Here is a 144,179-nt window from a genome sequence, read left to right on the forward strand (position 1 = left end):
CTTTGATTCTTGGGAAAAAATCTGTGGTCAGTTCAGCTGACATGATCCAAGATTTTGGTAGAGCAGAGCAAGCTTTCAATTACTTCCCATGCATACTTGGAAAGGCATTTTACAAGTTCAGCCTCAGTACCCCAGCTTCTCCAGATCTTGCAATGTCCACAGAATTCAACCAAAAGAAGCAAAAAATAGTGTTAGCAATTCTCTTACAATTCTTGTCCACTTGGAACCAATTCTTGCCCTGTGTTTCATTTCAATAACAGACATCCTGAGGTATAGTCCCTTCTTGGGGGTTGATGGGAAAATTTGGGATTTTCATGTTTGGCCTAAGCTGTCCTTCCATTTTTTGAAGGTACATCTGGCAAAGTGACATTAAGACACCTCATCCCAGCTGAGTCATCAGCAGCTCATTCGAAATCTATCGGGAATGCTGAGTATTTTGTGCAGAGAATCAGTCTTCAGCGTTAGTTCAGGTGAAATTCATCTTCTGTAACTTCGCTACTTGGAGGAATATGACGGGGCCAGTTTTCATTGCGCTTCATTTTTGGGGACACATTGGCTTTCAAGGATGGAATTGAGACAATTTGAGCATTCAGAAGCATACGTTCATCATCCAACGTAGATAATTTATTTCAGCCATTATGAAGATATCTGTGGGAAATATACTGTGGAAGAAGACAGCTTGGAGTGTAAGCTCTCCTAAATGAGTGCTTTTATTCAATATATGCAGTAACAGTTCTCAATTTTGGATAAGGTTTTTGAAAGAAATTCACATCATCACATTGTTTGCAAGTCAGAGAACTTTGGCACTCAGGAAATGGCTGTCTGTCATTGTTCCAGAAGCTCTCCTATTTGAAATGGAATCACAGCTTTCCTCTTATGTTGAACTAACTTTATGAAATACAGAGTGAATGCAGAAAGCCATTTGAAACAGAGTCTCTATGACACTTAGCTACATGCACTGGACATTTCAAAACGTTTGCTGCATGAAATGGAACTAGTATGATGATATCAGCCTTGTGCCATTGTGGGAAATACGGGTTACTGTGGGAAAGAAGTATGGGAATGGGAAAGAAGCCTATATCTCAGTTCTGATAGTGTTTCCCTCAACCTGAGCTTGACATGTCTAATTGAACCCAGATTGAAACCGTTCCTGGAAAGCATGACAACAATGATAGCAGAAGTGGGAGAAGATCTTTCTTACCCAGCTTACCGTACAGAATCTTTATATTCATCATACCCTAGGAATCAATGGGAGAAAGTTCAGCCAATTCGTGGGACACTTCATGTGCACTGATTTCCATGGTATCCGAAAATATTCTATGTTCCTGCCCTGAATGACCTGGGCACAAGATCCTCTTTGGATCAGCCACAGCCCCTCACTTGACACTGCTTACTGGTAACATCCACATGAAAGTGCAAAGCAGATTGTTAGAATGAGTCTTTTAATTTCAGTCACATCAACCCAAACTTTGACACTTTACACATATTGGGTATAGAAAGAGTGCTGACAATATCTCTCACCTATGCTGTCATGATGATGGTGTTTTTCTGTTGTTGGGAAGCAAGCATATGTACGAGCTGTGATAGGCTTTCTCACACACAAACAGCGAGTTAGCTTGCTTCATCTCTGCTTCGGTTGAATTTAGGCAATTTCCCACATACTTGGATACTTTGCTGAAAGTGTGTCTCTAGAGGTAGAGGTCTGTGCAATGCATCTTGTTCGTTTTAGTCAATAAAAGAAAGATTGTGTGGGAAACTTCCTTCTGCCTTGTTCAGATTTGAGGCATTGAGAAATAATCCTATGTCTTCCTTGTGATTTAGGCCGTGCATTAAAACCCCCATGGTAATATCAATCTTCACCTCACAAAATGTGTCGATCGAGGAAATGTCTGCTTGCTGAAAGGACTACATGGGCAGGAGAAAGCACTTCATGTTAGATGCACCCAGTGTTACTTTTGCCACTAATTCCAAATTAGTTAATCTCCCACAGCCCTTCTCTTCCCACCTTTGGTTCAAACAATTGAGGAAGTTTTCATTCTGCTAATTTTCGTATATGTGGCTACTCCATTTGGCACAAGATTCTATCACCATGTTCTGTAAGATTTCACTGAAACCTGCCTTTCCTTCCTGCAATTCAGCTTCATTTGAAAACATTGTCATTAGCGTCAGTTGACGGCAAGATCAAGATTCGTGTGAAAAGTTATTGTAGATAAGAGTCTCCGTGCCCTTTAGATTTTAAAATCTTGTAAATCTGGGATACACTTGTGGAGATGTTAATTTGACTTTTTCCCAGAAATTGGAAGTGCAGAGTTTTGCCTAAAGTAGAGAACAGTAAGTCCATTATCTCTGAGGATTCTGTTCAATTTCATCCTTACTACTTCTGTTTCTCCTTGATCTTCACTTTCCACAGAGTGAATCAAAGGGAATGTGCAAAGGATGCTATTTAAAAGTCATCTGTAGTCACATCATCTGCACAGAAATTATTCTCATATGGTTTTTTAGGGGAATATAAGTGCCTTGGGAAAATCCCTTAAAGGGGAATTGATGATAAAAACGAGGATTTCCATGTTTGGGATGAGGTTCCCTGCATGTTATGAAGGTCCATCTGGGAAGGTGACGTTAAGTAGTGCATTTAAGCTCAGCCAAAAGAAGCTTTTAGGAAAGCTTTTAGGAAAGCTGATTTAATGGTGCAATAAACCCTTTTTAGCGGATCTATAGGCAACATTCTCCTTCAGAAACATCCCTATTTGGAGGAATAGGATGTTGGCCAGTTTTCACTGAACTGCATTTTTGAGGACACATTGATTTACACGGACGAAAGTCAGCCAATCTGCACATTCTCATAGGCCACAATTCTTTTTGAACTCAGATAATTTACTTTAGCTGTCATGAATTTTTCTGTAAGAAGAATAGCACAAAAGAAGACAGCTTTGTGGGTACTCTCTCCTGAATAATTTGTGCTTCACTTCAATATGTCCTGTAATGTTTCTGAATTTTGGAGATCTCACATTTGAAGAAAATTCACCCAATCATTTCCTTGCAACACAGAGTATTTAGGCATTTGGGAAACGGTTCTACTTCAGTTTTCCACAAAACATTTTCCCATAATGCACGAGGAATCGTGGTTTTCTCAAATGTTGAACTGTATTTACAAAGGGAGACACACTGTGGCAAGCCATTTGCAGGAATGTGTTCATGACATTGATCTACATGCACAGAATCTTCCAACATGTTCCCTTGTGGGAATGAAATGGGTAAGAATGATTTCTGCCTGGTGCCACCATGGGAAGAAAGGTTTTCTGTGATTTGGAAAGGAACCTATAAACTTTTTATGAAATAATTTCTCTCAATTTTGTATCAAGTTGTCAAATTGAACTCAACTTGAAAATGCCCCAGAACAGCATACCAGGAGAAGTGATAATATTAGGAGAAGATCTCTCTTCATGCAGCTTCCTGTGCCAAATCTTAGACAATCATTCCACTCTAGTAATGGAACGGAATTGATGAAGAAACATCGCACTTTAAAGGGAGCCCTGAGTTTCCACGGTTTCCCTAAGAAGCTTTTGTTCCTGTCCTGAATGTCCTTGGCCAAAACTCATCATAGATACACTGATAGCCCCTCAGAAGACCCAGCTGTTAGAAAACATTCTAAGCATGGTGTAAAGAGGATTGTTTGAATGCATCTTCTAATTTCCATAAGATAAACCCTAATGTTCATAGGTGACATATTTTGGGACTACAAAGAATGTGAAAAAATTTGCTTCTTCTGCATTGTAGGAATAAGAGAATTTTGGTGTTGGGGGAGCCATCCAATATCCAAGTTCTGGTAGTCTTTCTCACATACTCACATTGAGTCCATTTCCTTCATCCCCTATTTATGTGCCGTTAGGAACGTCACCTGCAAATTTGGAAAATTTGTTGACACAATATCTCTTGAAAATGAGGGGCTGTGAAATGCAGCTTCTAGGTAGTTGTCTCTAGACAAAAACTCTCTGTGTGAAATCTCCTTTTGCCTTGTTGTAATCATATAATTGATGCGATTGAGTACCCATCCTATATCTAGTTTGTGATGAGGCAATGCATTAAAACACACTGTGAATTCTCCTAGATCACCCCACTGAATGTCTCGATTGAACATATTTTCTCATGCTGGAAGGACTACTTGGGCAGTTTGAAGCACATTGTGTTAGCTTCACCCAGTCTTGGAAATTGTTCCCATCTTGGAACTAAGCACATGGGGAAACTTTTGGTCTTCTGGCAGTTTTAAAATGTGAGGTGTTTGTCTTAGGCTTTTGAGCCTGTCTTCATGTTCCATAAGATTTCACTGCATGCTGAAATTCATTCCTCAAATTCACCTATCTTGAAAAGCATTCTAGCTGGCATGAAGTTATGGTGAGACAAAGATTCTTGTGAGACTAAATCCTAGATAGGTCGTGCTGTGTTCCACAGGTTTTAGAACCTTACATTCTTGAGAAACAGTCTGTGGTCGGGTGAGATGACATGATCCAAGATTTCTGTAGAGCACAGCATGCTTTCAATTACTGCCCGTGAGTACTTGGGAAGGACATTTCACAAGATCGCCCTCAGTACCCCAGCTTCTCCAGATCTTGCAATGTCCACAGAATTCATCCAAAGGAAGAAGCAAAGAATACTACTAGCAATTGTCTTCCAACTCTTGTCCACTTGGAACTAATGCTTGCCCTGTTTATTCATTTTGAGAACAGACATCCTGAGGTATAGTCCCTTCTTGAGAGTTGATGGCAAAATTTGGGATTTTCATGTTTGGCCTGAGCTGTCCTTCCATGTTTTGAAGGTACATCTGGCAAAGTGACATTAAGACACCTCATCCCAGCTGAGTCAACAGCAGCTCATTCAAAATCTATCAGGAATGCTGAGTGTTTTGTGCAGAGAAACATTCTTCAGCATTAGTTAACTTGAAATTCATCTTCTGTAACTTTGCTATTTGGAGGAACACAACATGGGCCAGTTTTCATTGCTCTTCACTTTTGAAGACACATTGGCTTTCAAGGATGGTAGTGAGCCCATTTGCACATTCAGAAGCATACGTTCATCATCCAATGTAGATAATGTACTTCAGCCGTTATGAAGATTACTGTCAGAAGTATACTGACGAAGAAGACAGCTTGGAGGGTAATCTTCCCTAAATGAGGGCTTTTATTCAATATATGCAAAAACAGTTCTCAATTTTGGATAAGGTTTTTGAAAGAAATTCACACCGTCACATTGTTTGCAAGACAGAATTTTGGCAGTCAGGAATTGGCTGCGTGTTATTGTTCCACAATGTCTCCTAATTGAAATTGAATCAGTTTTTCCCTTATGTTGAAGTAACTATATGAAATACAGAGTGAATGCGGAAAGCCATTTGAAGTAGGTTTTCTGTGCCATTTAGCTTCATGCACGGACCTTTCTACACATTTGCACCATGAAGTGAAAATGGTAAGGATGATTTCAGCCTTGTGCCACTGTGGGAATTATGGGTTACAGTGAATGGGAAAGAAGCCTATATCTCGTTTCTGATACTGTTTCTCTCAACTTGAACATGAGATAACAAATTGAATCCAAATGGATAATGTTCCCGATCAGCATACCAGATGACGTGATATAATTGGGAGATGATCTCTCCGTATGCAGCTTTTTATGCCGAATCTTAGACAAACATTCCAGTGTAGGAATGGAATGGAAAATGTGAAATACCATCGAAGGTTAAAGGGAGCCATGGGTTTCCATGGTTTCTGTAAGTAGACTTTGTTCCTGTCCTGAAGGTCCTTGTCCCAAATTCATCATAGTCACACTAACAGCCCCTCAGCAGACCCAGCTTTTACAAACCATTCTAAGCAAGGTGGAAAGAGGATTGTTTGAATGGGATTTCTAATTTCCATAAGATCAACCCTAACGTTCATAGGTGATGCATCTTGGGATTACAATGAATGTGAAAAAATATTCTCTTTCTGCATTGTAAGAATAAGAGAATTTTGGTGTTGGGGAAGCCATCCACTATCCAAGTTCTGATAGGCTTTCTCACACACTCACATTGAGTCCATTCCATTCATCCACGACTTTTATGCAATTAGGAATGTCACCTGCTATTTAGGAAAATTTGTTGACAGAATATCTCTTGAAAATGTGGGGCTGGCTGTGAAATGCAACATTTAGGTACTTGTCACTAGACACAAAATGTATTGTGAAAAACTCCTTCTGCTTAGTTGGGATCATGTAAGTGGTGCAAATGAGGACTCAGCCTATATGTAGCTTGTGAGTGAGTTCATGCATTAAAACCCACTGTGAATTCTCCAAGTTCCCCCAACTAAGTGTCTCGATTGAGCATATTTTCACAAACTGGAAGGACTACTTGGACAGTATGTAGCACATTTTGTTAGCTTCACCCAGTCTTGTAAACCTGTTCCCATCTTGGAACTAAGAAAATGAGGAAGTTTTCGGTCTTCTGGCCCATTTATAATGTGAGGATTCACCTTTTGTGTACAAGCTCTTCTTCATGTTCCATAAGATTTCACTGCATCCTGCCTTTCTTCCTCAACTTCAGCCATCCTGAAAAGGCCTCAAGCTGACATGAATTTATGGTGAGACAAAGATTCTTGTGAGACTATCTCCTAGATAGGTCGTCCTGTGTTCCTCAAGTTTTTGAACCTTTCATTCTTGGGATCAATCTGCGGATGTGTGAGCTGACCTGGTCCAAGATTTTGGTAGATCATAGCATGCTGTCTATTACTGCCCATGAGTAGTTGGAAAGGCCATTTCACTAGCTCAGCCTCAGTACCCCAGGTTCCCCAGATCTTGCAGTGTCCACAGAAGGCATCCAAGGGAAGAAGCAAAGAATACAGCTAGCAATCCTCATGCAATTATTGTCCGCTTGATACAAATGCTTGCCCTGTGTTTCATTTTGGGAACAGAACAGCTGAGGGATACTCCCTTCTTGGGAACTGGTGGCAAAATCTGGGATTTCCACGTGTGGCCTGAGCTGTCCTCCATATTTTGAAGGTACATCTGGCAAAGTGACATTAAGATACCTCATCCCAGCTGAGTCAACAATACCTCAGTTGAAACCTATCAGGAATTTTGAATGTTTTATGCAGAGAAACATTCTTCAGCATTAGTTCACATGAAATTCATCTTCTGTAATTTCCCTATTTCTAGAAATGAAACATGGGCCAGTTTTCTTTGTGCTTCATTGTTGGGGACACATTGGTTTCCAAGGATGGAAGTGAGCCCATTTGTGCATTCACAAGTATACGTTCATCATCCTATGTAGATATTTTACTTCACACATTATGAAGATTTCTGTAGGAAGAATAATAAGGAAGAAGACAGCTTGGAGGGTAATCTCTCCTAAATGAGTGCTTTTCTTCAATGTATGCTTTAACTCATCTCAATTTTCGATAAGGTATGTTTGAAGGAAATTCACACCGATGCTTGGTTTGCAAGTAAGGAAACTTTGGCAGTTGGGAAATAGCTGTGTGTGAGAGTTCACAAGTTCTTGGCTCCTATTCCAAATGGAATCACAGTTTTTCACTTATGTGTAACTAACTCTATGAAAGATAGAGTGAATGCAGAAGGCCATTTGTAGCATTGTCTCTATGACACTTAGCTTTATGCACGGAACCTTCCAGCATGTTCGCTCTATGAAATGAAATGAGCATGCATGATTTCAGTCTTGTGCCGTTCTGGGAAAAATGGGTTACTCTGAATGGGAAAGAAGCCTATGTCTCGGTTCTGAAACTGTTTCTCTCAACCTGAACTTGAGATGTCAAATTGAACCCAGTTTGAAACCATTCCTGGGGAGCATGACAACAATGATAGCAGAAGTGGGAGAAGATCTCTTCCTAACCAGCTTATTGTTCTAAATCGTAATATTCATTGTATCCTGGGAATCAATGGGAAAACTTTCAGCAAATTCGTGGGACAATTCGTGAGCAATGATTTCCATGATATTTGAAATTATTCTATGTTCCTGCGCTGAATGACCTGGGCAGTAGTTCCTCTTAGGATCAGCCACAGCCCCTCATTTGACACTGCTTACTTGAAGCATTCAAATGAAGGAGCAAAGAAGATTAATTGAATGGGTGTTGTAATTCCACTCAAATCAACCCAAACCTTGACACTTTACACATATTGGGAACATAAGGAGTGTGGAAAATATACCTCACCTTTGCTGTCATGAATAAAGGAGTTTTTTTGTTTTGGAAAGCAAGCATATCTACGAGTAGTGATTGGATTTCTCACACACTCACAGCGAGATAGCTCACTTCATCTCTGCTTCAGCTGAATTTAGGCAATTTCCCACGAAGTTGGAAGCATTGTGGACAGAGTGTCTCTAAAGGAAGAGGTGCTGTGAAATGCATCTTGTTGGTTTTAGCCACTGCAGGAAAGATTGGAAAACTCCCTTCTGCCTTATTTGAATCACCAATTTTGAGGCATTGAGAAAATTTCCTATCTTACTTGAGATAGAGACCGTGTATTGAAACCCCCAGTGTAATCTCAATGTTCACCTCACAGAACGTTTCGATCGAGCAAACGTCCACTTGCTGTAAGGAATATGTGGATAGGAGAAAGCACTTCATGTTAGATGCACCCAGTCTTTCTTTTGCCACTAAATCCAAAGTAGTTCATATCTCAAAGCCCTTCTTTTCTCACCTCAGGATCAAACAATTGAGGAAGTTTTCAGTCTTGTCCACTTTTCGAATATGTGGCTTCTCCATTTGGCACATGCTCCTATCACCTTGTTCTTAGGAATTCAATGCAACCTGCCTTTCCTTCCTCAACTTCAGCATTTTTTGAATGCATTCCAGTTACTGTCAGTTGATGGTGCGATCAAGATTCATGTGAAAACAACTTGTAGATAGGAGCCTGTATGCCCCTCAGATTTTAAAATCTTGCAAATCTGGGATAAAATTGGGGAGAGTTTAAGTTGAATTTTTCCCAGAAATTGGAAGTTCAGTGTTTTGCTGAAAGGAGAAGACTGTCCATCCGAAATCTGAGAGGTTTCTGTTGAAGTTTATCTTTACTACATCAGCTTCTCCTTGATCTTCACATTCCACAGGCTGAATCTAAGGAAATATGCAAAAGATGCTCTTTAGAAAGTTATCTTTAGCAATATCATCTACACACAAATAATTCTGAATTGGTTCTTTAGGGGAACAGAAGGGACTTGGGAAAATCCCTTACAGGGAATTGATGATAATAACCAGGGTTTCCATGTTTGGCATGAGGTTCCCTGTATGTTATGAAGGTTCACCGAAAAGGAACTTATAGGAAAGCTATTAGGAATGCTGTTTTATTGGTGCAATAAACTCTGTTCAGTGAATCCTTAGGCAAAATTCTACTTCAGAAATGTCCCTATTTGGAGGAATATGACTTGGGCCAGTTTTCACTGCACTGCATTTTTCAGGACACATTGATTTACAAGGATGGAAGTCAGCCAATCTGCACATTCTCATAGGCCTCAATTCTTCTTTGAACTCAGATAATTTACTTCAGCTCTCATGAAATTTCTGTAGGAAAAATAGCACAAAAGAAGACAGCTTTGAGGGTACTCTCTGCTGGAATTTTTGTACTACGGTTCAATATATCCTGTAATGATCCTCAATTTCCAAGAACTCACATTTGAAAAAATTTCACTCCATCACTTCCTAGCAAGATAGAGTATTTATGCATTTGGAAAACGGATCTATTTCAGTGTTCCACAAAACCTTGTCCCCTAATGCATAAGGAATCACAGTTTTCTCAATTGTTGAACTGTCTAAACAAAATTGAGATACACTGTGGCAAGCCATTTTCAGGAATGTGTTTGTGACCTTGGTCTACATGCAAAGAGTCTTGCAACATGTTCCCTTAAGGGAATAAAACGTGTAAGGATAATTTTTGACTTGTGCCGTCATGGGGAGAAAATGGTTTCCTTGATTTGGAAAGAGACCTATATACAGGTTCTGAAATAATTTCTCTCAAATTTGTCTCAAGATACCAAATTGAACCCAGATTAAAAATGTTCCCGATCAGCATGCCAAGTGAAGAGATATACTTGTGAGATGATCTCTCCCTATGCAGCTTCTGTTGCCAAATCTTAGACAATCATTCCAGTGTAGGAATGGAATGGAAAATGTGAAATAACATCGAAGGTTTAAGGGAGCCATGGCTTTCCTCCATTTCTGTAAGTAGACTGTGTTCCTGTCCTGAAGGTCCTTGGCCCAAACTCATCATAGTCACACTAACAGCCCCTCAGCAGACCCAGCTTTTACAAACCATTCTAAGCAAGGTGGAAAGAGAATTGTTTGAATGGGATTTCTAATTTCCATAAGATCAACCCTAACGTTCATAGGTGATGCATCTTGGGATTACAATGAATGTGAAAATATATTCTCTTTCTGCATTGTAAGAATAAGAGAATTTTGCTGTTGGGGAAGCCATCTACTATCCAAGTTCCGATAGGCTTTCTCACACACTCACATTGAGTCCATTCCATTCATCCACGACTTTTTTTCCATTAGGAATGTCACCTGCAATATGGAAATTTTGTTGACACAATATCTCTTGAAAATGAGGGGCTGAGAAATGCAGCTTTTAGGTATTTGTCACTAGACAAAACACGTATTGTGAAAACATGTTTTCCTTCTGCCTTGTTGGGACTATGTAAGTGGTGCAATTGAGGACCCAGCCTATATCTAGCTTGTGAGTGAGGCCATACAATTAAACTCACTGTGAATTCTCCAAGTTCCCCCAACTGAATATCTTGATCTAGCATATTTTCACATGCTGGAAAGACTACTTGGACAGTATGAAGCATATTTTGTTAGCTTCACGCAGTCTTGGAAATTGTTCCCATCTTGGAACTAAGAAAATGAGGAATTTTTCAGTCTTCTGGCAATTTTAAACTGTGAGGCTTTCATCTTTGGCATACGAGCCTGTCTTCATATTCCATAAGATTTCACTGCATCCTGCCATTCTTCCTCATATTCAGTCATCTTGAAAAGCATTCTAGCTGGCATGAAGTTATGGTGAGACAAAGATTCTTGTGAGACTATCTCCTAGATAGGTCGCCCTGTGTTCCTCATGTTTTTGAACCTTTCATTCCTGGGATCAATCTGCGGTTGAGTGAGCTGACCTGATCCAAGATTTTGGTAGAGCACATCACACTCAATTACTGCCCATGTCTAATTGGAACGGCCATTTCACTAGTTCGGCCTTAGTACCCCAGCTTCTCTGGATCTTTCAATGTCCACAGAAGTCATCCAAGGGAAGAAGCCAAGAACAGGATAGATTCCCCTTGCAATTATTTTCCATTTGTTTCAAATGGTTGCCCTGTGTTTCATTTCGGGAACAGAAGAGCTGAGGAATACTGTCTTCTTGGGAATTGATGGCAAAATCTCGGATTTTCATGTTTGGCCTGAGCTGTCCCTCCATATTTTGAAGGTACATCTGACAAAGTGACATTAAGATACCTCATCCAGCTGAGTCAACAACAGCTCAGTTGAAACCTATCAGGAATTTGAATGTTTTATGCAGAGAAACATTCTTCAGCATTAGTTCATGTGAAATTCATCTTCTGTAACTTCGCTATTTGGAGGAATATGACATGGGCCAGTTTTCATTGTGCTTCATTTTTAGGGACACATTGGTTTTCAAGGATGGAAGGGAGCACATTTGCACATTCAGAAGCATATGTTCATCATCCAATGTAGATATTTAATTCACTGTTATGAAGATTTCTGTAGGAAAAATACTAATGAATAAGACAGCTTGTATGTTAAGCTCTCCTAAATGTGTGCTTTTCTTCAATGTATGATTTAACACTTCTCAATTTTGGATAAGGTATGTTTGAAGGAAATTCACACCGATGCTTGTTTTGCAAGTAAGGAAACTTTGGCAGTCGGGAAATGGCTAGTGACAGTGTTGCACAAGGACTTGGCTCCTATTTAAAATGGAATCACTGTTTTTCTCTTATGTGGAACTAACTCTGTGAAAGAGAGAGTGAATGCGGAAAACCATTTGTAGGATTATGTCTATGACATTTAACTTCATGCACAGGAACTTCCAGCATGTTCACTCTATGAAATGAAATGGTCATGTGTGATTTCAGTCTTGTGCCGTTCTGGGAAAAATGGGTTACTGTGAATGGGAAGTAAGCCTATGTCTCAGTTCTGAAACTGTTTCTCTCAACCTGAACTTGAGATGTCAAATTGAACCCAGTTTGAAAACATTCCTGGGGAGCATGACAACAATGGTAGCAGAAGTGGGAGAAGATCTCTCCCTACCCAGCTTATTGTTCCAAATCTTATTATTCATTGTATCCTGGGAATCAATGGGATATAGTTCAGCAAAATTGTGGGACACTTCGTGAGCAATGATTTACACGTTATCTAAAATTATTCTATGTTCCTGTTGTGAACAACCTGGGCACCAACTCCTCCTTCCATCAGCCACAGCTCCTCACTTGAAACTGCTAACTTGAAGCATCCAAATGAAGGAGCAAGGAAGATTATTTGAATGGATTTTGTTATTCCACTCACATCAACCCAAACCTTGATACTTTACACATATTAGAAATACCATGAATGTGGAAAATATCCCTGACCTGCGCTGTCATGATAAAGTTTTTTTGTTGTTGGGAAGCAAGCATATCTACGAGTTGTGTTTGGCTTTCTCACACACTCAAAGTAAGATATCTCACTTCATCTCTGCTTCAGTTAAATTTAGGCATTTTCCCATGAAGCTAGAAACATTGCTGACAGTGTATCTCTAAAGGAAGATTTGCTGTGCAATGCATATTTTTTGTTTTAGTTACTGCAGTAAAGATTGTGTTGGAAACTTCCTTCTGCGTTTGTCGAATCACCAAGTTTGAGGCATGGAGTAAAATTCCTATGTCTTACTTGAGATAGAGGTCGTGCATTCAAACCCCCAGTATAATCTCAATGTTCACCTCACAGAACGTGTCGATCAAGCAAACGTCCACTTTCTGAAAGGACTACGTGGACAGAAGAAAGCAATTCATGTTAGATGAACACAGTCTTTCTTTTCCCACTAATTCTGAAGTAGTTAATATCCCACAGCCCTCTTTTCTCATCTCAGGATCAAGCAATTGAGGAAGTTTTCAGTCTTCTGTCACTTTTTGAATATTTGTCTTCTTCATTTTGCACATGATCCTATAACCATATTCTGTAAGAAAATACTGCATCTTGCCATTCTTTCATCCACTTCAGCATTTTCTGAATGCATTCTCATTAGTGTCATTTGACGGTGAGTTCAAGATTCCTGTAAAAATTTCTGTAGCTAGGAGAATCTTTGCCTCTCAGATTTTAAAATCTTGCAAATCTTGGATACAATTTGGTGATGTTAAACTGACTTTATCCCAGAACTTGTAAGTGCAGGGTATTGCCTAATAGAGAGAACAGTCCATCCGTAATCTCATAGGTTTCTGTTCAAGTTCATTCTTACTACATCTGCTAATCCTTTATCTTCACATTTTATAGAGTGAATCAAAGGAAATTTGCAAAGGATGCTCTTTACAAATTCAACTTTAGTCCTATCATCTGCACACAAATGCATCTCATATGTTTCTTTAAGGGAACAGAAGGGAGATGGTATAATCCCTTATTTGGAATTGTAGATAAGAACTGGGATTTCCACGTTTGGCATGGGTTTCCCTGCATTTTATGAAGGTACATCTGGGAAGGTGACATTAAGTAGTGCATTGTATCTCAGTCAAAGTCAGCTCTTAAGAAAGCTAATAGGTAAGATGTTTTATTGGTGCATTATACCCTCTTCAGGGTATCTTTTGTGAAAATTCTTCTTCAGAAAAGTCCCTATTTGGAGGAATATGACGTTAGCCTATTTTCACTGCTCTGTGTTTTTGGGGAAACATTGATTACAGGGACAGGAATCAGCCCATCTGCACATTCTCATAGACCTCAATTCTTATTTGAACTCAGATAATTTACTTCAGCTCTCATGAAGTTTTCTGTAGGAAGAATAGAACAAAAGAAGATAGCTTTGGGGGTACTCTCTCCTGAACGATTCTTGCTTCTGTTCAATATATCCTGTAATGATCCTCAATTTTTGAGATCTTATGTTTGAAGAAAATTCTCCCCATCATTTCCTAGCAAGACAGAGTATTTAGGCATTTGGAAAATGTCTCTATTTCAGTGTTCTTCAAAAGCTTGTCCCCAAATGGTATATTAATCATGGTACTCTCAAATGTTGAAATCTTTTTACAAAAGTGAGTAACACTGTGGCATACCATTTGCAGGAATGTGTTTGTGACCTTTGTTTACATGAATGGAATCTTACAACATGTTCCCTTATGGAAATTAAACTGGTAAGGATGATTTCTTCCTTGTGCTGACATGGGGAGAAATGGTTTCCATGATTTGGAAAGAAACCTATATCCCGTTTCTGAAATAATTTCTCTCAACTTTATCTTGAGATGTCAAATAGGACCCAGCTTGAAAATTTTCCAGAACAGCATGCCAAGAGAAGTGATATAATTGGGAGAATTTCTGTCCCTATGCAGCTTCATGTGCCGAATCTTAGACAATCATCCGACTCTAAGAATGGAAACTAATAGGTGAAGAATCATTGCAGGTTCTAGGAAGCACTGAGTTTCCAAGGTTTCCCTAAGTAGCCTGTTTGCCTGTCCTGAAGGTACTTGGCCTAAACTTTTCATAGAAACACTAACAGCCCCTCAGCAGAACTAGCTTTTACAAACCATTCTACAAAAGCTGGAAAGAGGATTGTTTGAATGGGTTTTCTAATTTCCATAAAAAGAACCATAAGTTTCATAGGTGACGCATCTTGGGAATTCATTTAATGTGAAAAATTTTCCTTCTTCTGAATTGTAGGAATAAGAGAATTTTGTGTTGGGAAAGACATCCAATATCCAAGTTCTGATAGGCTTTCTCACACACTCACATTGAATCCATTCCCTTTATCTCCTATTTTTGTGCCTTTAGGATTGTCACCTTCTAATTTGGAAAATTTGTTGAGAGAATGTCTCTTGAAAATTAGGGGTTGTGAAAGGCAGCTTTTAGGTACTTGTCACTAGAAAAAATAGTGTATGTATGAAACCTCCTTCTGCCTTGTTGGGATTATGTAAGTGGTAAGATGGAAGAACCATCCTATATCTAGCTTGTGAGTGAGGCCATGCATTAAAACCCACTGTGAATTCTCCAATTTCCCCCCACTGAAATTCTCAATCAAACAATTTCCACATATTTAAAGGACTACTTGGAAAGAATGAAGCACATTGTGTTATCTGCACCTAGTTTTGGAAACCGTTGAGCACATGTTGGGGGTGTCGGTCTTCTGCCATTTTCCAAATGTCAGGATTCTCTTTTTAGTGTACAAGCCTGTCTACATACTCCATAAATTTTCACTGCAACCTGAGTTCCCTACACAACTTCAGCCATCATGAAATGCATTCTAACTGGCATGAAGTTATGGTGAGACAAAATTTCTTATGAGACTGTCTCCTAGGTAGGTTGCCCAGTGTTCCATACGTTTTACGATCTTTCACACTTGGGAATCTATATGTGGTTATGAGAGTTGACATGATCCAAGATTTCAGTAGAGCACAGCACTCTGGCAAGAACTGTCTGTGCATATGTGGGAAGGCCTTTTCACAAGTTTGGCCTCTTTACCCCAGCTTCTCCAGATCTGGCCATGTCCACATAGGGCATCGAAGTGAAGAAGCAAAGTATACTGCTTGCAATGTTCTTGCAATTCATTTTCTCCTCCAACAAATGATCACCCCGTTTTGCACTTCAGGAATAGAAGGCCATGGGATAAACCCTTCTAGGGAATTGATTGCAAAAGCAGGGATTTTCATGTTTGGCCAGAGCTATCCCTCCAAGTTGTGAAGTGTTATCTGGTGAAGTGACATTAAAATACCTCATTTCAGCTGAGCCAATAACAGCTATTTTGAAATCTATGAGGAATTCTGAAATTTTCATGCAGAGAAATCCTCTTCAGCATTAGTTCACGTGATATTCACTTTCTGAAACTTCCCTATTTGGAGGAGTACGAAGTGGGCCAGTTTTCATTTCACTGCCTTGATTGGGACACATTAATTTTCAAGGACAGAAGTGCGTCCATTTGCACATTCAAAAAGGCCTCTGTTCATCATCCAAAGTAGACAATTTCCTTCAGCTCTTATGAAGATTTCTGTAGGAAGTATAGGAGGAAAGTAAATAGATTGAAAGGAAATAACTCCTAAATGAGTACTTGGGTTCAATATCAATTAGGGATAAGGCATTTTTGAAGGAAATTCTCTCCATCATCTAATTTGCAAGTCAGAGAATGCTGGGAGTTGTGAAATGGCTGTGTGTCAGTGTCCCATTTGGTCTTGGCTTGTATTCCACAAGGAATCAGAGTTTTCTCTTATGTTGAACAACCTTTATGAAACAGAGGGAGAATGTGGTATTTCATTTGTAGGAGAGTCTCTACTCCCTCCATCTGCATGCATGGGACTTTCCAGCAGGTTATTTGCTCAAAATGAAATGGGTAAGGATGAATTCTGTCTTGTTCCTTTAGGGGAAAATGTTTTTTTGTGAATGGGAAACAAGCCTTTGCCTCAGTTCTGAAACAGTTTCTCTGAACATGGTCTTGAGATGTCAAATTGAACCCAGTCTGATAGAGTTCCTTGAGAGCATTGCAACAATGGTGGCAGAATTGGGAGAATATCTCTTCCTACCCAGCATATTTTTCCGAATCTTAGGCAATCATCCAACCCTGGGAATGAAGTGGAAAGTGTGCAGAAACTACATGGGTCTTGTCATGAGCACTGAGTTGCAATTATAACTTCCCAATTATTCTATGCTCTTGCCTTCAGCAACCTTGGCCACAGCTCCTCTTTGGGACAACAACAGACCCACACTTGACATTGCTTACTGGAAGCATCTGAATGAAGGTGAAAAGAATATTGTTTGAATGGGCCTTGTATTTTAGATCACATCCACCGAATTTTGGCACTTGACTCATACTAGAATTATAATGAGGGCAGAAAAAATTTCCTCATCTGTGCTGTTGTGATAATGGAGTGTTTGTGTTGTTGGGAATCAAGTGTAACTATGAGCTCTGATAGGCCTTCTCACACTTTCACAATAAGTTAGCTCACTTCACCTCTGCTTTGGGTGCCTTTAGGCAATTACCGGCTAAGTGGGAAAATTTGCCGGCAGTATATCTCCTGAGGAAGAGATGCTGTACAATGGATCTTGCTGGTTTAGGTCACTTGAGAAAAGATTGTGTGTGAGAAATTTCCTTCTCACTTGTTGGGATCTCCAAGTTTGAGTGATTCAGAAACTAACATATCTTACTTGTGATTGGGACTGGGCATTCAAGCACCCAGTGAAATCTCAATGTTTACCTCACTGAGTGTGTTGATAGAGCAATTTTTCACTTGCTGAGAGGACTATTTGGCCAGGAGGAAGTACTTCGTGTTAGACGAACCCAGTCTTACTTTTGCCACTACTTCACAAGAAGGGAATTTCCCACAGCCCTTCTTTGCCCATATTAGGCTGAAAAACAAGAGGAATTTTTTAGTCTTCCACTTTTTGTATATGTGGATTCTCTCTTTAGCAAACGAGCCTATCACCATGTTCTGAAAAATTACACTGCTACCTGCGTTTCATTCCTCAACTTCAGCCATCTTCATAAGCATTCTTATTAGCATAAGTTGACCGCAAGATCAAGAATCATGGTAAAATACCTCCTAGATAGGATGCTCTGTATGCCTCAGGATTTAAAAACTTGTAAATCTGGATACATTTGGGGGGAGCTGAAGTTGACTTTATCCCATACATTGGAATCGCAGAATTTAGCCTAAGAGGAAGAATGGTCCATCGGTATTCTGAGGGGCTTCTACTTAAGATCATCTTTAATACAGCAGCTTTTCCATGATCTTCAATGTCCACAGAGAGAATCCAAGGAAATGTGCAAAGAATGGTCTTTAGAAAGTCATCTTCAGTTCATATCAGCAGCACACAAATGTTCAAAATATGGTTCTTTTGGGGAAGAGAAGGGAATTGGGAAATTGATGATAAAAGCAGTGATTCCATGTTTGGCCTGAGGTTCCCTGAGTGTTATGAATGTACATCTCAGAAGGTGACATTAAGGACCGCATTTCAGCTCAGCCAACAGCAGCTCTTTGTATAGCTATTAAGAATGCTGAATTATTGTGCCAAGAAACCCTCTTCAGGGTTAAGTTAGGTGAAATTCACTTCCAAAAACGTCCCTGTTTCTAGGAACATGATGTGGGCCCATTTTCACTGCACTGGCTCTTCAGGGACACATTCATTTTCCCGGACATAAATGAGCCCTCCTGCACATTCTTTTTAGACCTCTGTTTTCATCAAAATCAGATAATTTTCTTCAGCTCTCATGAACTTTTCTGTAGGATGAATAGTACAAAAGAAGACAGCTTGGGAACTCTCTCCTAAGCAAGTCATTCTTCGGTTCAATTTACCCTGTCTAATTCTCTGTTTTGTAGAAGGCATGTTTGAAGATAATTCACCCAGTCTACTTCATTGCATGACAGATTATTTAGGCATTTGGGAACAGTGTCTATTTCATTGTTCCACAAATCATTGGCCCCTACTGCACATGGAATCACGGTTTTCTCAGATTTTGAACTGTCTTTTCAAAAGTGAGGAAAACTGTGCCAAGCCGTTAGCTGGAAAGCCTCTGTGACCCTTGGCTACATGCACGGAATTTTCCAACATGTTCCCTTATAGAAATGAAACTTGTAAGGATGAATTCTGCCTTGTGCCATAATGGGGGAAATTGTTTCCCTGACTTGGAAAGAAGACTATATCCCGATTCTGAAAAAATTTTCTTAACGTTGTCTCTAGACATCAAATTGAAGCCAGCTTGAAAATGTTCCAGGAAAGCATGCCATGGGAGGTGATAGAAGTGGGAGAATATCCCTTGCTACCCAGATTCTTGTGCCAAACCTTTGACAACCATTGCACTCTTGGTCCAAATGGAAAAAGTGGATCAACTTTGCAGGACTCAGGGGAGCCCTGAGTTTCCACAGTTTCCCTAAGTGGCCTGTGTTCCTGTCCTGAATGGCCTTGCTTCCACTCACTTTAGAAACACAAAAAGCGCCTCTGTAGACCAAGTTTTTATGAAGCATTTTAAGCAAAATGGAAAGAGGATTTTATGAACTGGTCTTCTAATTTATGTCAGATCAGCCCTTATGTTCCCCAATGACACATCTTGGGAATACAATGAGATTGAAAAAATTAACTTCATCTGCGTTGTTGGGTTAGGTAAATTTTGTGTTGTGGAAATAAACCAAAATCCACGTTCTGATAAGCCTTTTCACAGTATTGCATTAAGTTCGCTCCCTTCATCTCCTGTTTTAGCTTCTTTAGGAAAGTGAACTGCAATGTCTGAAACTGTAAACAGAATGACTCTTGGAAATGAGGGGCTGTGCAATGCATCTTGTATTTATCACTAGAGGAAACAGTGTTTGTGGGAAACCTCCTTCTGTCTTGTGATCATGTATGTGGTTTGATTGAGAAGCCATAATATGTCTAAGTTTTGAGTGAAGTCATGAATCTAAACCCCCTCTGAAATCCCAAATTTCCCCCCACTGAACATCTCAATCGAGCAAATTTCCATATGTGGAAAGGGCTACTAGGACAGAATGAAGTATATTGCGTTAGCTGCAACCAGACTTGGGAAACTTGTGAGCATATGTTGGGGGTTTCATTCTTCTGCCAGTATTCAGATATGAGGCATTTGTCTTTGGTGTACGAACCTGTATTCATGTTCCATAAGTTTTCACTGCAACCTGAATTTGCTTTTGCAAGTTCAGCCATCTTGAACTGAATTCTAGCTGGCATGAAGTTATGGCGAGACAAATATTCTTGTGAGACAGTCTCCTAGGTTGGATGCCCAGGGTTCCATAGGTTTTAGGATCTTCCACTCCTGGGAAGTATCATGTGTTCTGGAGGGTTGACATGATCCAAGATTTCGGTAGAACACAGCACTCTGGGAAGAACTGTCTGTGCATACTTGGAAAGGCCTTTTCACAGTTTGGCCTAAGTAACCCAGTTTTTCTAGATCTGGCCATGTCCACATAGGGTATCCAAGGGAAGAAGCAAAGGATGCTGCTAGAAATCCTCTTGCAGTTTGTGTCCTTTTCAAACAAATGCATGCCATGTTTTGCACTTCAGGATAAGGGCCATGAGATACTCCGTTCTAGGGTATTGATGGCAAAAGCAGGGATTTTCATGTTTGGCCAGAGTTATCCCTCCATGTTGTGAAGGTAAATCTGGCAAAGTGACATTAAAACACCTCATGTCACCTGAGTCAACAGCAGATCTTTCACAAACTCTGAGGAATTCTGAATGTTTCATGCAGAGAAATCCCCTTCAGCGTTAGTTCAGGTGATATTCACTTTCTGTAAGTTCAGTATTTGGAGTAGTCTGATGTGGGCCAGTTTTCATTGCACTGCCTTGATGGGGACACATTGAATTTCAAGACTGGAAGTGAGACCATTTGCACATTCAGAAAGTCCTCTGTTCATCATCCAATGTAGATATTTTCTTTCAAATATTAGGAAGATTTCTGTAGGAAGAATAGCAAGAAAGAAAACAGCTTGGAAGGTAATACCTTCTTAATGAGAGCTTGGGTTCAATATATCCTGTAAGAATTCTCAGTTTGTGATAAGGCAATTTTGAAGGAAATTCTCTCCATCACCTAGCATGCAATTCAGAGAAATCTGGCAGTTGTGAAAAGGCTGTGTGTAAGTGTCCCACTTGGTCTTGGCTCATATTCCACATGGAATTAAGTTTTTTTCTTTTGTTGAACTAACTTTATGAAACAAAGAGGCAGTGCAGAATGCCATTTGTAGGAGAGTCTCTACGAACTTCATCTGCATGCACGGGACCTTCCAGGAGGTTAGCTGCTCAAAATGAAAAGGGTAAGGTAGATTTCGGCCCTGTGCCTTTTTTGGAAAAGTGGGTTTCTGTGAATGGGAAACAAGCTTTTGTCTAGGTTCTTAAACTCTTTCTCTGAACATGATCTTGAGATGGCAAATTGAACCCAGCTTGAAACAGATCCTTGAGAGCATTGCAACAACAGTGGCAGAAGTGGGAGAATATCTCATCCAACCCAGCCTATTTTTCCGAATCTTAGGCCTTCGTCCAACCCTGGGAATGAAGTGGAAAATGTGCAGCATCAACAAGGGTCTCATCATGAGCACTGAGTTCCACGGTTCCCTAATGTATTCTATGTCCCTGCCCTCAGAGACCTTGGCCCCAGATCTTCTTTGGTACAAAAACAGACCCGTGCTTGACACTGCTTACTGGAAACATCAGAATGAAAGTGCAAGGAAGATTCTTTGAATGGGTCTTGAGTTTAGCTCACATCCACCGAAATTTGGCACTTGTCTCAAATTCTGTATACAAAGGTTGCAAGAATTATACCTCATCTGCACTGTCGTGATAATGGAGTGTTCATGTTGTTGGGAAGCAAGCGTAACTTTGAGCTCTGATAGGACTTCTCACACTCTCACAGTAAATTAGCTCACTTCACCTCTGCTTCATGTGCCTTTAGGCATTTGCCGGCCAAGTTGGAAACTTTGCCGGCATGGTGTCTCCTGAGGAAAAGATGCTGTACAATGGATCTTGCTGGTTTTCATCACTAGAGGAAAGACTGTGTGTGGGAAATGTCCTTCTACCTTGTTGGGATCTCCAAGTTTGTGTGATTGAGAAACTAGCCTATGTCTTACTTGTGATTGGGTCTGGGCATTCAAACACCCAGAGAATTCTGAATGTTTACCTCAGTAAATATGTTGATAGAGCAATTTTCCATTTGCTGAAAGGTCTACTTGGACAGGAGGAAGCACTTCATGTTAGATGAACCCTGTCTTACTTTTGACACTAAATCACAAGAAGTGAATTTCTGACAGCCCTGCTTTGAACATATTAGGCTGAAACACAGAAGGAAGTTTTCAGACTTCTAACACTTTTTGAATATGTGGATTCTCTCTTTAGCAAATGAGCCTATAACCATGTTCTCTAAGATTTCACTGCTACATGCATTTATTTACTCATATTCAGCCATCGTCATATGCATTCATATTAGCATCAGTTGACGGCAAGATCAAGAATCATGTTCAAATATATCCCAGATAGTATGCTCATCCTGCCTCAGGACTTAAAAACTAATAAATCTGGGATAGAGTTAGACAGAGGTGAAGTTGACTTAATCACATACTTTAGAATTGCAGAGATTTGCCAAAATGTAAGAACGGTCCATTAGTATTCTAATGGGCTTCTACTCAAGATCGTCTTTAGAACATCAGATTTTCTGTGATCTTCACTGTCCACAGAGAGAATCCAAGGTAAAGTGCAAAGAATGGTCTTTAGAAAGTCACCTTCAGTTCATTTCAGCAGCACAAAAAAGCATCAATTATGGATCTTCTGGGGAACAGAAGGGAATTGGGAAATTCCCTTCTTGGGAATAGATTATAAAAGCAGGGATTCCATGTTTGGCTTGAGGTTCCCTGAGTATTATGAAAATACATCTCAGAAGGTGAACATTAAGGACCGCATTTCAGCTCAGCAAAAAGCAGCTGTTTGTATATCTATAAGGAATGCTGAATTATTGGTGCCAAGAAAACCTCTTCAGTGTTACTTGAGGTGAAATTCACTTTCAAAAATATCCCTCTTTGTAAGAACATGATGTGTTCCCATTTTCACTCCACTGGGTCTTCGGGGACACAATAAATTACAGGGACAATTGTGAGCCCATGTGCACATTCTTTTAGGCCTCCATTTTTCTTTGAAATCAGATAATTTACTTCAGCTCTCATGAAGTTCTCTGTGAAAAGAGTAGCATAAAGGAAGATATCTTATAGTATTCTCTCCAAAGCGATTTGTGGGTACAATATACCCTGTAACAATTCTCAATTTTGTAGAAATCACGTTTGAAGATTATTCACCCCATCTACTTCATTTCAATAAAGATTATTTAGGCATTTGGGAACCGTGTCTATTTCTTGTACAACAAAACATTGGACCCTACTGACATGGAATCACAGATTTCTCAGATTTTTAAATGTCTTTTCAAAAGTGAGGAAAACTGCCACAAGCTGTTTGCTGGAAATCATCTGTGACCCTTGGCTTCATGCACGGAATCTACCAAAATGTTACCTTATGGAAATGAAACGTGTAAGGATGAATTCTGCCTTATGCCATCATGGGGGAAAATGGTTACTGTGACTTGGAAAGAAGCCTATATATGGGTTCTGAAAAAATTTTTCTCAACTGCGTCCTAGACATCGAATTGAACCCAGCTTGAAAAAGTTCCGGGACAGCATGCCATGAGAGGTGATAGATGTGGGACAATATCTCTCCCTACCCAGCTTCTTGTGCCGAATCTTAGACAATCATTGTACTCTTGGAACAAAATGTAAAAAGTGGATCAACATTGCATGACTCAGGGGAGCCCTGAGTTTCCACGGTTTGGTTAAGTGACCGGAGTTCCTGTCTTAAGACCTTGGCCCCAACGCATCTTAGAAACACAAACAGCCACTCAGAAGGCCCAGCTGTTATGAAGCATTCTAAGCAAAATGGAAAGAGAATTGTTTTAATGGGCCTTCTAATTTCCTTCTGATCAGCCATAACGTTCCCACGTGACACATATTGGGAATAAAATTAGATTGAAAATATTAACTTCATCTGCATTGTCAGGCTAAAGAAATTTTTGTGTTGGGGAAACAAACAAAAATCCACGTTCTGATAAGCCTTTTCACACAATCACATTAAATCTGCCCCCTTAATCGCTTCTTTTATTTTATTTAGGAAAGTCACCTGCAATCTCTGTAACTTTGTCGACAGAATATCTCTTGAAATATAGGGGCTGTGCAATGCATCTTGTAGATGTCACTAGAGGTAAGGGTGTGTTTGGGAAACCTCCTTCTGCTTTGATGGGATCATATATGTGGTGGGATTGAGAACCCATCCTATGTCTGAGTACTGAGTGAGGTCATGAATGTAAACCCCCAATGAATTCTCAAATTTCCCCACACTGAACTTCTTGATCAAGCAAATTTCCGTATGTGGAAAATGCTACTTGAACAGAATGAAACACATTGTGTTTCCTGCACCCAGTCTTGGAAACCTGTGAGCACATGTTTGGGGTTTCATTCTTCTGCCCGTTTTCAAAATTGAGGCTGTTTGTCTTTGGTGTCTGAACCTGTCTTCATGTTCCATAAGTTTCCACTGCAACCTGAATTTCCTTCTGCAATTTCAGCCATCTTGAAATGATTTCTGCCTGGAATGAAGTTATGGCAATATAAACATTTTGTGAAGCTGTCTCCTAGGAAGAATGCCAAGTGTTCAATATGTTTTATGATCTTTCACTCTGGGAAAAAATGTGTTTGGGCGAGTTGATATCATCCATGATGTCGGTAGAGCACAGCACCCTGGCAAGAACTGTCCGTGCATACTAGGATAGGACTTTGGATAATTTGGCCTTAGTACTCCAGTTTCCCCAGATAAAGCCATGTCCACATAGGGCATTCAAGGGAAGAAGCAAAGAATGCTGCTAGCAAACTTCTTGCAGTTTGTGTCCTTTTCAAACAAATGCTTACCGTGTGTTGCACTTCAGTATGAGAAGGGCCGTGGGAAACTCCCTTCTAGTGAATTGATGGCAAAAGCATGGATTTACATTTCTGGCCAGAGTTTTCCCTCCATGTTGTGAAGGATCATCTGGCAAAATGATATTGATATACCTCATCTCACCATAGACAACAGCAGCACTTTCAAATACTTGAGGAATTCTCAGTATTTCGTGCAGAGAAATCCACTTCAGCGTTGGTAGAGGTGATATACACATTCTGTAATTTCACTATTTGGAGGAGTCTGACTTGGGCCAGTTTTCATTACACTGCCTTGATGGGGACACATTGAATATCAAGGATGAGCGTGACCCCAATTGCACATTCAGAAAGGCATCTGTTCATCATGTAGATATTTTCTTTCAAATATTATGAATGTTTCTGTAGGAAGAACAGCATGAAAGAAAACTGCTTGGAATCTAATATCTTCTTAATGAGTGTTTGTGTTGAATATATGCTATATGAATTCTCAATTTGGGATAAGGCATTTTGAAGGAAATTATCCCCATCACCTAGTTTGCAAGTCGGAGAATTCTGGCCCTTGTGAAAAGGCTGTGTATCAGTGTCCCACTTGGTCTTGGCTCGTATTCCACATAGAATTAAATTTTTCTCCTTTGTTGAACTAACTTTATGAAACAAAGAAGCAGTGCAGGATGCCATTTGTAGGAGAGTCTCTACGAACTTCATCTGCATACATGGGGCCTTCCAGCCGGTTAGTTGCTTAAAATGAAAAGGGTAAGGATGATTTCTGCCTTGTGCCTTTTTACGAAAAATGATTTTCTGTGAATGAGAAACAAACTTTTGTCTCGCTTCTGAAACAGTTTCTCTGAACATCATCTTGAGTTGTCCAACTGAACCCAGATTGAAACAGTCCCTTGAGAGCATTGCACCAGTGGTGGCAGAAGTGGGAGAATGTCTCTTCCTACCCAGCTTATTTTTCCGAATCTTAGGCATTCGTCCAACCCTGGGAATGAAGTGGAATATGTGCAGCCAATACGCGGGTTTCATCATGATCTCTGAGTTCCATGGTTTCTCAAATTATCCTATGTTCCTTTCCTCCATGACTTTGGTCCCAGCTCCTCTTTGGGACAACAACATACCCACACTTGACACTGCTTACTGGAAGCATATGAATGAAGGTACAAGGAAGATTGTTTGAATGTGTCTTGTATTTTAGCTCACATCCACCGTAATTTGGCACTTGAATGAAACTGGGAATACAATGAGTGCAAAAATATACCTCATCTGCACTGTCATGATAATGGAGTGTTCATGTTCTTGGGAAGCAAGCATAACTACGATCTCAGATAGGCCTTCTCACACTCTCACTGTAAGTTAGCTCACTTCACCTCTGTTCCTGTTGCCTTTAAGCAATTGCAGTCCAAGTTGGAAAACTTGTCGGCAGGTTGTCTCTTGAGGAAAAGATGCTGTGCAATGGATCTTGCTGATTTGCATCACTAGAGGAAAGATTGTGCGTGAGAAATTTCCTTCTATCTTGTTGGGATCTCCAAGTTTGAGTGCTTGAGGTAAAAACCTATATGTTACTTGTGATTGCAGCTGGGCATTGATACACTCAGTGAAATCCCAATATTTACCTCACTAAATGTGTCAGTAGAGCAATATTCCACTTGCTGAAAGGACTACTGAGACAGGGGGAAGCACTTCATGTTAGCTAAACCCAGTCTTACTTTTGCCACTAATTCACAAGAAGGGAAATTCCCACAGCCCTTCTTTGCCCATATTAGGCTGAAACACATGAGGAAGTTTTCAGTCTTCTTCCACGTGTTGAATATGTGGATTTTCTCTTAAGCACATGAGCCTAACACAATGTTCTGGAAAATTTCCCTTCTACCTGCATTTTTTTCCTCCAATACAGCCATCTTAGTATGCATTTTCATTAGCATCAGTTGATGGCAAGATAAAAAATTGTGTTAAAATAACTCCTAGATAAGATGCTCTGTGCATCTCAGGTTTTAAAAATGTTTAAATCTTGGATACACTTGGGGAGATGTGAAGTTGACTTTATCCCATAGTTTGGAATCACTGAGTTTAGCCTAAGTGGAAGAATGGTCCATCGATATTCTGAGGGGCTTCTATTCAAGGTCATGTTCAGTACATCAGCTTTTTCATGATCTACAGTGTCCGCAGAGAGAATGCAAAGAAAGGTGCAAAGAATGATCTTTAGAAAGTCAAATTCAGTTCATATCAGTGGCACAAAAATGCTTCAAATATGGTTCTAATGGTGAAGAGAAGGGAATTGGGAAATTCCCTTCTTCTTAATTGATGATAATTGCAGTGATTCCATGTTTGGCCTAAGGTACCCTGAGTGTTATGAATGTATATCTCAGAAGGTGACATTTAGGACCGCATTTCAGCTCAGCAAAAAGCAGCTCTTTGTATAGCTATAAGGAATGCTGAATTATTTTTGTGAAGGAACCCTCTTCAGCATTCCTTTAGGTGAAATTCCCTTTCAAAAACGTCCATCTTTCTAAGGAATATGATGTGGGCCCATTTTCACTGCACTGGTTCTTCAGGGACACATTAATTTTCAGGGACAGAAGTGAGCCCATCTGCACATTCTTATAGGCCTCTGTTATTCATCAAAATCAGATAATTTACTTCAAGTCTCATGAACTTTTCTTTAGGAAGAATATCACAAAAGGAGACAGCTTAGAGTACTCTCTCCTAAGTGAGACATGCTTCTGTTCATTATACCCTGTAAAAGTTCTCAATTTGTTAGAAGGCACGATTGATGATAAGTTGCCCCATCTTCTTCTTTGCAAGACATATTATTTAGGCATTTGGGAACAGTGTCTATTTCATTGTTCCACAAATCATTGGCCCCTGCTGCACATGGAATCACTTTTTTCACAGATTTTGAAATGTGTTTTCAAAAGGGAGGAAAATTGTGGAAATCCATTTACTGGAAAATATCTGTGACTCTTGGCTACATGTATGGAATCTTCCAACCTGTTCCCTTATGGAAATGAAACGGGTAAGGATGAATTCAGCCTTATGCCTTCATGGGTGAAAATGGTTTCTGTGACTTGGAAAGAAGGCTATATACGGGTTCTGAAACAATTTTTCTCAACTTCGTCCTAGACATCAAATTGAACCCAGCTTGATAATGTTCCAGGACAGCATTCCATGAGATGTGATAGATGTGGGACAATTTCTCTTTCTTCCCAGCTTCTTGTGCCAAATCTTAGACAATAATTGAACTCTTGGAACCAAATGGAATAAGTGGATCAACTTTGCAGGACTCAGGGGTGCCCTGAGTTTCCATGCTTTCACTAAGTGTCCAGAGTCTGTCCTTAAACCCGTTGGCCTCAACTCATCTTAGAAACACAAACAGCCACTCAGAAGGCCCAGCTGTTATGAAACATTCTAAGCAAAATTGAAAGAGCATTGCTTGAAAGGGTCTTCTGATTTCCATCTGATCTGCCCTAAGTTTACCAGGTGACACAACTTGGGAGTAAATTGAGATTGAAAAAATTAACTTTATCTGCATTGTCGGGCTAAGGAAATTTTGATGTTGGGGAAAAAACCAAAATCCACGTTCTGATAAGCCTTTTCGCACAACCGCATTAAATCTGCCCCCTTCATCTCCTCTTTTACTTTCTTTAGGAAAGTCACTTGCGATGTCTTAAACTTTGTCAACAGAACGTCTTTTGAAAATGAGGGGATGTGCAATGCATCCTGTAGTTGTCACTAGAAGAAAGAGTGTGTGTTGGGAACCTCCTTCTGCTTTGCTGGGATCATGTAGGTGATGGGATTGAGAACATATCCTATGTCAAAGTTTTGAGTTAGGTCATAATCAAAACCCCTCTGAATTCCCAAATTTTCCCCACTGAACTCCTTGATCGAGCATAGTTAGACATGTGGAAAAGGTTACTTGGACAGAATGAAGCCCATCGTGTTAGCTGCATCCAGTCTTGGAAACACGTGAGCAAATGTTGGCGGTTCCGTTCTTCCGCCAGTTTTCAAATGTGAGGCTTTTTGCCTTTGGTGTCTGAGCCTGTCTTCATGTTCCATAAATTTTCAAGGCAACCTGAATTTTGTTCCGCATCGTCAGCCATTTTGATATTAATTCTAGCTGTCATGAAATTATGATGAAACAGTCTTGTGAGACTGTCTCCTCGGTAGGGGGTCCTGTGTTCATTATTTTTTATGATCTTTCACTCTTGGGAAACATGTGGTCTGATGATTTGCTGTGATCCAAGAATTCGGTAAAGCACAGCACCCTAGGAAGACCTGTCCATGCATACGTGGAAAGGAATTTGCACAAAATTCGTCTCAGTACCCCAGCTTCTCAAGTTCTTGCTATGTCCACATAGGACATCCAAGCGAAGAAGCAAAGAATGCTGATAGCAATCCTCTTGCAATTTGTGTCCTCTTCAAACAAGTAATTCCCGTGTTTTGCACTTCAGTATGAGAAGGGGCGTGGGATAGTCCCTTCTAGGGAATTGATGGCAAAAGCATGGATTTTCATGTTTGGACAGAGATATCCCTCAATTTTGTGAAGGTTCATCTGGCTAAGTGACATTAAAATACCTCATCTCACCTGAGTCAACAGCAGCTCTTTCAAAACATATGAGGAATTCTAAATAATTTGTGCAGAGAATTCCTCTTCAACGTTAGTTCCCTAATGTTAGGTCATACTCAGTTTCTCTAAGTTCACTATTTGAAGGAGTCCAACATAGGCCAGTTTTCAATGCACTGCCTTGATAGGGACACATTGACTATCAAGTTTGGAAATGAGGCTATTTGCACATTCAGTAAGGCATCTGTTCATCATCCAATGGAGATATTTTCTTTCAAGTGTTATGATAATTTTTGTAGGAAGAATAGCAAGAAAGAAAGCAGCTTGGAAGGTAATATCTCCTAAATGAGTGCTTGGGTTCAATATATCCTATTAGAATTCTCAATTTGGGATAAAGCATTTTTGAAGGAAATTTTCTCCATTACCTTGTTTGCAAGTCAGAGAATTCTGGCAGTTTTGAAAAGGCTGTGTGTCAGTGTCCCACTTGGTCTTGGCTCATATTCCACATGGAATCACAGTTTTGTCTTTTGGTGAACTAACTTTATGAAACAGAGAGAGAATGCGGAATGCCATTTTTAGGAGATTTTCTATGAATATCATCTGAATGCAAGGGACATTCCAGCAGGTTAGATGCTCAAAATGAAAAGGGTAAGGATGATTTCTCTCTTGTGCCTTTTCAGGAGAGATGGGTTTCTGTGAATGGGAAACAATCTTTTGTCTCGCTTCTGAAACAGTTTCACTGAACATGATCTTGAGTTGTCAAATTGAACCCAGCTTGAAACAGTTCCTTGAGAGCATTGCAACAGCTGTGGCAGAAGTGTGAGAATAACTTTCTACCCAGTTTATTTTTCTGAATCTTAGGCAATCGTCCAAACCTGGGAATGAAGTGGAAATTGTGCAGCAACTACATGGGTCTCGTCTTGAGCACTGATTTCCATGGTTTCCCAAATTACTCTATATTCCTTCCCTCATCAACCTTGGCCCCAGTTCATCTTTGAAACAACAATAGACCCACACTTGACACTGCTTACTGGAAGCATCTGAATGAAAGTGCAAGGAAGATTCTTTGAATGGGACTAGTATTTTAGCTCACATCCACTGAAATTTGGCACTTGAATCATAATGGGAATACAATGAGAGCGGAAAATAATCCTCTTCTGTGCAGTTATGATAATGAAGTGTTCATGTTTTTGGGAATCAAGCATAACTATGAGCTCTGATAGGACTTCTCACTCTCTTGCAGTAACATTGCTTACTTCAACTCTGCTTCAGGTGACTTCAGGTGACTTCAGGTGACTTTAGGCAATTGCCTGCCAAGATTGTAATTTTTCTGGCAGGATGTCTCCTGAGGAAAAAATGCTGTGCAATGAACCTTGCTGGTTTTTATCCCTAGAGGAAATATTGTGTGTGGAAATTTCCTTCTAACTTGGTGGGATCTAACAGTTTGAGTCATTGAGATACTAATCTATGTCTTACTTTTAATTGGGGCTGGGCATTAAAGCACCTAGTGAAATCTAAATGTTTACTTCTCTGAAAGTGTTGATAGAGAAATTTTCCTTTGCTTAAAGGACTACTTGCACAGGAGGAAGCATTTCTTATTAGATGAACCAGTTTTAACTTTGCACTAATTTACAAGAAGTGAATTTCCCACAGTGCTTCTTTCCCATATTAGGCTAAAACACATGAGGAAATTTTCAGTCTTCTTCCACTTTTTGAATATGTGGATTCTCTCTTTTGCACATGAGCCTATCACCATGTTCTGTAAGATTTCACTGCTAACTGCGTTTGGTTCCTCAACTTCAGCTATCTTCTTATGCATTCTATTTAGCATCAGTTGATGGCAACATCAACAATCGTGTTAAAATATCTCCTAGATAGGATGCTCTGTGCACCTCAGGTTTTAAAAACTTGTAAATATGGGATACACTTGGAGAGGTGAAGTTGACTTTATCTGATTGTTTGGAATCACAGGGTTTTGCCTAAGGGGAAGAACAGTCCATCGGTATTCTGAAGGGCTTCTACTGAAGATCATCTTTAGTACATCAGCTTTTCCATGATGTTCACTGTCAAAAGAGAATCAAAACAAATTTGCATAGAATGGTCTTTAGAATTCTTCTTCAGTTCATATCAGTGGCACAGAAATACTTCAAATATGGTTCTTTTGGGGAAAAGAAAGGAATTGGGAAATTGCTTTTTTGGGGATTGATGTTAAAATCACTGATTCCATGTTTCGTCCAGGTTCCCTGAGTGTTATGAATGTACATCTCAGAAGGTGACATTATGGACAGCATTTCAGCTCAGCCAAAAGCAGCTCGTGGTTTAGCTATTAGGAATGCTGAATTATTGTTTCCAAGAAACCCTCTTCAGCATTTCTTTATGTGAAATTTTCTTTCAAAAACGTCCTTGTTTTTAGGAACATGGTGTGGGCCCATTTTCACTGCACTGGCTCTTCGGGGACACATTAATTTTCAGGGACAGAAGTGAGCCCATCTGCACATTCACATTGGCATCTGTTTTTCATCAAAATCAGATAACTTACTTCAGCTCTCATGAACTTTTCTTTAGGAAGAATACCACAAAAGGAGACAGATTAGAGTACTCTCTCCAAAGAGAGTTGTTCTTTGGTTCAATATACCCTATAACAATTCTCAATTTTGTAGAGAGCATGTTTGAAGATAATTCACCCCGTCTGCTTCATTGCAAGATATATTATTTATGCATTTCGGAACCATGTCTATTTCACTGTTCCACATATTTTTTTTCCCATAATGAACATGGAATCATGGTTTTCTCAGATATTGAAATGTCTTTTCAAAAGTGAGGAAAACTGTGGCAATACGTTTGCTGGAAAGCCTCTATGACCCTTGGCTACATGCATGGAATCTTCCAAAATGCTCCCTTATGGAAATGAAATGGGTAAGGATGAATTCTGCCTTGTGCTGTCATGGGGGAAAATGGTTTCTGTGACTTGGAATGAAGCCCATATCCCGGTTCTTAAACAATTTCTCTCAACTTTGTCTCTAGTCATCAAATTGAGCCCAGCATGAAAATGTTCTGGGACAACATGCCATGAGAGTTGATAGATGTGGGGAGATATCTCTCCCTACCCAACCTCTTGTGCCAAATCTTAGACAATCATGCACTCTTGGGACTAAGTTGGAAAAGTGGATCAACTTTGCAGGCCTCAGGGGAGCCCTGAATTTTGACGGTTTTCTTAAGTGTCCTGAGTTCCTGTCCTAAATGGCCTTGGCTCCAACTCATCTTAGAAACACAAACAGCCTCTCAACAGACCCAGCTGTTATGAAGCATTCTAAGAATAATGGAAAGAAGACTGTTTGAATGGGTCTTCTAATTTCTTTCAAATCAACAAAAATGTTCCAGGATGATGCATCTTGGGAGTACAATGAGAATGAAAAAATTAACTTCATCTGCGTTGTTGTGTTAAGAAAATTTTTGTGTTGGGGAAACAAATCAAAATTCACGTTCTGATAAGAATTTTCAGGCAATTGGAATAAGTCACCTTACTTCATCTCCACATTTAATTTCTTTAAGAAATTCGCCTGCGTTGTCTTAAACTTTGTCAACAGAATGTCTCTTGAAAATGAGAGGCTGTGCAATTTATCTTGCAGTTGTCACTAGAGGAAAGAGTGTGTGTGGGAAACGTCCTTCTGCATTGTTGAGATCATGTAGATAGTGGGATTGAGAAACAAACCTATGTCAAAGTTTTGAGTGAGGTCATGAATCTAAACCCCCTAAGAATTCCCAATGTTTCCCCTACTGACCATCTCGATTGAGCAAATTTCCAAATGCAGAAAGGGCTACTTGGACAGACCATGAAGCACATTGTGTTAGCTGCACCAATCTTACAAACCTGTGAGCATATTTTGCGAGTTTCGGTCTTCTGCCAGTTTTCAAACATGAGAATTTTGTCTATGGATTATGATCCAGTCTTCATGCTCCATAAGTTTTCACTGCAACCTGAATTTCATTCTGCAATTTCAGTCATCCTGAAATGATTTCTAGCTGGCAAGAAGTTATGGCCAGACAAATATTCTTGTGAGAATGTCCTCTAGGTAGGATGCCCAGTGTCCCAAGGGATTTATGATCTTTCACTCTTGGGAAAAACCATGTGGTCAGGAGGGTTGATATGATCCAAGATTTCAGTAAAGCAGAGGACCCTGGCAAGGACTGTCCTTGTATACTTGGAAAGGCTTATTCACAAGTTCTGCCTCAGTACCCCAGCTTCTCCAGATCTTGCCATGTCCACATAGGGCATCCAAGTGAAAAGCAAGAAATGCTGCTAGCAATATCATGCAGCTTGTGTCCTTTTCAAACAAATGCTTGTCGTGTTTTGCACTTCATTATGAGAAAGGCCATGGGATACTCCCTTCTAGGGATCTGAGAGCAAAAGCAGGGATTTACATTTTTGGCCAGTGTTGTCCCTCAATGTTGTGAAGGATCATCTGGCAAAGTGACATTGAAACACCTCATCTCACCTGAGTCAACTGAAGTCTTTCAAAATCAATGAGGAATACTGTATGTTTCATGCAGAGAAATACTCTTCAGCATTAGTTCAATTGATACACACTTTCTGTAAGTTCACTATTTGGAGGAGTCTGACATGGGCCAGTTTTCATTACACTGCATTGATGGGGACACATTGAATATCAAGGATGGGCGTGAGTCAAATTGCACATTCAGTAAGGCATCTGTTCTTCATCCCATGTAGGTATTTTCTTTCAAATTTATGAAGGTTTTGTAGGAAGTATAGCAAGAAAGAAAACAGCTTGGAATGTAATATCTTCTTAATGAGTGCTTGTGTTGAACATATTCTATAAGAATTCTCAATTTGGGATAAGGCATTTTTGAAGGAAATTTTCTCCATCAACTTGTTTGCAAGTCAGAATACTGGCAGTTGTGAAAAGGCTGTGTGTCAGTGTCCCACTTGGTCTTGGCTCGTATTCCACATGGTAATAAATTTTTCTCTTTTTTTTGAACTAACTTTATGAAACAAAGAGGCAATGCAAAATGCCATTTGTAGGAGAGTCTCTACGAACTTCATCTGCATGCACGGGATCTTCCTGCAGGTTAGTAGCTAGAAATGAAAAGGGTAATGATGATTTCTACCTTGTGCCATTTTAGGAAAAATTAGTTTCTGTGAATGAGAAACAGGCTTTTGTCTCAGTTCTGAAACAGTTTCTCTGAACAAGATCTTGAGTTGTCAAGTTGAACCCAGATAGAAACAGTTCCTTGAGAGCATTGCACCAATGGTGGCAGAAGTGGGAGAATGTCTCTACCTACCCAGATTATTTTTCCGAATCTTAGGCATTCGTCCAACCCTGGGAATGAAGTGGAAAATGTGCAGGAACTACGTGGGGTTCGTCATGAGCCCTGAGTTCCACGGTTGCACAAAATATTCTGTTCATACCCTCAGCGACGCTGGACCTGGGTCCTCTTTGGGAAGCATATGAATCAAGGTGCAAGGAAGATTGTTTGAATGTGTATTCTAATTTAGCTCACATCCAGAGGAATTTGGCACTTGAATCAAAATGGGAATAAAATGAGTATAAAAATATAACTCATCTGCATTTTCATGATAATGGAGTGTTCATGTTCTTGGGAAGCAAGCATAACTGCAATCTCAGATAGGCCTTCTCATACTCTTGCTGTAAGTTAGCTCACTTTACCTCTGATTCTGATGCCTTTAGGCAATTGCAGTCCAAGTTGGAAAACTTGTCGGCAGGGTGTCTACTGAGGAAATGGTGCTGTGCAATGTACCTTGCTGATTTGCCTCACTAGAGGAAAGATTGTGTGTGAGAAATTTCATTCTACCTTGTTAGGATCTCCAAGTTTGAGTGCTTGAGGTAATAACCTATGTGTTACTTGTGATTGCAGCTGGGCATTCATACACTCAATGAAATCCCAATATTAACCTCTCTAAATGTGTCGATAGAGTAATTTTCCACTTGCTGAAAGGACTACGTGGACAGGAGGAAGCACTTCATGTTAGCTAAACCCAGTCTTACTTTTGCCACTAATTCACAAGAAGGGGAATTCCCACAGCCCTTCTTTGCACTTATTAGGCTGAAAAACATCAGGAAGTTTTCAGTCTTCTTCCACTGTTTGAATATGTGGATTCTCTCTATAGCACAAGAGCCTAACACCATCTTCTGTAAAATTTCACTGCTACCTGCGTTTCGTTCCTCCACTTCAGCCAACTTCGTATGCATTTTCATTAGCATCAGTTAATGGCAAAGTCAAGAACCGTGTTAAAATATCTCCTAGATAGGATGCTCTGTGCATCTCAGGTTTTAAAAACGTGTAAATCTGGGATACACTTGGGGAGAGGTGAAGATGACTTTATCACATAGTTTGGAATCGCAGAGTTAAGCCAAAGTGTAAGAAAGGTCCATCGGTATTCTGAGGGGCTTCTACTCAAGGTCGTGTTTAGTACATCAGCTTTTTCATGTTCTACATTGTCTGCAGAGAGAATCCAAGGAAAAGTGAAAAGAATGATCTTTAGAAAGTCAAATTCATTTCATATCAGTGGCTCACAAATGCTTCAAATATGGTTGTTTTGGGAAACAGAAGGGAATTGATGATAAAAGCAGTCATTCCATGTTTGGCCACAGTTTCCCTGAGTGTTATCAATGTACATCTCAGTAGGTGATATTAAGGACTGTATTTCAGCTCAGCCAAAAGCAGCTCTTTGTATAGCTAGTAGAAATGCTGAATTATTGGTGCCAAGAATCCCTCTTCAGCATTACTTTAGGTGAAATTCCCTTTCAAAAACTTCCCTGTTCCTAAGGAACTTGATGTTGGCCCATTTTCACTACACTGGCTCTTAAGGGACACATTAATTTTCAGGTACAGAAGTGCTCCCTTCTGCACATTCTTGTAGGCTCCTCTTATTCATCAACATCAGATAATTTACTTCAGCTCTCATGAACTTTTCTTTAGGAAGAATACCACAAAAGGAGACAGCTTAGAGTACTCTCTCCTAAGTGAGTCGTGCTTCTGTTCATTATATCCTGTAACATTTCTCAATTTTGTAGAAGGCATGATTGATGATAATTCGCCCCATCTACTTCATTGCAAGACATTATTTAGGCATTTGGGAACCATGTCTATTTCATTGTTCCACAAATCATTGGCCCCTACTGCATATGGAATCACTGTTTTCTTAGATTCTGAAATGTCTTTTCAAAAGTGAGGAGAACTGTGGAAATCCATTTGCTGGAAAACATCTGTGACTCTTGGCTACATGCATGGAATCTTCCAAACTGTTCCCTTATGGAAATGAAATGGGTAAGGATGAATTCTGCTTTATGCCTTCATGGGGGAAATGGTTTTAGTGACTTGGAAAGAAGGCTATATACGGGTTCTGAAAAAATTTTTCTCAACTTTGTCCTAGACATCAAATTCACCGCATCTTGAAAATATTCTGGTACAGCATGCCATTAGAGGTGATAGATGTGGGACAATATCTCTCCCTTCCCAGCTTCTTGTGCCAAACTTAGGCAATCATTTCACTCTTGGGACCAAATGGAAAAAGTGGATCAACTTTGCAGGCCTCAGGGGATCCCGGAGTGTCCACAGTTTCCCTAAGTGGCCTGTGTTCCTGTCCTGAATGACCTTGGCTCCATCTCATCTTAGAAACACAAACAGGCCCTCAGCAGACCCATCATAACAAAGCATTCTAAGCAAAATTGAAAGAGGATCGTTTGCACAGGTCTTCTATTTTCCATCTGATGAGCCCTAACGTTCCCAGGTGACACATCTTGGGAATAAAATGAGATTGAAAAAATTAACTTCATCTGCGTTTTTGGTTATGGAAATTTTTGTGTTGGAGAAACAACCCAAAATCCACTTTCTGATAAGACTTTTCACACAATCGCATTAAGTCCACTCCCTTTATCTCCTCTTTTACTTTCTTTAGGAAATTCACCTGCGATGTCTGAAAATTTGTCAACAGAATGTCTTTTGAAAATGAGTGGCTGTGCAATTCTTTTAGTTGTTACTAGAGGAAAGAGTGTGTGTTGGAAAGCTCCTTCTGCTTTCTTGTGATCATGTACGTGATGGGATTGGGAACCCATCCTATGTCTAAATTTTGAGTTAGTTCATGATCTGAACCCCCTCTTAATTTCTAAATTTCCCCCCACTGAAATTCTTGATCTAGCATAAATAGATATGCAGAAATGGCTACTTGGACAGAATGAAGCTCATTGTGTTAGATGTATCCAGACCTGGAATCCTGTGAGCAAATATTGGGTGTTTAGTTGTTCTGCCAATTTTCAAATGTAAGGCTTTTTATCTTTGGCGTCTGAACCTGTCTTCATGTTCCATAAGTTTTCAAGGCAACCTGAATTTCCTTCCATAACTTCAGCCATCTTGAAATTAATACATCTGTCATGAAATTATAATGAGAAAAACATTCTTGTGAGACTGTCTTCTTAGTAGTTTGCCCTGTGTTCCATAGTTTTTATGATCTTTCACTCTTCAGAAACATTATGTGGTCAGGTAAGTTGTCATGATCGAAGATTACAGTAGAGCACTGCACCCTGACAAGTCTTGTCCGTGCATAACTGGAAAGGACGTTGTACAAGTTTTGTCTCAGTACCCCAGCTTCTCCAGCTCTTGCTATGTCCACATAGGGTACCCAAGGGAAGAAGCAAAGAATGCTGCTAACAATCCTCTTGCAATTTTTGTCCTCTTCAAACAAATACTTGCCATGTTTTGCACTTCAGGATGATAAGGGACGCGGGATACTCCCTTCTAGGGAATTGATGGCAAAAGCAGGGATTTTCATATTTGGACAGAGTTATCCCTCCATGTTGTGAAGGTTCATGCAATGTGACATTGAAACACCTCATCTCACCTGAGTCAACAGCAGCTTTTTCAAAATATACAAGGAAATCTGAATATTTCTTGCAGAGAATTCCTCTTGAATGTTAGATCCCTAATGTTAGGTTACATTCAATTTCTCTAATTTCACTATTTGGAGGAGTCTGACGTGGGCCAGTTTCATTGCAATGCCTTGATGGGGACACATTGAATATCTAGGATGGAAGTGAGCCAATTTGCACATTCAGTAAGGCATCTGTTCATCATCCAATGGAGATATTTTCATCAAGTGTTATGATGATTTCTGTAGGAAGAATAGCAAGAAAGAAAACAGCTTGGAAGTTAATATCTCTTAGTGAGTGCTTGGGTTCAATATATACTATTGGAATTCTCAATTTGGGATAAGGCATTTTTGAAGGAAATTTTCTGCATCAACTTCTTTGCAAGTCAGAGAATTCTGGCAGTTGTGAAAAAGCTGTGTGTCAGTGTCCCACTTGGTCTTGGCTCGTATTCCACATGGAATCACAGTTTTGTCTTTTGGTGAACTATATGAAACAGAGAGAGAATGTGGAATGCAATTTGTAGGAGATTAACTAGGAATATCATCTGAATGCACGGGACATTCCAGCAGGTTAGATGCTCAAAATGAAAAGGGTAAGGATGATTTCTCTCTTGTGCCTTTTCAGGAGAGATGGGTTTCTGTGAATGGGAAACAATCTTTTGTCTCGCTTCTGAAACAGTTTCACTGAACATGATCTTGAGCTGTCAAATTGAACCCAGCTTGAAACAGTTCCTTGAGACCATTGCAACAGCTGTGGCAGAAGTGTGAGAATAACTCTTCCTACTCAGCTTACTTTTCCGAATCTTAGGCAATCGTCCAAACCTGGGAATGAAGTGGAAATTGTGCAGCAACTACATGGGTCTCGTCTTGAGCACTGATTTCCATGGTTTCCCAAATTACTCTATATTCCTTCCCTCATCAACCTTGGCCCCAGTTCATCTTTGGAACAACAACAGACCCGTACTTGACACTCTTACTGGAAGCATTTGAATGAAAGCACAAGGAAGTGTCTTTGAATGGGACTTGTATTTTAGCTCACACCCACCAAAATTTGGCACTTGACTCATACTGGGAATACAATGAGTGCGGAAAATAGTCCTCATCTACGCAGTGGTGACAATGGAGTGTTTGTGTTTTGGGGAATGAAGCATAACTACGAGCTCTGTTAGGCTTTCTCACTCTCTTGCAGTAAGTTTGCTCACTTCACCTCTGCATCAGGTGCCTTTAGGCAATTGCCTGCCAAGATTGAAATTTTCCCAGCAGGATGTCTCCTGGAGAAAAAATGCTGTGCACTGGATCTTGCTGGTTTTTATCACTAGAGGAAAGATTGTATGTGGAAATTTCCTTCTAACTTGATGGAATGTATCAGTTTGGGTCATGGAGAAAGAAATCTATGTCTTATTTTTATTGCAGCTGGGCATTGATACACTCAGTGAAATCCCAATATTTACCTCATTAAATGTGTCAGTAGAGCAATATTCCACTTGCTGAAAGGACTACTGAGACAGGGGGAAGCACTTCATGTTAGCTAAACCCAGTCTTACTTTTGCCACTAATTCACAAGAAGGGAAATTCCCACAGCCCTTCTTTGCCCATATTAGGCTGAAACACATGAGGAAGTTTTCAGTCTTCTTCCACGTGTTGAATATGTTGATTCTCTCTTTAGCACAAGAGCCTAAAACCATGTTCTGTAAAATTTCACTGCTGTCTGCTTTTCATTCCTCCACTTCAGCCATCTATGTATGCATTTTCATTAGCATCTGTTGATGGCAAGATCAAGAATCTTGTTAATATAGCCCTTAGATAGGATGCTCTGTGCTTCTCAGGTTTTAAAAACGTGTAAATCTTGGATACACTTGGGGAGATGTGAAGTTAACTTTATCTCATAGTTTGGAATCGCAGAGTTTAGCCTAAGGGGAAGAACAGTCCATCAGTTTTGTGAGGGGCTTCTACTCAAGCTTGTGTTTACTTCTACAAGGGGCTTCTACATCAGCTTTTTCATGTTCTACAGTGTTCACAGAGAGAATCCAAGGAAATTTGCAAAGAATGGTCTTTAGAAAGACATCTTCATTTAATATCAGTGGTTCATAAGTGCTTCAAATATGGTACTAATGTTGAACAGAAAGGAATTGGGAAATTCCCTTCTTGGGAATTGATGATAAAAGCTGTGTTTCCATGTTTGGCCTGAATTACCCTGAGTTTTATTAATGTACATCTCAGTAGGTGATATTAAGAGCTGTATTTCAGCTCAGCCAAGTGCAGATTTTTGTACAGTTATTAGAAATTCTGAATTATTGGTGCCAAGAATCCCTCTTCAGCATTATTTTAGGTGAAGTTCACTTTCAAAAACATCCCTGTTTGTAGGAGTATTATCTGTGACCATTTTCACTGCACTGGCTCTTCGGGGACAGATTAATTTTCAGGGACAAAAGTGAAAAAAAAAGTGAAAAAGGGAAAAAAGCTTATTTTCCCGAATATTAAGCCGTCATCCAACCCTGGGAATGAAGCTGAAAATGTGCAGCAAGTATGTGGGTCTCTTCATGAACACTGATTTCCATGGTTTCCCAAATTATTGTATGGTCCTGCCCTCAGCAAATTTGGCCCCAGCTCCTCTTTGGAACAACAACAGACCCGCACTTGACACTGCTAACTGGAAGCACCCGAATGAAGTTGCAATAAGATTCTTTGAATGGGTCTTTTTATTTAGCTCACATCCAGCCAAATTTAGCACCTGACTCATACTGGGATTACAATGAGTTTGAAAAATATCCCTCATCTGCGGTGTTGTGATAAACGAGTGTTTGTGTTGCTGGGAAGAAAACCTAAGTACGAGCTCTGATAGGCTTTCTCACACTTTCACAGTAATTTAGCTCACTTCACCTCTGCTATGGTTGCCTTTAGGCATTTGCCGGCCAAGTTGAAGACATTGCCAGCAGGTTGTCCTTTGAGGAAGTGTTGCTGTGCAATGCATCTTGGTTGTTTTTGTCATTAGAGGAAACATTGTGTGTGTTAAACTTCCGTCTAACTTGGTGGGATCTCCAAGTTTGGGTGATTGAGGAACTGACCTATGTCTTAACTGTGATAGGGCTGGGCATTGAAATACCCAGTGAAATCGCAATGTTCACCTCACTGAACATGTCAATCGAGCAATTTTCCACTTGCTGAAAGGACTACTTGGACAGGAGGAAGCACTTCGTTTAGGTGAACCCAGTCTTACTTTTGCCACTATTTCACAAGAAGGGAAATTCTCATAGCCCTTCTTTCCCAAAATATGCTCAAACACATGAGGAAATTATCAGTATTCTGCCACTTTTAAAATATGTGACTTCTCTCTTTGGCACTTGAGCATATCAACATATTCTTTAAGATTTCTCTGCAACCTGCCTTTCATTCCACATATTAAGCCATTTTGAAATGCATTCTAGGTGGCATGAAGTTATGGATATGCAAAGATCCTTGTGAGACTTTCTCCTAGATAGGATGACCTGTGTTTCACAGATTTTACTATCTTCCATCCTTTGCAAAGTATTTGCAGTCAGGCAAGTGGACGTAATCCAAGGTTTTGTTAGAGCACATCACACTGGCAAGGTCTGTCCGTGTGTACTTGGAAAGGTCTTTTCATAAGTTCTGCCTAAGTACCCCAGCTTTTCCAGATTTTGCAATGTTCATTGTAGGCACTCAAGGGAAGAAGCAAACAATGCTACTAGCAATCATTTTGCAATTTGGGTCCGCTTCAAATGAATGCTTGCCCTGAGATTCATTTCAGGAAAAGAAGGGCCGTATGATAATCCCTTCTTGGGAATTGTTTGCAAAAGTGTGTATTTTCATGTTTGGCCTGAGTTACCCCTTCAATTTGTGAAAGTACATCTGGCAAAGTGACATTAAACACCTCATTTCAGCTGAGTCAGAACAGGTCTTTCAAAATCTATGAGGAATGCTGGTGGTCTTGTGCAGAAAACCCCTATTCAGCATTATTTCAGATGAATTTAAAGTTCTGTAACTTCCCTATTTATAAGCTAATGACGTGGGCCAGTTTTAATTACACTGCCTTGTTGGGGACATATTTATCTTCAGGGATGAAATGAGCCCATCTTTACTTTCAAAGGACCTCTGTTCATCATCCAACATATACATTTCTCTTCAGCTTTTATGAAGATTTCTGTATGAAGATTAGCAAGGAAGAAGACAACTTGGAGTGTAACTTCTACTAAATGAATGCGTGAGTTCAATATATCCTACAACAATTCTCAATTTTGGATAAGGCATGTTTGAAAGAAATTCACTGCATCAACTATTTGCAAGTCAGAGATTTCTGCCAGTTGGGAAACGGCTGTGTGTCATTGTTCCAGAATGTCTTGGCTCTTATTCCACATGGAATCACAGTCTTTCCCTTATGTTCAACTAACATTATGAAAGAGAGACTAAATGCAGAGAGCCATTTGTAAGAGAGTCTCTATGAACTTTGGCTACATGCACGGGACAGTCCAACATGTTTGCTTCTTGAAATGGAATGGGTAAGGATGATTTCTGTCTAGTGCCTTTTTGGGAAAAATTGGTTTCTGTGAATGGGAAAGAAGCCTATGTCTCAGTTCTGAAGCAGTTTCTCTAAACATGATCTTGATTTGTCCAATTGAACCCAGCTTGAAAAGGTTTTTGGGGAGCATTCCAACAACGGTGGCTGAATTGGGAGAAGATCTCTCCCTACCCATCTTATTGATCCAAATCTCAGACAATCGTCCCACCTGGGAATCTAGCAGGAAATATGCTACAACCTCTCAGGTCTTATTGTGAGCACTGATTTCCATGGTTTCCCAAATAAATATATGTTTCTGCCATGAAGGAGCTGGGCGCCAGGTCCTCTTTGGCAGAGCCACAACAGCTCACTTGACACTGCTTACTGGAAACATCCAAATAATGGTGCAAATAAGATTGTTTGAATCGATCTTGTACTTTCACTCACATCAACCCAAACTTTGTCACTTGGCTTCTACTGGGAATACAATGAGTGAGGGGAATGTCCCTCATCTGTGCAGTCATGAAAATGGATTGTTTGTGAGGTTGGGAATCAAGCATAAGTATGAGTACTGATATGCTTTCTGAGACTCTTGCAGTGAGGTAGGTCACTTCATTTCTGCCTCGGTTGTCTTTATGCAATTGCTCGTGAATTTGGAAATATTGCCAACAGACTGTCTCTTAAGGAAGAGGTTTTGAGCAATGCATCTTGTTGGTTTTTGTCACTAGAGGAAAGATTGTGTGTGGGAAAGTTCCTTCTGCCTTTTTGGGATCACCAAGTTTGAGGGATTGAGAAACAATCCTATGTCTTACTAGTGATTGAGGCTGTGAATTCAAACCCCCAGGGAAATCTACATGTTCAACTCGCTGAACATGCTGATCAAGCAAATTACCACTTCCTGGAAGGACTACATGGACAAGAGAAAGCACTTCATGTTACATGCACCCTGTCTTACTTTTGCCACTAACACACAAGAATGGAATCTCCTGCAGCCCTTCTTTTCCCACTTTAGGCTCAAACACATGAGGAATTTTTCAGTCATCTTCCACTTTTTAAATATGTGGCTTCTCTCCTTTGCACACAAGCCTATCACCATATTCTGAAAGTTTTCACTGATATCTTCCTTTAATTCCTCAAATTCAGCCATATTCTAATGCATTCTGTTTAGCATCAGTTGATGGTGAGTTCAAGAATCGTGTGAAAACTTCTCTTAGGATGATCTGTGCACCTCAGATTTGAAAATCTTGCAAATCTGTGGTACACATCAGGAGAGGTTAAATTAACATTATACTAGACTTTGGAAGTGCAGAGTTTTGCCTAAGGGGAAGAACGGTCCATCCATACTCTGAGAGAGTGCTGCTAAAGTTCATTCTTAGTACATCATCTGCTCTTTGATCTTCCCTGTCCACAGATAGAATCCAAGGAAAAGCACAAAGAATGCTCTTTAGGAAGTCATCTTCAGTTCATATCAGTTGCACATAAATGCTTCTCATGGTAATTTTCAGGAAAAGAAGTGATTTGGGAAATTCCCTTCTTGGGAATTGATGAGATAAGTAGGGATTTCCACGTTTGGCCTGAGGTTCCCTGCATATAATGAAGGTACATATGGGAAGGTGACATTAAGGATTGTATTTCAGCTCAGTCAACAGCAGCTCTTTGGAAAGCTATTAGGATTGATGAATTATTGTTGCAGGGAAACCCTCTTCAGTGTTAATTTAGGGGAATTTCACCCTCAGAAAAGTCCCTACTTGGAGGAATATGATGTGGGACAATATTCACTGCACTTCCTCATTGGGGACACATTGGTTTCAGGGACAGAAGTGAGCCCATCTGCACATTCTCATAGGCCTCTCTTCTTCATCAAACTCAGATAACTTACTTCAGATCTCATGAGCTGTTTTGTAGGAATAATATCTAAAAAATTCTGTAATATCTTATATCACAGCTTTGTGAGAACTCTCTCCTGAATGGGTCGTGCTTTGGTTCAATATGTCCTGTAACAGTTCTCAATTTTGGAAAAGGCAAGTTTGAAGAAAATTAGCCCCATCTAATTCATTGCAAGACAGACTTTTTAGGCATTTGAGAAATGGGTCTATTTCAGTGGTCCACAAAACTTTGTCTTCTCCTGCACATGGAATCACGATTTTCTCAGATGTTGAACTGCCTTTACAAAAGTGAGAAAATCTGTGGCAAGCCATTTGCAGGAAAATCTCTGTGACCTTCTGCTACATGCACGGAATCTTCCAACATGTTACTGTATGGAAATGAAAGTGGTAAGGATGATTTTTCCTTGTGCCATCATGGGGAAAACACTTTCAGTGATATGCAAATAAGTCAATATCCCAGTTCTGAAACAATTTCTTTCAATTTTGTCTCAAGATATCAAATTGAACCAAGCTTGTAAATGTTCCTTGACAGCATGCCAAGATATGTGATATAAGTGGGAGAAGATGTCTCCCTACCCATATGATTTTGCAGATTCTAAGACAATCATTCATCTTTGGAAACCAAATGGAAAAGATGGAGCAACTTCCCAGGCCTCAGGGTAGCCCTGAGTTTCCATGGTTTCCCTAAGTATCCCGTGTTCCTGTCCTGAACAGCCTTGGTTCCAACTCATCATACAAACACAAACAGCCCCTCAGAAAACCCAGGTGTTATGAAGTATTCTATACAAGTTGGAAAGTTTATTATTGGAACGGGTGTCCTAATTTCCAACAGATCAACCCTAAAGTTCACAGATGATGCATTTTGGGAATACAATGAGTGTGAAAATATTTCTTCCTTCTGCATTGTCAGGTTAAGAGAATTGCTGTGCTGGGGAAGCAACCCAGAATGCAAGTTCTGATAGGCCTTCTCACACAATTGCATTACATCCACTCCATTCATCTCCTCTTTTAGTGTCTTTAGGACTGTCACCTTCAAAGTTGGAGAGTTGGTTGACAGAATGACTCTTGAACATGAGGGGCTGTGCAATGCATCTTGTAGGTATTTGTCACTAGAGAAAGAGTGTGTGTGCGAAAAATCCTTCTGCTCTGTAGGGATCAGGTAAGTGGTGGGATTGAGGACACATCCTATGTCTAACTTGTGAGTGAGGCCATGAATTAAAACCCCTGTGAATTCTCAAAGTTTCCCCCTATGAATATCTCCATCAAGCAGATTTCCACATGCTGGTAGGACAACTTGGACAGAATGAAGCACTTTGTTTTTCCTGCACCCAGTCTTGGAAACCTGTTCCCATGTTGGAATAGGACACATGGAAGTTTTCATTCTTATTGAAATTTTCAAATGTGAGATCTTTTTCTTTGGCATACAAGCCTGTCTTCATGTTCTGTAAGATTTCACTGCAACCTGACTTTCCTTTATCAACTTCAGCCTTCTTCAAATTCATTCTACCTGGAATGAAGTGATGGTGAGACAAAGATCCTTGAGAGACTATTTCTTAGATAGGACACCCTATTTTCCACAGGTTTTAGGACCTTTCATTCTAGGGAAACAATTTGTGGTTGGGTGAGCTGACATGATCCAAGATTTTAGTAGAGCACAGCACACTGACAATTACTGCCTATGAGTACTTGAAAGGCATTTACACGAGTTCGGCCTCAGTACCCCAGCTTCTCCAGATCTTGCAATGTCCACAAAAGGCATCCAGGGGAAGAAGCAAATGATGCTGCTAGCAATCTTCTTTCAATTCTTATCAGCTTGAAACAAATGCTTGCCCTGTGTTTCATTTGGGGAATAGAAGGGCGGTGGTATACTCATTTCTTGGGAAATAGTGGCAAAATCTGGGATTTGCATGTTTGGCCTGAAGTCCCCTAAATGTTATGAGGGTACCTCTGGGAAGGTGTCATTAAGCACCGCATTTCAGCTCAGCCAACAGCAGCACTTTGGAAATCTATTAGGAAAGATAATTATTGGTGCAAACAAACCCTCTTCAGTGTTACTGTAGGGGAAATACACCTTCAGTAAAGTCCCTACTTGGAGGAATAAAATGTGGGATAATTTTTAGTTTACTTCCTCATCGGGGACACATTGGTTTTCAGGGATGGAAGTGAGCCCATCTGCACCTTCTCATAGGCTTCTGTTCTTCATTTAACTCAGATAATTTACTTCAGCTCTCTTGAATTTTTCTGTATGAATAATATCACAAAAGAATACAGCTTTGAATGTACTCCCTCCTAAACATGTCGTGCTTTGGTTCAACATATCCTTTAACAGTTCTCAATTTCGTAGAAGTCACGTTTGAAGAAAATTAGCCCCATCTACTTCATTACATGACATAGAATTTAGGCATTTGGGAAATGGGTCTATTCAAGTGGTCACAATAACTAAACCTCTACTGCACATGGAATCTCAGTTTTCTCAGATGTTGATCTGCTTTTAGAAAAGTAAGTAAATCTGTGGCAGCCATTTCCAGGATAGTCTCTGTGACCTATACCTACATGCATGGAATCTTCCAACGTGATACCTTATGGAAATGGAGTATGTAAGAATGATTTCTGCCTTCTGCCATCATGAGAAAACACTTACTGTGACTTGGAAAGAATCCTATATCCCAGTTGTGAAGCAATTTCTCTCAACTTTGTCTTGAGTTATCAAATATAACCCAGCTTGAAAATGTTCCTGGGCAGCATGCCATGAGAAGTGTTAGAAATGGAAGATCTCTCCCTACCCACCTTCTTGTGCCAAATCTTAGACAATCATTCCACTCTGGAAACCAAACAGAAAAGATGGAGAAACTTCACAGGCCTCAGTGGAGCCCTGAGTTTCCACATTTTCCCTAAGTAGCCTGTGTTCCTGTTCTGAATGGACTTGACTCCAACTCATCATAGAAACACAAATAGCCACTCAGCAGACACAGCTGTTGCATATGAAGCATTCATAGCAAGGTTGGAAGAGGATTGTTTGAACGAGTCTTCTAATTTGCAGAAGATCAAACTTAATGTCACAGATGATGCACCTTGGGAATACAATGTGTGCGAAAAATTTTCCTTCACCTACGGTGTTTGGATAAGAGAATTTTTGTGTTGGGGAAATGAGCCATAATCCAAGTTCTGATAGGCCATCTCACACACTCACATTGAGTCTGCTCTCTTCATCTCGTTTTGTATTGTCTTTAGGAAATTCACCTGCGAACATGGAAACTTGTCGATGGAATGTCTCTTGAAAGTGAGGGGCTGTGCAATGCAACTTTTAGGTATTTGTCACTAGAGGAAAGAGTGTGTGTGGAAACTTCCTTCTTCCTTGTTCGGATCACATAAGTGATGGGATTGAGGACCCATCCTACATCTAACTTGTGATTGAGGCCACACATTAAAACACACTGTGAATTCACAAGATCTCCCCACTTAACATCTCATTCAAGCAAATTTCCACTTGCTGAAAGGACTACTTGGACAGAATGAAACACTTTGTGTTAGCTCTACCCAATCTTGGAAACCTGTTCCCATCTTGGAATTGAGCATATGTGGAAGTTTTCAGTCTTCTGCCATTTTTCAAATGTGAGTCACCTGTCTTTGGATTATGAGCCTGTCTTCACATTCCATAAGATTTCACTGCAACCTGACTTTACTTCCTCAACTTCAGCCATCTTGAAACGCATTCTAGGTGGCAAGAAATTATGGTGAGACAAAGATTCTTGTGAGAGTATATCCTAGATAGGATGCCCTGTGTTCCACATGTTTTAGAATCTTTCACTCTTGGGAAAGAATTTGGGGTCAGGCGAGTTGACATGATCCAAGCTTTTGGTACAGCAAGCACAATGGCAAGTACTGTTCATGCGTACTTGGAAAGGCCGTTTCACAAGTTCATCCTCTGTACCCCAGCTTCTCCATGTTTTGCAATGTCCATAGAAGGCATTCAAGGGAAGAAGCAAAGAATGCTGCTAGCAGTTTTCTTGCAATTTGGGTCCACTTCAAATAAATGCTTTTCTTGAGTTTCATTTCAGGAAAAGATTGGCCAAGGGATAATCCCTTCTTGGGAATTGATGGCAAAAGCAGGGATTTTCATATATGGCCTGAGCTGCCCCTCCATTTTGTGAAGGTTCATCTGGCAAGATGACATTGAGGCACCTAATCTCAGCTGAGTCAACACCAGCTCTTTCAAAATCTATGAGGAATGCTGAATGTTAGGTGCAGACATTCCTTCTTCAGTGTTATTTCAGGTGAAATTCACCTTCTGTAATTTCCCTATTTGGAGGCATACGACATGGACCAGTTTTCATTACACTGCCTTGTTGGGAACACATTGAGCTCCAAGGATGGAAGTGAGCACATCTGTATATTCAGAACTGCCTCTGTTCATCATCCAAAGTATATAGTTCTTTTCAGCCTTTATGAAGACTTTTGTAGGAAGATTAGCAAGAAAGAAGACAGATTGGAGGGTAACCCCTCCTTAATGAGTGCTTGAGTTCAATATATCCTATAACAATTATCAATTTTGGATAAGGCATATTTAAAGGAAATTCACTCCTTCACTTTTTTTGCAAGTCAGAGATTTCTGGCAGTTGGAAATGGCTGTTTTTAGTGTTCCACAATGTCCTGGCTCCTATTCCACATGGAATCACAGTTTTTCTCTTATGTTGAATTAACTTTATGAAACAGAGAGGGAATGTGGAAAGCCATTTGAAGGAGAATCTACAACCTTCGGCTAAATGCATGAGACATTCCAACATGTTCATTCCTCGAAATGAAATGGGTAAGGGTGATATCTGTCTAGTGCATTATTTGGAAAAATGGGTTTCTGTGAATGTGAAAGAAGCCTATGTCTCAGTTCTGAAGCAGTTTCTCTAAACATGATCTTGATTTGTCCAATTGAACCCAGGCTGAAAAAGTTTTTGGAGAGCATGCCAACAACAGTGGCTGAAGTGGGAGAAGATCTCTTCATACCCAGATTATTGATCCAAATCTCAGCAATCGTCCCACTCTGGGAATCAAGTGGAAAATATGCAACAACCTTGCAGGCCTCATCATGAGCAATGAGTTCCAAAGTTTCCCCAAAAAATATATGTTCCTGCCATGAAGGAGCTGGGCACCAGGTCCTCTTTGGCAGAGCGACAACCCCTCACTAGACACTACTTACTGTAAGCACCCAAATGAAGGTGTAAAGAAGATTGTTTGAATGGGTCTTGTAATTACGCCCACATCAACCCAAACGTTGGCACTTGACTCATACTGGGAATAAAATGAGTGCAGTCAATGGCCCTCATCAGCACTGTCATGAACATGGACTGTTTGTGAGTTTGGGAATCAGGCATAACTACAAGCTCAGATATGCTTTCTAACATCTCACAGTGAGGTAGATCACTTCATCTCTTCCTCGGTTGTATTTAGACAATTGCTCACTATGTTGGAAACATTTCTGTCAGGTTGTCTCTTAAGGAAGAGATACTGTGCAAATGCATCTTGTTGGTTTTTGTCACTAGAGGGAAGACTGTGTGTGGGAAACACCCTTCTGCCTTGTTGGGATATCAAGTTTGGGGGATTCAGAGACAATCGTATGTCTTACTAGTGATTGAGGCTGTGCATTGAAACCCTCAGGGAAATCTCCATGTTCAACTCACTGAACATGTCGATCAAGCAAATTTTCACTTGCTGAAAGGACTACATGGACAGGAGAAACCACTTTCTTTTAGATGCACCCAGTCATCCTTTTGCCACTAATTCACAAGAAGGGAATCTCCCACAGCGCTTCTTTTCCCTCTTTAGGCTCAAACACATGAGGAATTTTTCAATCTTCTGCCATTTTTTAAATATGTGTCTTCTCTCTTTGGCATTCAAGGCTATCACCATATTCTGTAATATTTCAATGCACCCTGCCTTAATTCCTCACCTTCAGTCAAATTCAAATGCATTCTGATTCGCATCAGTTGACGGCGAGATCAAGAATCATGCCAAACCATCTACTAGATAGGAGGCTCTTTGCCCCTCAGTTTTTAAAATCCTGCAAATATGGGATGCGCTTGGAGAGAGGTTAAGCTGACTTTATCCCAGGCTTTTGAAGCTCAGAATTTTGCCTAAGGGGAAGAACGTTCCATCCGACTCTGAGAGGCTTCTGCTCAATTTCATCCTTAGTACATCAGCTTCCCCTTGATCTTCACTGTTCACAGAAAGAATCCAAAGAAAGGTGCAAAGAATGTTCTTTAGAAAGTCATCTTCAGTTCATATCAGCTGCATACAGATGCTTCATATATGGTTATTTTGGGGAACTGAAGGGTCTTGGGAAATTCCATTCTGGGAATTCATGATAAAAACAGGGATTTCCATGTTTGGCCTGAGGTCCCCTAAATGTTCTGAAGGTACCTCTGGGAATGTGACATTAAGAATCACATTTCAGCTCAGCCAAATTTGGAAAGCTATTAGGAATGCTAAGTTTTTGGTGCAATCAAACCCTTTTCAGGTTTACTTTAGGGAAAATTCACCTTCAGAAAGATCCCTAGTTGGAGGAATATGATGTGGGCCAATTTTCATTGCACTGCCTCATTGGGGACACATTGATTTTCAGGGATGGAAGTGAGCCCATCTACACTTTTTTTTAAGACACTGTTTTTCATTGAACTCAGAAAATTTACTTCAGATCTCATGATAACTTCAATATGAAAAATAGCACAAAAGAAGGCATCTTTGTGTGTACTCTTTCCTGAATGTGTCATGCTTCGGTTCAATATATCCTGTAACAATTCTCAATTTTGGAGAAAGCACGATTGAAGAAAATTCACCCCATATAATTCATTGCAAGACAGATTATTTAGGTATTTGGGAAATGGGTCTATTTCAATTGTCCACAAAATCTTGGCCTCTACTGCACAATGAATCATGGTATTCTCAGCTGTTGAACTCTCTTTACAAAAGTGAGAAAATATGTGGCAACACATTTGCAGGAAAGCCTCTGTGACCTTCAGCTACATGCATGGGATCTTCCAACTTGTTCCCTTATGGAAATGGAATGGGTTGAATGAATTCTGCATTGTGCTGTCATGGGAAAAACACATTTGGTGACTTGGAAAGAAGCCTATATCCTGGTTCTGAAACAATTTCTCTCAAATTTGTCTCAAGATGTCAAATGGAACCGAGCTTTAAAATGTTCATGGACAGCATGCTAAGAGAGGTGTTAGAAGTGGAAGATCTCTCCCGACCCAGCTACTTGTGCTGAATCTTAGAAAATCATTCCTCTCTGGGAATCAAGTGAAAAACTTGGAACATATTCTCAGGCCTCAGGGAAGCCATGAGATTCCACAGTTTCCCTAAGTAGCCTTTATGGCTGTCGTGAACGTCCTTGCATCCAACTCATCATAGAAACACAAACAGCCCCTCAGCAGACCCAGCTGTTACAAAGCATTCTAAGCAAGGTGGAAAGATTGTTGCATAGGTTCTTCTAATTTCTGACAGATCAATCCTAATGATCACAGATGATGCATTTTTGGAATACAATGAGTGCGAAAAAATTTCCTTCACCTGCATTGTCGGGATAAGAGAATTTTTGTGTTTGGGAAGGAAGCCAAAATCCAAGTTCAGATAGGCCTTTCACACACTCACTTTGAGTCTGCTCTGTTCATCTCCTCTTAAACTGTCTTTAGGAAAGTCACCTGCAATGTTGGAAATTTTGTCGACAGAATGTCTCTTGAAAATTAGGGGATGTGCAATGCATCTTGTATATATTTGCCACTAGTGGAAAGAGTGTGTGTGTGAAATCACCTTCTGCCTTGCTGGAATTACGTAAGTGGTCGGATTTAGGACCCATGCTACATCTAACTTGTAACTGAGGCCATGCATTAATACCCTCTGTGTAATCTCGAAACTCCCCCACTGAAGGTCTCAATTGAACAAATTTCCACATGCTGAAAGGCCTACTTGGACAGAATCAAGCACTTTTTATTAACTGCACCCAATCTTGGGAAGCTGTTCCTAACTTGGAATTGAGCAAATGTTAAAGTTTTCATTCTTCTGCCAATATTCAAACGTGAGAAATTTGTCTTTGGCATACGAGCCTGTCTTCAAGTTCTGTAGGATTTCACTGCAACCTGACTTTCCTTCCTCCACTTCAGCCATCTTGAAATGCATTCTAGCTAGCATGAAGTTATGGCGAGAAAAATATTCTTGTGAGAGTATATCCTATATAGGACATCCTCTGTTCCACAGGTTTTAGAATATTTCACTCTTGGGAAAGAATTTGGTGTCAGATGAGTTGACATGATCCAAGATTTTGTTAGAGCACAGCACGCTGGCAAGTACTCTCTGTGTGTACTTGGAAAGACCTTTTCAGAACTTCGGCCTCAGTACCCCAGGTTTTCCAGATTTTGCAATGTCCACAGAATGCATGCAAGGGAAGAAGCAAAGAATGCTGTCTGCAATCCTCTTGCAATTTGGGTCCATTTCAATTGAATGCTTTCCCTGGGTTTCATTTCAGGAAAAGAAGGGCCATAGGATAATCCCTTCTTGGTAATTGATGGCAAAAGCAGGGATTTTCATATATGGCCTGAGCTGCCCCTCCATTTTGTGAAGGTTCATCTGGCAAGATGACATTGAGGCACCTAATCTCAGCTGAGTCAACACCAGCTCTTTCAAAATCTATGAGGAATGCTGAGTGTTAGGTGCAGACATTCCTTCTTCAGTGTTATTTCAGGTGAAATTCACCTTCTGTAATTTCCCTATTTGGAGGCATACGACATGGACCAGTTTTCATTACACTGCCTTGTTGGGAACACATTGAGCTCCAAGGATGGAAGTGAGCACATCTGTATATTCAGAACTGCCTCTGTTCATCATCCAAAGTATATAGTTCTTTTCAGCCTTTATGAAGACTTTTGTAGGAAGATTAGCAAGAAAGAAGACAGATTGGAGGGTAACCCCTCCTTAATGAGTGCTTGAGTTCAATATATCCTATAACAATTATCAATTTTGGATAAGGCATATTTAAAGGAAATTCACTCCTTCACTTTTTTTGCAAGTCAGAGATTTCTGGCAGTTGGAAATGGCTGTTTTTAGTGTTCCACAATGTCCTGGCTCCTATTCCACATGGAATCACAGTTTTTCTCTTATGTTGAATTAACTTTATGAAACAGAGAGGGAATGTGGAAAGCCATTTGAAGGAGAATCTACAACCTTCGGCTAAATGCATGAGACATTCCAACATGTTCATTCCTCGAAATGAAATGGGTAAGGGTGATATCTGTCTAGTGCATTATTTGGAAAAATGGGTTTCTGTGAATGTGAAAGAAGCCTATGTCTCAGTTCTGAAGCAGTTTCTCTAAACATGATCTTGATTTGTCCAATTGAACCCAGGCTGAAAAAGTTTTTGGAGAGCATGCCAACAACAGTGGCTGAAGTGGGAGAAGATCTCTTCATACCCAGATTATTGATCCAAATCTCAGCAATCGTCCCACTCTGGGAATCAAGTGGAAAATATGCAACAACCTTGCAGGCCTCATCATGAGCAATGAGTTCCAAAGTTTCCCCAAAAAATATATGTTCCTGCCATGAAGGAGCTGGGCACCAGGTCCTCTTTGGCAGAGCGACAACCCCTCACTAGACACTACTTACTGTAAGCACCCAAATGAAGGTGTAAAGAAGATTGTTTGAATGGGTCTTGTAATTACGCCCACATCAACCCAAACGTTGGCACTTGACTCATACTGGGAATAAAATGAGTGCAGTCAATGGCCCTCATCAGCACTGTCATGAACATGGACTGTTTGTGAGTTTGGGAATCAGGCATAACTACAAGCTCAGATATGCTTTCTAACATCTCACAGTGAGGTAGATCACTTCATCTCTTCCTCGGTTGTATTTAGACAATTGCTCACTATGTTGGAAACATTTCTGTCAGGTTGTCTCTTAAGGAAGAGATACTGTGCAAATGCATCTTGTTGGTTTTTGTCACTAGAGGGAAGACTGTGTGTGGGAAACACCCTTCTGCCTTGTTGGGATATCAAGTTTGGGGGATTCAGAGACAATCGTATGTCTTACTAGTGATTGAGGCTGTGCATTGAAACCCTCAGGGAAATCTCCATGTTCAACTCACTGAACATGTCGATCAAGCAAATTTTCACTTGCTGAAAGGACTACATGGACAGGAGAAACCACTTTCTTTTAGATGCACCCAGTCATCCTTTTGCCACTAATTCACAAGAAGGGAATCTCCCACAGCGCTTCTTTTCCCTCTTTAGGCTCAAACACATGAGGAATTTTTCAATCTTCTGCCATTTTTTAAATATGTGTCTTCTCTCTTTGGCATTCAAGGCTATCACCATATTCTGTAATATTTCAATGCACCCTGCCTTAATTCCTCACCTTCAGTCAAATTCAAATGCATTCTGATTCGCATCAGTTGACGGCGAGATCAAGAATCATGCCAAACCATCTACTAGATAGGAGGCTCTTTGCCCCTCAGTTTTTAAAATCCTGCAAATATGGGATGCGCTTGGAGAGAGGTTAAGCTGACTTTATCCCAGGCTTTTGAAGCTCAGAATTTTGCCTAAGGGGAAGAACGTTCCATCCGACTCTGAGAGGCTTCTGCTCAATTTCATCCTTAGTACATCAGCTTCCCCTTGATCTTCACTGTTCACAGAAAGAATCCAAAGAAAGGTGCAAAGAATGTTCTTTAGAAAGTCATCTTCAGTTCATATCAGCTGCATACAGATGCTTCATATATGGTTATTTTGGGGAACTGAAGGGTCTTGGGAAATTCCATTCTGGGAATTCATGATAAAAACAGGGATTTCCATGTTTGGCCTGAGGTCCCCTAAATGTTCTGAAGGTACCTCTGGGAATGTGACATTAAGAATCACATTTCAGCTCAGCCAAATTTGGAAAGCTATTAGGAATGCTAAGTTTTTGGTGCAATCAAACCCTTTTCAGGTTTACTTTAGGGAAAATTCACCTTCAGAAAGATCCCTAGTTGGAGGAATATGATGTGGGCCAATTTTCATTGCACTGCCTCATTGGGGACACATTGATTTTCAGGGATGGAAGTGAGCCCATCTACACTTTTTTTTAAGACACTGTTTTTCATTGAACTCAGAAAATTTACTTCAGATCTCATGATAACTTCAATATGAAAAATAGCACAAAAGAAGGCATCTTTGTGTGTACTCTTTCCTGAATGTGTCATGCTTCGGTTCAATATATCCTGTAACAATTCTCAATTTTGGAGAAAGCACGATTGAAGAAAATTCACCCCATATAATTCATTGCAAGACAGATTATTTAGGTATTTGGGAAATGGGTCTATTTCAATTGTCCACAAAATCTTGGCCTCTACTGCACAATGAATCATGGTATTCTCAGCTGTTGAACTCTCTTTACAAAAGTGAGAAAATATGTGGCAACACATTTGCAGGAAAGCCTCTGTGACCTTCAGCTACATGCATGGGATCTTCCAACTTGTTCCCTTATGGAAATGGAATGGGTTGAATGAATTCTGCATTGTGCTGTCATGGGAAAAACACATTTGGTGACTTGGAAAGAAGCCTATATCCTGGTTCTGAAACAATTTCTCTCAAATTTGTCTCAAGATGTCAAATGGAACCGAGCTTTAAAATGTTCATGGACAGCATGCTAAGAGAGGTGTTAGAAGTGGAAGATCTCTCCCGACCCAGCTACTTGTGCTGAATCTTAGAAAATCATTCCTCTCTGGGAATCAAGTGAAAAACTTGGAACATATTCTCAGGCCTCAGGGAAGCCATGAGATTCCACAGTTTCCCTAAGTAGCCTTTATGGCTGTCGTGAACGTCCTTGCATCCAACTCATCATAGAAACACAAACAGCCCCTCAGCAGACCCAGCTGTTACAAAGCATTCTAAGCAAGGTGGAAAGATTGTTGCATAGGTTCTTCTAATTTCTGACAGATCAATCCTAATGATCACAGATGATGCATTTTTGGAATACAATGAGTGCGAAAAAATTTCCTTCACCTGCATTGTCGGGATAAGAGAATTTTTGTGTTTGGGAAGGAAGCCAAAATCCAAGTTCAGATAGGCCTTTCACACACTCACTTTGAGTCTGCTCTGTTCATCTCCTCTTAAACTGTCTTTAGGAAAGTCACCTGCAATGTTGGAAATTTTGTCGACAGAATGTCTCTTGAAAATTAGGGGATGTGCAATGCATCTTGTATATATTTGCCACTAGTGGAAAGAGTGTGTGTGTGAAATCACCTTCTGCCTTGCTGGAATTACGTAAGTGGTCGGATTTAGGACCCATGCTACATCTAACTTGTAACTGAGGCCATGCATTAATACCCTCTGTGTAATCTCGAAACTCCCCCACTGAAGGTCTCAATTGAACAAATTTCCACATGCTGAAAGGCCTACTTGGACAGAATCAAGCACTTTTTATTAACTGCACCCAATCTTGGGAAGCTGTTCCTAACTTGGAATTGAGCAAATGTTAAAGTTTTCATTCTTCTGCCAATATTCAAACGTGAGAAATTTGTCTTTGGCATACGAGCCTGTCTTCAAGTTCTGTAGGATTTCACTGCAACCTGACTTTCCTTCCTCCACTTCAGCCATCTTGAAATGCATTCTAGCTAGCATGAAGTTATGGCGAGAAAAATATTCTTGTGAGAGTATATCCTATATAGGACATCCTCTGTTCCACAGGTTTTAGAATATTTCACTCTTGGGAAAGAATTTGGTGTCAGATGAGTTGACATGATCCAAGATTTTGTTAGAGCACAGCACGCTGGCAAGTACTCTCTGTGTGTACTTGGAAAGACCTTTTCAGAACTTCGGCCTCAGTACCCCAGGTTTTCCAGATTTTGCAATGTCCACAGAATGCATGCAAGGGAAGAAGCAAAGAATGCTGTCTGCAATCCTCTTGCAATTTGGGTCCATTTCAATTGAATGCTTTCCCTGGGTTTCATTTCAGGAAAAGAAGGGCCATAGGATAATCCCTTCTTGGTAATTGATGGCAAAAGCAGGGATTTTCATGTTTGGCCTGAGCTACCCCTCCATTTTGTGAAGGTACATCAGGGAAAGTGACAATAAGACACCTCATCTAAGATGAGTCAACATCAACTCTTTCAAAATCTATGAGGAATGCTGAATGTTTGGTGCAGAGAAACCCTCTTCAGCATTAGTTCAGGTGAAATTCCCATTCTATAACTTCCCTATTTGGAGGAACATGACATGGGCAACTTTTCATTTCACTGCCTTGTTGGGGACACATTGAGCTTCAAGGAAGGAAGTGAACCAATTTGTACATTTGGAAAGACCTCTCTTCATCATCCAGCGTAGATATTTCTTTTCAGGCATTAAGAAGATTTCTGTAGGAAGAACAACAAGAGAGAAGACAACTTGAATTGTAAACTCTCCTAAATGAGTGCTTGGGTTCAATATATCCTATAACAAGTCTCAATTTTGGATAAAGCATTTTTGAAGGAAATTCACACCTTCACATTTTTTTGCAAGTCAGAGAATTCTGACAGTTGGGAAATGGCTGTGTGTCAGTGTTCCTCAATGTCTTGGCTCCTATTTCACATGCAGTCAGAGTTTCTCTCTTATGTTGAACTAACTTTATGAAAGAGAGAGTGAATGCTGAAAGCCATTTGTAGGAGACTCTCTATGAACTTCGGCTATATGCACGAGACCTTCCAGCATGTTTGCTGCTCAAAATAAAACATATAAAGATGATTTGTCTCCTGTGCCTTTTGGGGAAAAATTGGTTTCTGTGAATGGGAAAGAAGCCTATGTCTCGGTTCTGAAGCAGTTTCTCTAAACATGATCTTGATTTGTCCAATTGAACCCAGCTTGAAAACGTTTTTGGAGAGCATGCCAACAAAGGTGGCTGAAGTGGGAGAAGATCTCTTCCTTCCCAGCTTCTTGTTCTAAATCTCAGACAATCATCCCACCCTGTAAATTAAGTGGAAAATATGCAACAACCTCATGGGCCTTGCCATGAGCACTGAGTTCCATGGTTTCCCAAATAAATATATGTTCCAGGCATGAATGAGCTTGGCACCAGCTCCTCTTTGGAACAGCCACAACCCCTCACTTGACACTGCTTACTGGATGCACCCAAATGAAGGTGTAAAGAAGATTGTTTGAATGGGTCTTGTAATTTCGCTCACATCAACCCAAACGTTGGCACTTGACTCGTACTGGAAATACAATGTGTGCAGAAAATGACTCTCATGTGTGCTGTCATGATAATGGAGTGTTTGTTTTGTTGGGAAGCAAGTGTAACTACAAGCTCTGATAGGCGTTGTCACACTCTCGCAGTGAGGTAGCTCAGCTCATCTATGCTTTAGTTGCCTTTAAGCAAATGCCCGCATCTTTGGAAATATTGCCAACAGAGTGTCTCTTGAGGAAGTAGTGTTGTGCAATGCATCTTGTTGGTTTTTGTCACTAGATGAAAGATTGTGTGTGGGAAACTTCCTTCTGCCTTGTTAGGATCACCAAGTTTGAGGTATTGAGAAACAACCCAATGTCTTACTTCTGATTGAGGCCATGCATTCAAACCCCCAGTGAAATCTCAATTTTCATCTCACTGAACGGGTCGATTGAGCAAACTTCCACTTGCTGAAAGGACTACTTGGACAGGAGAAAGCACTTCGTGTTAGATGCACCCAGTCTTACTTTTGCCACTAATTCACATGTAGGGAATTTCCCACAGCTCTTCTTTTCCCAAATTAGGCTCAAACACATGAGGAAGTTATGAGTCTTCTGCCACTTTTCGAATATGTGACTTCTCCATTTGTCACACGAATCTATCACCATGTTCTATAAGTTTTCACTGCTACCTGCCATTTGTTCCTGAATTTCAGCCATGTTTGAATGTATTCTTGTTAGCATCAGTTGATGGCAAGATCAATAATCATGTGAAATTGCCTCCTAGTTAGGACACTCTGTGCACCTCAGATTTTAAAGTCTTTCGAATCTAGGATACAATTGGGGAGAGGTTAAGCTGAATTTATCCCAGACGTTGGAAGCTCAGTGTTTTACCTAATGGGAAGAATGGTGTGCCCATTGTCTGAGAGGCTTCTGCTCAAGTTTGTCCTCAGTACATCACTTCTCCTTAATCATCCATGTCCACAGAGAAAATACAAGGTAAGGTGCAAAGCATGCTCTAAAACTTGATGATAAAAGCAGGGATTTCCATGTTTGGCCTGGAGGTTTCCAGCATATTATGAAGGTTCATATGGGAAGGTGACATTAAGAACAGCATTTCAGCTCAGCCAAAAGCAGTTCTTAGGAAAGCTATTGGGAATACTAATTATTGTTGCAAAGAAACCCTCTTCAGTGTTACTTTAGGTGAAATTCAACTTCAAAAATTCCCTATATTGAGGAATAGGATTTGGGCCAATTGTCATTGCACTGCTGCTTCAAGGACACATTGATTTTCAGGGATGGATGTGAGCCCATCTGCACATTCACATAGGACACTGTTCTTCATTGAACTCAGAGAATTTACTTCAGGTCTCATGAACTTTTCTGTAGGAAGAATAGCAGGAAATAAAACACTTGGAACAAAATCTCTCCTAAATGATTGCTTGGGTTTAAATATCCTATAACATTTCTCAATTTTGGTTAAGGCATTTTTGATGGAAATTGTCTCCATCAGCTTGAATGGAAATCAGAGAATTCTGGCATTACTGCAAAGGCTGTATGTCAGTGTACCAGTTGATCTTGGCTTGTATTCCACATGGAATCACAATTTTCTCTTATGTTGAACTAACTTCATGAAAGATAGAATGTGGAAAGCCATTTGTAGGAGAGTCTCTATGACATTCCTCTACATGCATGGGTCCTTCCAGCATGTTAGTTGCTTGAAATGAAATGGATAAGGAATATTTTCTGTCTTGTGCCTTTTGGGGAAAAATGGGTTTCTTTGAATTGGAAACAAGCCTTTGTCTCTGTTCTGAGACAGTTTCTCTGAACCTGACCTTGAGATGTCAAATTGAACCCACCTTTATACAGTCCCTTGAGAGCATTACAACAATGGCAGCAGAAGTGAGAGAATATCTCTTCCTACCCAGCTTATTGTTTCAAATATTTGACAATCGTCCAACCCTGGGAATCAAGTGGAAAATGTGCAGCAACTATGTGGGCCTCATCATGAGCACCGAGTTCCAAGGTTTCCCAAATTAATCTATGTTCCTGCATTCAGCGATCTTGGCATCAGCTCCTCTTTGGAACAACAACTGCCCCTCACTTGACACTGCTTACTGGAAGCATCTGAATGAATGTGGAAGGAAGATTATTTGAATGGGTCTTGTATTTTACCTCACATCCACCCAAAATTGGCACTTGACTCATACTGGGAATACAATAAGTGCGGAAAATATCCCTCATCTATGCTGTTGTGATAAAGGATTGTTTGTGTTTTGGGGAATCAAGCATAACTATGAGGTCTGAAAGGACTTCTCACACTCTCACAGTAAGTTAGATCACTTCAGTCTGCTTCGGGTGACTTTAGGCAATTTCCAGCTAATTGGGAACATTGCCAGCAGGGTGTCTCTTAAGGAAAAGATGCTGTGCAATCGATCTTCCCGGTTTTTGTCACTAGAGGGGAGATTGTATTTGGGAAATTTCCTTCTACCTTGTTGGGGTCTCCAAGTTTGTGTGATTCAGAAGCTTACCTATGTCTTTCTTGTGGTTGGGGCTGGGCATTCAAGCACCCAGTGAAATCTCAGTGTTCACTTCACTGAACATGTCGATCGAGCAATCTTCCACTTGCTTAAAGGACTACTTGGACAGGAGAAAGCATTTCATGTTAGATGCACCCAGTCTTACTTTTGCCACTAATTCACAGGAAGGGAAATTCCCACAGCCCGTCTTTTACCAAATTATGCTCAAACACATGAGGAAGTTTTCAGTCTTCTGCCACTTTTAAAATATGTGCCTCCTGTCTTTGGCACACTAATATATCACTGTGTTCTGTAAGATTTCACTGCAACCTCCATTTTGTTCCTCAAATTAAGCTATTCTGAAATGCATTCTAGGTGGCATGAAGTTATGGTGAGGCAAAGATTCTTTTGAAACTATCTATAGATAGGACACCCTGTGTTCCTCAGATTTTAGAATCTTTCACACTTGGGAAACAATTTGGTGTCTGGCAATTTGACGTGAGCTAAGATTTTGGTAGAGCACAGCACGCTGGAAAAACAGTCCGTGCTTACTTGGAAAGGCGTTTTCACAAGTTCGATCTAAGTATCCCAGCTTGTCCAGATTTTGCAATGTCCACAGAAGGCATCCAAGGCAAGAAGCAAAGAATGCTGCTTGCAATCATCTTGCAATTCAGGTCCACTTCAAATGAGTGATTGCCCTGAGTTTCATTTCAGGAAAAGAAGGGCCATGGGATAATCCATTCTAGGGAATTGATGACAAAAGCAGGGATTTTCATGTTTGGCCTGATTTACCCCACAATGTTGTGAAGGTACATCAGGCAAAGTGACATAAGTCACCTCATCTCAGCTTAGTCAACAGCAGGTCTTTCAAAATCTATGAGGAATGCTGAAGGTTTGCTGCAGAGATCCCATCTTCAGCGTTATTTCAGGTACATTTAAATTTCTGTAACTTCCCTATTTGGAGGCATATGATGTGGGACAGTTTTCATTGCACTGCCTTGTTTTGGACACATTTATCTTCAAGGACAGAAATGAGCCCATTTGTACATTCAGAAAGGCCTCTATTCATCATGCAATGTATACATTTCTCTTCAGCTATTATGAAGATTTCTGAAGGAAGAATAGCAAGAAAGAAAACTTCTTGAATTGTCACCTCACCTAAATGAGTGATTGAGTTCAATATATCCTATAACAATTCTCAATTCTGGATAAGGCATATTTGAAGGAAATTCACTACATCAACTTTTTTGCAAGTCAGAGATTTCTGGCAGTTGGGAAATGGCTTTGTGTCAGTGTTCCACAATATCTTGGCTCCTATTCCACAAGGAATCACAGTTTCTCTCTTATGATGAACTAACTTTATGAAAGAGAGAGTTAATGCGAGGAGCAATTTGTAGGAGATTCTATACGAGCTTCGTCTACATGCACGGGACAGTCCTACATGTTCACTGCTTGAAATGGAATGGGTAAGGATGATTTCAGTCTAGTGCCTTTTTGGGAAAATGGTTTCTTTAATGGGAAAGAATCCTATGTCTCTGTTCTGAAGCAGTTTCTCTAAACATGATCTTGAGATGTCAAATTGTACCCCTCTTGAAACCATTTCTGGAGAGCATACCAACAAGTGGCAGTAGTGGGAGATTTCTTCCTTCTCAGCTTATTGATTCGAAACTCAGACAATCATGCTAACCCTGGGAATCAAGTGGAAAATATGCAACAATCTCATGGGCCTTGTCATGAGCACTTAGTTCCATGGTTACCCAAATTAATCAATGTTCCTGCATTGAATGACCTGGGCACAAGCTCCTCTTTGGAACAGACAGAGCCCCTCACTTGACACTGCTGACTGGAATTATCTGAATGAAGGTGCAAAGAAGATTGAATGGGTCTTGTAATTTTGCTCGCATCAACCCAAACGTTGGCACTTGACTCGTACTTGGAATACAATGTGTGCAGAAAATATCCCTCATCTGCGCTGTTGTGATAATGGAGTGTTTGTGTTATTGGGAAGGAAGCATAACTATGAGTTCTGATAGGCTTTCTCACACTCTCGCAGTGAGATAGGTCACTTTATCTCAGCCTCCGTTTTCTTTAGGCAATGGCCCATGAATTTGGAATTATTGCTGACAAAGTGGCTCTTGAGGAAGTTGTTCTGTGCAATGCATTTTGTTGGTTTTTGTCTCTAGAAGAGAGGTTGTGTGTTGGAAATTTCCATCTGCCCTGTGGGGATCACCAAGTTTGTAGGATTGAGACACTATCCTATGTCTTAATAGTGACTGATGCTGTGAACTCATAACCCCAGTAAAATCACCATGTTCACCTCACTGAATGTGTCAAATGAGCATCTTCCACTTGCTGAAAGGAATACATGGACAGCAGAAAGCTCTTCATGTTAGATGCACCCAGTCTTAACTTTGGGCACTAATTCACAAGAGTGGAATCTCCCACAGCCCTTCTTTTCCCAAATTAGGCACAAACATGTGAGGATGTTTTCTGCATTCTACCATTTTTTGAATATGTGGCTTCTTCTTTGGCACACGAGCCTATCAACATGTTCTGTAAGATTTCATGTGACCTGCCTTTTGTACCTCAAGTTCAGCCATCTTTGAATGCATTCTGATTAACATCAGTTGATGGTGAGGTCAAGAATCTTGTGATAATATCTCATAGGACGCTCTGTGTGCCTCAGATTTTAAAATCTTGCAAATCTATGATACACTTGGGGAAAAGTTAATTTGACATTACCCCAGATTTTGGACATGCAGAGTTTTACCTTATGGGGAGAATGGTCCGTATGTACTCTGAGAGGCTTCTGCTCAAGTTCATACTTAGTACATCAGCTTTCCTTTTATCTTCACTGTCCACAGTGAGAATCCAAGGAAAGGTGAAAAGAATTCTTCTCTACAAATTCATCTTCAGTTCATATCACCTGCACACAAATGCTTCAGGTATGGGTATTTTGGGGAAGAGTAGGGTTTTGGGAAATTCACTTCTTGGGAATTGATGATAAAAGCAGGGATTTCCATGTTTGGCCTGAGGTTCCCTGCATGTAATGAAGGTACATCTGGGAAGGTGACGTTAAGGATCACATTTCAGCTCAGCCAAAGCAGCTCTTTGGAAAGCTTAGGAATGATATGTTATTTGTACAAAGGAACCCTATTCAGTGTTAATTTTGTCAAAATTCACCTTCAGAAATGTCACTACTTTGAGAAATATGATCTGGGACCATTTTCAGTGCACTGCTACTTCAGGGACACTGATTTTCAGGGATGGAATTGAGCCCATCTGTACCTTCTCCTAGGCCTCTGTTCTTCATCTAACTCAGATAATTTACTTCAGTGCTCATGAATTTCCTGTAGGAAGAATAGCACAAAAGAAGACAGCTCTGAGTGTACTCTGTCATGAACGAGTGGTGCTTTTGTTCGATATATACTGTAACAATTCTCAATTTTGGGGAAGGAACATTTGAAGAAAATTTGCCCCATCTCCTTCATTGCAAGAGACAGTATTTAGCCATTTGGGAAATGGGTCTATTTAAGTGGTCCACAAAATCTTGGCCTCTGTTGCATGTGGAATCACAGTTTTCACAGATGTTGAACAGTGTTTACAATGTGAGAAAATCTGTGTGATACTTTTTGAAGGAAAGACTCTGTGACCTTTGTCTACATGCAAGTAACCTTCCATCATGTTCCCTATGGAAATGTAGAGGGTAAGGATGATTTCTGCCTTGTGCGATCATGGGATAAACAATTTCTTTGACTTGGAAAGAAGCCTATAATCCAGTTCTGAAACAATTTCTCTCAACTTTGTCTCGAGTTGTCAAATGGAACCCAGCTTGAAAATGTTCCTGGACAGCAAACCAATAAAGGTGATTGAAGTGGGAGAATATCTCTCCCTACCCAGCTACTTATGCCAAATTTTAGACAATCATTCCACCTTGGCACCAAATGGAAAATGTGTAGCAATTTCACAGGACTCAGGGGTTTCCTGAGTTTCTACAGTTTCCATAAGTAGCCTGTGTTCCTGTCCTGAACAGCTCTGGCTCCAACTCATCATAGAAACACAAACAGCCACTCAGCAGTCCCAGCTGTTATGAAGCATTCTAAGCAAGATGGAAAGAGGATTGTTTCATCAGGTCTTCTAATTTCCATCAGATGTACCCCAAGATTCAAAGATAATGCATTGTTTGAATACAATGTGTATGAAAAAATTTCCTTCACGTGCTTTGTCAGCATAAGAGAATTTTTGTGATGGGGAAGCAAGCCAAAATTCAAGTTACACAATGCCTCCTAACTCACTCGCTATAATACTGCTCCCTTCATCTCCTCTTGTAGTGTATTTAGGAAAGTCACCTGCGAATTTGGAAACTTTGTTGACAGAATGTCTCTTGAAAATGAGGGGCTGTGCAATGCATCTTGTTGGTATTTGCCACTAGAGGACAGAATGTGTGTGGGAAAACACATTCTGCCTCATAGGGATCATGTAAGTGGTGGGATCAAGGGCCCATCCTTTGTCAAATATATGATTGAGCTCATGCATTGAAACCTCCTGAAAAATCTCTAAGCTCCCCCCACTGAACATCTCATTCAGGCAAATTCCACATGCTGAAAGGCCTACTTAGACATAATGAAGCACTTTGTGTAAGCTGCACCCAGTCTTGGAAACCTGTCCCAATGTTGAATTGAGCACATATTGAATTTTTTGGTTTTCTGCCAGTTCTCAAATGTTAGGCTTTTGTTCTTGATGTATGAGCCTGTCTTCATGTTCTGTAAGATTTCACTGCAACCTGACTTTCCTTCCTTAACTTCAGCCATCTTGAAATGCATTCTAGCTGGCATGAAGTTAGGACGAGACAGATACTTGTGAGACTGTCCCCTTCATAGGATGCCATGTGTTCCACAGGTTCTAGAATCTTTCACTCTTTGGAAACAATTTGGGGTTAGTCGAGTTGACATGATCCAAGGTTTTGCTAGAGCACAGCATGTTTGCCTATACTGTCTGTGCATAATTGGAAAGACCTTTTAACATTTTGTCCTCAGTACCCCTGTTTCTCCAGATTTTGTCATGGCCACAAAAGGCATCCAAAGAAGAAACACAGAATGCTGCTAGCAATCGTCTTGCAATTCGTGTCCACTTCAAAATAATGCCTGCCCTGTGTTTAATTTCAGGAACTAAAGGGATGTGGAATGATCCCTTCTTGGAAATCGATGACAAAAGCAGGGATTTTCATGTTTGGAATGACCTATCCCTCCATGCTGTGAAGGTGCATCTGGCAAAGTGACATTAAGACACCTCATCTCAGCTGAGTCAACAGCAACGCTTTCAAAATCTATGAGGAATGCTGAATGTTTGGTGCAGAGAACCCCTCTTCAGTGTTAGTTCAGGTGAAATTCACCTTCTGTAACTTCCCTATTTGGAGGAATATGTTGTGTGATCATTTTTATTGGACTGCCTTTTTGGGGGCACATTGATCTTCTAGGACATAAGTGAGCCCATTTGAATATTCAGAAACGCCTATGTTCATCATCCTATGTAGATAATTTTCTTCAGCCATTATGAAGATTTCTGTAGGAAGAATATCAGGAAAGAAGACAGCATGGAGGGAAACCACTCCTAAATGTATGCTTGGGTTCAATATATCCTATAACAATTATAAATTTTGGATAATTCATGTTTGAAAGAAATTCACTCCATCTTCTTGGTTGCAATCAGAGATTTCTGGCAGTTGGGAAACGGCTCTGTAACACTCTACCATAAGTTCTTGGCTCCTATTTCACATAAAGCCACAGTTTCTCCCTTATATTGAACTAATTTATGAAAGATAGAGGTAATGCAGAAAGCCATTTGTCAGAGAGTCTCTGCGAACTTAGGCTTCATGCACGGGACTTTCCAACATGTTCGCTACTCAAAATGGAATGTGAAAGGATGGTATCTGTCTTGCGCATTTTTGGGAAAAATCAGTTTCCGTGAATGGGAAAGAAGCCTAAGTCTCTGTTCTGAAGTAGTTTCTCTAAACATGATCTTGAGATGTCAAATTGAGCCCAGCTTGAAACTGTTCCTTGAAAGCATGCTGACAATGGTGGCAGAAGTGGGAGAAGATCTTTTCTTACCCAGCTTATTGATTTGAATCTAAGACAATAATCCCACCCTCTGAATCAAGTGGAAAATAAGAAAAAACTTCACGGGCCTCATCGTGAGCACTGATTTCCATGGTTTCCCAAATTAATCTATGTTCCTACACTGAAAGACCAGGGGGCAAGCTCCTCCTTGGAAAAGACACAGCCCCTCACTTGACACTGCTTACTGGAATCATCCAAATGAAGATGCAAAGAAGATTGTTTGAATGCATCTTGTAATTTCGTTCATATCATCCCAAACTTTGGCACTTGACTCACACTGGGAATACAATGAATGTGATCAATGTCCCTCATCTGTGCTGTCTTGATAATGGAGTGTTTGCCTTGTTGTGAAGCAAGCATAACTACGAGCTCTGATAGGACTTCTCACAGTCTCGCAGTGAGATAGGTAACTTCATGTCTGCCTCGGTTGTCTTTAGACAGTTGTCTGTGATGTTGGAAATATTGCCAACATATTGTCTCTTGAGGAAAAATTACTGTGCAATGCATCTTTTATTTTTTGGCTCTAGAGGAACTACTGTGTGTGGGAAACATCATTCTGCCCTGTGGGGATCACCAACTTTGAGGGATTGAGACAGTCTCCTATGTCTTACTAGTGATTGAGGCCGTGCATTCAAACCCCCAGTGAAATCATCTTGTTCACCTCACTGAACGTGTTGATAGAGCAAACTTCCACTTGCTGAAAGGACTACAGGGACAGCAGAAAGCACTTCATGTTAGATGCAGCCAGTCTTACTTTTGTCAGTAATTCACAAGAAGGGAATCTCCCACTGCCCTTCTTTTCCCACTGTAGGCACAAACACGTGAGAATATTTTCAGCCTTCTGCCATTGTTTGAATATACATCTCCTCTCTTTGGCACATGATCCTATCACCATGTTCTTTAAGATTTCATGCAACCTGCCTTTCATTCCTCAAATTCAGCCACCTTCAAATGCCTTCTGGTTAGCATTAGTTAATGGTGAGATCAAGAATATTGTGAAAATGTTTCATACGACTCTCTGTGCACCTCAGATTTTAAAATCTTGCAAATCTGTGAGACACTTCGGGAGAGGTTATGTAGACTTTATCCCAGACTTTGGACGTTCAGAGTTTTACCTTAGGGGGAGAATGGTCTGTACGTCCTGAGAGGCTTCTTCTCAAGTTCTTCCTTAGTACATCAGCTTTTCTTTCATCTTCACTGTCCACAGTGAGAATCCAAGGGAATGTGCAAAGAATGTCCTTTACAAAGAAATCTTCAGTTCATATCAGCTGCACACAAATGCTTCACATATGGTTATTTTGGGGAACATAAGGGAATGGGGAAATTCGCTACTTGGGAATTAATGATAAAAGCAGGCATTCCCATGTTTAGCCTGAGGTTCCCTGCATGGAATGAAGGTACATCTGGGAAGGTGACTTTTAGGATCACATTTCACCTCAGCCAAGAGCAGTTCTTTGGATAGCTATTAGGAATGATGAGTTATTGGTGCAAAGGAACCCTCTTCAGTGTTTCATTAGGTGAAATTCACCTTCAGAAATGTCCCTACTTGGAGGAAATCGATGTGGGAAAGTTTTCAGTGCACTGCCTCTTCAAGGACACATTGATTTTCATGGAGAGAAATGAGCCCATCTGCAGAATCACAAAGGCCTCTGTTCTTCATCAAACTCAGATAATTTACTTCAGCTCTCATGAAACATTCTGTAGGAAGAATAGCACAAAATAAGACAGCTTTGAGGGTTGTCTCCCCTGAACATATCATATTTCAGTTCAATATATCCTGTAACAAGACTCAATTTGGGGGAAGGCACGTTTGAACAATATTCGACCCATCTCCTTCATTGCAAGACAGAGTATGTAGGCATTTAGGAAACCAGTCTATTTCAGTGGTCCCCAAAACCTTGGCCTCTCCAGCACGTGGAATCACGGTTTTCTCAGATGTTGAGCTGCATTTACAAAAGCGAGAAAATCTGTCTATATCTGTCTGCAGGAAAGTCTCTGTGACCTTCCTCTAAATGCAAGGAATATTCCAACTTGTTCACTTTTGGAAGTGAAATGAGTAAGGATGATTTCTGCCTTGTGCAGTCATAGGAAAAACACTTTCATTGACTTGGAAAGAAAAATATAACCCTGTTCTGAATCAATTACTCTCAAATTTGTCTTGAGATGTCAAAGGAACACATCTTGAAAATATTCCTGGACAGAATGCCAAAAGAGGAGATAGAAGTGGGAGATGATCTCTCCCTACCCAGGTTCTCATGACAATTCATAGACAGTCATTTCTCTGTGGGAACCAAACAGAAAATTTGGAGCAATTTTGCAGGCCTCAGGGGAGCCTTGAGTTTCCACAATTTTTGTGAGTGGTCTGAGTTTCTGTGCCAAATGACCTTGGATCCAACTCATCATAGAGACACAAACAGACCTTCAGCAGGCCCAGCATTTATGAAGCATTTTAAGAAAGGTGGAAAGACGATTAAACACAAAGAGCCGCTCAGCAGTCCCAGCAGTTTTGAAGGATCTAAGCAGGTTGGAAAGAGGATTATTTGAATGGGTCTTCTAATTTCCTGCTGCTCAACCTGAGCATTCACAGATGATGCATCATTGGAATAAAGTGAGTGGGAAAAAATTTCTTCACAAGCTCTGTTGGGGTAAGACAGTTTTGGTGTTGGGGAAGCAAGCCAAAATACAAATTTTGATAGGCTTTCTCACACACTTGCATTGAGTCTGCTCCCTTCATCTCGTATTGTAGTGTCTTTAGGAAAGTCACCTGTGAATTAGGAAATTTTGTCGACAGAATGTCTCTTGAAAATGAGGGGCTGTGCAATGCATCTTTAGGTAAATTTCACTAGATGAAATAGTTTGTGTTAGTAACCGCCATCTGCCTTGTTGGGATCAGATATGTGGTGGGATTGAGGACCCATCCTACGTCTAACTTGTGAGTGAGTCCTTCCATTAAAACCCCCTGTGAATTCTCAAACCTCCCCCAACTGAACGTCTCGATCAAAAAAATTTCCACAGGCTGAAAGGACTCCTAGGACTGAATGAAGCACTTTTTGTTACCTGCAGTCAGTCTTGGAAACCTGTTCCCATCTTGGAATTGAGCACATGTGGAAGTTTTTGGTCTTCTGCCAGTTTTCAAACGTAGGTATTGTCTTTGGCATACGAGCCTGTCTTCATATTCTGTAAGATTTCACTGCAACCTGACTTTCCTTCCTCAACTTCAGCAATCTTGAAATGCATTCTAGCTGGCATGAATTTATGGCAAGACAAAGATTCTTGTGAGACTACCTCCTAGACAGGATGCAATGTGTTCCACAGGTTTTAGAATTTTTCACGCTTGGGAAATACTTTGTGGTCAGTTAAGTTGATGTGATCCAAGATTTTGGTAGAGCATAGCATGATAGCCAGAACTGTCCGTGTGTACTTGGAAAGGCATTTTCACAAGTTCAGCCTCAGTGCCCCAGCTTCTCCAGATTTTGCAATGTCCACACAAGGCATCCAAGGGGAGAAGCAAAGAATGCTACTAGCAATCCTCTTGAAATTAGGGTCCACTTCAAACAAATTCCTGCCCTTTGTGTCATTTTGGGTAAAGAAGGGCCGTGGGATACTCCCTCCTTGGGAATTGATGGCAAAAACTGGGATTTTCATCTGTGGCCTGAACTATCCCTACATTTTGTGAACTTACATCTGGCAAAGTGACATTAAGACACTTCATCTCAGCTGATTCAATAGCAGCACATTCTTAATCTATGAGTAATGTTGAATGTTTGGTGCAGAGAACTCCTCTTCAGCATTAGTTCAGGTGAAATTCACCTTCTGTAACATCCCTAATTTGAGGAAAATGAGTAGGGCCCATTTTCATTGCATTGCCTTTTTGGGGACACATTTATCTTCAAGGAGGGAAGTGAGCCCATTTGCACATTTGGAAAGGCCTCTGTTCATCATCCAATGTAGATATTTTAATTCAGCCAAAATGAAGACTTCTGTAGGAAGATTAGCAAGAAAGAAGTCATCTTGGAGGATATCCTCTCCTAAATGAGGACTTGGGAACAATATACGCAACAACAATTCTCAATATTGGAAAAGGCATGTTTAAAGGTAATTCACTCCATCATATTTGTTGCAAGTCAGAAAATTCTGGCAGTTTGGAAACAGTTCTGTGTCAGTGTTCCACAATTCTTGGCTCCCACTCCACATGGAATCACAGTATTTCTATTATGTAGAACTAACTATATGAAAGAGAGAGGGAATGCAGAAAGCCATTTGTATGAGACTCTCTATGACTTCTGCTACATGCACGGGACATACCAACATGTTCACTGCTCAAAAATGACCGGGTAAGGATGATTTCTGTTTTGTGTCTTTTTGGGAAAAATGGGATACTTTGAATGAGAAAGAAGACTATATCTCAGTTCTGAAGCAGTCTCTCTAAACATGAATTTGAGATGCGAAATTGAAACCAGTTTGAAACAGTTTCTGGAAGCATGCCAACAATAGTGGCAGAAGTTGGAGAACATCTCTTCCTACCCAGCTTAGTGTTCCAAATCTCAGACAGTCGTCCCAATCTGGTAATGAAGTGGAAAACATGCAAAAACCTCATGGGCCTTGTTGTAAGTACTGAGTTCCCCGGTTTCCAAAATTAATCTACATTCATGCCGTTATCAACCTGGGCACAAGCTCCTCTTTGGAACAGGTACAGCCTCAAACTTGACACTGCTTAATGGAAGCATCCAAACGAAAGTGCAAAGAAGATTGTTTGAATGTGTCTTGTAAAATTGCTCACATCAACCCAAAGTTTGACACTTGACTCATAATGCGAATACAATGACTTAGGGTAATGTCCCTCATCTACACTGTCATGTCAATGGATTTATTGAGTTGTTGGGAAACAAGCATAACAGCGAGTTATGATAGGCTTTCTCACACTCTTTCAGTGAGTTAGGTCACTTCATCTCTGCTTCACTTGTCTTTAGGTAATTGCATGTGAAGTTGGAAAAATTGCCGACAGACTGCCTCTTGTGGAAGGGGTGCTGTGCAATGCATCTAGTTGGTTTTTGTCACTAGAGGCAAGATTGCATGTGGGAAACATCATTCTACCTTGTTGGGATCACCAAGTTTGAGGGATTGAGAAAAATTTTATGTCTCCCTAGTGATAGAGTCCGTGCATTCAAACCCCAAGCCAAATCTCCATGTTCAGCTCACTGAACGTGTCAATCGAGCATACTTCCACTTGCTGAAAGGACTACTTGGACAGGAGAAAGCACTTCTTGTTAGATGCACCCAGTGTTACTTTTGCCACTAATTCACAAGGAGGGAATCTCCCACAGCCCTTCTTTCCCACTTTAGGCTCAAACACGAGGAAGTTTCAGTCTTCTGCCATTTTTTGAATATGTGGCTTCTCTCTTTGGCACATGAGCCTACAAACATGTTGTGTAAGATTTCACTGCAACCTGCCATTCGTTCATCCAATTAAGCCATTTTCTAACGCATTCTCAATAGCATCAGTTGACGGCGAGATCAAGAATTGTGTGACAATGTCTCCTAGATAGGATGCTCTGTAAGCTTCAGAATTCAAAATCTTGGAAATCTTGGATACACTTGAAGAGAGGTTAAGTTGACATGATCCCAGACTTTGGAAGCACACAATTTTGCCTTAGGGGAAGGAAGTTCTCTCAGTTCTCTGAGAGGCTTCTGCTCAAGTTCATCTTGGTACATCAGCTTCTCATTGATCTTCAATGACAACAGAGAGACTCCAATGAAAAGTGAAAAATTCTCTATAGAAAGACAACTTCAGTTCTTAAGAGCTACACACATATGTTTTACATATTGTTCTTTCAATGAGCAGAAAGTGCTTGGGAAATTCTCTTTTTGGGAATTGGTGATTAAAGCAGGGATTTCCATGTTTGTCCTGAGGTTCCCAGCATGTTACGATGGTACATCTATGAAGGTGACCTTAAGTACTGAATTTCAGCTAAGCCAACAGCAACTATTTGGAAAACTATGATGAATGAAGGGTTATTGGTGCAAAAAACCCTTTTCTGTGCTACTTTAACTGAAATTCATCTTCAGAAACTTCCCTAAATGGAGGAATACAATGGGGGACAATATTCACTGCAATGCCTCTTCGGGGACACATTGATTTTCAGGGACGGAATTGAGCCCATCTGCACATTCTCATAGTCCTCTTTACTTCATCAAAATCAGATAATTTACTTCAGCTCTCATGAACTTTTCTGTCAGAAAAATAGCACAATAGGAGGCAGCTTTGAATGTACTCTCTCCTGAAGGGTTCGTTCTTCAGTTCAATATATCCTGCAGCATTCCTCAATTTTGGAGAATTCACGTTTGAAGGAAATTCGCCACATCTCCTTCGTTGAAAGACAGAGTGTTTAGGCATTTGTGGAATGGGTCTATTTCAGTGGTCTACAAAAACTTGTCCTCTACTATATATGGAATCACGGTTTTCTCAGATGTTGAACTGCCTTTACAAAAGTGAGAAAATCTGAGGCAATCCGTTGGAAAGAAAGTCTCTGTGACCTTCAGCTGCATGCAAGGAATATTCCAACATGTTCCCTTGTAGAAATTAAATGGGTAATGTTGAATTCTGCCTTGTGCCGTCATGGGAAAAACACTTCCAGTGACTTGGAAAGAAGCCAATATCCTGATTCTGAAACAAATTCTCTCAAATTGGTCTGGATATTTCAAATGGAAATCAGATTGAAATTTTTCCTGGACAGCATGACAAGAGAGTTGATAGAAGTGGGAGAAGACCTCTCCCCCTACCCTGCTTCTCGTGATGTTTCTTAGACAACCATTCCACTCTGGGAAACAAAAGGTAAAGGTGGAGCAACTTCGCAGACCTCAGGGGAGACCTGAGTTTCCACAGTTTCCCTGAGTGGCCTGTGATCATGTCCTGAATGTCCTTGGCTCCAACTCATCATAGAAACATAAACAGACCCCAGCAGATCCAGCTGTTATGAAGCATTCTAAGCAAGGTTCAAAGAGGATTGTTTGAACGGGTCTTCTATTTTCATGCTGATCAAAGTTAACGTTCACTGTTGATGCATCTTAAGAATACAATGAGTGTGAAATGTCTTTTTCAACTGCATTGTCGGTATAAGAGAATTTTTGTGTTGGGAAAGCAAACCAAAATCCAATTTTGATATGCTTTCTCACACACTCGCATTGAATCTGCTCCCTCATCTCCCCTTGTATTGTCTTTAGGAATGTCACCTGCGTAGTTGGAAAAATTGTTGACAGAATGTGTCTTGAAAATGTGTGGCTGTGCTATGCGTCTTGTAGGTATTTGCCACTGGAAGAAAGAGTGTGTGTTAGTAATCTCCTTCTGCCTTGTTGAGATCACATAAGTGGTGTCATTGAGGAATCATCCTAAGTCTAACATGTTAGTGAGTCCATCATTTAAAACCCCCTCTGAATACTCGATTCTCCCCCAACTGAACGTCTTGTTCAAGCAAACTTCCACATGCTGAAAGGATTACTTGGACAGAATTAAGCATTTTGTGTTACCTGCATCCAGTCTTGGAAACCTGTTCCCATCTAGGGATTGAGCACATGTGGAAGTTTTCGGGCTTCTGACAGTATTCAAACGTGAAGTTTTGTCTTTGGTTTACGAGCCTGTCTTCAGTTTCCTTAAGATTTCACTGCAACCTGAATTTGCTTCCTCAACCTCAGCATCTTGAAATGCATTCATCCTGGCCTGAAGTTATGGCGAGAAAAGGATTCTTGTGAGAATACCTTGTAGTCAGGAGGCAATGGGTTCCACAATTTTAGAATATTTCACTCTTGGGTAACACTTTCTGGTCAGTTGAGTTGATGTGATCCAAGGTTTCGGTAGACCACAGCACACTGGACTGTACAGTCCTTGTTTACTTGGAAAGGCCTATTTACAAGATGGGCCTCAGTACCCAGCTTCTCCAGATTTTGCAATGTCCACATAAGGCATCCAAGGGGAGAAGCAAAGAATGATGCTTGCAATCCTCTTCCATTTTGTGTCCACTTAAAAAATTTCCTGCCCTGAGATTCATTTCTGGAATAGAAGTTCCGTGGGATACTCCCTTCTTGGGAATTGATGGCAAAAGCTGGGATTTTCATCTGTGGCTGAGCTATCCCTAAATTTTGTGAAGGAAATTCTGGCAAAGGGACATTAAGACACCTTATCTCAGCTGATTCAATAGCAGCTCTTTCAAATCTTTGAGTAATGCTAAATGTTTGGTGCAGAGAACCCCTCTTCAGTGTTAGTTCAGGTGAAATTAACTTCCTGTATCTTCCGTATTTAGAGAAATATGATGTTGGCCCGTGTTCATTGCACTGCCTTTTTGGGGACACATTTATCTTCAAGGAGGGAAGTGAGCCCATTTGTGCTTTTGGAAAGGCCTCTGTTCATCATTCAATGCAGATATTTTTATTCAGCCATAATAAAGGCTTCTGTGGGAAGTTTAGCAAGAAAGAAGTTATCTTGGATGATAGCCCCACCTAAATGAGTATTGGGATCACTCTACCCTACAACAATTCTCAATTTTGTATAAGGAATGTTTGAAGGAATTTCACTCCATCAACTTGGTTGCATGTGATATAATTCTGGAAGTTGGGTAAGGGCTGTGTTTCAATGTTACACAATTCTTGGCTCCTAATCCACATGGAATCACAGTTTTCTCTTATGTTGTACAAACTTAATGAAAGAGTTAGGGTATGTGGAAAGTCATTTGTTAGAGGGTCTCTATGAAGTTTGGCTACATGCACAGGACCTTCCAACTTGTTCACTGCTCAAAATGGAATGGGTAGGGATGATTTGTCTTTTGCCTCTTTGGCAAAAATGAGTTTCTATGAATGGGCATGAAGCCTAAGTATTTGTTCTTAAGTGGTCTCTCTATAAATGACCTTGAGATGTCAAATTGAACCCAGATTGAATCCATTACTGGAGTGTATGCCAACAACGGTAGCTGAAGTGGGAGAAGATCTCTTCCTTCCCAGCTTATTGTTCTGAATCTCAGACAGTCGTCCCACCCTGGGAATCAATTTTTTTTCTTTTAATTCTCACTGTGACACAACTTATTTTGGCTTTGAACTCCCCTTGACTAATTTATACAGACTGAACCACTGACTTATTCCCGTTCACCTAGAAATTGCAATAACTTTTCTTTCCTTGGACTACCTGGAGTACAGTGAGCATAGTTATCATTTTGAAAGCAGTCCTCAGTCCTAATAATGCAGAACCTTTACACTTCTTTGCCCAGCACTTGAGAAAGAATGTTTGTTGTGGATCTCAGGGATTATCCTCACATCCCCTAATGCAACCATGAGAAAACACCATATTGTTATCCAAAATCAAGGCTTTGTCAATATTGCATTGCCATTGCCAAACAGTTAAGAAGTGTAGGAGTTCTGAGATTTTACAATGCTGAGATTTTTAGCAACTCAGCACGTTCATTTCTTGTAGATGCTGTCGGGGAGATGAGACCCTCGGTCAGAGACAGTGAACTTTATCACTCATAGGAAAAGCAGCCAGGGTTAAATTTTGTATCCTTTCCCTAATCTCAGATGAATACACAGAGTGAAATTTTGATGCCTACAGAAGCAGTAGGCTGTTATCATGAAGAAAGATTAAGGTATGGGAAAACATTAATTTTATTAGTACCTTTATGTATTATTTATTAGAATCACTTACTTATTAGTATCATTACCTAGGATAAATACATCATGACTCAAGATTACTTGCTGCAAAAACAATCATGAGAAATGACATAAAAAAAGTTCATTGCCTTTCCATTTTTCCTTCCAATTTTATTGAGATATAATTGGCATAAAACATTGTGTAAGTTTAGGTGCACAGGAAAGTGATTTGATTTACATGTATCATGAAATAAATATCATAGCAACTTTAGGGAGAATTCATTATCTCTTTTAGATACAATATTAAAGATATACAATATGGTTTTTGGTTGTGATGAGAAATCTTAAGGTCTTCTCCCTTAAAAACATTCATATATAACATAAAGCTGTATTAATTATATTTTTGATGTTGCTATTTTGCCTCCGTAGAACACGTTTATTTTATGGCTGGAGGCTTGTACTTTTGAGTGCATTAATCTAAATCTCCTTTCCCAACTCCTGCCTCTGTTAGCTACAAATAAGATTTTTTTTCTATAATTATGTTTGTTTGTTTTTAAAGTGTACTGTTATCTATAACACTATGTTAGTTTCTCTTACACAACATACTCTTTGCTGTCTTTAATATATTTCAAATTGATCAGCAAAATAAATCTAGTTATGATATGTTGCTATTTAAAGATATTTCATAGTTATTGACTATTCCCCATACAGTACATTTCTTGTCCCTGACTCATTTAATTTGCAATTGGAAAATTTTCTCTCTTAAGTTTCATCAACTATTTCTTTTCCTCATCCTTTTTCCCTCCTTCTTGTGAACAACCTGTTTCTTTCTATATGTATAACTCCTTTTGTATTTTGTTATGTTCCTTTGTTTAAATTCCAAATATGAGTAAAATCGTTAACATTTGTCTTTCTCTCTCTGACTTATTTCACTTAGCATATTACCCTCTTGTTCTACCCACTTGTTGCAAATGACAAGAATTTTTTCTTTTTATAGCTGAGTAATAACTCATTGTATTTTTATGTGTGTATGTGCTTATATCTATCTATCTATCAGTATATATATCTATAAATATAGATAAATCTGTAGTTAATAGATGGGTAGTTATATATATAATAATTGCACACCTTCTTTATTCATCATCTACTGATGAGCAATTAATATGCTTCTATTTCCTGGCTATTGTAAATAATGCTGCAGTGAATATAGGTTTGAATTTATCTATTCTGATTAGGGTTTTCATCTCTTGGAAGAAGTATCCAGATATCAAAGTGGTGGATCACATTTCATTTTTAATTTTTAGATAAGACTCCATACTGTTTTCCACAGTGGCAGCAGAAATTTACATTCACTCCAGCAGTGCATCATGGTTCTTTTTCTTACATTCTCACCTTCACTTGTATTTGTTATCTTTTTGATAATAGTCATTTTGACAGCACTGACATAAAATCTCATTGTGTTTTGGAATTGCATTTTTCTGATGGTTAGTGATGTTGCACATTTTCATGTTCCTGTTGGTTATCTTTCCCCCACTGTATATTCATTTTTTTGTAATGGGCTACGTAACCATATTGTCTGATTTCATTTTTAGGCATTCTGTTGTGTTCCATTATTCTGTTTGTTCTGTGCCATTACCATATTTTTTTATTACCGTAGATTTATATTATACTTTAAAATCAGGGACTTTCAAACATCCTCTTTGTACTTTCTCAAAATTGTTTGTGTTTTTTGTTTGTTTGTTTTCATTTTTTTCTTTTTTTCTACTTTAGTGATTTCAACTCTTTTGTGATTACATATAAATTGTAGAATTATTTATTGCAATTTTATGAAAATAACCTTGGTATTTTGATAGGCACTGAAATCAGTTTGTGTATTTTCTTGTTTAGTACTGTCATTTAAACAATAATTTTTCTTAATCTATGAACACAGTATATCCTTTCATCTGTTTTCATCATCTTCAATTTCTTTTATACATATTTTATAGTTTTCTGAGTACAGGTCTTTTACCTCCTTGGTTGGACACATTTCTAGATATTTTATTTTTTTGTAATGCAGCTGTAAATGAGCCAGTTCCCTCACTTACTCTATCTGTTAGCTTGTTAGTGTGTAGAAATGCAAGATTTCTGTATATTAATTTTCCATTCTGAAATTTTACCAAATGCATTGATAAGCCCTAGTAATTTTGTAGTGAAAAATTTAGGATTTCTGTTTAAAGTATGTCCTCTGCAAACAGATACTTTTACTCATTATCTTAATTAGCTATATTTTTTTTACTTTTATTTTGGATAGCTATGGCTGGAATTTCCAATACTATATTGAATAAAAGTAGTAAGAGTGAGCATTCTTGTCTTCTTGCTGCTCTTACAGGAGATGCTTTCAGCTTTTAATGAGTGAGTGTCATGTTAGCTGAGTTCTTGTCACATATGACCTTAACTGTGTTCAGTTATGTTTCCTCATGCCCACTTTGAGGGGAAATATAATCATAAATAGATACTGATAATTTGGAAATACTTTATGACTCTATTGAGGTGACCATATAATATTTATTCTTCAGTTTGTTAGTGTGGTGTATCATATTGATTAATTTGTAGGTACTGAAACATTTCGGCATCCCTGGAATAAAATGGACTTAATCATATTGTACAATCCTTTTAATGTATTGTTTGGCTTGCTAGCATTTTAGTGATGATTTTTGCATCTATGCTTATCAGTAATATTTAACCTGTAATTTTTGAGGTATGTGTTCTTGTTTTAGTAGTAGTGTGATATGGAAAGTTGGGGTACCAAGACTTCCTTCGTCTGTAAATTTTTGGAAAACTCTGAGAAGTACAGGTGATTGCTCTTCTCTAAATTTTTGGCAGAAGTCAACTGAGAAGCTGTCTAGGTCTGGAATTTTGTTTCTTGGGAGATTTTGTTTAATTACTTATTCAATTTCATTAGTGATAATTGGTTCTTATTTTCAATTTCTCATTCCATCCTGGAGATTATGTCTTTCTAAGAATTTGTCCATTTCTTCTAGGGTTTCCATTTTATTGGTGTATAATTTGTTGTGTCCTCTTATGATGCATTGTATTTCTGTGATATAAGCTGTAACTTCTCATTTATTTCTGAGCTTATTAATCTGTATTCTCTTTTTTGCTCATGAGTCTGTTTACAGTTTATGAATTTTATTTATCTTTCAGAAGCCATTTTTTAGATTGATTAAATGTTTCTATTTTTAATCTTTATGTTCTGAACTTTCAGGTGTCTTTTCTTCTACTAACTAGTTTTTTATTATTTTGTTTCATATTTTTGTTGTAAGATTATGTTATGAGAAAGATATTTCTTATTTGCATAAGTGGGATTATTTTGCTATAAACATCCATATTAATACTGCTTTTGCTATACCCCATGTACTTTGTTTTTGTAGTCATTTTTCTTTATATATTTTTTCTTTGATTTATACAGCAATCCATTGGTTGTTTAATACTGTATGATTTATCCTCCACATTTTAATATTTTTCTCAGTCTATTTTAGTAAATTTGTAGTCTCATAGAATGCATAAGTTTCTTCAAAAAACAAGGAGACAAATAATAAAATTTATACAAAAATATGTAAGACCCAAATTTTCTGAAATATTCTTTGAAAAAAGAACAAAGCTGTGGACATTATCCTCCCTGACTTTAGAACATACTAAAAAGCTACAGGAATTGAAACATCAAAATATGGCAATAAAAGAGACACATAGATCAATGGAACAAAATAGAGAGTCTTAAAATAAACCCACACACTTATGGTCAATTAGTATACAATGAAGTAGGCAAGAGTATACAATGGAAAAAAAGGCAGTCCCTTCAACGAGTTGTTCTTGGAAAACTGGACAGTACATGTAAAAGGAAGATGTAAGAGCACTTCCTTCCATAGTATACAAACTAATATACAAATGGATTAATTTCTTAAATGTAAACTGAAACTAAAGAATTTCTGACCAAGAACATGAGCAGAACTGACTTTGAGGTAAATCTTAGCAATATTTATTTTTGATATGTCTCCAAATTAAGAAAAAAATAATAAACTAAGAGTAACAGTTTATAGTTTAGTGAGGAAAAAATAGATGTACTATGTGATACAGGGATTCTACTTCATGTATAAATGTGAAGTGCAAAACCTTTTGCAGAGGAAAGGAAACCTTCAACAAGACATATGAGAACACACAGAATAGAAGGAAAAATTTCAGACAATGGGATCAAAAATGTGCTAATATCCAATATATATATATAGCATATTAGAATCAATATTTAAAAATCAAAGACCCCAACTTAAAAATAGTTAAAGTATCTTCATGGAAAGTTTTCAAAAACAGACATGTGCATGACTTTCATGCACATAAAAACACACATAATGTTGCTATTCATTAGGAAAATATAAATCAAAACCAGAATGAAATATAATCTCACAGCAAGCAAAATGGCTATTAACACAAAGTCTACAAATGACAAACATTAATAAGAATGTTGAGAAAAGAGAACCCAGGTACATTGTTGGTGGAAATATAAATTGATATATCCACTATTATAAAAGTGTGGACAGTGCTCAGAAAACTAGAAATAGAAGCATTATATGTTGCATCAATTCCAGTTTTTTTTTAAATCTGAAAAAAATAAAAACAATAACTGTAAAGGATATATTTCCCCCAATGTTCATAACATCATCATTTATAATAGCCAAGGATAGAAGTGAAACTCAACTGCCCATCAACAGATGATTGGCTGAACATGACGTGTGATATGTATAATAAAATATATACTTATTATAACAAAAAAAATTTCTGCCATTTGGAACAATGTGATTGGACCCAGAAGATTTTGCACAAAGGAAAATAAGTAATACAGAGAAAAACACTCTACGTTATCACGTACATGAGGAAACTAAAGATACAAGAGAAATAATCATAAAAATAAAAACAGAAAGAAACACATGTATATATGTGTAGTGTACCAAGAAGTTGTTTCCTGAGGGGAGAGGGAAGAAGGAATAAGAAGACAGAAATATGCAAGACTCTAGTTATAAATTAGAGAAGCAACAGGGCTATATTTACAGCACAGAGAAATATTTTAATAATTCAAATGATTTTAAAGAGATTATTGGCATATATTATGGGAAAATGTGCATGTATGTGGGAAAAACATTGAAGAAAAGAATCCAGGAAAAACTGAAAATATTTTGTAGTACTATGATATTAAGGGAAGTGATTTGTTCACTTTCTTTACAGTTCTTATAATGTCCTTAGAAGAATTTACGTTTTTAAATTAAAAAGTAAACACTTTTAAAAAAGTGACATAAGTTTAAATTATTTTTGTCTCTCCCCTTAAATATACAGACAGTAAAATGTTCACATCTCAATGAAAATAACTACAACACAAAACAATACTCCAGAACACATGTGTACAGCTGAAGTGTGGTGGACTAAAACACATAAAGGAGGCTGAATTGAGGGAAGAGCAGAGTTGGTGCCTGCAACCAAGGCCCACTGACTAGGGTATCTGAGCCCACAGGTTCAGAGTACCCAGTAGAAAAAGGTTCTCAGTGGTTCACACAGCTTCAGCCTCCAACTGCACCAGTACTCATGGTCACAGGTAACTATGAGAGAGCCACAATGGAGAGAGAAATTCCATCCTTCAGACACTCAGACACACATGACACTGTCCCTACTCCCCATTCATAGTGGTGGAGACAAGTTACCTTGCAACACTGGACATGGCAAAGGCACTTGCCTGATTCCAACTACCCACCTGTCTTTACACATTTCCTCAATGTGTACACTGAGAATCAAGGGATATCAGATAAAAGGAAGGGTTCCCCATCCCAGTGACAAGAGCGGCATTAACTAACAGAAAAGTCTAGGAAGTGACAATGAAAGCACATCTTTTATCAAGACAGTAGTGACTGGAAAGTGCCATTTTGAAATAATATCAGAGGTAGCTCAGGTAAGTAAAACCAAATATTGTGCAATATTGCAAACTACCAGAAAACAAAAGCAGGGATTCCAACTCCAAATAGGTTATTTAGTGTCATCAGAGCAATAATTTAAAAGATCATGACCAATCACTGTAACATTATAGGGCACGCACACACACAGTTACACACACACACACACACACACAAACACACACACACACACACACACACACACACACACACACACACACACACACAGAATGTCAACCCTGAAGCAAACAAACTTAAAGTCATGGACTATTGCCATCTGACTAATAGAGAATTCAAAATAGGTGTCATACAGAAACTCAATACATAAAACAAAACTCAGAAAGCAGTTTAGTGAACTCAGGAATAAATTAAATGATGATAAGAAATACATTACCAAAGAGACTGAAACTATAAACTAACCAAACATTATTGGAGGACCAGAAGAAATTAATAAATGAGATGAAGTATGCAAAAGAAAGCATTGGATGTAGACTGTCATTGTGGAATAGAGATTAGCAAACTCACTAATACAAAACTAGAAATGATAAGAGAGGGCAGAGATACAGGATATTAAAAAGTGAGGAAATTCTACAAAAGCCATCAGGCTTCTTCAGGAAGAGCACATTAGATTGAAATCCTGGAGGGTGAAGAAAGGTAGAAGGCAGCTGATAGTTTATTTAAAGAAGTAATAGTCGATAACTTCCCTAACCTGGGTAAGGAACTGATACACAAGTCTGTGAGCCAACAATACACCAATAACTTTAAGGCAAAGAGACCTCCTTCAAGGTACGTCATATGAAAATTGGCAAATCAATGACAGAATAAAATTTTAAAGGCAGCCAAAAAAAGGTAAGATAATCTACAAAGGAACCCCCATTTGGCAATCTGCAGATTTCTCAGCTGAAAACATAGGCCAAGGGTAAATATAATGACATTTTCAAACTAATGACATATGAAATCTCTCACCCAAAAATACTCTACCTTGCAGAGTTATCACTTACATACAAAGTGAAAATAAAGACTTTACCAGAAAAACAAAACCTGAATGAGATGAAAAACAAAATGGTGACATCTTACAAGAGATGTTGAAAAGAGCTCTTCTAACAAAAATGAAATGGCAAAAATATGGAAAACATTGACCAAAATGCTAAGTAGAGACCACGAGAAACTGCAACTTCTTATTTGGGTATGTTTTAAAATGCTACTATACTATATGGGTTAAAGAGAGAAAAATAGGAAATCAGGGGCAATAAATATACATATATCAATCTGTTAACGTACTCAAACAGTAAAAGAAATAATTTGAGACAGTAATCATAAAAGGTAAAGAGTAAAAATAAAACAACTTTAAAAGAAGATACTATGAGAGGAAAAAGGACTACATTAAAAAAGAGATGTTTATATTAAGTGAAGTACAGTAGATGTACAATATTGTGTAGCTTCAGATGTACAGCATGGTGATTCCTACCACTTTGTAGTTTATATTGCATTATAAATTATTACAAGTAATTACAATTATTATAATATACAATTATTATAAGTTATTGTGTACAATTCCCTGATCCCTACAGATTATCCTTGTTGGTTATCTCCTTTATGTGTACTACTTTGTATGTTTCAATGTCCTACCATTAAAATGACTTTCCCTTCCCCTTTGGTAAACATAATTTTTTTCCCATAACTTTGAGTATGTTTCAGTCTTGTCTAACTTATCTCTCAATCTTTCTATCTTTCTGTCTCTATATTTCTCTATCTATCTATCTATCTATCTATCTATCTATCTATCTAACTTTCTATCTATTTATCTCTCATCTATCAATAGATAGCTATAGGTAGATGTACACAGATATTTGTTATTCTTTAGATTTCACATATAAATTATATTTTATACTTTAGTCTTTCTCTAAGTTACTTCACTAAGCATAATATTTACTAGGCCCATTCATGATGCTGAAATAGCAATGTTTTATACTGTTTCATGTCTGAGTAATATTACATTGCATATTTATAGAAACATCATATCTTCTTAAGTCCATAGTCTATGGTGGAATCTTTGATTGCTTCCCTCTGTTGCATATTATAAACTGTGCTGTTGTGAACATTGGTTCTTTTCAATTTAGGGATTTAACCCAGATTTTTCCTAAGAGAGGTATTACTGGGTCATATGGTAGTTCCCTTTTTAGTTTTTAAAGAAATCTGAATGCTATTCTCCTTAGAAGTTGTACCAATTTACATTCCTACCAGGAGTATACAAGAGCTTTGTTTCCTCCACATCCTCTCCAACACTTAGTATTTGTAGCCCTTTTGATAATCGCCATTTGACCAGTGTGAAGTGATACCTCATTGTGGTTTTGATTTGCAATTACATAATAATTAGTAATGTTGAGTATTTTTATCACTTCCTGTCACTCATCTGAAAGTTTTCTTTGGAAAAATATTAATTCAGGTACTCTGCTCTTTTTTTGATTGGGTTTTTGTATTTCACATTGAGTTGTGTAACCTAATCCATGTTAAATCTCTTAACCTACATCTATTAATCCCTGGTCACTTGCATTGTTTGCATGTGTTCTCCAATTACACAGGCAAAGTTTTCATTTCACTGATAGTGTCCTTAGCTATGCAGCAGTTTTCAAGTTTGTTTAGGTCCCACTTGCTTATTTTTGCTTTTATTTCTTTTGCCTTAGGAGACTGATATAAGAAAATATTCCTATGATATATATCCAATAGTGTATCACCTATATTCCCTTCTAGCAGTTTTATAGGATCAGGTCTTTCATTTATTTCCTTAATACACTTGGATTTTATTTTTGTATATGATGTCAGGGAATGCTCTAATTTCACTGTTTTACATGTAGATGTCCAGCTTCCCCAACACCGTACATTGAAAAAACTCTTTTCTCCACTGTGTACTCTTGCCTCTTTTATCATAGATTCATTGATCATAGGTTTGTGGAATTATTTCTAGGCTCTCTATCTGTTTGTATTGACTATGCCTGTGTGTGAATGCCATGCTGTTTTTATTACTGTAGGTTTGTAGTATAGTAAAGTGTCTGGGAGGGTTATACCTCCAGATTTTTTGTTTTGTCTCAAGATCATTTTGGCAATTTTTAATGGTTTCATGTGAAACTTAGAATTAGTTTTTTCTTGTTGTGTGGAAAATACTACAGCTTTGTAACAGGAATTACACTAAATTTGTAGGTTTCTTTGTGTAGTACGGCCATGTAAACATTATTAACTCTTTCAATCCAAGAACACAAGACATCTTTCCATTTCTGTGAATCATTTTTAAATCTTTCTCAATGTTTTTTAATTTTCAGTGTGTAGATCTTTCACATATGTGGTTACATTTATTCCAAGATATTTGGGGGGATGGGATTTTAAATATTATTGCTTTCAACATCCAATTATGGTATCTCATGATTAATGTGTAGAAACGCAAAAGACTTCTTTACATTTATCTTGTCCCCTGCTCCCTTGCTGAAATTATTTATTGTTCATAATAATCTGCGTGGAGCCCTTAGGACTCTCTATGTAGATTGTTATGTCATCAGTATTGGTGACAATTTTTTCTCTTTCTTTCCATTTTGCATTTCTTTGTCTTCTTTTTCTTTTCCTTTCTTCTATTACTATTAAACAGAAGTGGTGAGAATAGGAATGCTTGTCTTTTTCCCTAATTTACCCAGAAGGCTTGGTGCTTTTCCCACAGAGTATTATAAGTTGTTATAAACGGCCTTTAGTATGTTGAGAGATGTTCCCATTGTACTCAGTTTCATGAGAGTTCTGATCATGAATGGATGTTGAACTTTGTCAAACGCTTTCTTGTGTGTATTGACATGGTCCTGTGAATTTTGTCCTTCCTTTATTAGATATGTATCCTGCTGATTGACTTGTGTATGTTGAACCATCCTTGTGGCTCTGGAAGGAATCCAACTGATAAACTTTTATAATCCTTTCTATGTATTGCTGGATTAATTTGATGATTTATTGAGGATTTTTGAATGTATATTCATCAAGGATATTGGCTTTTCATTTTATTTTATTTTATTTTTTTGTAGTTCCTTTGACTGGATTTGTTATCAGGGTAATGGTGGCCTCATAGAATAACTTTGGTAATTTTCCTTCCTCCGTTTTTTGAAATAGGTGGGGGGAAGAGGTTTTAGTGAAGTCATCCAGGTATTTTGTTGAAGAGGTATTCTTAAAATTATAGATTCTATGTAACTTATACTGATTGCTGTTTTCAAGTTTTCAGTTTTCTCTTTATTCAGGTTTGGAAGGCTGTATGTTTCTAGAATTTTGTCCATTACTTTTATGTCATCCAGTTTTTTCTCATGTAACTGCTCATTTTGCTTTCATAATCATTTTTTGTATTTCTGTAATATCATATGATATTTCTACTTTTTCATTTCTTATTTTGTTTGAGTCCACTCACTTTATTTCTTGATAACCCTGACTAAATGCTTATCAATTTCTTAATATTTTTAAGAAAATAAAAGCTCTTGTTTTTATGATTTTTTATTTAATTTTTAATATTTTAAAATTTATTTTCAAACAAATCATTAAAGATTTCTCATTCTACTGCCTTTTGGTTTTGTTTTTTCTTATTTCTAGTTATTATGGGAGGTAAGCTTCACCCTCTGTGTGAGGTATTTCTTTTTTTTTATAGAAGGCCTAAATTGTTCTAAACTTCCCTCTTAGATTTGTCTTTGCTGCATCCCATACATTTTATGAAGCTGTGTTTTCATTGTAGTTTGTCCCCAGGTATGATTTTATTACCTCTTAGATTTCATCACTGAACATTTTTTATTTTATTAAAGGATGTGGTTTAATCTCATATTTGTGCTGATCCTCTTCTTCTTTCTAGGGTTGATGCATAGTTTCATACTTTTGTGTATGGAGAAATGCTTGCTGAAAACTATATTTGCTTAAAGTTTCTGAGGCTCTTTTCATGACATAATATGTGGTTAATTCCTTAGAGAACATCCTGTGCACACTTGAAAAGATTATGTGTTCTGCTTTTCTGATGCAGTTTTCAATAGCTCAGTTAGGATGAAATGATACAATATGCTATTAAGACCTCTGTTTCCTTACAGATATTCTTTCTGGATGATGTGTCCATCAAAATAGTGAGGTTTTAAACTCGCCTGTAATAATTGTATTATAATGAATTAATTCCCTCATATCTACTAATATTTCTTTTTATATTAAGATCTACAGTGGTAGGTACATATATAAGTTAAAGAGTGTAATACCCTATCTTTATATTGGCCTCTTTTCTATATATCATCTCATTTTTAATTTTCATTGTGGCCCTTGTTTTAAAACATATTTTGTATGATTTGAGCATTGTAATCTGCACTTTCTTGTCATTTCCATGAAATATCTTCTACATCTATTTCCAGGCTGTGTATATCTTCCTCCATAAAGTGAGCCGTTTTTGGGGGAGGCCAAGAGGGTGGAGTAGGAGGATGCTCGTAGCTCACCCTTTCCCACAAATGGAACAAGAGTCACACCCACAGACCCACTCAGCGAACCAGAGACCCTGCAGAACTCTGAAAGCACATTGTCCTCTTCAAAAGATAAAGATACCAAAAATCTGGTAGGAGAAAAGGAATAAAGAAGGAAGAAATGGCAAAACAGAGTTGGACAGGCCCCACGAGGAGGGAGCAGCAAGGAAGGTCTGGCACTCATTCATTGAGCCTCACCTCGGCAAATGAGGGGCCAGTAGGATGGAGGGGGAGCCTCCAAGGCTTAGATCTGTACAGAGTATCAGTTGACTGACAGAACTAATTTAAACAGTCACAGAGGGTCCATGTGACACCCAGCCCAAGATGCAGCCCAGCATCTGGGGGCAGGGCCATGCTGCCCTAGCTGGGTGGAATATGGAGATGGCTGCACTGAGGAAAACTAGGGGAATGCAGGGGGCTGTGTGCCATGGCTGTGGATGCACAGGGCAGAACAAAGTGAGCCCTCCATTAAACAACAGTGCAGATGTACCCTGGGGTGGAAGGGTGCATAAACCATCTCTGAAAATCCACAAAAGTGTCTTGTTGAAGAGAGTTGGGGCTCATGCACAGCCACCATACCCTCTGTCACTTTGTATCCAGGTGGCTGTGGGGGCTAAAGCTGCATCCACACCTAAGGACTTAGCAGCCTCAAGGGCCAGATGGGACTTGTCTACAGAACAAGGCAGATAGGATCCTTCTATCCTTATTCCTCAGAAAACTTGCTCCACCATGAAAAACAAGGAGCTGTGTTTTGTCCCAGACCAGGTACAGGGCTGTTCCTCAGACTTCTCTAAGCACCTCCTGGGTGCAAACCTGAGGTGGAGCACATAGTGGAACAGAACAGTGGAGTGACTGGCACCCTGAGGGGTTGGGTTGTCCCCCACCTTTTGGTCAGGAACGCAGCCCCTGACCATGGTGCTGGGAGAGGGCATGGTGGCAACTCATGCCTGGCCAGTCTGCAATATCTCAATGCAGCATCAGGCAGGGCAGTGGCAAGCCAGCCCACAGTAAAGGAGAGCTGCACATGACCCAGTGTTGGGAGTAGTAGCAATCTGCTTGCCGACAGGCACTGGGAGCAGCACAGATGAGGGTTCTAATGGAGGGCCACTGGAAACAGCAAGCTGAACTTCCAAAACAGGATGAAGGCAGAAAGACTTCTTATTAAAAGCACACAGTTTCCAGGAGGACACCAAAAACCCACCCTTTTTTTAATCTGTTTTTACCTGTTCCATTTTCTATTAAACTCTTAATTTTTACTTCTTAGACAATTATATATACCCCAATTTAATCCCTTTGAAATTTTTTAAAAATATTTGTATTATTATTATTATTATTATTCAAAATCCTGCTTCCACTTGCTTTTCTATTATTCATTATACAATGTTTTCAAACTTTCATTTCTCTCTTCTTTAAAATTCTTTATCTCTCTCTTTCTCTTTTTTCTCTTTCCTAAGTTGTATTACTACATTGGCATTAGGTAGATAAACTCCTTTAGGATGACAGTAGATAACTGGTAATCCATAAAACACACGGCCAGAGAGGTAGGAGCAAGATGAAGAAGCATAGAAAGAATTCCCAATTAAAAGAACAAGAGAAATAACCTGGTAGAATGATCAGTGAAATAGACATGGATAGCCTACTAGATGGAGATTTCAAAAAAGGACTGATCAAAGTACTGAAGGAAATAAAAGAGAGAGTGTTTAGAGATATAAAATATTTCAAAAATGGAATGGCAGCTATAAAGAAGAGCAAGTAGAATAGCTAAATTCATTGACTGAGATGAGGAATGATCTAAAGGCTGTGCAATGCTGACTAGATAACGCAGAGGAACAAATTAGTGACTTAGGAGACAGGACAATAGAAAGCACCAAATCAGGAGAGCTTCAAGAGAAACAACCAGAAACAAATGAAAAAGCTTAAGGGACTTATGGGATAATATAAAGCATGCCAGTCTTAGCATGATAGAGGTCCCAGAAGGGGTAGAAAGATCAAAGGGGATTGCAAACGTGTTTGAAGAAGTCATGACTGAGAACTTCCTAAACATAAAGGAGGAATCAGATATTCAAGTACAGGAAGCTCAGAGGGTCCCAAACAGGAAGACCTAAATACACCCACACCAAGAAATAAAATTAAGATGGCCAGAGTCAAGGATAAAGAAGTGATCCTAAAGGCAGCAAGAGAAAAGCAAAGCGTGAGTTACATGGGAACCCCCATAAGGATCTCAGCTGATTTCTCTACACAAACACTACAGGCCAGAAGGGATTGGCAAGATATATTCAAAGTCCTGAAAAAAAAAAAAGATATACTTAAGGATAGTTTAACCAGGAAGGCTATCCTTTATGATAGAAGGAGACAAAAAGAATTTCACAGACAAGAAAAATCAACAAGAGTTTAGCAAAGCTAAACCCTTGCTAAAAGAAATATTGAAAGTTCTACTCTAAATAGAAAAACAGCAGGATGATACAGAAATTAGAAACTCACAGCTGGAAAGGTGATAACTCATGAATTACAAATAAAATAAACACAAAATTTTAAAACAAGACATACAAAGCATTGAGACAAGGAGAGGGAGGCAGGAAAATACAGAATTTTTTTTTGTCTTTCATTTTAAAATTTTTATTCTCGGTAGGATGGGTTTGAGATCATGTTACTGTCAGTTTAACAAAAGCAGTTATACTAATGGGCTAATAGACTTTAAAAAAAGGGTAACAACAAGACAAAAACTTATCAGGGAGTTACTAAAACTGAATAAAATTCATCTTAATACAAAGGAAAATTACCAAACCATAAAAGGAAGATGAAAGGAACAAAGAGGAAATACCAAATCAACTGCAAACATAAGGTCAAAGTGGCAATAAACACAAACATATCATCAATTAGTGTAAATGTGAATGGACTAAATGCTCCAGTCAAAAGACATAGAGTGGCAGGCTGGATAATAAGGCAAGAAGTTTAAATATGCTGCATACAAGAGATACACATCAAAGAGAAGGACACACATAGATAGAGAGTAAAAGGATGGAAAACGGTATTCCATACAAATGGAAAAGCCAGAAAAGGAGGTGTTGAAGTACTGATCTCACACAAAATAGACTTTAAAACAAAGGTCATAAAGATAAAGGACATTTTATAATTATTAAAGGAGTGATACAAGATGAGGATAGTACACTCATTAATACATATGCACCAAATAAAGGAGAAACTAAGTACATAAAACAATTAGTAATAGAGATTAAGGGGGATACTGATGGGAATAGAATCATAGTTGGAGATTTTAACACTGCATTAACATCACTGGACAGATCACTGAGACAGGAAATAAATAAGGCAACAGAAAAATTAAATAATACAATAGAAATACTAGACTTGGTGGATAATTTCTCAGCACTGCCCCCCCAAAATATGATATAAATTCTTTACAAGTGCACATGGAGCATTTTCCAGGTTTGATCATGTACTTGGGCACAAAAGAAACCTCAGCAATTTTAAGAATATAGAAATTACCTCAAGCAACTTTACTAACCACAATGCCATGAAGCTAGAACTCAACTGAGAAGCAAAACAGAACAAAAGGAAAACATGGAGATTAAAAAATATGTTATAAAAAAACCAATGGGTTACTGAAAAATCAAAGTTGAAAAGAAAAAATTAATAACTTGAGATAAAAGTAAAGGAAAGGAAAACCACACAAAATTTATGGGACACAGCAAAAGCTGTGCAAAGAGGGGAGATTATAGCGATACTGTTCTTCCTCAATACAGAACAATCACAGGTAAACAATTTAACCCACCAGCTGAATGAACTTGAAAAGGAAGAACAAAAAACACCAAAAGGCAGCAGCAGGAAGGAAATTATATATATTGTGGAGGAAATAAATAAAATGGAGTTTACAAAGAGCATAGGAAAACAATCAACCAATCCAAAAGTTGGTTTTTTGGAAAGTAAGAAAAATCGAAAAACTTTTGGTCAAACTCAAAAAGAAGAAATGAGAGAGAGCACAAAGTAGCAAAATAAGAAAGGAAAATGAAGAAATTACAACAAATAAAATAGAAAGAAAAAATATCACATGAGAATATTAGGAAAAACTCCATGGAACCAAACTGGATAACCTAGAGAAAATGGACAAGTTTCTGGAAACATACTGTCCACCAAGACAGATTCAAGAAGAAACTGACACCTTGAACAAACAGATCAGTAGAAATGAAATCAAAATAGAATTATAAAACCTCCCTACAAATAACAGTCAAGGACAGGATGGTTTCAATGCTGAATTCTACCAAACATACAAAGAAGAACTCATACCATTCCTTCTCAAAATCTTCCAGAAGATTGAAAAGAAGGGAATACTCCCAAAGTCATTCTATGAAGCCACCATCACCCTGATACCACAAACAGGCAAAGACACTACAAGAAAAGAGAAATATAGGCCAATATCAGTGATAAGCTTGCTGCCAAAATCCTCACCAAAATAGTAGCAAATAGAATCCAACAACACATATAAAAGATTATACATCATAAACAAATGAGGTTCATCCAAGGGACACAGGGGTGGTTCAACATATGCAAATCAATCAATGTAATATATCACATCAACAAGATAAAGGGCCAAAACCACATGATCATCTCAATAGATGCAGGAAAAGCATTTGATAAAATTCAGCACCCATGTAAGATAAAAACGCTCACCAAAGTGGGCATAGAGGGAACATATCTCAACATCATAAAAGCTATATATAACAAACCTACAGCCAACATTGCACTCAACGTTGACAAAGTCAAAATCTTCCCACTAAAATCTGAGAGAAGAAAATTGTTTCACACTTTCACCACTCCTATTCAACATAGTCTTGGAAGTCCTAGCCACAGCAATCAAACAAAAGAGAGAAGGAAAAGGGATCCAAATTGGAAAGGAAAAGTTAAAAGTCTCACTATACGCAGATGACATGTTACTATATATAGAAAACCGTACAAGATCCACACAAAAACTACTAAAGCTGATCACAGAATTCAGCAAGGTAGCAAGTTACAAAATTCAGGTTCAAAAATCAGTGACATTTCTTTACGCTACCGATTCAGATAATACTATAGAGCTACAGTCAACATGACATCACTTTATTGGTACAAAAACAGACATATAGTTCAATGGAACAGAATAGAGAACCCAGAAATGAACCCACAAACATTTGGGCAATTAATCTTCAACAAAGGAGGCAAGAATATACAATGGAATAGAGACAGTCTCTTCAGCAAATGGTGTTGTGAAAGCTGGACAGCAGCATGTAAATCAATGAAGCTAGAACTCTCCCTTACACCAGGCACAAAAATAAACTCAGAATGGATCAAAGAATTGAACGTAAGACAAGATACAATAATCCATCTGGAGGAAAATATCGGCATAATGTTATCTGACATATATCTCAAAAATTTTCTCATAGAAGAAATAAAAGCAAGAAGAAACAAATGATACCTAATGAAACTTGCAGGTCTCTACACAGCAAGCAAACCAGAAGTAAAAATAAATGACAACCTACGGAATGGGAAAAAAAAATTTCAAATGACACCAACAAAGGCTTGATCTACAGATACAAGCACTCATCCAGCTGAATAAGAAAATACAAACAACCCAATCCAAAAATGGGCAGAAGACCTAACCAAGCAATTCTCCAAGGAAGACATACAGATGATCAACAGGCACATCAAAAAATGCTCAATATCACTGATTATCAGAGAAATGCAAATCAAAACTACAATGAGGTAACACCTCACAACAGTCAGAATGGCCGTCATTCAAAAATCCACAAATGACAAATGCTGGAAAGGCTGTGGTGTATAGGGAACCCTCCTACACTGCTGGTGGGAATGCAGCTTGGTGCAGCCACTGTGGAAAACAGGATGGAGATTCCTCAAAAGCCTAGGAATAGACTTACCATATGACACAGGAATCCCACTCCTGGTCATAAATCCAGAAGATACCCTACTTCAGGATGAAACCTGCATGCCAATGTTCATAGCCTGCACTATTTAGAATAGCCAAGACAAGGAAACAGCCTAAATGTCCATCAACAGATGACTGGATAAAAAAGAGGGAGTATACTTTTACAATGGAATACTACTCAGCCATAAAATCCGACAATATAATGCCATCTTCAGCGACATGGATGCCCCTGGAGATTGTTTTTCTAAGTGAAGTAAGCCAGAAAGAGAAAGAAAAATACCATATGAGATTGCTCATATGTGAAATCTAAAAACAAAATTAATTTAAAAAAAACAAGCATAAATAAAAAACAGAAATAGACTCGCAGACATAGAATACAAGGTTTTGGTTGTGAAGGTTGCAGGGGTTGGGAAGAGATACACTGGGATGCTATAATTGTAGAATAGATAAACAAGATTTTACTTTATAGTGCAGGTAAATATATAAAAGATCTTATGGCAGCTCACAGAGGAAAAAATGTGACAACAAAGATATATATTTTCATTGGAACTGACAAATTTTGCTCTACACTGGAATTTGAGACAACTTTGTAAAATGATTGTAAATCAATAAAAAAGTTTAAAAAAAGAAAAACACTATCCTAAATATTACAGGAATAAATATAAATTAGAGAGAAAAAAAACTATGACAAACTCTAGTAAAACCATGGTTTTTGGATTCTGTTTTCTTTTTAAGATAAGAAAAATCAAAATACCTCTTGCCAAGTGCATCATGAAGAGAAGAGAGACCCTCCAAAGCAATAAAGTAAGAAATAAAAGAAGAGAAACAACGATTGTTACCTCACATATACAAAAAAGGGGTCATTTTTCAACAATTTCATGCCAATAATCTGGACAAGTTAGAAGAAATAGACACATGTCTAGAAAGAGACAGAGATAAAGAGAAACAATTAATTTGAAGAAACTGATTAGTAGAAGAAAGATAAAATTTGCATTTAAAAAACGTTAAATACAAGTGCAGATTTAAACAGCTCGCATGGAGAACTGTACAAAAATACAAATCAGAACTTACACTCTTAAAACTGCTCCAAAATAGTGAGGATGAGGGAAATTCCCAAATTAATTCTATGAAGGCTTTCATCACCCTCATAGCAAAGCTAAAAAAAAGTACGGGAAAGAGAACTTCAAGCCATTATATTTGATTGATATAGATGGCAAAAATTCTACAAAATATTTTTAGCAATCTACATCCAGCAATAGATAAAATGAATCATACACCATGATCAAATTGTATTCATTGCAGTGTCACAAGGGAGGTTCAACATACACAAATCAATCAAGTTGATACAACACATTAACCAAAGAAAAAGGGAAAAAACTTTGTCATCCCAATAAACCCATAAAAGGCATTTAACAAAATTCAACATTTATTCATTAAAAGAACAACAACAACAACCACAACAACAACAACAGCAACAACAATAGAAAGCTCTTACCAAAGTAAGATACAGGAAACATATCTCAACATATCTAAAGCCATTTATTACAGACCCACAGACAACATAATATGCAAAGGTGAAAAATTGAAAGCCAAATTAAGGAATAAGACAAGAATGCCCAATCTCACCATTTCTATTAAACACAGTATGGGAAGTACTAGCAACAGCAATCGGACAAGAAAAAAAGTAATTCAAGTTGGATTGAAAGAAGTAAAACTGTTATTATTTTAGATGACATGATAATCTATATGGAGAACCCTAAAGTTTCTCCACACAAAAAAACTAAAGCTAATAAATACATTTATCAAAGTAGCATGATTGATGATTAATATGCAAAAACTTTCACATATCTTTACACTAACTATGAAATATACCATAATTTTAAAAAATCCATAAGAAATCATATCAAAAAAAAAACCTATGAATAAACCAATTTAATAAATTCTAGAAGGCTCTGATAAAAAATTTGAAGATGATGCAAAGAAAAGGAAAGAAATCTCATGGTCATACTTTAGAAGAATTAATATTGTTAAAATATACATATGATAAATTATGTCTTCAGATATAAATTGATTCAGATATAAATACATGACATTTTCCACAAAATTAAAAACAGTCCTAAGATTTACATGGAACTGCAAAAGAACCACAACTGCAAAAGAAACATTGAGGATAAAGAAGAAAGTTGGGGGCATAACCTTCCCAGATCTCAGACTATATAAAGAAAATACAGTAATCAAAACAGCACAATACTGGAAAAAAAAGAAACATCAATATCACTGGAACAGAACACAGAGGCAGAAATAAAACAGCACACCTATGGTCAATTAACCTATGACAAAGGAAACAAAAATATACAATGCCTAAAAGACAGTCTTCAGCAAGTGATGTTGAGAAAGCTACACAGCTACATGGAAATCAATGAAATTAGAACACTGCCTCACACATTACAAAAATAAACTCAAAATGTTTTAAAGATCTGAATCTAATACATGACACAATAAAACTTCTAGAAGGTAACATAGGCAAAACAAGACATAAATTGAAGCAAAATTTTCTTATATCACTCTCCAAAAACAAAAACTATGAAAGCAAAATAAACAAATAGGTCCTAATTAAACTTACAAGTGTCTACACAGCAAAATAAACAAAATGAAAAGATAAACTTCCAAATGGGAGATAATATTTGGAAACAATGAAGTCAACAAGAGGCTAATTTCTAAAATACACAAATCGTTCATACAACTCCATTTCAAAAATTTACAAACAACTCAGCCTGACAATGTGCAGAAGACAATTCTCTAAAGAAAACACACAGACGACAAATAGGAACATAAAAACATGCTCACATTGCTAATCATTATACCAAGACAAGATAAAAATAAAACAATATTTTACCTCACACAAATGATAAGGGCTGTCTTCAAAATGTCTACAAATACTAAAGGCTGGGAAGGTTGTGGAAAAAAAGGAACTCTCCTATGCTGTTCTTTGGAATGAAAATTGGTGCAACCACATTGGAAACAGTATGGGAGTACTTTTAAAAAATAAAATAGACCTATCCTTTGACCCAGCAATCCCACTCCTGGGCATATAAAACATATAAAACCCGAAGATAAAGAATCCTAGAATAAAATATAAGAAGTACACTCTGACATTGGACTTAATTTGATTCAACATATCTCTCCTCTGTCAAGGGTTACAGAAGCAAAACTAAAGAAATATGATTGTATCACTCTAAACAGATTTACACTGTAGAGGAAATGATCAATAAAATGAAGTCAACCAGCACAATGAGAGAATATATTTGCAATTGATATTTTCCAATCAAGTGTTAATATCCAAAATATATGGCAAACTCATACACCAGAGCAACAAAAAAAAAAAAAACCAAAGAATCCAATTTAAAAAAGTCCATAGGAACTGAATAGATAGCTGTGACTCAATTTTCCACAAAAAATATACAGTTGGCTAAATGACATATGAAAATATATTCTGAGTTATAAATTATTAGGAAAGTAATAAACCAAAAATGTGATAAGACCTCACACTTGTCAGAAGGCTCACATTAAAAAGAAAAGAAACAGATGTTGGTGGAGAAAAAGGAACACCGTGGGCACTGTTGATAGGATTGCAAATTATTGATTCCATTGTATATATATATCAAATTTTCTTCATCCACTTTTCTGTCAAGGGATGTTGGGTTTGTAGGCCCCTGTCTGAAGGCCCTAGAGTATAACCCATAGGCTGAACTCATAAACAAGCTGTTGGGAATGTCACATATCCAGGCTGGATTAGAAATGGCCTACTCAATGTATCCTGTATGGATGGCTGGATAGCCAATGATGGGTAAGATCCTCAGAGGAGGACAACCTAAGACAGGCACAGCTGGCTGGATAAGAGATGGCCTATTTAATGAAGTTTCATGATGAACTTTAAAACAACCCTTGATCATTTAACATCCTGTGTTTACTGCAGGAGCATGGGTACATAAATAGCTAAAGATTATTAACATTTTTATAACTTAGATGATATGTGTGTCATTGTTCATGTGATATATAAACCCTTTTTCTAAGAATCAATAAAGGGAGAACTGCTTCGCTTCCCTCCACACAGTGTGTGTATATGGTATCATGCCACTGACAGGGTTAATTTAATTTGTTGGGAGAATCAAAAAATGATGTTGTATTATATAGAAGTATCTTTCTGCACCTATTGAGATGATTATGTGATTTTTATTTCTCATTCTATTAGTGTGGCATGTCACCTTTATTGATTTGAATATTTTGAAGTATCCTTAAAACCAGGGATAAATCCATTTACTCATAATGTATGATACGTTAAATGTGTTGTTGAACTCATTTTGCTTGTTTTTTTTTTTTTTTTTTTTTTGAGAATTTTGGCACATAAATTCATCAGGGATATTGTTCTATACTTTGCATATAATGTCCTTTCTAGCTTTGTTTTGCAAATAAAACTGGCATCATAAAACCAGTTTGGAATGTTTCACCCCTTCAAATTCTTGGAAGGTTTGGGGAAGAACTGGTGAAAAATTGTCTTCAAATGTATGACAGAATTCACTAGTAAAATCATCTTGTAAATAATTTCTGTTTTGGGAGGTTTAGATTACTGATTTACTCATACACAATTTTGCTGTATTTAACTTTCTAATATTTCTTGATTCAGTATCGGAAGACACATGTTTCTGGGAATTTGTCTTTTGTTCTAGGTCATTCAAAATTTGGCTAGTGGTAATTTCTTATGATCCTATGTATCTGTGTAACATCACTGGTAATATCTTCTCTTTTATTTCTAATTTTATTTGATTCTTTTATTTCTTAGCCAAACTAAACTTTTGTCCAATTTAAGTTTAAATGAAACACATTTAGGTTTCTTTGTTTTTTATCATTTCCATTGTTTCTGTGGTTATTTGCCTTACTCTGATTCATTCAATTTTCTTCCTTATCCTTTCTTTTATCTCCTAGATTCTTGAGGTGTAAAGTTAAGTAGTGTGAATCTTTGTATTTCTTTTCTTATTAAATATTATTTATGTATTTATTTATTTGTCTATATTTCTTATTTACTTATTTATTCATTTATTTATCATTGAAGTTTTGCCATTTAAAATGTGTCAATCTGTGGTGTATAGCACAGTGTCACAGTTCATGCATATACTTGTGTTCCTATTGAAGTTTACTTCACTGTATTTAACATACAGCCCTGTGTCTTACAAATGATCTTTTGAAAATATCTATTTTTATATATAGTGGATAACATGTATAAACCTACAGCTCCCAAATATATCCTTTCTCAGCCCATTTCCGCAGGAACCATAAGAATATTTAGTAGATCTGCGAGTGTGTTTCAGTTTTATACATGAAATCATAGTGCCCTCATCCAACTTTTTTTTTTTTAAGTTTCCATATATGTCATGTCATGTGTTATTTTTCTTTCTCTTTCTGGCTTACTTCAATTAGAATGACACTTTTTGGGGACACCCATTTTACTGTAAATGTCATTGTTTTATCATTTTTTATGGCAGAATATAATTCCGTTGTGTAAATATGCCACAACTCCTGTATCTTTTCATCTGTTGATGGACAATTAGGTTGCTTAAATGTCGTGGGTGTTGTATATAGCACTTCTATGAATATTGGGTTGCAGGTGTCTTTTTGAATTAAGGTTCTCTTTGATATATACCCAGAAGTGGGATTGCTGGATTTTATGTTAAGTCTATTTTCAGTCTTTTGAGGAATCTCCATCCTGTTTTACACAATGACTGCACAAAATTACATTATTACCAACAACTAAGGACGGTTCCCTTTCTCCACAGCTTCCCCAGCATTTATTGTTTGTGGACTTTTGAATAATGGGCTTTCTGACTATTGTGAGTTGATACTACAATACAGTTTTGATTTGCATTTCTCTGATAATTAATGATAGTGAGCATTTTTTTTTCATATATCTCTTTGGCATTTGTATGTCTTTATTGGAGAATTGCTTGTTTATGGTTTCTGCCAATTTTCAGATTGTTTTTCTTATTTTTTATTATCATTAAGTTGTATGGACTGTTTATATTTTGGAAATTAAGCCTTTGCCAGTTGCATCACTTCTAAATATTTTCTTTCATCCTGTATTTTGTCATTTTGCTTTGATTTATGGCTCCCTTTGCTGTGCAAAAGCTGATAAGTTTAATTAGGTCACATTTATTAATTTTTCTCTTATATCCATTACCTGGGTAAGCTGTTCTAGGAGATAATTTCTGAGATTTATCTCAGAGTGTTTTGCCTAAGTTTTCTTCTAGGAGATTTACTGTGTCTTGCCTTACATTTAAGTCTTCAAGCCATTTTGAGTTTATTCTTGTGTATGGAGTAAAGGATTGTTCTAATTTCATTGCCCTGCATGCTGCTATCCAGTTTTTTCTATGAGTTGGTGAAGAGATGGTCTTTTCTGTGTCATATTCTTGGCTACTTTGTCAAAGGTTATTTGAGCATAGGCCTGTAGATTTATTCCTAGGCTCTCTATTCTGTTCTATTGGTCCACATGCCTGTTTCTGTTCCAATATCATGTCATTTTGTGTATCTTCTAGCTCTGCAATAGAGTATGGAGACCAGGCTGGTTATTCCTCCAGCCTCTTTCTTTTTCTTCAATATTGCTTCGGAAATTATGAATCTTTTCTGATTGTATATAAATCTTAGGATAATTTGTTCCAGTCCTAAAAAGAAATGTTTTGCATAATTTGATAGGAACTTGCATTAATTCTGTGGATTGCCTTGGGCATTATGGGCATTTTAACAATATTGTCTCTTCCTTTACAAGACCATTGTGTATCTTTTCAATTCTTCAATCTTTTTAAATTTCCTCAAAGTTTTCTAGTTTTCCATTTATAAGTCATTCACATCCTTGGTCAGATTTATTCCTAAGCATTTCATACTTTTGGGTGCATATATAAAAGAGGTTGTTACTATGCTTTGTTTTCCTGTTGATCCACTGGTAGTGTAAAGAAATGTAATTGATTTTTGTTCATTATTCTGGCTACATTGCCCAGTTCCATTATTAGACTAAGAATTTTTCTGTGAGGCTTTTACAGTTTCCTATGTATAGTGTCATGTCTGCATACCGTGACAATTTTACCTCTTCTTTTCCAGTCTGAATCCTTTTATTTCTTTTTCTTGCCTGATCATTTTGGCTTGGACTTCCAAGACTATATTGAATAGAAATTGTGAGAATGGGCAACCTTGTCTTGTCTCAGATTTTTGTGGGAAGTGTTTCAATTTTTCACCCCTGAGTATTTCGCTGGCTATATGTTTGCCATAAATACCTTTCATTATGTTGAGATTTGGTCCCTCTATGCACACTGGGATAAGAATTTTTATTGCAAATAGGTGTTGAATTTTATCAAATGCTTTTTCTGCATCTACTGAGATGATCATGTGGTTTTTGTCCTCTCTTGTGTTGATATGGTTTATCACAACTGATTGAAGAGTTCAATGAGTTAAACCATCCTTGTGTTCCTGGGATGAACCTAACTTAATCATGGTGTATGATCTTTTTTTACAAGCTGTTGGATCCTGTTTGTTAACAATTTCTTAAGGACTTTTACATCTATGATTATCAATGATATTGGCCTATAATTTACTTTTAGGGTAGTGTCTTTTTCTGGTTTTTGTATCAGGTTGATATTGTCCTTATGGTGTGAGTTTGGGAGTACTCTCTCCATATCAAACTTTTGGAAGAGTTTGAGGAAGACTGGTATGGATTTTTCTTTGTAGGTTTGGTCAGATTCCCCAGTGAATCCATTTGGTTCTGAATATTTGTTTGCAGGAATTTTTATATTTTATTGATAATTCTATTCCTTTTCTGGTGATCTGTCTGTTCAAATGGTCAATTTCTTCATGATGCAATATTGGTGGGCTGAATGTTTGCAGAAATTTCTCCATTTTTTCTAGGTTATCCAGTTTGTTTCCATACAGTTGTTCATGGTAGTCCCTTATGATAATTTGCAAATTTGTTGTACTCTTTGTAGTTTCTCCATTTTCACTTCATATATTTCTTGTGTTCTCCCTCTTTTCTTGTTTGTGATCCTGTCTAGAGATTTGTGAATTTTGTTAACAATTTCAAAAAAGGGTTTGAATTTTTTTCTATTTTTTAATCTCTATATGAATTCTTTCATCCTTGATCATTATTATTTCCCTCTTTTTGCTGACTTTTGGTTTTGTTTGCTCTTCTTTTCATGATTATTTTACATACAATGTTAGATTATTTATTTGAAATTGCTCTTGTACTTTGAGGAGTGACTTGTCACTATGAACTTACCTCTTAACTGCTTTATTTGCATTCCACAGACTTTGTGTAGTGTTTTTGTCATGTTTCTCAAGATACTTTTTAATTTCTTCTTTAACTTCATCACCCCCCTACTTGTTTTAGTATCATGTTGTTTAATCTACATGGTGCCATTTTTTTCTTCCTGGTTTTTCTGTGATTGATTTCTAGTTTCATGGTATTATATTCAGAAATGATGCTTCAAATAAATTTTATCTTCTTAAATTTGTTGATGCTTCTTCTGTGCCTGAGTACATAGTGTTTCCTAGAAAATGTTCCATGTGCAGTGGAAAAGAATTTATATTCTGTTTTGGGGAGATGTAGCATTTTGAAAATATCAACCAAGTCCTAATATTTTATTTTGTCTTTTAGTGTTTTGTTCCGTTATTAATTTTCTGTCAGAAAGACAACTCCAATGATGTTAATGGGGTGTTATAATCTCGTACAATGATTGTTTTCCTATCAGTTACTCCCTGTTTATCTATTAGTATTTGATTTATGTATTTAGGTGCTCCAATATTGAGTGCATATATCTTAAAGTGTATGATACCCTAATTTTGTATTGATCACTTAATCATTATAGCATGTCCTTGTTTATCTTCCTCTATGGCCTTTATTTTAAAGTCTATTTTGTGTGAAATCAGTACTGGTATTCCTTCTTCCTTGTCATGTCCATTTGCATGGAATATATTTTTCCATCCTATTACTTTCAATTGATGTGTGTTCCTCTCCCTAAAGTGGGTCTATTTTATGCTTCATAATGTAGGGTCTTGTTATATTATCCCATCTAACAATATAAATCTTTTGATTGAAGTACTTATTCTATTAACAGTTGTGATAATTTTTGATATATGGTTATTTCCATTTTGAACTTCATTTTCCAGTTGATTTGGCATTTCCTTTTTGTTCATTTCTTTTCTTTTCCTGGCTTGATAATTTTCTTTTATTATCTTGGTTTCTTTTTGGTTTTGTGAGTTCATTGTATCTTTTTGACTTATGTTTACCATTTTTGTAAGTATATAGTCCCATTTCTATATCTGTTTATTTTAACTAATATTAGTAGAATCTCTAACCCATTCTGCAGAGAACAGAAACAAGAAGAAAATACTTTGTATTGTCCTGTTTTCCTCTCTGACCCTTAAAAATTTTGATGTCCTGTTTTACAACGTCATCTTTATTCTGTTGTAAGTCATTGTAGCTATTGCCTTTCTAATTATTCCTTTCTCCTTTATATAGCATCCTGCTTCTTTTGTATTTAGAGTAGATCTTTCATTATTTTCTTTCTGTTGCAATGTTCTCATAGTATTTTCTTGTGTGGAAGTTATTTATCTCTCCTTCTATTCCAAGGGATAGCTTTGCATGATAAATTATCTTAAATTACAGCTTCCTTTCATGCAGTACTTTGAATATGTCTTGCCACTGCCTTCTTACTGCTGTGTTTGTGTTGGAAACATGTTTAAAATTTTATGTATATAATTATGTATATATGTAAAGAATACCTAGAAATGAAGTTAACATATAAGGTGAAAACTTATACATAAAAAAAAAGAGAACTGTGATGAATGATATTAAAACTGACCCAAAGAATTGAAAAGATCTCTTATGTTAATGATGTGAAACAATAAGTTTAAAACAACCATACTTCACAAAGCAACCTAAATATAGTGAGATTCATATCAAAATACCCATGAGAATTTTCATTTAAATAGGACAAATAATTTCAAAATTTATATGTAACCAAAAAGATCATGTTTCCAATATAATTTTGAAAAAATTATTAAGTCTAATAGTGTAAGGTTCTCTGATCTTAAACAGTACTACAAAGCTTTAGTAATTAAAGCAACATGATAATGTTTCAAAAACAGATGCTAATGAATAGAAGAAAAAGGAGTAAGCAGATATAATCCCTAACAACTATGATCAATTAACCCATGGAAAAGGAAGCAAGAGTATAAAATTATGAAAATGCATTCTCCTCAATAAGCAGTGCTGGGAAGATAGATAATGTAAAAGATAGATAAAGATATTTCCTCACATTGCATACAATCCATGAGCACAGAATATCTTTATATTTATTTTGTTTCCTTATATTTCTTGCACCTGTAACTAATAGATTTATATTTAGCTCTTTTATTTCACTTATTAAATTTATTCCTATTTTATTCTTTTTGAAATATTTGTACACACAATTGTTTTCCTAATTTCTCTTTCTGATAATGTGTTGTTAGTATATAAAAGTGCAACTTATTTTTGTATATTGATTTTCTATTCTGCAAGTTTAATACGTTTGTTCAGTATTTCTAACAGTCACTTGAGAAGACTATGGAGGTTTCTACCTATGTGAAATTATGTCATCTGTAAAAGTTTTACTGCTTTTTTACAAGTTGGATGTCTTTTATGTGATTTTCTTCACTACTTGTTCTCTCTAGGACTTCTATTAGTGTAATTTAGGACTTGTGAGAATGAGCTACTTTTTCTTGTTACTGGTCCAGAGGAAAACTTTCCTGTATGTTAACATGGAGCTTGATGTTACTCATGGTTTTTTTCTTATATGGCTTTTATTATGTTTAGTTTCATTCTACCTAGAGTGAAGTTGTAAAGCATTTTTTCATAAAAATGTTAAGTTCTGTCAATAATTTTCCTACATATACTGAGATTATTATTTTTGTATTCATTGTTTTTTAAGGGGTGGTATCACATTTCTTGATTTGCATATGTTAAATAAATTTATGAATCAGAACTAAATCCCACTAAACTATAGTTTATAATACTTATAATATGTTATGAATTCAGGTTGCTAACATTTATTTAGAATGGAATATACATATACTGAAGGAATAAATTACATTGTAGCTTTAGTGTACATTTATTTATTTAAAAATTTTATGTCTCATTTTGAATTTGGCTTATGTTTAATGGAATTTATTTCTAAATAAAGGATATAACTTATGGTAGAACTGGATTTATTACAGTTTACTGATATAGAACATAGCTATTATTTACAATTAGAGCACAAAATACTTGCTTTAAAATGTCATATTATACTAAAAATGCACTGTTTCACCTGAGAAACAAATTGCTTTCTAAAATGTATTTAGCTGGTCTTTTCCACACCAACCCACATATAATCTTAGTTCTTTGTTTATTTCTTTGTTTGCCCCTTAATGGAGGTACTGGTTATGGAACACAGGATCTTCTCCATAAGTTTATTTATCAACACCATTTTGGAACACTTAACAGGAGCCACAAGAGTGTGGATTATAAAGATGACTAGAAAATTTATTCCTTGTAGGGACTGAAAAACCTCTGAATGAAACAATGACTAAAATAAACATTTGTAAGTATACAATAAGATTTTCTCTTTTATAATATTAAAGTAGAATATTAAATTATATTTGTTTTACTTATAATGCTGAATTACAATTTAAAAAAAAATCTCCCCCTTTGGGATTTCTTAAATTTGATAGATTATTTTAATCCAATTTTATTTCATAAATATTTACCATTTATTTTTAAGATACCAAATAAACTGATATGTATTCTGCTCATTTTTTGAATATAGAGCTACTTAATGTAAAGCAGACAGATAAATATCTACTTCCATATTCAAATCAAAATATGTTTCATTTTAATTACAAATGATAATGAAATAGTTATACCATTTTTGTACAGTTTTACACAAATTTCAATTTAAATTCCAAAACTTTAAAATTTCTTTATTTATTTAGTTCATTATTTATACTCTGTTCACCAATCTGGTATAAATTTGTGTACAAAAGGAAGGAGATTGGTTTTATTCATAGACCACCAATTTAATTTATTTAAAAAGATATTGTGGGAAAAAAATTTGCAGATCACACTGTAAAAATAACATCCTATATTTTTCATTTTAACTGGATGTATGAGAAGTAAAAACTGGCTGAATGTTACACTTGGGTTGCTAGGAGACCAGTCATTTTGTGATGTCACAGCTACTCAGGTTTAGAACCACTGTGATGACATAGCAGTTTATGTGTGCAGGCCTGCCAAAGCAGCATTAGAAGCTGCAGTGCTCAAAATCAGGCAGATTAGAAAAGGAGCTGTAGAAAAATTTATTTGAGATAGCACATGTTTCTTCAGAATTTCAAGATGTGTCTCCTAAAGATGGACCAAATGGTTCAGGAAAGTCCAGTATATCTCTATTGTGTGATCAAACATTCTCTGGGGACTTGGACTTGAGGTCTATGATTGAAGAAAATGCTTTTCAGACATTGTGTGAAGAATCCTTGATAAAAAGACCATGTTACACATATCGTATCTCTGAACCAGATGAAGATAATGATTTTCATTCTCTGACATTTCCAAGGAAACTCTGGAAAATGGTTGGGAGTGACCAATTTCAATCCATCTGGTGGGATGATAATGGAACTTCCATAGTGATCAATGAAGATGTCTTTAAGAAGGAAGTTTTGGAAAGAAAGCCCCCTTTCAGAATATTTGAAACTGGAAGTATGAAAAGTTTAGTTAGACAGCTTAACCTTTATGGATTTAGTAAAGTGCGGCAGAATTTTCAAAGATCTGCTTGTCTAGCTAACTTTCTGGCAGAAGAAAAAGAAGTCTCTTTTTTAAGCAATGTATTCAGAAATTTTAGTCACCACTTCATAATTTATATATAAAATTTTATTTTGTACATCAATCTATGGTAATGTAAATGTAAAGCTAGATTTTGAAAATTGTATAAAAGTACTAAGGCTAAAATACTTTATTTTTTCAAAAAAATAAGGACAGTGCATTATGTATTCAAGATTATGTGAAACTTTGCTAGCAACTATGAATCTTATCAAAATCTAAATAAAGGTATTAAAGCTGCTTTTAAAAAGGGGCAGTCACCGTTACTGCAAATGCTAACGTTTTAATTTGATGACTATACTTTTTAAATGTGTATTTTCCAAAGAAGGAATTTCAAAAAATAGTCAGGAATGTTCATATTTTGATGATATTATCTTTGTATAGTAAGCATGAAATCTGAGGTTTTAAAGATTAGTCTTATTGTAGTCTTGTATTTTGGTTAAATTAATACTATAATCTTTCCCCTTTGTTTGTAGCTGCAGTTCTATCATAATCCAAATTTTAAACGAGGATGTCCTCAGCTTTTTGTGAGAATAAAAAGAAGAGTTGGGATTAAAAATGATTCCCTGATATCTTCATTGGCTGAAGATTTCAACAAGAAGCACTTTACAGCAGGGGGTAATGTGGATAATCATATTTCTGTTTTTGTGGTTGACACTAGAGGAGAAAGTTCATTTTTACCTTCTGCAAATTTAAACATGCCTCTAAAAAGAAAGCCCTTTACTAGACACATAATTGGTGATACAACTACCCTGATGAGAGGTGATTTTTCTCCTGCATCATCAATGTCAGTTAGACCACCAGAACAAATTGCAGTGGATCAATGTGCTATTTTAAATCAGTTGACCACTTTCCACATGCACTCACAAAGAAGCTACACTGAAGAAAATGGCCGTGTTGTGAATTTCATTACAACTAAAACTTCTTCTTCTCAGTACAGCATCTTATCTCCCATACAGAGCAATTATCTTGGACTGATGTTGGAGCCTTCTACTTTTCCAAATAGATATCACAACATATCGGCCAATGAAGGTCCTTTTTCTAAACTTCAAACAGACAGCAACCCATAGTTTCCAGTGCCAGTGATAGCTGATACATCAGCTACCATTCTTTCACGGCCAACTCAGCAGCAAACTGCAGTATATGATTGACATCCTAATTACAACTGATCTGCCAGAGGAATACCAGGTTATACAGGATAACAAAGATAATAATTGATTTTGGTACAAGTTACAAATATCTGCTATTTTCCTATTTGAATAATAAACTTATATGTGACCTGTATTTTCCTTATTTTTTTAAAATACATTTAAAAGTAAAATGGGAGAGTAAGTTCTATTTAAAGAAAAAAAGGGATTTTTGATTGATATGATCATTTGATGGAACAATATGGTAGTAAATTTGAATAATTTCTTGTAAGGAAGAAGAGAAAATGGTAGAATTTGGGAAAAGGCTAAAATATTTAGAGAGGGAAAAGTACTAAGTTGCTTCTGGTTCATCCTGGAAAGTATTAAAGATTTGTTAGAGTAGGTTGGAACAGGAGATAAATGCAGGAACTGGCCCAGGGAACATGGTATCTATTATGTCATCCCTGGAATCATAAAGGTCACATGATGTAGTCTCAGATGGCACATTCAGCATGTGGTAGAACTTGAGAAGTAATTTTATCTATGGTTTTCTTTGTGCTGTTCTCAAAGCATTGTAATTGGTGATTTCATTTCCTCCCCTGAAGTGTTTACACTATATTTTCTTGTGAACACTTTATGTTGCTTTTATGTTGCAGCCAAAGATAAGCTTACATCCTCAGGGTGGCAATCAATGACTTTCCAAATCTAATCCCACAAACACAACATAGTTTAGTCATTTCCTTATAGATCTGGCATCTGACTACCTTGGCATATCTTTATGTTTCAGTGTATCTGGAGAGACATCCAGGCAAATGCTTGTCAATCATGTTAACTCCAAACTCATATCTTTTCTTCCAGCTCATCCTTGGACTTAGGATGTCCTCATTTAACCTACTTAGACTTTCCCAGTCTCAGCACAAAAACCACCTCCTCCAGATGTTTTCTGTCTATCCCCCTTTCCTTGTCTAACTTGGGTACCAGCACAGTAAGCACAGCACATGCCACAGGATGCATTTTAGTATCTAGTGAATGAAAAATACATGTTGATTTAAGCAAAGTCTACTTTCTCAAACAACAAAATTTCACGGTTTTCAAACTATTTCATTATGGTCTTTACTCTTCACCACAAACTAGCTCTTTTCATAGCCCAAGGAATTGTCACACAAGACAGTAAGTGGAGGTAGGTACAAGAGACAAAGTATTATTTTATTCTTAATTCATGCCTCCAGAAGCCTAAAGCATTCCATTCTCATTTGCTGGATATATTCCTTTCTCTTCCTCACCATCCCACCTCAATATAACTGATTCTCATCCCCATACCAATAACTATATTGCCTTCTAATTAATTTTCTTCTTAGAATGAGAGTTTTGTCCAGAAGTGTGAGTGCCATCACAAACATTTAAGTAGGTTTATACACCCCACATAACTTGAGCCCCTTCTAACCTTCACACAGGAAGTATCTAAGAGTTAGTAGCTCCTTACTTGGGGTTGTTATACTCAGTAACCAAATTGCAATCTAAAATGTGTGAACAAGAAGGAGTTGCGGGTGGTAGAATTAAAAATTTGTCCAAATTCAAGAATACCAAATTTTGCAGATATTAGGAAATATAAAATATTCATTTAAGACTTTGTCTATTTCCCATTAATTTAAAATAAAAGGTGAAGCGTTTTCAGAACATAAAATTCCCTGAAATGTTGGAAAAATTGTAGGCAAGGTCAGGGAGCCTAAGGCTACTGCTCACAATCATACAGCCAGTGTCAGCTAATAAGACTGTAATGGCAATATTCAGTCCTGAAAATGTGTCACCAGTAGTGGAGAAAGCCTTTGATTATCTGGAAAATGGGCAAATGGACCAAGGTAAGCTCTAGCCACATCCCACCAATGTGGCCTTTACCAAGATAAGAAAAGAGCCCACTTGCAGCAGGAGAAATGTGTCTGGACAGCAGTGGTTTTTCCTACAACAGAAACATGAAGCTTTTAAGTTTGCCAGCTCAACTCTGATGGTGGTTATGTTGTTGTTTACTTTAGCAGTCTGGGGTTCAGTTGGGCTGGTTCAGCAGCTAGTTTCCAGCTCTCATATCAGTGTGTCTTACCGTGATCATCTTAACAAAGTTCTATACTGATAAGTCAAAATGTACAGTTTACTTTCAAAATTAGAAATCCTAAAGAAGAATATTGTTTGTTTGTCCATCTGTAGTTTTCTACCTGGGAAAAACTAGACTTTTGGCAAAAGTAGAAAAGTTGGGTGGTGGTTTGAAACCTATTCTCTGAGCTCTGCTCACTGAATTCTTCCCACTTAATACTACAAATATGTCTACCACTGTGTGTGTGTGTGAAGATGGATTGTTAAACAATAACTAAGTTTGTCTTAGTTGGGTCATCAGTGAAGTTTTCTTCGGCATCTGGCAGGATCTCTGTGAATTAAGAGTTTCACTGAGCCTACAATTTCTTCAGATCAGGGAGAGGTAGATTATATTTCTCCCAGTATACTAACTGTTAACTTTTCACTGAATCCCGAGTTGATGCTAGGGCAAAGCCACTGAACACTTGAATTAGACTGATGAATATACATTCTCCAGTCCCCAGAGCCCAGCACAGTACTGTGCCTCCTTTTTAAATTAAGCTTATGTCTAAGATTTTTTTCTTTTAATTCTCATTGTTGACACAACTTATCTTGGCTTTGAACACCCCTTGACTAATTTATACAGAGTGAACCACTGACTTTTTCCCGTTCACCTAGAAACTGCAATAACCTTTCTTTCCTTGGACTACCTGGAGTACAGTAAGCATAGTCATAATTTTGAAAGCAGACCTCAGTCCTAATAATGCAGAACATTTACACTTCTTTGCCCAGCACTAGAGCAAGAATGTTTGTTGTGGATCTCAGGGATTATTCTCACATCCCCCAATGCAACCATGAGAAAACACCACATTGTTATCCAAAATCAAGGCTTTGTCAGTATTGCATTCTCATTGCCAAACAGTTAAGAAATGTAGGAGTTCTGAGGTTTTACCATGCTGAGATTTTTAGCAACTCAGCACGTTCATTTCTTGTAGATGCTGTCGGGGAGATGAGGCCCTCAGTCAGAGATAGTGAACTTTATCACTCATAGGAAAAGCAGCCAGGGTTAAATTTGTATCCATTCCCTAATCTCAGATGAATACACAGATTGAAATTTTGATGCCTACAAAAGCAGTGGGCTGTTATCATGAAGAAAGTTTAAGGCATGGGAAAACACTAATTTTATTAGTACCTTTATGTATTATTTATTAGAATCACTTATTTATTAATATAGTTACCTAGGATAAATACATCATGACTCAAGGTCACTTGCTGCAAAAACAAACAGGAGAAATGACATAGAAAAAATGATCATTGCCTTTCCATTTTTCCTTCCAATTTTATTGAGATATATTTGGTATAAAACATTGTGTAAGTTTAGGTGCACAGGAAAGTGATTTGATTTACATGTATCATGCAATAAATATCATAGCAACTTTAGGGAGATTTCATTATCTCATTTAGATACAATAATTAAGATATACAATTTGGTTTTTGGTTGTGATGAAAAATCTTAAGGTCTTCTCCCTTAAAAACTTTCATATATAACATAAAGCAGTACTAATTATATTTTTGATGTTACTATTTGTACTCCGTAGAACACGTTTATTTTATGGCTGGAGGCTTGTACCTTTTGAGTGCATTAATCTAATTCTCCCTTCCCAAACCCTGCCTCCGTTAACTACAAATCTGATTTTTTTCTATAATTATGTTTGTTTGTTTTTGAAGTGTACTTTAATCTATGACAGTATGTTAGTTTTTCTTACACAACATACTCTTTGCTATCTATAATACATTTCAAACTGATCAGCAGAATAAATCTAGTTATGATAAGTTGCTATTTAAAGATATTTCATAGTTATTGACTATTCCCCATACAGTACATTTCTTGTCTCTGGCTCATTTTATTTGCAACTGAAAAATTTTCTCTCTTAAGTTTCCTCATCTATTTCTTTTGCCTCAACCTATTTCCCTCCTTCTTGTGAACAACCTGTTTCTTTCTGTATCTATAACTCCTTTTGTTTTTTGTTATGTTCATTTGTTTTAAATTCCAAATGTGAGTAAAATCATTAACATTTGTCTTTCTCTATCTGACATATTTCACTTATCATAGTACCTTCTTTTTCTACTCATTTGTTGCGAATGACAGAAATCATTCTTTGTATAGCTGAGTAATAACCCATTGTATCTTTATGTGTGTGTGTGCATCTATCTATCTATCTATCTATAAATATAGATAGATCTGTAGTTAATAGATGGGTATATATATATGTACTATAAACACATCTTTTTATCCATCATCTATTGATGAGCAATTAATTTGCTTCTATTTCGTGGCTATTGTAAATAATACTGCATTGAATACAGGGTTAAATTAATCTTTTCTGATTAGTGTTTTTATCTTCTTTGAATAAGTATGCAAATATGGAATTGTTGGATCATATATCATTTTTTATTTTTAGATAAAACTCCATAATCTTTTCCACCGTGGCAGCACAAATTTACATTCTCTCCAGCAGTGCATCAGGGTTCATTTTCTTAAATCCTCAACAATAGTTATATTTGTTATCTTTTTGATAATAGACATTCTGACAGGTCTGACATAAAATCTCATTTTGTTTTGGAATTGCATTTTTCTGATGGTTAGTGATGTTGCACGTTTTCATATGCCTGTTGGTTATCTTTCCCCCAGTGTATATTCATTTTTTGTAATGGGCTAAATGACCATAATTTTCTGATTTCATTTTTATGCACTCTGTTGTGTTCCATTTTTCTGTTTGTTCCATGCCTGTACCATATTCTTTTTATTACTGTAGCTTTGTATTCTAGTTTAAAATCAGGGACAGTGATACATCCTCTTTGTTCTTTCTCAAAATTGTTTGTGTTTTTTGTTTGTTTTTTTCTTTTCTTTTTTCTTTTTCTTTTTTTTTAGTGATTTCAACTCTTTTGTGTTTATATGTAAATTTTGGAATTATTTATTGTAAGTGTCTGAAAATACCCTTGGTATTTTTATAGGCACTGAATTTAATTTGTGTATTTTCTTGGTTAGTACTACCATTTAAACAATAATTTTTTTCCTAATCTATGAACACAGTATATCCTTTCATCAGTTTGCATTATCTTCCATTTTTTTATAAATATTTTATAATTTTCTACATACAGGTCTTTTACCTCCTTGGTTGGATACATTTCTAGATATTTTCTTTTTTGTAATGCAACTGTACATGAGACAGTTCTGTCACTTTCTCTATCTTCTAGCTTGTTAGTTGTAGAAATGCAAGATCTCTGTATATTAATTTTCTATTCTAAAATTTTACCAAATGCATTGATAAGCCCTCGTAGTTTTGTGGTGCCATCTTTAGGATTTCTGTTTAAAGTATGTCCTCTGCAAACAGATACTTTTTCTCATTTTCTTAATTAGCTATATTTTATTTGCTTTTATTTTGGATAGCTATGGCTGGAATTTCCAATACTATATTGAATATAACTGGGAAGGGTGAGCATCCTTGTCTTCTTGCTGCTCTTACAGGAGATGCTTTCAGCTTTTGATCAGTGAGTGTCATGTTAGCTGAGGTCTTGACATTTATGACCTTAACTGTGTTGAGGTATGTTTCCTCATGCCCAATTTGAGGAGAAATATAATCATAAATATATACTGATTTTGTCAAAACATTTTATGATTTTACTGAGGTGACCATAAAGTTTGTATTCTTCAGTTTGTTAGTGTGATGTATCATATTGATTTATTTGTAGGTATTGAATCACTTTGGCATCCCTGGAATAAAATGGACTTAATCATATTGTATAATCCTTTTAATGTATTGTTTGGCTTGCTAACATTTTAGTGATGATTTTTGCATCTATGCTTATCAGTAATATTTAACCTGTAACTTTTTGAGGTATTTGCTCCAGTTTTAGTAGTAGTGTGATACAGAAATCTGGGGTAGGAATCCTTCCTTTGTCTTCAAATTTTTGAAATATTCTGAGAACTATAGGTGATAGCTCTTCTCTAAATGTTTGGCAGAAGTCACCTGTGAAGCTATCTAGGCCTGGAGTTTTATTTCTTGGGAGATATTGTTTAATTACTTATTCAATTTCATTACTAATAATCTCTTCATATTTTTGATTTCTCATTCCATTCTGGAAATTATGTCTTTCTAAGAAATTGTCCATTTCTTCTAGGGTTTCCATTTTATTGACATATAATTAGTTGTATCCTCTTATGATGCTTTGTATTTCTGTGATATAAGCTGTAACTTCTAATTTATTTCTGAGCTTATTAATCTGTACTCTCTTGTTTTCTCTTGAGTTGGATTAAAGTTTATCAATTTTCTTTATCTTTCAAAAACCATTATTTAGTTTGATTAAATGTTTCTATTTTTAATCTTTATTTTATTTATTGATGTGCTGACATTCCGGCTGTCTTTCTTTCTACTAACAAGTTTGTTTAATATTTTGCTACATCATTTGGTTACAGGATTATGTTATAGGAGAGAGATGTTTCTTATTTGTATAAGTGGGATTATTTTGATATAAACATCCCTATTAATACTGCTTTTGCTATACCCCATGAACTTTGTTTTTGTTGCCATTTTTCTTTATATATTTTTTCTTTGATTTATACAGCAATCCATTGGTTGTTTAATATTGTATGATTTATCCTCCACATATTAAAATTTTTCTTAGATATTTTCTTTTAGTAAACTTGTAGTCTTATAGAATCCATGTTTCTTCTCAAAACAAGGAGACAAATAATAAAATTTATAAAAAATATAAAAGACCAAAATTTTCTAAAATTATCTTTGAAAAATGAACAAAGTTGTGGGTATTATCCTCCCTGACATTAGAACATACTACAAAGCTACAGTAATCAAAATATCAAAATATGGCACTAAAAGAGACACAGAGATTAATGGAACAAAATAAAGATTCCTAAAATAAACCCACACACATATGGTCAATTAGCCTACAATGAAGGAGGCAATGTATACAATGGAAAAAAGGCAGTCTCTTCAACAAGTAGTTCTGGGAAAAGTGGACAGTACATGTAAAAAGAAGATATAAGTGCACTTCCTTCCATAGTATCTAAACTAAGATAAAAATGGATTAATTTGCTAAATGTAAAATCTGAAACTACACAATTTGTATCCAAGAACATGAGCAGAACTGACTTTCAGGTAAATCATAGCAATATTTATTTTTGATGTGTCTCCTAATTAAAAAAAAAGAAGAAAAAAAAGGAAAACTAAGAATAACATTTTTAGTTTACTGAGGAAAAAATGTACAATGTGATAGAGATATTCTGCTTCTTCAATAAATGTGAAGTGCAAAACCTTTTGCAGAGGAAAGGAAAAATTCAACAAGACATATGACAACACACAGAATACAAGGAAAAATTTGAGAAGAGATCAACAATGTGTTAATATCCATAATATATATATAGCATATTAGACTAAATATTAAAAAACAAAGAACACAACTTGAAAATAGTGGAAGGATCTTCATGAAAACTTTTCAAAATTAGAATGGGGATGATTTTCATGCACATAAAAAGATACATAACGTTGCTATTCATTAGGAAACATAAATCAAAACCAGAATGAAATATAATCTCACAGCAACCAAAATGGCTATTAACAAAATGTCTACAAATGACAAACATTAATAGAAATGTCGAGAAAAGAGAACCCAGGTACACTGTTGGTGGAAATAAAAATTGATGCATCCACTATTATAAAAGTGTGGACAGGGTTCAGAAAACAAGAAATAGAAGCATTATATGCTGCAGTAATTCCAGTTTTTGTTATAAATCTGAAAAAGATGAAAACAGTTATTTAAAGGATATATTACCCCAATGTTCTTAACATCATCACTTATAATAGCCAAGGATAGAAGCACAACTCAACTGCCCATCATCAGATGATTGGCTGAAGATGATGTGAGATGTATATAATATAATAAATACTTAGTCATAACAAAAAATAAAATTCTGCAATTTGGAACAAATGACTGGACTCAGAGCATGTTGCACACAGGAAAATAAGACATACACAGAAAAACACTCTATGTTATCATTTACATGAGGGAACTAAAAATATAAGAGAAATAATCATAAAAAAAAACCAGAAACAAACTCACATATATATGTGTAGTGTACCAAGTAGTTTTTTCCTGTGGGGACAGGGAAGAAGGAATGAGAAGACAGAAATATGCAAGCTACTAGTTATAAATTACAGAAGCAACAGGGCTACATTTACAGAACAGAGATGTATTTTTATTCTTTAAATGATTTTAAAGAGATTAAAGGCATATATTATAGGAAAATGTGCATGTATGTGGGAAAAACTTTGAAGAAAAGAACCCAGGAAAAACTGAAAATATTTTGTAGTACTACGATATTATGGGAGGTGATTTGTTCACTTTCTTTACTGTTCTTATAATGTCCTTAGAAAAATTTAAGCTTTTAATTGACAAAGTATAATCTTTTAAAAAAGTGACATAAGTTTAAACTATTTTTGTCTCTCCCCTTAAATCTACAGACAGAAAAAGTTTCACATCTCAACGAAAATATCTACAACACAAAACAATACTCCAGAACACATGTGTACAGCTGAAGTGTGGTGGACTAAAACACATAAAGGTGGCTGAATTGAGGGAAGAGCAGAGTTGGTGCCTGCAACCAAGGCCCACTGACAAGGGTATCTGAGCCCAGAGTTTCAGAGAACCCAGTAGAAACTGGGTCTAAGTGGTTCACAGAGATTCGGCCTCCAACTGAACCAGTAATCATGGTCAAAGGTAACTAGGAGGGAGCCACAATGGAGACAGAAATTCCATCCTTCAGACACTCAGACATTCATGACACTGTCCCTACTCCCCATTCACAGTGGTGGAGACAAGGTACCTTGCAACACTGGACATGACAAAGGCACTTGCCTGATTCCAACTACCCACCTGACTTTACACATTTCCTCAATGTGTACACTGAGTCTCAAGGGATATCAGATAAAAGGAAGGGTTCCAAATCCCAGTGACAAGAGTGGCATTAACAGAGAAGTCTAGGAAGTGACAATGAAAGCACATGTTTTATCAAGACAGTAGTGACAGGAAAGTGTCATTTTGAAATATTATCAGAGGTAGCTCAGGTAAGTAAAACCAAAAATTGTGCAATATTGCAAACTACCAGAAAACAAAAGCAAGGACTGAAACACCAAATCTCTTATTTAGTGTCATCAGAGCAATAATTTAAAATATCATGACCAATCACAGTAACCTTTTAGGGCATGCACACACAGAGATACACAGACACACACACACACACACACAGACACACACACACACACACACACACACACACACACACACACAGAATGTCAACCCTGAAGCAAACAAACTTAAAGTCAAGGAATATTGCCATATGACTAAAAGAGAATTCAAAATAGGTATCATACAGAAACTCAATACATAAAACAAAACTCAGAAAGCAGTTTAGTGAACTTAGGAATAAATTAAATGATGATAAGTAGTACATTACCAAAGAGACTGAAACTATAAAATAACCAAATATTATTGGAGGGCTAGAAGAACTTAATAAATGAGATGAAGAATGCAAAAGAAAACATTGTAAGTAGACTGTCTTTGTGGAAGAGAGATTATCAAACTCACCAATACAAAACTAGAAATGATAGGATAGGGCAGAGATACAAGGAATTAAAAAGTGAGGAAATTCTACAATAGCCATCAGACTTCCTCAGGAAGTGCACATTAGAGTGAAATCCTGGAGGGAGAAGAAAGATAGAAGGCAGATTATGGTTTATTTATTGAATAATAGTCGATAACTTCCCTAACCTGGCTAAGGAACTGATAGACAAGTACATGAGCCAACAAAACATCAATAACTTTCAGGCAAAGAGACCTCCTTCAAGATACATCATATGCAAATTGGCAAGTCAATGACATACTAAAATTTTAAAGGCAGCCAAAATAGTTACGATAATCTACTAAGGAACCCCCATTAGGCTATCTGCAGATTTCTCAGCAGAAAAATAGGCCAAGGGTAAATAAAATGACATTTTCAAACTACTGACATAGGAAATCTCTCACACAAAAATACTCTACCTTGCACAATTATCACTTAGATACAAAGTGAAAATACAGGATTTACCAGACAAACAAAACCTGAATGAGATATAAACCAAAACTGAGACACCTTACAAGAGATGTAGAAAAGAACTCTTCTGAGAAAAATAAAATGGCAGAAATATGCAAAACATTGACCAAAATGCTAAGTAGAGACCACGAGAAAGCTGCAACTGTTTATTTGGGTATGTTTTAAAATGCTGCTATAGTTTATGGATTAAAGAGAGAAAAATAGGAAATCAGAGGCAATAAATATTGATATATCAATCTGGTAACATACAAAAGTAAAATAAATAATTTGAGATAGTAATCAGAAAAGGTAAATAGTAAATATAAAACATATTAAAAGAAGATGCTATGAGAGGAAAAAGTACTACTTTATACATGAGTTATTTTATTTTAAATGAAGTACAGTAGATGATGTATATTGTGTAGTTTCAGATGTACAGCATGTTGATTCCAACTGCTTTGTTGATTACATTGCATTATAAATTATTACAAGTCATTACAATAATTGTAACATACCATTATTATAAGTTATTGTGTATAATTCCCTGATCTCTACAAATTATCCTTGTTGCTTATCTTTTTTATGTGTACTACATTGTATGTGTTAATGTCCTACCATTAAAATAACTTTCCCTTCCCCTTTGGTAAACATAAATTTTTTTCCATATCTTTGAGCTTGCTTCAGTCTTGTCTATCTAATCTCTCAATCTCTCTATCTTTCTATATCTCTATTTATCTATCTATCTATCTATCTATCTATCTATCTATCTATCTATATTTCTATCATATATCTGTCTATCTTTGTATCTATTTATCTGTCATCTATCGATTGATTGCTATAGAGAGATTTACACAGATATTTGTTATTCTTTAGATTCCACATATAAATTATATTATATGCTTAAGTCTTTCTCTAAGTTACTTCACTAAGCATAATAGTTAATAGACCCATTCATGATTTTGAAATAGCAATGTTTTAAAATTTTTCATAGGTGAGTAATATTGCACTGCATATTTGTAGAATCATCATATTTTCTTAAGTCAATAGTCTATTGTGTACTCTTAGATTGCTTCACTCTCTTGCATATTATAAACCGTGCATTTGTGAACATAGATTCTCCTCAATTTAGGGATTTTCCCCAGATTTTTCCTAGGAGAGGTATTACTGGGTCATATAGTAGTTCCCTATTTAGTTTTTAAAGAAATCTGAATACTTTTTCCATAGAAGTTGTACCAAATTACATTCCTACTAGGAGTACACAAGAGCCTTATTTCTTCCACATCCTCTCCAACACTACTATTTGTACTTTTGATAATCGCCATTTGACCAGTGTGAAGTGATAGCTCATTGTGGTTTTGATTTGCAATTACATAATGATTAGTAATGTTGAGCATTTTTATCACTTGCCTGTTACTCATCTGTATGTTTTCTTTGGAAAAATATTAATTCAGGTACTCTGCTCTTTTTTGTGATTGGGTTTTTGTTTTTCACATTTAGTTGTGTAATTTAAATCCATGTTACATCTATTAATCTACATCTATTAACCCCTGGTCATTTGCATTGTTTGCAAATATGTTCTCCAGTTACACAGGCAATGTTCGTTTCATTGATAGTGTCGTAGCTGTGCAGAAGTTTTCAAGTATGTTTAGGTCCCACTTCCTTATTTTTGCCTTTATTTCTTTTGCCTTAGGAGACTGATATAAGAAAATATTCCTATGATATATATCCAATAGTGTATCACCTTTATTCCCTTCTAGAAGTTTTAGAAATATCAGCCCTTACATTTACGTCCTTAAAACACTTGGAGTTTATTTTTGTATATGATGTCAGGGAATGCTCTAATTTCACTGTTTTACATGTAGATGTCCAGCTTTCCCAACACCATCCATTGAAGAGACTGTCTTTTCTCCACTGTGTACTCTTGCCTCTTTTATCATAGATTCATAGATCATAGGTTTGTGCAATTATTTCTAGGCTCTCTATCTGTTTGTATTGATTATACCTGTGTGCCAATGCAATGCTCTTTTTATTACTGTAGGTTTGTAGTATAGTAAGGTATCTGGGATGGTTATACCTCCAGAATTTTTGTTTCATTTCAAGATCATTTTGGCAATTTTTAATGGTTTCATGTAAAACTTAGAATTATTTTTTTCTAGTTGTGTGTAAAATACTACAGCTTTGTAACAGGAATTGCACTAAATCTGTAGGTTTCTTTGTGTAGTACGGCCATGTTTACAATATTAACTCTTTCAATCCAAGAACACAAGGTACCTTTCCATGTCTGTTAATCATTTTTAAATTCTTTGTAAATGTTTTATAATTTTCAGTGTGTAGAACTTTCACATATGTGGTTACATTTATTCCAATATATTTGGGGGGATGGATTTTAAATAGTATTGCTTTCAATATAAAATTTATGGTATCTCATGATTAATGTGTAGAAATGCAAGACTTCTTTACATTTATCTTGTCCCATGCTCCTTTGTTGAAATTATTTATTATTCATAATAGTCTGTGTGGAGCCCTTAGGACTCTCTATGTAGATTGTTATGTCATCAGTACTGTTGACAATTTTGCCTATTTCTTTCCATTTTGCCTTTCTTTTACTTCTTTTTCTTTTCCTTTCTTCTATTACAATTAAACAAAAGTGGTGAGAGTAGGAATCCTTGTCATGTTCCTGAATTTACCTAGAAGGCTTTCAGCTTTTCCCACTGAGTATTATGATTTGTTATAAATGGCCTATAATATGTTGAGAGATGTTCCCATTGTACTCACTTTCATGAGAGTTTTGATCATGAATGGATGTTGAATTTTGTCAAATACTTTTTCTGTGTGTATTGACATTTTCCTGTGAATTTTGTCCTTCCTTTATTAGATATGTGTCCTGCTGATTGACTTGTGTATGTTGAACCATCCTTGTGACTCTTGAAGGAATCCAAATGATAATTGTGTATAATCCTTTCTATGTATTGCTGGATTAATTTGTTGATGTTTTATTGAGGAGTTTTGAATGTATATTCATCAAGGATATTGACTTTCTTTTTTTTTTGTAATGTCTTTGACTGGATTTGTTATCAGGGTAATGGTGGTCTCATAGAATAACTTTGGAAATTTTCCTTCCTCCTTCATTTTTTGAAATAGTTTGGGGGAAAGGTTTAAATGAAGGCATCCAGGCATTTTGTTGAAGGGGTCTTTTTAAAATTATAGATTTTATTTAACTTATACTGATTGCTGTTTTTAAGTGTTCAGTTTTCTCTTTATTCAGTGTTGGCAGCCTGTATGTTTCTAGAAATTTGTGCATTACTTTTATATCATCCAGTTGGTTGTCATGTTACTGCTCATACAACTTTCATAATCTTTTCTGTATTTCTGTAATATCAGATGTTATTTCTACTGTTTCATTTCTTATTTTGTTTGGGTCCACTCTCTGTATTTCTTGATAAGCCTGGCTAAATGCTTATCAATTTATTTTTAGTTTTAAGAAAAAAAAAGCTCTTGTTTTTATAATGTTTAATTTAGTTTTTAATTTTTATGTTATTTATTTTCAACCTAATCGTTAAAGATTTCTCATTCTACTGCCTTTGGGTTTTGGTTTTTCTTATTGTTAGTTATTATGGGAGGTAAGCTTCGTCCTTTGTGTGAGTTATTTCTTGTTTTTTGTAGAAGGCCTTAATTGTTCTAAACTTCCCTCTTAGATTTGTCTTTGCCGCATCACATACACTTTATGAAGCTGTGTTTTCATTGTAGATTGTTCCCAGGTATGATTTTATTACCTCTTAGATTTCATCATGACCATTTTTTATTTTTTTAAAGGAGGTGCTTTATTCTCCTGTTCATGAGTTTGGTGTTCTTCTTTCTAGGGTTGGTGCATAGTTTCATACTTTTGTGTATGGAAAAATACTTGCTGAAATCTAAATTTGCTTAAAGGTTCTGAGGCTCTTTTCATGACATAATATGTGATTAATTCCTTAGATAACATCGTGTGAACACTAGAAATGTTTATGTGTTCTGCATTTCTGATACAGTGTCCAATAGCTGAGATAGGATGAAATGATCTAATATGCTATTAAGACCTCTGTTTCCTTACAGATATTCTTTCTGGATGATTTGTCCATCAGAATAGTGAGCTGTTAAACTAGTCTACTATTATTATTTTATAATGAATTAATTCCCTAATGTCTACTAATATTTCTTTTTATATTTAGAATCTACAGTGTTGGATCCATATATAGGTTAATGAGTGTAATACCCTGTTTTTATATTGATCTCTTTTTCTTTATATCATCTCATTTTAAACTTTCATTGTGGCCCTTGTTTTGAAACATATTTTGTATGAATTGAGCATTGCAATCTGCACTTTCTTGTCATTTCCATGAAATAACTTCTCCATCTATTTCCACGCTATGTACAACTTCCTCCATAAAGTGAGTCTTTTTTGGGGGGAGGCCAAGAGGGTGGAGTAGGAGGATACTCATAGCTCACCCTTTCCCACAAATGCAACAAGGGTTACACCCACAGACCCACTCAGCTAACCAGAGACCCTGTGGAACTCTGAAGGATAATTGTCCAACTCAAAAGATAAAGATGCCAAAAATCTGGTAGGAGAAAAGGAATAAAGAAGGAAGAAAAGTCAAAACAGATTTGGACAGGCCCCACGGGGAGGGAGCAGGAAAGAAGGACTGGCACTCATTCACGGAGTCTCACCCCTGCAACTGAGAGGCCAGTAGGATGGAGGGGGAGACTCCAAGGCTTGGATCTGTACAGAGTAAGAGTTGACTGACAGAACTAATTTAAACAGGCACAGAGTGTCCCTGTGATACCTAGCCCAAGATGCAGCCCAGCATCTGGGGGTAGGGCCATGCTGCCGTAGCTGGGTGGAAGATGGGGATGGCTGCACTGAGGCCACCCAGGGGAATGCAGGGGGCTGTGTGCCACGGCTGTGGATGCACAGGGCAGAACAAACTCAGCTCTCCATAAAACAACCGGGAAGATGTACCCTGTGGGGGAGGGTGCATAACCCAACTCTGAAAATCCACAAAAGTTCCTTGTTGAAGTGAGGTGGGGCTCATTCACAGCCACCATATCCTCTGGTGCTTTGCACCCAGGTGGCTGTGGGGGCTAAACCTGCACCCACACCTCAGGACTCAGCAGCCCAAATGGCCAGACGGTACTTGTCAACAGCCCTAGGAAGATAGGATCTTTCTGTCCTGGTTCCTCAGAGAACTTGCTCCACCAAGACAAACAAGGAGCTGTGTTTTGTCCCCGACCAGCCACAGGGCTGTTCCTCAGTCTTCTCTGAGCCCACCTCCTGGTTGCAAACCTGAGGCAGAGTGCATAGTGACACAGAGCAGTGAAGTGACTGGCACCCTGAGGGGATGGGTGGCCCCCCACCTTTTAGGCAGGAATGCAGCCCCTGACCATGGTGCTGGGAGAGTGTGTGGTGCCCACTCCTGCCTGGTCAGTCTGAAACATCTGACTGCAGAATCGGGCAGGGCAGTGGCAAGTCAGCCCACAATAAAGGAGAGCTGCACCTGACCCACTGTTGGATGTATGTGTGATCTCCTTGCCGACAGGCACTGGGAGAAGCACAGATGAGGGCTCCAATGGAGGGCCTCTGGAAACAGCAAGCTGAGCTTCCAAAACAGAACGAAGGCAGAAAGACTTCACATTAAAAGCCCACAGTCTCCAGGACACTGAAAACACCCCTGTTTTTAATCTGTCTTTACTTGTTTCATTTTCTATTACCCTCTTAATTTTTACTTCTTAGACAATTATATATATGCCAATTTATTCCCTTTGAAATGTTTTAAAAATATTTTTATTATTATTATTTTTCCAAATTTTGCTTCCACTTGCTTTTCTCATAGTCATTATTCAAAGTTTTCAAATTTTTATTTCTCCCTTCTTTAAAATTCTTTATCTCTCTCTCTTTTTCTCTTTCCTAATTTATATTACTACATAGGCATTAGGTAGATAAACTCCTTTAGGACGACAGTAGATAACTGATAATCCATAAAACACAGTGCCAGAGAGGTAGGAGCAAGAAGAAGAAGCAGAGAAAGCATTCCAAATTAAAAGAACAAGAGAAATCCCCTGAAAGAATGATCATTGAAATAGACATTGATAGCCTACGAGATGGAGATTTCAAAAAAGGACTGATCAAAGTACTGAAGGAAATAAAAGAGATAGAGTTTAAAGATATAAAATATGTCAAAAATGGAATGGCAGCTATAATGAAGAGCTAAGTAGAATAGCTAAATACATTGACTGAGTTGAGGAATGATCTAAAGGCGGTGTAATGCTGACTAGATAACGCAGTGAAACGAATTAGTGACTTAGGAGACATGACAATAGAAAGCACCCAATCAGAAGAGCATGCAAGATAAACAACCAGAAACAAATGATAAAAGCATAAGGGACCTATGGGATAATATAAAGCATGCCAATCTTAGCATGATAGAGTTCCGAGAAGGGGAAGAAAGATCAAAGGGGATTGCAAAGGTATTCAAAGAAGTCATGACTGAGAACTTCACAAACTTAAAGGAGGAATCAGATATCCAAGTAAAGGAAGCTCAGAGTGTCCCAAACAGGAAGACCTAAATACATCCACACCAAGGCATATTATCAAGATGGCCAGAGTCAAGGATAAAGAAGTGATCCTAAAGGCAGCAAGAGAAAATCAAAGAGTGAGTTACAAGGGAACCCCCATAAGGATCTCAGCTGATCTCTCTACACAAACACTGTAGCCCAGAAGGGAGTGGGAGGATATATTCAAAATCGTGAGTGAAAAAAAAGATATAGTCAAGGATACTTTTACCAGCAAGGATATCCTTTATGATAGAAGGAGACATAAAGTATTTCACTGACAAGAAAAAGCTACAAGAGTTTAGCAACACTAAACCCTTGCTTAAAGAAATATTGAAAGTTCTACTCTAAATATAAAAGCAGCAGAATGCTACAGAAATTAGATACTCACAGCTGGAAATGTGATAACTCATGAATTACAAATAAAATAAACACAAAATTATAAAACAAGACATACAAATCATTGAGAGTGGGAGATGGAGGCAGGAAATTTCAGAAATTTTTTTTGTCTTTCCTTTTAAAATTTTTTGTTCCCTATAGATGGGTTTCAGATCATGTTACTGTCAGTTCAATAAAAGCAGTTATAGCAATGGGCTAATAGACTTAAAAAAATGGTAAAAAACAAGACAAAAACTTATCAGGGAGTCAGTAAAACTAAATAAAATTCATGATAATACAAAGGAAAATTACCAAACCATAAAAGGAAGATGAAAGGAACAAAGAGGAAATACCAAATCAACTCCAAAGATAAGGTCAAATTGGCAATGAACACAAACCTATCATCAATTACTCCAAATGTGAATGGACTAAATGCTCCAGTCGAAAGACATAGACTGGCAGGCTGGATAATAAGGCAAGAAACATAAATATGGTGCATAAAAGAGACACACTTCAGGGAGAAGGACACATATGGATTGAGAGTGAAAGGATGGAAAAGGGTATTCCATACAAATGGAAAAGCCAGAAAAGCAGTTGTTGAAGTACTGATCTCAGACAAAATAGACTTTAAAATAAAGTTCATAAAGAAAGATAAACAAGGACATTTTATAATGATTAAAGGAGTGATCCAAGATGAGGATAGTACAATCATTAACACATATGCACCAAATAAAGGAGCACCTAAGTACATAAAATAATTACTAACAGATATAAAGGGGGATAGTGATGGGAATAGAATCATAGTTGGAGATTTCAACACTGCATTAACATCACTGGACAGATCACTGAGAAAGAATATAAATAAGGCAACAAACAAATTAAATAATAAAAAAGAAATATCAGATTTTGTGGATACTTTGTAAACATTGCCACCCACCCAAAATAGGATATACATTCTTTTCAAGGGCACATGGAACATTTTCCAGATTTGATCATGTACTTGGGCACAAAAGAATCCTCAGCAATTTTAAGAATATAGGAATTACCTCGTGCATCTTTACTGACCACAATGTCATGAAGCTAGAAATCAGCAACAGAGAAACAAAGGAGAACTAAAGGAAAGCATGGAGATTAAATAATATGTTTTTAAAAACCAATGGCTCTATGAAGAAATCAAAGCTGAAATGAAAAAAATAATACCTTGAGATAAAAGAAAATGAAAGCCAAGCCACACAAAATTTATGGGAAACAGGAAAAGCAGTGCTAAGAAAGGAGTTTATAGTGATACTAGCTTTCCTCAAAAAAGAACAATCACGAATAAACAATTTAACCCACCAGCTGAAAGAACTGGAAAAGGAAGAACAAAAAAGCCCAAAAGGAAGCAGCAGGAAGGAAATTATAAATATTGTGGTGGAAATAAATAAAATGGAGTTTACAAAGAACATAGGAAAAAAATCAACCAGTCCAAAAGCTGGTTTTTTGAAAAAGTAAGAAAAATGGACAACCTTCTGGCCAAACTCAAAAAGAAGAAATGAGAGAGAGCACAAAGTAGCAAAATAAGAAAGGAGAATGAAGAAATTTCAACAAATAAGATAGAAATACAGAATATCATACAGGACTATTATGAAAAGCTCCATGGAAACAAACTGGATGACCTAGAGAAAATGGAAAAGTTTCTGGAAACATACTGTCCACCAAGACTGAATCAAGAAAAAACTGACCCCTTGAACAAACAGAACATTGGATATGAAATCAAAATAGCAATATAAAACCTCCCTACAAATAACAGTCCAGAACCAGATGGCTTCACTGTGGAATTATACCAATCATACAAAGAAGAAGTCATACCAGCCCTTCTCAAACTCTTCCATAAGTTTGAAAAGGAGGGAATACTCACAAAGTCATTCCATGAAGCCACAATCACCCTGATACCACAAACAGGCAAAGACAATACCAGAAAAGAGAATTATAGGCCAATATGACTGAAGAGCTTGATGCCAAAATCCTCACCAAAATAGTAGCAAATAGAATCCAACAACACATACAAAAGATTATACATCCTAACCAAATGGGGTTCATCCCAGGGACACAAGGGTGGTTCAACATATACAAATCAGTCAGTGTAATATATCACATTAATACGATAAAGTGCCAAAACCACATGATCATCTCAAAAGGTGCAGGAAAGCATTTGATAAATTTCAGCACCCATGTATGATGAAAACGCTCACCAAAGTGGGCATAGAAGAAACATATCTCAACATCATAAAGCTATATATAACTAATCTACAGCCAGCATAACACTCAACGGTGAGAAAGTCAAAATCTTCCCACTAAAATCTGGGACAAGACAAGGTTGCACAGTATCACTACTCCTAATCAACATAGTCTTGGAAGTCCTAGCCATAGCAATCAAAGAAGAGAGTGAAGGAAAAGGGATCCAAGTTGGAAAGTAAGAGGTAAAAGTCTCACTATACGCAGATGACATGTTACTATATTTAGAAAACCCTACAAGATCCACACAAAAAATACTACAGGTGATCAAAAATACAGCAAGGTAGAAGGTTACAAGATTCAGGTTCAAAAATCAGTGACATTTCTTTACGCTACCAATTCAGATAATACTATAGAGCTACAGTCAACATGACAGCACTGTATTGGTACAAAAACAGACATATAGGCCAATGGAACAGAATAGAGAGCCCAGAAATGAACCCATAAATTTTGGTCAATTAATCTTCGACAAAGGAGGCAAGAATATACAATGGAAGAGAGACAGTCTCTTCAGCAAATGGTGTTGTGAAAGCTGGACAGCAGCATGTAAATCAATGAAGCTAGAACACTCCCTTACACTAGACAAAAAAATAAACTCAGAATGGATCAAAAACTTAAACATAAGAAAAGATATAATAAACCTCCTAGAGGAAAATATAGACAAAATATTATCTGACATATATCTTGTAAATTTTCTCATAGAATAAATAAAAGCAAGAAGAAACAAATGAGACCTAATGAAATGTGCAAGCCTCTACACAGTAAGCAAACTAGAAGTAAAACTAAAAGACAACCTACGGAATGGGAAAAAAAAATTTTAAATTAAACCGACAAAGGCTGGATATCCAGAATATACAAGTAGTCATCCAGCTAAATAAGAAAATACAAACAACCCAATCCAAAAATGGGCAGAAGTCCTAAACAAGCAATTCCCCAAGAAAGACATACAGATGATCAACAGGCACTTCAAAAAATGCTCAGAATCACTGATTATTAGAGAAATGCAAATCAAAACTACAATGAGGTAACACCTCACACCAGTCAGAATGGCCATCATTCAAAAATCCACAAATGACAAATACTGGAGAGGCTGTGGGATACAGGGAAACCTCCTACACTGCTGGTGGGAATGCAGATTGGTGCAGCAACTGTGGAAAACAGGATGGAGATTCCTCAAAAGACTAGGAATAGACTTATAATATGACCCAGGAATCCCACTTCTGGTCATAAATCCAGAAGGAACCCTACTTCAGGATGACACCTGCACGCCAATGTTCATAGCCAGCACTATTTACAATAGACAAGACATGGAAACAACCTAAATGTCCATCAAAAAATTACTGGATAAAAAAGAGGCCGTATAGTTTTACAATGGAATACTGCTCAGCCATATAAACCGACCACATAATTCCATTTTCAGCGACATGGATGCTCCTGGAGAATGTCATTCCAATTGAAGCAAGCCAGAAAGAGAAAGAAAAATACCATATGAGATCGCTCATATGTGAAATATAAAAACAATATGAAATGAAACAAAAGAAGCATAAATACAAACAGAAAAAGACTCGCAGACATAGAATTCAAGTTTTTGGTTGCCAAGTGTGCGTGGGTTTGGAAGAGATAGAATGGGATGCCAAAATTGTAGAATAGATAAACAAGATTTTACTTTATATTGCAGGGAAATATATAAAAGTTCTTACGGCAGCTCACAGAGAAAAAGATGTGACAACAAATATATATATGTTCATTGTAATTGAAAAATTTTGCTCTCGACTGGAATTTGAGGCATCTTTGTAAAATGATTGTAAATCAAAAAAATTAAAAAAAAAAAGAAAAACATGATCCTAAATATTACAGGCATAAATATAATTTAGAGAGAAAAAAAAATATGCCAAATAGTAGTAAAACCAATGCTATTTGGTTTTTGTTTTATTTTTAAGATAAGCAAAAGCAAAAAACCTCTTGCCAAGTGCATCATGAAGAAAACAGGGATGCTCCAAAGGAATAAATTAAGAAATAAAAGAAGAGAAACAACAATTGTTACCTCAGATATACAAAAAAGGGATCATTTTGTCAACAGTTTCATGATAATACTCTGGACAACTTAGAAGAAATAGACAAATGTCTAGAAAGAGACAGAGATAAGGAGAAACAGTTAACTTGAACAAACTGATTAGTAGAAGAAAGATAGAATCTGCATTTAAAAAAAATCGTTAAATACAAGTGGAGATGTAAACAGCGCCCATGGAGAACTGTACAAAAATACAAAGCAGAACTTATACTCTTCAAACTGTTCCAAAATAGTGAAGATGAGGGAAACTCCCAAATTATTTCTATGAAGCTATCATCACACTGATAGCAAAGCTAACAAATAAAGTACGGGAAAGAGAACTTCAAGCCAATATCTTTGATTGATACAGATGGAAATATTCTACAAAATATTATTAGCAAACAACATCCAGCAATACATAAAATTTATCATACACCATGACAAATTGGATTCATAGCATGGTCACAAGGGAGGTTCAAAATACAAAAATCAATCAGTTTGATACAACACATTAACCAAAGAAAAAGGGAAACAACGTTGTCATCAGAATAAACCCACAAAAAAATCATTTCACAATTTTCAACATTTATTCATTAAAACAACAACAACAACAACAACAACAACAGCAACAACAATAGAAACCGCTTACCAAAGTAGGATACAGGAAACATATCTCAACATAACTAAAGTCATTTATTACAGACCCACAGACAACATAATATGTAAAGGTGAAAATCTGAAAGCCAAGTTAAGGAATAAGACAAGGATGCCCACTCTCACCATTTCTATTAAACACAGTATGGGAAGTCCTAGTAACAGCAATCGGACAAGAAAAAAGTTATTCATGTTGGATTGAAAGAAGTAAAACTGTTACTATTTCAGATGACATGATAATCTATATAGGGAACCCTAAAATTTCTCCACACAAAAATAACTAAAACTAGTAAATACATTTATCAAAGTAGCATGATTCATGATTAATATACAAAAACTGTCACATTTCTTTACACTAACTATGAAATACTTCATAATTTTAAAAAATCCATAAGAAATCACATCAAAAAATGAAATACCTGTGAATAAACCAATTTAATAAAATCTAGAAGACACTGATAAATAAATTTGAAGATGATGCAAAGAAATGGAAAGAAATCTCAAGGTCTTATTTTAGAAGAATTAATATTTTTAAAATATACATAGTACAAAAGATGTCTACAGATATAATTTGATTCAGAGAGAAATACATGATATTTTCCACAAAACTAAAAACACTCCTACGATTTTCATGGAACTGCAAAAGAACCACAACTGCAAAAGAAACATTGAGGAAAAAGAAGAAAGTTGGAGGCATAACCCTCCCAGATCTCAGACTATATTACAAAAATACATTAGTCAAAACAGCACAATACTGGAAAACAAACAAACATCTATATCACTGGAACAGAACACAGAGGCAGAAATAAAACAGCACACCTATGGTCAATTAAACTATGAAAAAGGAAACAAAAATATACAATGCCTAAAAGACAGTCTTCAGCAAGTGATGTTGAGAAAGCTAGACAGCTACATGGAAATCAATGAAATTAGAACACTCCCTCACACTGTACAAAAATGAACTCAAAATGTTTTAAAGATCTAAATCTGATACATGACACAATAAAACTCCTAGAAGGTAACATAGGAAAAACAAGACATAAATTGTAGCAAAATTTTCTTATGTCACTCTCCGAAGTCGAAAACTATGAATGCAAAATAAACAAATAGGTCCTAATTAAACTTAAAAGTGTCTACACAGCAAAATAAACAAAATGAAAGGATAAACTTCCAAATGGGAAAAAATATTTGGAAACAATGCAGTCAACAAGAGGCTAATTTCTAAATTACACAAATCGTTCATAAAACCCCATTTCAAAAATTTACAAACAACTCAGCCAGAAAATGAGCAGAAGACAATTCTCTAAAGAAGACACACAGATGACAAACAGGAACATAAAATCATGCTCACATTACTAATCATTATACCAAGACAAGATAAAAATAAAATAATATTTTACCTCACACAAATGAGAAGGGTTGTCTTCAAAATGTCTACAAATGATAAATGCTGGGCAGGTTGTGGAGGAAAAGGAACTCTCCTAGACTGTTGGTGGGAATGAAAATTGTTGAAACCACATTGGAAACAGTATGGAAGTACTTTTAAAAAATAAAAATAGACATCATATGACCCAGCAATCCCACTCCTGGGCATATAAAACATTTAAAACCTGAGACAAAGAATCCTAGCATAAAACATAAGAAGTACACTGTGACATTGATCTTAATTGGATTCTACATATGTCTCCTATGGCAAGGGAAGCAGAAGCAAAACTAAAGAAATATGATTGTATCACTCTAAACTGATTTACACTGCAGAGGAAATGATCAAGAAAATGAAGTAAAACAACACAATGAGAGTATATATATACAAGTGATATTTTCCAATCAAGTGTTAATATACAAAATATATGGCAAACTCATACCCCACAACAACAACAAAAAAGACCAAAAAATCCAATTTAAAAAAAGTCCTTAGTAACTGAATAGATAGATCTGACTCAATTTTCCATAGATAATATGCAGTTCGCTAAATGATGCAAGAAAATATATTCAGAGTTATAAATTATTTGAAAAGTAATAAATCAAAAATGAGATAAGGCCTCACACTTGTCAGAAGGCTCTCATCAAAAAAAAAAAAAAGAAAAAGAAATAGATGTTGGTGGAGAAAAAGGATCACCATGAACAGTGTTGATAGGATTGTAAATTATTGATTCCATTTTATATATACATCAAATTTTCTTCATCCACTTTTCTGTCAAGGGATGTTGGGATTGTAGGCCCCTGTCTGAAGGCTCTAGAGAATAAGCCCATAGGCTGAACTCATAAACAAACTGTTAGGAATGTCACATATCCAGGCTGGATGAGAAATGGCCTACTCAATGTATCCAGTATGGATGGCTGGATAGCCAATAATGGGTAAGATCCTCAGAGGAGGACAACCTAAGACAGGCACAGCTGGCTGGATAAGAGATGGCGTATTTAATGAAATTTCATGATGAACTTTAAAAAAATCCTTGATCATTTATCATCCTGTGCTTACTGCAGGAGCATGGGGACACAAATAGCTTCAGATTATTAACATTGTTATAACTTAGATGATATGTGAGGCATTGTGCATGTGATATATGAACCCTTTTTCTAAGAATCAATAAACAGAGAAATATATAGCTTCTCTCCACACAGTGTTTGTGTGTATTTGGTATCATGCCACTGAAAGGGTTAATTTAATTTTTTGGGAGAATCATAAAATATGTTGTATTATATACAAGGATCTTTCTGCACCTATTGAGATGTTTATGTGATTTTTATTTCTCATTTTATTAGTGTGGCATTTCAAATTTATTGATTTGAATATTTTGAAGTATCCTTAAAACCAGGGAGATATCCCTTTACTCATAATGTATGATACATTAAATGTGTAGATGAACTCATTTTGCTTGTGTTTTTTTGAGAATTTTGGCACATACATTCATCAGGGATATTATTCTCTACATTGCATATAATGTCCTTTCTAGCTTTGTTTTGCAAAAATAGCTGGCATCATAAAACCAGTTTGGAATCTTTCACCCCTTCAAATTCTTGGAAGGTTTGGGGAAGAATTGTTGAAAAATTCTCTTCAAATGTATGACAGAATTCACCAGTAAAGTCATCTTGTAAATAATTACTGTTTTGGGAGTTTTGGATTACTGATTTACTCATACACACTTTTGCTCTGTTTAACTTTCTAATTTCTTCTTGATTCAGTATTGGAAGACACATGTTTCTGGGAATTTGTCTTTTGTTCTAGGTCATTGAAAATTTTGGCTAGTGGTAATTTCTTATGATCCTATGTATCTGTGTATCATCAGTGGTAATATCTTCTCTTTTATTTCTAATTTTATTTGAGTCTTTATTTTCTTAGCCAAACTAAACATTTCTCCAATATATGTTTAAAAGAATCAGACTTAGTTATTTTTTGTTTTTATCATTTCCATTGTTTCTGTGGTTATTTGCCTTACTCTGATTCATTCAATTTTCTTCCTTATCCCTCCTTTTTTCTCCTAGATTCTTGAGGTATAAAGTTAAGTAGTGTGAATCTTTGTATTCCTTTTCTTATTAAATATTATATATTTATTTATTTACTCATTTTGCTTATTTACTTATTATTTATTCATTTATTTATCATTGAAATACTGCCATTTACAATGTGTCAATCTGTGGTGTATAGCACAGTGTCCCATTTCATTCATATATTTGTGTTCTATTAAAGGTTACTTCACGGTATTTAGCATACAGCCCTGTGTCATACAAAAAAACTTTTGAAAATATCTATTTTTATATATAGTGGATAACATATATAAACCTACAGCTCCCAAATATATCCTCTCCCAGCCCCTTTCCACAAGAACCATAAGAATATTTAGTAGATCTGCGAGTGTGTTTCAGTTTTGTAGATGTAATCATAGTGCCCTCATCTAAACTTTTTTTAAGGTTCCATATATGTCATGTCATGTGTTATTTTTCTTTCTCTTAGTGGCTTACTTCAATTAAAATGACAATTTTGGGGACACCAATTTTGCGGTAATTACATTGTTTTATCATTTTTTATGGCAGAGTATTTTTCTGTTGTGTAAATATGCCAGAATTCCTGTATCTTGTCATCTGTTAATGGAAAATTAGGTTGCTTCCTTGTCAGGGGTGTTGTATATAGCACTGCTATGAATATTGGGTTACAGGTGTCCTTTTGAATTAGGGTTCTCTTTGATATATACCCAGAAGTGGAATTGCTGGATTGTACGTTAATTATATTTTCAGTCTTTTGAGGAATCCCCATGCAGTTTTCCACAATGACTGCACCAAACTACATTCTTACCAACAGTTTAGGAGGGATCCCTTTCTCCACAGCTTCCCAAGCATTTATTGATTGTGGACTTTTGGATGATAGTCTTTCTGACTATTATGAGGTGATACTTCATTATAGGTTTGATTTACATTTCTCTGATAATTAATGATAGTGAGCATTTTTTTTTCATATATCTATTTGGCATTTGTATGTCTTTATTGGAGAATTGCTTATTTAAGGTTTCTGCCCATTTTCAGATAGTTTTTCTTTTTTTTATTATCATTAGGTTGTATGAGCTCTTTATATTTTGGAAATTAAGCCTTTGCAAGTTGCATCAATTCTAAATATTTTCTTTCAACCTGTATTTTGTCATTTTGCTTTCTTTTATGGCTCCCTTTGCTGTACAAAAGCTGGTATGTTTAATTAGGTCCCATTTATTAACTTTGCTCTTATATCCATTACCTGGTTAGGCTGTTCTAGGAGATCATTGCTGAGATTTATCTCAGAGTGTTTTGCCTAAGTTTTCTTCTAGGATATTTACTGTGTCTTGCCTTACATTTAAATCTTCAAGCCAATTTGAGTTTATTCTTGTGTATTGAACTAAGGAGTGTTCTAATTTCATTGCTCTGCATGCTGATGTCCAGTTTTCCCAACACCAGTTGGTGAACAGACAGTCTTTTCTATGTCATATTATTGGCTACTTTCTCAAAGTTTATTTGAGCATAGACCTGTAGATTTATTCCTAGGTTCGCTCTTCTGTTCCATTGGTCCATATGCCCGTTTCTCTTCCAATATCATGTCATTTTGATTATCGTCTAGCTCTGAAATAGAGTATGGAGTCCAGGCTGGTTATTCCTCCAGCCTCTATCTTTTTCTTCAATATTGCTTTGGAAATTTTGAATCTTTTCTGATTGAATATAAATCTTAGGATCATTTGTTCCAGTCCTAAAAAGAAATGTTTTGCATAATTTGATAGGAACTCGCATTAATTCTGTGGATTGCCTTGGGCATTATGGGCATTTTAACAATATTGTCTCTTCCTTTATAAGACCATTGGGTATCTTTTAAAGTCTTCAAATCTTTTTTAATTCCCTCAATCAATGTTTTCTAGTTCTCCATGTATAAGTCATTCACCTCCTTGGTCCGATTTATTCCTAAGCATTTTATACTTTTGGGTGCAGTTATTAAAGTGGTTGTTTCTATTCTTTGTTTTCCTGTTGATTCACTGTTAGTGAAAAGAAAAACAATTGATTTTTGTACATTATTCTGGCTACCTTGCCCATTTCCTTTATTAGCCTAGGTATTTTTTTGTGAGGCTTTTAAAGTTTCCTATGTATAGTGTCATGTCTGCATACCGTGACAGTGTTACCACTTCCTTTCCAGTCTGAATACGTTTATTTCTTTTTCTTGCCTGATCATTGTGGCTAGGACATCCAAGACTATATTGAATTAAACTTGTGAGAATGGGCAACCTTGTCTTGTCTCAGATTTTTGTGGGAAGGGTTTCAGTTTTTCACCCCTGAGTATTTTGCTGGCTATATGCTTATCAAAAATAGCTTTCATTATGTTGAGATATGGCCTCTCTATGCCCACTGGGATAAGAATTTTTATTGGAAATAGGTGTTAAATTTCATCAAATGCTTTTTCTGCATCTACTGAGATGATCATTTGGTTTTTGTCCTCTGTATTGTTGATATTGTGTATCACAATTTATTGATTGATTTGCATATGTTAAACCATCCTTGTGTTCCTGGGATGAACCTAACTTGATCATGGTGTATGATCTTTTTTTACATGCTGTTGGATTCTGTTCATTAATAATTTCTTAAGGAATTTTACATCTGTGTTTATCAATGAAATTGGCATATAATTTTCTTTTAGGTTAGTGTCTTTATCTGGTTTTGGTATCAGGTTGATGTTGGCCTTATGGTGTGAGTTTGGGTGTACTCTCTCCATATCAATCTTTCGGAAGAGTTTGAGGAGGACTGGTTTAGACTTTTCTTTGTATGATTGGTCAGATTCCCCAGGGAAGCCATTTGGTTCTGAATTTTTGTTTGTAGAGTTTTTTTTTTATTTTATGGGTAATTCTATTCCATTTCTGGTGATCTGTCTGTTCAAATGGTCAATTTGTTCTTGATGCAATATTGGTGGGCTAAATGTTTGCAGAAAGTTCTTCATTTCTTCTAGGTTACCCAGTTTGTTTCCGTAGAGTTGTTCATGGTACTCCCTTATGATATTTTGCAAAATTGTTGTACTCTTTGTAGTTTCTCCGTTTTCATTTCATATATTTCTTGTGTTCTCTCTCTTTTCTTCTTGGTGATCCTGTGCAGAAATTTGTCAATTTTGTTTACTATTTCAAAAAAAAGTTTGATTGATTTTCTTTATTTTTTAAACACTATATGGATTCTTTCATCTTTAATCATTATTGTTTCACTCTTTTTGCTGACTTTTGGTTTTGTTTGCTCTTCTTTTCACGATTATTTTACATACAACATTAGATTATTTATTTGAAATTGCTCTTCTACTTTGAGGAGGGCCTTGTCAGTATGATCTTCCCCCTTAAACCTGCTTTAAGTGTATTCCATAAAATTTGTGTAGTGGTTTTGTGATTTTTCTCAAGATATTTTTTAATTTCTTCTTTAACTTCATCACCCCCCCCCTTGTTTTAGTATCATGTTTTTTAATCTACATGCTTTCATTTTTTTTCTCCCTGGTTTTTCTGTGATTGATTTCTAGTTTCATGGTATTCAGAAAAGATGCTTGAAATAATTTTTATCTTCTTAAATTTGTTGAGGGTTTTTCTGTGCCTGAGTACATACTCTTTCCTAGAAAATGTTCCATGTGCACTGGAAAAGAATGTATATTCTGTTTTGGGGAGATGTACTGTTTTGAAAATATGAACCAACTCCTAATTTTTATTTTATCTTTTAGTGTCTTTGTTCCCTTATTAATTTTCTTTCTGAAAGACAACTTCAGTGATGGTAATGGGGTGCTATAGTCTCATACTATGATTGTTGTCCCATCAATTTCTCCCTGTTTATCTATTAGTATTTGCTTTATGTATTTAGGTGCTAAAATATTGAGTGCATATATCTTAAAGTGTTTAATACACTTATTTTGTATTGATCACTTAATCATTATAGCATGTCCTTGTTTATCTTTCTCTGTGGCATTTGTTTTAAACTCTATTTTGTGTGAAATCAGTACTGCTAGTCCTGCTTTCTTGTCATGTCCTTTTGCATGGAATATATTTTTCCATCCTCTTACTTTCAATTGATGTGTGTTCCTCTCCCTAAAGTAGGTCTCTTGTATGCTTCATAATGTAGGGTCTTGTTATATTATCCCATCTTACAATATATATCTTTTTATTGAAGTACTTATTCTATTAACATTTGTGATAATTATTGATAGACGGTTGTTTATTTCCATTTTGAACATCATTTTCCAGTTGATTTGACGTTTCCTTTTTGTTCATTTCTTTTTCTTTTTGTGGCTTGATAATTTTCTTTTTTTATCTTCGATTCTTTTTAGTTTTGTGAGTTCATTGTTAGCTTTTGACTTATGGTTACCATTTTTGTGTGTATAAGGGCTCATTTCTATATCTGTTTATTTTAACTGATAGTAATACAAATTCTAACCCATTCTAAAGAGAACAGAAAAAAGAAGATAATACTCTGTGTTGTTCTGTTCAATCTCTGACCCTTAAAAATTTTGATGTCCTGTTTTACAATGTCATGTTTATTCTTTTGTAAGTCATTGTAGCTTTTGCCTTTCTAATTATTCCTTTCTTCTTTTTATAGCATCCTGCTTCTTTTGTATTTACAGTAGATCTTTCATTATTTTCTTTCTGTTGCTATTTTCTTTTAGTATTTGCTTGTGTAGAAGTTATTTATCTCTCCTTCTAATCCAAGGTATAGTCTTGCTTGATAAAGTATCTTAATTACAGATTCCTTTCATTCAGGACTTTGATTATGTCTTGTCACTGCCTTCTGACTGCTGTATTCATGTAGGAAATGTGTTTAGAAATATTACGTATATAATTATATATATATATATATATGTAAAGAACACATAGAAATGAAGTTATCACATAATGTGAAAACCTATACATAAAAAAAAGAAAATTGTGCTGAAAGAAATTAAAAGTGATCCAAAGAAGTGAAAAGATCTCTTATGTTAATGATGTGAAACTATGTGGTTAAAACAACTTTACTACCAAAAGCAATCTACATTTAGTGTGATTCATATCAAAATACCCATGAGAATTTTCAATTAAATAGAACAAATAATTTCAAAATTTATATGTAACAACAAATATCATGAGTTGACAATACAATTTTGAAAAAAGTATTAAGTCTAATAGTATAAGGTTTTCTGATCTTAAACTGTAGTACAAAGCTTTAGTAATTAAAACAACATGATACTGGCTCTAAAACAGAAGCCAATGAATAGAAGAGAATAGAGTAAGCAGATGTAATCTCTAACACCTATGATCAATTAACCCATGAAAAAGAAGCAAGAGTATAAAATTAAGAAAAGGCATTCTCTTCAATAAATAGTGCTGAGAAGATTGATAATGTAAAAGATAGATTAGGATATTTCCTCATATTGCATACAATCCATGAGCACAGAATATCTTTCTATTTAATTTGTTTACTTATATTTCTTGCACCTGTAACTAGTAGCTTTATGTTTATCTCTTTTATTTCACTTATTAAATTATTCCTATTTTATTCTTTTTGATATAATTATACACACAATTGTTTTCTTAATTTCCCTTTCTGATAATGTGTTGTTAGTATATAAATGTGCAACGTTTTTTGAATATTAATTCTGTATTCTGCAAGTTTAATACGTTTGTTCATTATTTCTAACAGTCACTTGAGGAGTCTATGGAGTTTTCTATCTATGTGAAATTATGTCATCTGTAAAAGTTTTACTGCTTTTTTACAAGTTGGATGCCTTTTATGTTATTTTCTTGATGAGTTGTTCTGTCTAGGACTTCTAGTAGTGTAATTTAGGACTTGTGAGTATGGGCTACTTTTTCTTATTACTGGTCCAGAGGAAAACATTCCTGTATGTTAACATTGATCTTGATGTTAGTCATGGTTTTCTTCATATATGGCTGTTATTATGTTTAGTTACATTCTACCTAGAGAGAATTTGTTAACAATTTTTCATAAAAAAGTTAATTTCTGTCAATAATTTTCCTACATATACTGAGATTATTATTTTGGTATTCATTGTTTTTTAAGGGATGGTATCACATGTATTGATTTGCATATGTTAAATAATATTTATGAATCAGGACTATATCCCACTTAAATATATTTTATAATACTTATAATATGCCAAGAATTCAGGTTGCTAATATTTATTTAGAATAGAATATACATACACTGAAGGAAAAAATTACATTATAGATTGAGTGTTTATATATTTATTTAAAAATTTTATGTTTCATTTTGAATTTGGCTTATGTTTAATGGAATTTATGTCTAAATAAAAATATAACTTTTAGTAGAACTGGATTTACTAGAGTTTACTGATAGAGAACATAGCTATTATTTACAAATAGAGCACAAAATTACTTGCCGTAAAATGCCATATTTTACTAACAATGCAAACTGTTTCAGGACTGAGAAGCAAATTTCTTCCTAAAATGTATTTAGCTGGTCTTTTCCACACCAAACCACATTTACTGTTATTTATTTGTTTGTTTGTTTGCCCCTTAATGGAGGCACTGGGTATGGAACCCATGATCTTGTGCAAAAGTTTAGTTATCAACATCATTTCAGTACAATGAACAGGAGCCACAAGTGTGTGGATTATTAATGTGACTAGAAAATTTATTCCTTGTACGGACTGAAATACCTGCGAGTGAATGAATGACAAAAATAAACATTTGTAAGTATAGAATAATTTTTTCTCTTTTGTAATTATAAATTAGAATATTAAATTAATTTTTTTTTACTTATAATGCCGAACTGCAATTTAAAAAAAATTCCCCTTTTTGGGATTTCTTAAATTTGATTGATTAATTTAATCTAATTTTATTTCATAAGTATTTACCATTTATATATAAACATACCAAATAAACTGGTATTTATTCTCCTCATTTTTTGAATATAGAGCTACTTAATATAAAGCACACCGATAAATAACTACTTCCATATCCAAATCAATTTATGTATCCTTTTAATTACAAATGATAGTGAAATAGCTATACCTTTTTTGTACAGGTTTTACAAAAATTTCAATTTAAATTCCAAACCTTTAAAATTTCTTTACTTATTTAGTTCATTATTTATTCTCTGTTCACAAATCTGTTATATATTTGTGTACTAAAGGAAGGAGATTGGTTTAATTTTATAGACCCCTAATTTAACTTATTTGAAAAGATTTTGTGGGAGTAAAATTTGCAGATCACACTATAAAAATAAACATCCTATAGGTTTCAATTTAACTGGATGAATGAGAAGTAAACACTGGCTGAATGTTACACTTGGTTTGCTAGGAGACCAGTCATTTTGTGATGTCACAGATACTCAGGTTGAGAACCACTGTGATGGCCTAGCACTTTATGTGTGCAGGCCTGCCAAAGCAGTATTTGAAGCTGCAGTGCACAAAATCATGCAGATTAGAAAAGGAGCTGCAGGAAAAGGTATTTGAGATGGCACATGTTTCTTCAGAAATTCAAGATGTGTCTCCTAAAGATGGGCCAAATGTTTCAGGAAAATCCAGTATATCCTTTTTTGTGATCAAACATTCTATGGGTACTTGGATTTGAGGTCTATGATTGAAGAAAATGCTTTTCAGACTTTGTGTGAAGAATCCTTGATAAAAAGACCATGTTTCACACATTGTGTCTCTGAACCAGATGAAGATAATGATTTTCGTTCTCTGACATTTCCAAGAAAACTCTGGAAAATGGTTGGGAGTGACCAATTTCAATCCATCTGGTGGGATAATAATGGAAATTCCATAGTGATCGATGAAGATGTCTTTAAGAAGGAAGTATTGGAAAGAAAGGCCCCTTTCAGAATATTTGAAACTGGAAATATGAAAAGTTTAGTTAGACAGCTTAACCTTTACGGGTTTAGTAAAGTGCGGCAGAATTTTCAAAGATCTGCTTGTCTAGCTGACTTTCTGGCAGAAGAAAAAGAAGTCTCTGTTTTAAGCAAGGTATTGACAAATTTTAGTCACCTCTTCTTAACTTATAAATAAAATTTTATTTTGTTCATCAATCTATGGTAATATAAATGTAAAGCTAGATTTTGAAAATTGCATAAAACTACTAAGGCTAAAATACTTTATTTTTTCTAAAATAAGAAGACAGTTCTTTAAGTATTCAAGATTATGAGAAACATTGCTAGCAACTATGAATCTTATCAGAAATCTAAGTAAAAGTGTTAAAGCTGCTTTTAAAAAGGTGCATTCACCGTTAATGCAAATGCTAACGTTTCAAATTTGATGACTATTCTATTTAAATATGTATTTTCTAAATATGAAATTTCCAAAAATAATCAGCAATGTTCATATTTTGATTATATTATCTTTGTATAGTAAGCGTGAAGTCTGAGGTTGTATACATTAGGCTTATTGTAGTCTTGTATTTTGTTTTAAATAAATACTAAAATATTTCTCCTTTGTTTTAAACTGCAGTCCTATCATAATCCAAATTTTAAATGAAGCTGTCCCCAGACTTTAGTCACAATAAAAATAGAGTTGGGATTAAAAATGCTTCCCTGGTATCTTCATTGCCTCATGATTTCAACAAGAAGCACTTTAAAGAAGGGAGTAATGTGGATTATAATAATTCTGGTTTTGTGGCTGACACTAGAGGAGAAAGTGCATTTTTACCTTCTGCAAAATTAAACATGCCACTAAAAAGAAAGCCCTCTACTAGCCACATAATTGGTGATGCAATTACCCCAATGAGAGGTGATATTTTTCCTGCATCATCAATGTCAGTTAGACCACCAAAATAAATTGCAGTGGATCAACGTGCTATTTTAAACCAGTTGACCACTTTCCACGTGGACTCACAAAGCAGCTACACTGAAGAAAATGGCCGTGTTGTGAATTTCATTACAACTACAAATTCTTCTTCTCAGTACAGCACCTTATCTCCCATACAGAGCAATTATTTTGGGCTGATGGTATATCCTTCTACTTTTCCGAATAGATATCACAACATATCGGCCAATGATGGTCCTTTTCCAAAACTTCAACGAGACAGCAACCCACGGTTTCCAGTGCCAGTGATATCTGATACATCAGCTACCTCTCTTTCACGGCCAACTCATCAGCCAACTGCAGGATATGAACGTCATCCTAATTACAACTGTTCTACCAGAAACTACCAGATTATTCAGGATAACAAAGATTAAATTGATGTTGGCAAATGTCAACAAATATCTGCTATTTTCGTATTTGAACAATAAACATACATGTGTACCTGTATTTTCCTTAATTTTTAAATATATTTAAGAGTAAAATGGGAGAGTAAGTTACCATTTAAAGAAAAAAAGAGATATTTGATTGATATGATCATTTGATGGAACAATATGGGAGTAAAGTTGAATAATTTCTTGTAAGGAAGAAGAGAAAAAGGAAGAATTTGGGAAAAGACTAAAACATGTAGAGATGGAAAAGTACTAAGTGGCTTCTGGTTCATTCTGGAAAGTATTAACGGTGTTAAGTTAGGATAGGTTGGAACAGTAGGTAAATGCAGGAACCGGCCCAGGGATCATGGTCTCTAATATATTGTCCCTGGAATCGTAAAGGTCACATGATGTAGTCTCAGATGGCACATTCAGCATGTGGTAGAATTTGAGAAGTAATTTTATCTATGGTTTTCTTTGTGCTGTTCTCAAAGCATTGCAATTGGTGATTTCATTTACTCCCCTCAAGGTTCTACACTATATTTTCTGGTGAATAGTTTATGTTGCTTTTATGTTGCAGCCAAATGCAAGCTTGCATCCTCAGGGTGGCACTTAATGCCTTTCAAACTCTAAGCCCACAAACTCAACATTGTTTAGTCATTTCCTTATAGATCTGACATCTGACTACCTTGGCATAACTTAATATTTCCGTGTATCTGGAGATACATCGAGGCAAATGCTTGTCAACCATATTAACTCCAAACTCACTTCTTTTGCTCCAGCTCATCCTTGGACTTAGGATGTCCTCCTTTTCCCTTCTTAGACTTTCCCAGTCTCAGCACAAAAACCACCTCCTCCAGATGTTTTCTGTCTGTCCCCCTTTCCTTGTCTAACTTGGATAACAGCACAGTAATACAGCACATGCCACAGGATGCACTTTAGTATTTAGTGAATGAAAAATACATGTTGACTTTAAACAAAATCTACTTTCTGA

The 144,179-nt window shown here is 36.9% G+C and overlaps 1 protein-coding gene and 1 pseudogene across 1 annotated transcript; both read left to right on the plus strand.

The window, feature by feature from the left end:
• Positions 1-5,087: 5,087 nt before the first annotated feature.
• Positions 5,088-108,425, plus strand: LOC135320331 (heat shock transcription factor, Y-linked-like). Its single transcript, XM_064483431.1, is given in 3 exon segments — positions 5,088-5,151; positions 106,753-107,261; positions 107,733-108,425. Coding segments are annotated over 3 exon segments (1,266 nt in total).
• Positions 108,426-141,471: 33,046 nt separating this feature from the next.
• Positions 141,472-143,191, plus strand: LOC135320332 (heat shock transcription factor, Y-linked-like; annotated as a pseudogene).
• The last annotated feature ends 988 nt before the right edge of the window (positions 143,192-144,179 follow it).

The sequence above is a fragment of the Camelus dromedarius genome, chromosome Y (assembly GCF_036321535.1).
Source record: "Camelus dromedarius isolate mCamDro1 chromosome Y, mCamDro1.pat, whole genome shotgun sequence".
Lineage (NCBI taxonomy): Eukaryota > Metazoa > Chordata > Mammalia > Artiodactyla > Camelidae > Camelus > Camelus dromedarius.